Below are 128,933 nucleotides of genomic sequence, written 5' to 3' on the forward strand. Positions count from 1 at the left end.
CTCATACTGTCCCAGGTATAATAGATTTCTCCGTTTAAGGTGACTCAGGACTTCCATAGAGTTCAGTGTTTAATTCACAATGAAGTAGTCAATTTCTGTAGCTGCTCTGTGGCTTTCTGCCTCCCGAGAATTGCTCCTACAAGGAGAAGAGGTGCTGCACCTGCCCTGAGAAGTAGGCGCAAAAAGCATCTACAAAAACCCCATGCTTTTCTGAAGAGTTTAAAGTGACTGTTCATGCCAAGAGTGTCTGGCAGGACACATGTCCTGGGTTATCGATCGGAGAGCTGCAGGGAATGCTGTGCTTCGGCACCTTCGCCCTCAATCAAATATTTTCCTTATTAGAAGTGCAATCATCAGCTGTAAAGTTTGACTGGTCAATACACCTGCATTCTGGCAGGATTGGCACCTCTTAGTTTATTTTAAAACGCTTTTGTTTTGCTCTAGGGAACCTGTAAAAATACAAGGCTTTCTGAAATTGCCACTGGTTGAAGCATCATTGGCTTTACAGCTCTTGCTGAGGTCTGGCTTTGCTCTAACAAATTCTTCGCTGTGGGGCTTTGCCTGCACTGGGAATTCCCCGGTACCCAGGGGACATTCTGGGACCCAGCCAGTGACAGCTGTGTGTCTGTGTGACACAGCTCCTGGCTGCCACTGTAGGTCCCCTCTAGGTACTGGAAGGCTCGCATATTGCTGATTTACGAAAGAAAAAAAAGCAGTTATTCAAAAATATATCTTTATTTTTTTCTTAGTTTATCAGCTATTTAAATAATCCACTTAAAATATGTTTTATTGCACATTAAAGAACCTTTCTGAATTCTTGCTGTCCTATATAAAATAAGCTTATACAGAGAAAGGAGAAGAGAGACTTTCTTACATGCACACTCTCACTCACTCTTGCTCTACACAAACCCTGAGCAGCCAGCCCAGTGCAGGTGACACCATCCCCAGCACCGTATGTGTGCTCTGGGCTGCTCCAAGAGCTGGCTGTGGTGGGACTGGAGCGAGGGGGGGGCACGGGGCCAGGTCTCCCCACCGCGCTCCTGCCCGATGGGGAGCATGGGCGGCATCCGGCACAACGGCTGCCAGGAGGCCACACGCAGGGGTGGCTGTGGTGCTGAGGAACAGGGGGGTGTACATGAGGAGGACACACCAGCGGGCAGATGCACCCCCGCGGGGCTCTGGTTCCCCTGGCACTGCCAGCACCAGGACAGCAAACCAGGTGCCAGGGGAGGGCAAGTCCCTGCCCAGATCAAACAGGTAGAGAGCAGCCAGGTCCCTCTGAGGCTTCTGGGGATTCACGTGTGGCCAAGGCCACGCGCTGCTTAATGAGCTCCTCTGAGGTTCCCTTTAAAGGCCTGAGCTTGAGCAATGTAAATGGAGCGAGCTTGCAGAGTATTCAGTTCATTACTGCGATACAAATTAGACTTTGTGCCCTCTTCAGATGATTCTCCTGAGATGACTTTGTTCCTGTACTCCAGCTGTGTGCTAACTTGCTCTACAAGCACATCTGTGGCTATTCTCACTTTTCATCTCAGAATAAAGAGCTCCTCAGGCCACCTTTGGAATCAGGTCCCTAATGAAAATTCAGCTTGAGAGCTTGCCTTTGATCCATTTTGTGCTCTTCCCAGACCTTTGTCACGTCCCTTCCTACAAATGTCATGCTGCACTCCTGAAAGCCCCAGGTTTTTCCCCCAAGTCAAGCCACACTGCAAAGAGCAATTAGCACTAAGACTCAGTGTGGCATCAGTCTGCAGTGGAGCAATCCCTGCCCACGCAGTGGGGTGTGCCAGCTGGTGCCAACGTGTGACCCTGTCTGACAAGCCACCCCAGCTCAGTGCCACGTCCTGCTCCTGCCACCTCCTGCAATGCTACTTGAGAGTGGATGATGCCTGAAGTTCCCAACGTCTCTGAGCCCTTGGCTTTTGTGTCTGAGCTTTGCTCAGAAAAGCTTCGTCTGCAAGTTCAATCCCTGAATATGGGTCTGACCCACCAGCCCCTCAGTGCTCATTTGGACGTGTGCCCATCACCCTGGACACGTGGGTCCAGCACCCACCTCTTCTTTTGGCACCTGGGTGGGTGCATAAACAAGCGTCAGTGCTGCCCAACCTCCAGCGTGTCGGGCAGCTGCTCCGTGAAGGCAGTCTCTAGCCGCAAAGTGCTGTAGTTGGGGGGGGGAGTCCTGGGCAGGGGGCTGCCCTGGGGCACTGGCAGGCGCAGCGCCGTGTTGAAGGTGGGCAGGTCCTCGTCGATGCAAGCGGGGTTGTCGTGGCCCTGCCTCTCCAGATCGCTGGCCTGCGGTGGCTTCCCTGACCTGTCCCTCTTTCGGTTGTTCCACCATTTCTTTGCCTTTTGCCATTGGCGACGCATGACAATGGAAAATGAGTCGATGAAGAAGACCTCCACAATCTCGATGACGCAGACGACCGAGCAGCTCATCCAAAGGCCCAGCTGGCCTCCAAAGTTGGAAAGAAGAATGACAAGCTGGAAGAGAGGAGAGCACAAGGTTATCAGCTCCTGCAGGTGCTGGACGTGCGTCCATGGCACTGTTAGGGTGTGCAGGAAGGGTCTGTGTGAGTGCTGTCAAACACAGCCAAGCCCTCGCTTGGCTGCCCATGTTGTCCTCTCCTGCTCTGCTTCAGCGGGAGCTGCCACTGCCCATGGGCTGCCCCGCTGCAGGGTTGGGACTGGACACTTGGAAAAGTGGCTCCAGATAAAAGGCTGCAAAGGGCAGGATCGAGCACCCCAGTTTCCTGGCCCTGCCTGGATGGGACCCTCCCTGCCAAGTGAAAACTTCCAGCCTGGTTGGGAGGAGGAATCAGTTTCCCGGTGCTGAGCGGGGAGTGGCTGCGCTCGCTTACTGTGTTGGCAGGATTCTCTGAAATGAATCTCTCGTTCAGGTCTTTGTAGAACACCATGAGGTTCGCGAGGTCCGTCCTGAGAGGAGACACAGAAGGCAGGCTGAGAGCTTAGTAAAACAATAACATGAAACATACTGAAGAACTATGCAAATAACCAGTTGGACCAGTAGGGCTAGGCCGCTCCAAGGGAGCTTTCTCCCCAATTGCCATCATTAGGGCTGCTGAGATTGTATCTGAGCTTGAGGTGCAAGCTAGAAACGCATACAAGAAAACTTACTTGTTCAGCTTCTTGTTGATTTTTTGCCCTTTGTCCCAAGAGAGAACTCGAAGCATCCAGTCCTGGAAAAAAGACCAAAAATACTGCTATAGCTGTGTGCATGTGTGTGAAAATCCCCTGGGAAGGGAGCTCATGCTCCACACCTCCTTGGACCAGTTGGGGTGCCAGAACGGAATGTGTGTGATGGGCGAGCTGTCCCAGGGGCACCTCCCAGCCCACAGCTAAAGTTTAGTTTAATAGTGAACTCCTGGAGGGGAAGCCCAGACCTGGACACTACAGACTGAGCATCACTGAAGTGCTAACAAACACCCCAGGGCCCTGACTTCCCACTAAACCTCAGGGTTTATTTAATGCCTCTTTGTGCCATGACGCTGTCACCCCAGAGTGCAATGAGGAACTGACCTCTGACACGGCGGATGGCCACTGGGCGATGCTGGTGGTGAGCGCCCACTCCTTGAAGCTGGGGAGAGAGGCAGGCTGTGAGCTGTCAGTGGTGAGCGAGCTCCCCCGCACGCAGCGTTTCACCCCTGGTCGCGGGCAGGACTCACCTGCAGGCGTCTTTGCAGATCTGCTGGCAGCCCAGCTGCTCCTTCACGAACTTCTCGTGCAGTTTGTAGTAGCAGTACACTGCAAGAGAGAGCAGGAGACGTGTATGAGAAGATGGGAAGAAAAGCAAAGATCTTTTGCTACCTGTGCTAGAGTGGGGCTTCTGGGGTGTCGGTGGCCTTTGTGGACATCACCTGTGTGGTGGGGATAAAAAGATTTACCCTATAAATGTCGCAAAATACTCAGAGAAGTGTTTGTCACTTCCTATAAGCACGAACAATTGCCTCACACAGTCGAGTCCACCACTCGATACTTTTGTGGTGTGCACAAATGACAAGCAATAAGAACAAGTGTCAGAAAGGAGTCCATGTGAGCAGCAGAGGCAGCCTCGGGCTCTGCGGTGGCAGGTGGCTGTGCCGTGGGCTCTGGGTGCGGGCAGGGCTGTGCCGGCTGCGCAGGGATGCACCGACGCGGGCGATGCGGAGCTGTGGGACACTTACTCCAGTTGGGGTTCTTCTTGTAGTTGCAGTACTCTGCCCCGGCGGGCAGGGGCTGCGCGTACTGGGCGCAGCCGCACGAGTCCACCATGGCCTTCTGAAAGCAGGAGTGCAGGCAGATCTGGGGAGAGAAACCAGAGCTGCAGGCTGGGCAGCACGGGCTGCGCTCCCGCAGAGCCAAGGTCCGGGCTCGTGCGCCCCAAAAACATCCTGCTGAGGACGGTAGCAATATGAGGGGAACCCCCTTCCCGTGGGCCTTGGGCTCTGCTGGAGTGAACACAAACACAGGCAGAAAGTGCTGTGGAGGGTTTAGGCTCTGGTGAAAGAACTAAGAAGGTAATCCTCTCTGGGGGTGTCCTGTGAGTGCCCCCAGTTTCCCTACAGCCATCAACAGCTTCAGTGCTGCAGTTGCTACAGCCAAGGAGAAGGTTTTGTGTCTGCCATGGCACGTGGCTGATGAAACAACGAGGTGAGGGATGTGACTCCCTGCTGAAAATGTTCTCAGTTTCTACCACGTTTTGTTGGTGCATATTTGGAGGCCTTAATTGTGAGGATTAACAGGGCAGCAGAATCAGTGTTTTGTGCTAAGACACTTGATTGTTGGAACAAGCAGGAACTGAACCTCTCTTTTTGAAGTCCCAGCCATGAAGCCTTTTCGTCACAGCCCTTGTGAGTCCTGAGTTTTGGTGAAGTACTGTTACTAAAAACCTGAGATAATGTCTGTGTGATCCTACCTGGCAATTAATCTCAGCAGATATCAGGCATAATAACCCATAAAATAAAAATCCAGCCTAGGCACAGCCTTTGCAGTAGGCAGCAGCTAATGGAATTACAGTTCTTCAAGTGGAGGGTGCCAGAACAACCGACACTCTCCAAGAGGACCCAATTACAGAAACCATGCAAAATTAGTGGAAACTTACTCTGTAAACAAACATTCTGCTATCTGGATACTGATTAGATGGTATCTGTTATTCTTGGAGTCCTAAAGGTCACAATTTCTGGCTTCAAGGGTTACTAAGCTGCAACATTTACTTGGCCAATATTTTCCAGTCTCACATTGCTTGAAAATTGCCTAATGAGCTCATGTTCTCCCTTTATCTACCAGGGCGCCTAAGGGAACTTCAAACATCAACCACTTAGGAATAAAACTTGGATTTTTAAAAGTGCTGTGGCATTTTACATCAGTGGTTAAAAGCAGCGACTCTACAGCTGGACTGTTCACAATCTTGGATCCCACACTAGAGAATACTGTAAAGGTTTTTATGAATGTAGTTTTCAAGTGACTGATAAAACTAAATGCAACAGATTTACCTGGAGTGAGTAGCTCTTGTTATAGAGATTTTCCACTGGTATGTCCTCACCAGTCTCCGTACAGTCACTGTAGGGTTTGCTCAGCTTGCGAGACTGAGTCTGAGAACCAGAAAAGAACAAATCTTGTTTTTTGGAGTTCACAGTAAAAAAACCCAAAGGATTTAGTGGCAGTTCATGAGAATTTTGAAACGGTAAGTGATGGGGCAGGCTCCAACAGCATGTTCACCTTCCGGCATCTCAAACGATTTGTCAATCATTTGTCAGAACAAGGGGGATTTTGTTTGTAACATCCATTTCCCAAAACACTGCTCTGGCTGGGTTATCTGCTGTCTTCCTTGAACCCCTCTGCAGGAATGCAGAGATGGTATAACAGTAACAGTGAGGATTTCTGAAAGCAGATTAATTCATGTGTATGTTTTCTCTCATTGCTCAGCCCTGGAGGCTGTGCAGCGTTTATCCTGCTGTTTGTATTCGAGAGAAGGGCCATTGCTGCTGGGGTCTGGTTGGTTTTCTGTGAAGACCCAAACCCTCCTGGGCTGTTGTGCTGCTCCTGTTCTGTGGGTAAAAGAGCACTTCAGGCTCCGCTGGCACTCAACAGCACCTCTCCAGAATCACTCCAATTCAAAGGTTCACATCTCCTCCAAGACTTCTTCCAGGTACTGGTTTGACCTTTATCTCCAATAAGTACTAACACCTTTTCCTGTTCTGCAATCTGCCTGGAGAAAAGAGCTCTGAAATGCCAAGTGCGTCCCTGCAAGGTCTGAAACTGGGGCCTGGAGCCCCAGCTCCACCGGACCTGAGCAGCTCCATCCCTGCACCCCGCGGGCTGCCCAGCCTCACTCAGCCCTCAGCTCCTGTCTTTCTGCAGTAATTATCCACTTCAGAACCAAGAGAGTGGCCTGAGACTACAAGAAATTCCACCCATTTACGAATCCATTAACCTATATTTCTCTACAGAGTTTGAAATTAGGGGCTGATCCTACAAAGGATTGATTTAGGAGGAACCCGAGAAATGCCTGCTCACCCGTAAGGCACTGAGCACAGATCTGCAGCCCAAACCCTACAGCAAGCGTCACCGCTACATGGATCAGCTCTTTTAGAAAGATGCTCAAATCCCTCTTTGGAGGGAACACAGAAATATAGCATTTCGATATTAGAGATGGATTACTTACGAAAACTAAACGAAAACAGCTTTTGGCATGTTTTTAACTTCTGCAGGCAATCTAATGCCCGGACACCTGCCTCGTGCCTCATTCTGCTGCTGGATCTTCTAGCAGACGACAGATCCTTTGTAGAGATTTTTTTTTTTGTCATGGCTTTATACTACAACAAAAGCTTACATGTTCATTCAGGTGCTGAAATAATTTCCAAACTAAATATTTAACTAAAGCACTGCAACTCCTACCAAGCGATGCCTTGTTTGCATTCCAAACATATTGGAATATTTTTGGAGGCGGGGGGGCAGTCCTAGTACATGGCAGAAATACAGGAGTGGTAACCGAGACACTAACGCTTGCATTTGGAAAACAGCGGCTGCCACGCTCCAGCCTGCAGTGAGCAGAATTTGTGCAGCACGTGTTCACTGTGTCCTCCTGCATGTGTCTGGGTGCGGGTGCAAGGACCGATGGGCACATGGGTATCCTGACAACTGCACTGCCCCGGCAGGCTCCCTGCTCTCCTTCACTGGCAGAACAACAAGCGGTAGCTTTTGGGTTGAGTCCAGAAGGGGAGTCAAGCTTCCATCTCGCCTGTTAGGATGCAATCAGATTGCTTCCTCCTGCCAAATCTTTTCAACATCACCACTGAGATATGTTCCATCCTGGTTGTTGCACTAGAAGCAACAGTCCAAATCTACTGCGCCAGGTAAATATTACATTAAATACCGAGACTCTGTCTGCGGTGACTTTCTCCAGTACAGTGTGATAGTTACAAAGGAAACAGTCTTGCAAGACTTTTCATCCTTTGCACCATTCTGGTTCTCCTGCTCACTGTTTGTTTGCTAGGCAGCACTTTTCCCTACTGGTTAGACCAAGCAGTTGCTGCTGGTTTTCCAGACGGCTGGAGATAGTTAACTACCTGCACATTCTAAACCCATCAGCCCTGTTTTTAATGTCTTTTCTAATGCATGGACTATCTCGATCTGGCACACCCAGCCAGGACAGATAAGCAGGCTGGCTGATGCATCTCACCCAGCCATCGGGGGAGAAAAGGCACAACTGAACTGCTCCTTTAACAGCCCATCCAGATGAAAGGGGACAGCCCGCTGGCACCGCTCACTGCTCTACCCAGAGAAGCCCCTTGGGTCAAATGCCTTGTCTGTGCTACACTAATTGGAGAACCCTGGAGGTTCTGCCCGCCCCCCGCCCCGCCCTTGCTGACAGTAACAAGGGGCTTCACTAAGCTGGCAAAAGCACTCACAGCCCAGGCAGGTTTCTTCACAGCTGGGATGACAAGAAACTCAGCAAGAGGAGACTTACACCCAAACAAATAACAATAGTTGAGCTGCAGTCGTTCCTACAGACCTGACCCTAACGCGGGTTCCCCACAACCCGAGCTTGTTCTCTGCCACCCCTGGAACCTGCATGGGCTGCAAACTAAAGTGAAATGGGGCACTTGAGTACACATTTCTGTGGTTGGGGATTTTGCTGTGAAAACAAAACAAAAAAATCCCCTGGAAAGGCAAGGGGTTGGAGAAAAGGGAGAACAAACAAAATCCCAGCAGCTGTTTGGTTTATAAAGAGCTGATTTTCCAACAGGAAAACCTGGTTCAGAAAAGTGCTATCACAGGATTTTTCTCGGGGCACTTCAGCTGCTCAAGTGTGAGGTATTAGATGCCTTCCAGCTACTGGTTATGTTCAAACATCATATCAGCTCATATTTACACCCGTTTCAAGGAAGTGGTGCCGTGCACCTGGAACAAGGCTGCTGCCACTCACAAAGTGCATCCCTATGGAGGTGGCCGCTGCCGTCTCAATTTCTGTGCCGATGTCTTCAATGAAGGGATATTCGTTCTGGTCATGGACAATGATCTTGGCTCCCGTCGATGTCACTAGGAAGGGGTTGTAGTCTGCTTCATCTATATAGAGAACAACCTGCAATCCTGGAGGAGAGACAGGGCAGGAGCAGTTACACAGGCAGCCAGAGCCGTTTTGCTGCTCAGGGAGGGCAGCACGGTTTCCTTAACGTTACCTGGCCTAAAGTAGAACTGTAACAACCACACAAAACCTTTGCAGTGCCAGACTGAGACACTTGCAAGCAATGTCCCTCCGCAGCCCCAAGTACAGCAAACAAATAATAGAACGTGGCTGAAACTTACTTCAAAAAGTTACATAACTGGGAAGCAGTAATTTCAGATGGAAAACATTAGTGATGCAATGATATTATCTCTGTATTCTCTGGCAACAGTTTGCACTAGTTCAAACAAGCATTTCCCCAATCAGCTCACACATCTAGAGCCAACACATCAATCACTCTCCAGCAGGATCCAGTTTGCTGAGCTGCTCGTTATCTCACAGTTCCTCCGCAAACGCGGTTTCCTCACCGTACTCGCTGCCCGCAGTCGAGGTGCTCAGGACCGTCCCGCTTTCTCCGCTGTTAAAGGTGTAGCAATTGCCGTGCAGGGGGTGATGGAATCGAGTGAAGTGCCTGGAACAAATATAACACTGCTACAATGCCCTCTGCAGTTGTAACTGGCTGTGGGAGAAAATCAGCAGATTGGGGCTTTTTGTTCTGACAGAGACATAGCAGAACTGGATAGTTGCTTTTTTTTTTTTGGCAAACAGTTTATTTTGCTGGAAAGTGTGGGTCTTTTTCTTAATATTTTGAGACTACATGGAAATATAATCTGGTTTAATAGCATCAGGCAGTGAAAAGTTTAGGAGGTTTTCACGTGGGAACTGGGGCTCAGAGCATGGGGGAAGCAGATTTACAGAACAGAGGAAGGTGGCAGGGACAGCATCCTCTTCCACTGGACAGCCAAGTGTCTAAAGGAACACAAATCTTCCTTTTTCACAAAAGATATCACAGCTACTGTGGAGCAGGGGAGGCTGAGGACACACCTTTGTGATTCAAGTACATTCATGTCCTTCCTGCGAGCATCCCCTCCCAACTCAAGCAAATGTCTCGATTCCAGGAAAAGATGTTGTGCATTTGCATGATTACATGCACAAGCAAATTGCCTTCAGTCATGAGAGGTACAGTGGAGTTCACTTTGTGCATGGCTGTGGGGAAACTGCTCAGCCTGTGTACAGGTGCAATTTTATCCCCACACGGCATGGATTAACTCTGCTGCTGTCCCCAGGACGAGGGGACGGCTCCCCTGCTACCTGGACACACAGGAATTGAACTGCCACCATCATTTGATTGATCATTAGATTTGATTCTGCCAAAACCCAAGATTATATCTGAACTGTGGACAGCAGAATTAAGACAAATTAAAGAGCATAACAGAAGTTCACAAAACCACGAATGTTTGCTTTCATTTAAAAACGGAAACGATTCCTGCTGGAATTCAGCAAATACCAAATATTCAATTCCTATGTATTATGTACTTGGAAATAAGCTGTTAAGCTGGCAGGTATTTTCTGTGCACTGACCTTTTGTCACAAGATAGGCCATCAAAGAAACATGTCAGTAGAAGGTCATCAGCAGAATAACTCAATTTTTCTTTAGTCTCCAAGGGAATTTGAGCCATGATGTTCATGTAATGCAGCTTGTACCATTCTTGGATAGCATTAACACCAGAACTGAATGTATAAAGTGCACACTCACTGCTGTTGTTTGCATCGCACTGATAATTACAAAGGGGAAAAAGCATTTCAGATGAAATGAAATTATGTATTCTACAAGGTATGTGTGATACCATTTCTCTTCCACAGTAATAACCACCTAGAGGTTATAGTGGCACAAAGGGGATAAAGGAACATCAAAGACCCTTCATTCAGGGCTAAGTGATACGATCAAATGTTTGAGGCCCAGAGGAAAGGTCACAGAAGGCACTAAGTCTATTTGCACAGGCTTGAGGACAGCATTTCTCTTCCTGAGAGCTGGAGCTGGCTCTGCAGGCAGCCAGAGAGCCACGGCAGAGGAGGCAGGGGAGCGCATGGACTATTACTCACTACAAAGCCACTTAAGCGAGCAATAGAAGTGGCCGGAGGGACATCAACCCAAAACACCCCTTCGTTGCCTCACAAGGAACTTGCTGACCAAGGAGGAGCGACACTCACCAGCTGGAAGCCAATGATATCATTTGAATCCCCAGAGTTCACTATGGATGAATCCTTGTGGAAGACGCTGCCCTCTATTCTCCTCTTCTGGCCACTGTGAAGCTCAGTCGCTGTCCTAGAGAAATCCTCAAACTGCAGCAGAGGGATCTGCTTGAAGAAGTCACTTGCTGTGCTGTTCCACTCATCCACCGACCGGCGCACCTTGGACTTGCCCTCTGAAAATCCATAGAAAGTCTCCAAAGCTTTTTTTGTCTCCTTGTCCAGTTCAGATAAATAGACTTTCATGGCACTGTACCTGCATTGGAGACAACGTGACAGAAAGTGACATCCCACCCCATCTCACCTCACCACCCGGCTGCAGCATTTTGCCCCCCACACTGTTAATCCCATCGCTTAGAAAAGAATTCTGTTGGAGACTCACATCGATCCCTCACTACCACATCAGGTCACAGCGGTGTGGGCAGACACCGCTGCGCCCACGGCCAGGACTCAGAGCAAAGACCATCATAAGCAAAGCAGCCTGAACTTGCAGAGAATGCCCCTGCAAAGTCCCGAGCTCCTTGCAGGCTGTGTTAGCAGCCCAGAGAGGCAGAGCATGTGGAAATACAACTGCATTTGTGCCAGGAGGCACAGGAGAGCTGGATCGCTTGCAGGGACTGGGGTGGGTAGCCGGCAGCAGAACAGGTATCAACATAAAGTGTAATTTGGCAGGACAAAAAGTATCGTTGATTGAAAAAGTCAAAGCATCCTATAAGGAAAAAAAGAGGCAACAAAAGAGTGACAGATGTTCCTTTTCCTGGAACTTTGGTCCTGGGATAAAGGGAATTTGAAGTGAACCACAGAGCCGACCAGAGACTGTCTGGAGCAGAAAGGTAAATCAACTGAGTCTAGCTCAGCAGGCAGCAAGTGAAGGGTGCGATCGTAACCCACATGCGTCTGAAGAGCATCGGCACAGAGGTGAACACGTTACTCAAAGTGCAGTACAGGGAAACCCTAGGGGTGGGAAGGGCTCCTGGTGAGCAGTAGGGGAGGTGTGGGAAGGTTTGGTGCTGGGCTGGTGAGGGGATGACAGACTGGCCAGGAGCTGGGTACCGCCTGCCCATGTTGTCGGCTGCCCGGCACCCCGAGCCTTACTTGTAGGGGTTGATGTTGCAGATGGTGACAGCGGGGAATGGCAGCTTCTGGAACTGGACGGTGACAGAGACCGAGGCGCTGTAGTAGTTGATGAGTAGCTCCGCACACTGCCAGAGGATCAGCCCCACGGCGCTCAGCGTCAGCAGGATCCAGATGAAGCGGCGCAGGCGGCCCCGGGACACCACGATGCGGCGGCAGCCGTGGGTGTTGGTGTTCAGGCAGTACCAGCGCATCAGTTCGCTCAGCGTGGGCGCCTGCGGGCCCCGCACCGGCAGCGTCCTCTTGATCCGCGCCGTGATCTTCTTCTTTCCGGGGGCCATGGTGGCGGCTGCGGGAAGAAACGCGGGGAGAGACACGGGGAGTGAGCGCGGCCGGCGGGATGGGGACAGGGTGTGGGGACAGCGGCCGGGACAGCGGGGGCCCGCTGCCGTTTGCCATGTCACCGCCGGACGGAGCCCCGCGCTGACAGGGCCCCGCCGTCCCGCCGCCACCGACTGCGGAGCCGCCAACCGGTACCCCCGCCCCCGGCGGACGTTTCACCGTGAAACAGCGTTTCCCGAGGCAGGTCGCGCCGGCCGAGGCAGCGCACGTCCCCGGCGCCCCCGCCCGCCTCACCTCGGCCGCCCTCCGCGCCCGACGGGGCCATCCTGCGCTCCCGGCCCCGGCGCCACTGCCGATGGCTCGACGGCCGGCTGCCCCGGCACCTACCCCCCGTCGACCGCCCCGCCCGGCCCGCCCCGGCCCGCCCCGCCCCCGCCCCCGCTCCGCGGCCGCGCAGCGCCGCCCCACGGCGGCCAGCAGGGCTGGCAGGACCGGCGGGGCCGGACGGGCACACGCGGGCAGGCTCCTGCGGGCCGCGGCGAGGGCGGAGAGCCCCGGGGGTCGCCGCGGGTGGCAGGGCGCGGTGCCAGCGCCACCGCTGGTCCCCGCGGGGCCGGGGCGGGACCGGGACAGCGGCGGGGCGGGGTCCTGCCCGCCCCGCCCACCCCGTGCCCACCACGCCCCGCCCCCTGCCCACAATAAAGATGGCGGCCCTGCGGTGACGCCTGCCCGCCGCCAAGGTGGCGGCGCAGTCACGTGACGGCGCGCCCCGCTCCGCCCGCTGCATGGCGGCGCCGTGAGGCGGCGGAGCCGCGGCGGCAGCGGCCCGGCGGGCGGGATGCGGCGGCCGGCGGGCTGAGCGGCCGGGCGGGGATGCGCGCTGCGCCGCGCAGCCATGTCACGGGTGAGCGGCCCCGGGCCGGCCGGCAGCGCTAAGGAGAAGCGCTCCTTCAGCAAGCGGCTCTTCCGCGGGCGGGCGGCGGGCGGCGGCGCGGGCTCGGCCCCGGCTCCCGCCGCCGCACCGGCCCCGTCCCCATCCGGGCGGTCGCTCGGCGGGTTCATGAGCCGCGTCTTGAAGACCCTCTCCACCCTCTCGCACTACAGCAGCGAGCCCGAGCCCCGCGGCCCGCACGCCCCGCGCCTGCCCCCGCCGCAGGCGGCCGGCGGCCTGGGCAGCTGCTTCCCGCCGGGCCCGCCGCGCAGCCCCGAGCCCCCGCCGCGGCCCGCCGGCGGCCCTGAGGCCGTGCCCGGCGTGGCGGGGCTGCGCAACCACGGCAACACCTGCTTCATGAACGCCATCCTGCAGTGCCTCAGCAACACCGAGCTCTTCGCCGAGTTCCTGGCGCTGGAGCAGTTCCGCGGCGGGCCGCCCCCCGCTGCCGACGGGCCGCCGCCCGCGCCCGGCGAGGTCACGGAGCAGCTGGCGCAGCTGGTGCGGGCGCTCTGGACGCTGGAGTACACCCCGCAGCACAGCCGCGACTTCAAGGTGAGCGGGCCGGGCCGGAGGGGCGGCTGCCGCGGCTCGGGGGCGGGAGGGCCGAGTGCGAGGGAGCCGGGCCGGCCGGGCCCCGTCCCACCGCGACCGGCCCGCCGGTGCCCTCCCTTCTGTCATGGGGACGACACGGCCCTGGGAGCCCCTCGCCTGGCTGCCGGGCTTTGCGGGGCTGCGCTGGGAGAGGCCTGCGGTGGCACCGGCAAACCCGCGTCCCTCGTGTCCCACGGGTGGCACCGGCAAACCCGCGTCCCTCGTGTCGCATGAGTGACACCGGCAAACTCGTGTCCCACGGGTGCCTCATGCCACTCTGATGTCAGGCCGTGGTGGGGCCTCGTTGCTGCTACACGCTCTGGACCAGTGTGAAAAGCCCCTGGCTTGGTGGGCTGCACACCGGTGGCTCTGGAGAGCCATGCTGGCTCCCCGCTGTCCTTCAGGGGACACCGACCCTGGCTGGTGTGGGCGTCAGGCCAAGGGACAGTGTGTCGGTGCCACCAGTGCGGGCAGCTGTCCCTCCGCTCTCCGTTGTCCCTGAGGTGAGCGTGCTGCCACTGCGTCCCTTACTGATGGTGTTGGAAGCCGGCTGCCTTTTGCTGGTGAAAGTGCCCGTTTTGCTGGTTCATACCGCTGTCACGCTACCGTTAGAAAAGTTGTGAGTAACTGTTGTTGTGGCGCCAGGAGCTGCAGGCACGCCCAGAGGAGGTGACAGCTGAGAGGGGCCTCGCAGCGGCCCCGAGCGCTTGGGACTTGGGGCTGGTTTGGGGAATGAGTTGCAGGGTGGATGGCAACTAATTCATGTTAATGCCGTGGTGTTGGCCCAGCTGCAGCCCTCGCGCTGTGTTTTGGTCCGACAGTGCCGTTTCCTGCCCCGATGTGGGCTCCGTGCTGTCCCCAGGAATTGTGGTGATAGAGACCATGTTCTCCACACTTGTGGCTTAAAAACACCCCGCGGTGGTTTGGGATTAAGTGAGATACAAGTGTTTTGAGAGCGCTCCAGGCCTACCTTGCTTCTCGAAGCAGTACAGACATTGTGAAGTCTTACTGTAACAGCAACTCCCTGGCATATAAAACAGTTGGCTGTATGAGAAAATGACAGGGCGGGTGGTGGCTTCCACACCATTAACTTAAAGACCTTTGCTTTAGGGGAATTTTTTTGCAGAGTGAATTGGAGAGGGGATGCAGAGGTGCATGAAAATACAGCAAGAATGTCGTTCACACGTCCTCTGGCTCTTTGCCTTGGTTGAGATGGGGTGTGGCAGCAGGTGGAGACCGCGGGTACCGGGGTGTGCTGTCCGTGGGGTCTGTGGGTGGTGGGGTGGCCGAGAGGCTCCTCCCAACTGTCAGCTGTTTGGAGTGACACCCCAGCATCTCATCCCTTCATGTCTCCTATTCCCAGGCGGTGTCACCCCCGTCATGGCAGTGTGCTGGTGGGGTGGCAGCGCTTGCCCTCTCCGGAGGATGCCGTGGGCGCTGGCAGGGCTGTGCATGGGTCTGGCGCTCTCTGCGTTTGGTGGAGCAGTGCTGGGGGAGCTGATCTGCGAGTCTTGGCAGCAACACAGGGCACTTGCCTTTATCATAATCCTTCACCACTCTAGAGCATTCTGGCAGGAGGAGAAATTGTGGATTTCTCCTGAGTAGTAACAGGAATAAAAGCCTGTGAGACCAGAATTATCTTTTACCAGCGTAACTGATAAAATCAAAGGGGAGAACAGACCGCTTTCTAGGCCAAGAAATGCCATTTATGCAGGCCTGTGATAGAGGTGTTCAGATAAGAGTGACAGAAGGAGAAAGAGAAACAGGTCTGTGGATCCAATTAAGGCCAAGTTCCAAGTCTGTCTTTTTTTTTTTTTTTTTAGAGTGGAACTTTCTTTGCTTATTCGCAGGCGTCACTAATGGTAAGCGAATGCTTTTCTGCTCCTTGTTGATGTAGCAGGAGCCCATCGATCTTCTACCTTCCAAGTCCCCTGGAGCTTTCCAAGAAGTGTCTTTGCTGGGGGTATCTTGTCCCAGTAGGTCCTGCTCAGCACCACACAACATCAACAGCCTGTGTCTTGCTCAGAATGACTTTGTCATTATGTCAAGTACTCCTTACGGGGTCAATTACTTTTAATAGTAAATTAACGCCTCCAAAGACAGTTAAGTAGCCTGAACCTGCTATTATATTCTGTGTTCTTAATTAATTTTTTTCAGCAGCAGATTTGCACAGTTAATTTAAAGATGTAAACAACAGACTTAGATTTGAGAAAGGTGAAGATTGGTGTTTCCACTCTGCAAACTGCTGCCTCTCCCCAAAACAAGAGCAACATCCCCACCAAGCTTGTTTCAGATAGAGAGTGGAACATTTTCTATCTTCATTGCTTTATTTTTTTTTTTACGGGTGAAAGGTGTTTTCAGGACAGTCACTTTGCACTTTCACTCCAACAGTAACAGTTATTGACAGTAATATTTATTTGGTAGTCAAAAAGCTCTTTAACCAGCATGCTTAGAAATCCATGTATGTTGGGGTTTTTTTGCTTTTTTCCCATTTTGGTACCGAGTATAATTGGGGGAAGACACTTCCTGATTCCTTAACACTTTTCTGCAGGCACTGAGCGTATTTTGGGATAAAGGATAGTACTTATCCTCTTGCTCATTCTTATATCTGTAGGCTTTTCTTGGGGCAGAGGAAATTCTTTTCTAAGTGAGTGTCTCTGAGTCCTTGCAGACAGAGGCCTTTGAGGGGGCAAGTTTCTAGATGCTCTTTGCCTTTAGCTGTTTTTTCTTGGTAGTATTATCTCACCTTTTAGGTTGGTCTTCAAGAAATAACCCATCCCACAGGTTCATGAATCACATAGTGCTGCTGCTGAAAACAAGGAAAATGCCATTAAAACCAGTGGTTTTTATAAATGGTTTGTGTTGTGATTGCAGGGGCAAGGGCAGCCTGGCCAGCGCTAATGCATGGTGAGGGCAGGTGAAACACTCACCCGCCAGTAGCTGCTGCATCGCCTCTGCTCCATCTGCTTGAAACGCAGGATCTCTGCCCGTTTCTGCATTTTAAACCTGACATTTCTCTCTGCCATGAGAAATTATTTTTTATATTTTTTTCTTTCCAGTCCTTAGCACGGATCTGTGCGTGTGGAGCGTTCTCTAGGCGTTTGCAATGGCTCAGATCAGCTGTGGGCTGGCGGGTAGACGGGGCCGCCCCGGGCTGGCGGGTAGACGGGGCCGCCCCGGGCTGGCGGGTAGACGGGGCCGCCCCGGGCTGGCGGGTAGACGGGGCCGCCCCGGGCTGGCGGGTAGACGGGGCCGCCCCGGGCTGGCGGGTAGACGGGGCCGCCCCGGGCTGGCGGGTAGACGGGGCCGCCCCGGGCTGGCGGGTAGACGGGGCCGCCCCGGGCTGGCGGGTAGACGGGGCCGCCCCGGGCTGGCGGGTAGACGGGGCCGCCCCGGGCTGGCGGGTAGACGGGGCCGCCCCGGGCTGGCGGGTAGACGGGGCCGCCCCGGGCTGGCGGGTAGACGGGGCCGCCCCGGGCTGGCGGGTAGACGGGGCCGCCCCGGGCTGGCGGGTAGACGGGGCCGCCCCGGGCTGGCGGGTAGACGGGGCCGCCCCGGGCTGGCGGGTAGACGGGGCCGCCCCGGGCTGGCGGGTAGACGGGGCCGCCCCGGGCTGGCGGGTAGACGGGGCCGCCCCGGGCTGGCGGGTAGACGGGGCCGCCCCGGGCTGGCGGGTAGACGGGGCCGCCCCGGGCTGGCGGGTAGACGGGGCCGCCCCGGGCTGGCGGGTAGACGGGGCCGCCCCGGGCTGGCGGGTAGACGGGGCCGCCCCGGGCTGGCGGGTAGACGGGGCCGCCCCGGGCTGGCGGGTAGACGGGGCCGCCCCGGGCTGGCGGGTAGACGGGGCCGCCCCGGGCTGGCGGGTAGACGGGGCCGCCCCGGGCTGGCGGGTAGACGGGGCCGCCCCGGGCTGGCGGGTAGACGGGGCCGCCCCGGGCTGGCGGGTAGACGGGGCCGCCCCGGGCTGGCGGGTAGACGGGGCCGCCCCGGGCTGGCGGGTAGACAGGGCCGCCCCCGGCAGGGCCCGCCCAGTGTTGTTGCCTCCCAGTGTAGATACTGCTTTCTAGAGCCCCTAAACCCTCCTGGGCACCCTGGGGTGAGTGCTGGGCACTGACAGGGCCCTGTGTCCCACAGACAGGGTGCTGGAGCCCCGACGGCAGCCACTTGCTCTTCTCAGTGCTGGGGGAATCTGTCATCTATTCCCTGTCCTTCTTGGGGCCCCATGGTGAGTCCGTTCCCCCCACCCATTTTCTTTGCTTTTTGGTTGTGGCCCAATGGGATTTTCTCTTCTCAGCCACGTTCGCAGCAAAGAGTCTCCGTGGGGTTGGGTTTTTCCTCCTTGCGTCACTTCTTGCTCCCAGTTCTGATCCTACAGGCCCAAAAAAAAAACCCTTTAAATGCTCAGGTGGGTTTTTTTTTCCGTGGAGGCAGCTGGTGCTGCTGTTTGCAACCTCCCCATCCCATACCCAGGAGTGTTGTCCCTAAATCAGGGTTTTTCACCCCGGTGTGTGTGCAAACGAGGCCGTTTTACACACAGACGTGAAACATTGACTTTGTTAGAGTTGTACAAGTCTGGATGCCGGACGGGAGCGGGGCTGCAGGAGCTGCAGGGGCGGTGGCAGTGGGACAAGGCGGGGAAGTACAGGACTGGGACGTGGCCACGGATCGGTTTGTTTCCTCGGGGTGGGAGCAGGAGGAAACAGGACGGTGCATCCCAATCAAACAGGACAGCAGCACGGTGGCGGAGGTGATGGATGGTGGGTTTTTTCTCTGCTTTGGATGACTTTCCGGTTGGTCCAGTGCTTGTTTGCAGTTTGTTTTAACAATAATTTTCTTCCGATTGCTCAGTGGTTTTTATTTTCCTGCCCGAACAGAGCTGTTGCTTTCATAACAAGGACCAATATTGTAGCTTGTGCTTCCTCTTTCTCCTTTGTGATGGTGTGACAATGGTGACAAACATCCATTGTATGAGCAGGAGCTGTGCTTTGGGTTTGTTTTTTTCCAGGGAGCTGTCCTGCCTGCAAAGTTCCTGGGAGTGCCAGATAGTGAGGACAGAGAGGCCTTTGTGATGGGGAGTCAGTCTGCAGCGCTCGGAGTTGATGGTGGGGTCTTAGGCAAGAAGGATTTTTATTTAAACTAATTGGGTTTGAAAAACTGTACATACTTGTCCAAATCCTCAGCCTTTGCCTTCTGTGGAGTTCTGCTCTCCTGTGATGATGAGGCTGTGTTCTGTCTGAGCCTTTCTTCCTAGCTAAGCCAGCTGCACACGGAAGCATGTCAATATTTATTATAACAAGACCCTTTGTATGCCAGAACTGCGGTGATGGCTTTTTTTTTTTGTTTGTTCTACAAGATGAAGGCTGCCTTATTTTTGTGACTTGCAGTGTGTACAGCAAAATCATAACAACTTGATTGAGTTGGATTATCAGAATTAGGTCTGAACCAGGAATGAGTCCCTGTTAGCAGAGCAGGGATTATTGTTAATAGCATTGCTTCCATATTTTTTGTTTTTTTAAACCCGCATTTAGTGTAAGGTTTCATAGTAGCTGTGTGTAACTCTTACAGCTTCAAGGTGCTCATGTTTTGGAGATGCACTTGGTTTAAATACTGCTCTTGGGATGAGCAATCTCTGACTCTTCTTTACTGAACCGCTTCACGCTTGTGGCATTCCCCTGCTCCTTAACCCCACCGATTGCTCTGCTAGCATAGCAAGAAAAAAGTGTTACTGTAGAACAAAATCCCATTTCTGCTGTTAAAGATGAAGGTCAACAGCAACTCCTGTGGGGCCGCCCGGCTGTACTCCTGCGCATGGCCTGGCAGGACGTGTCTGTTCGGGAACACAGCACCCGGCAGCTCATCTGCCACCGCCGGGTCCCTTCCTGTGAGCTTCACTCTCTTCTTATGTGGTGAAGCAAAGAAGTTAATCAGGATTAACTAAGGTTTAAGCCTGGAAGGGTGAGAGTAGCTGCTGGCACAGGATGGATGTCAGGCAGGGACTAGTGATGCTTCTTGTCCAGGCTTTTTCAATGTGGTAGGGAACCTGTGCTGGCCCTGCCGTGCCGCATGCTGCCATGCTCCTCTTGGTTTGCTTTTTGAAGTGGAATAATAAGCGGCTGTGCTTGTTTCCCCCTGTGCACAGGCGGGACCTGGCTGGTGGGGACGGGAGCCTCTTCCCTGCGGGCTGCCTCTGGAGCCCAGCACCTCCTGCTGCCACCCTGCCTGCTTCAGCAGACGCGCTCTTTTCAAAACTCCCTTTCTCTGCCTTTTGGAGAGCTGTGGTAAAGCTTGGCAAGGGAGATGTCACCTGTCCCGGCTGGGCCAGCACCTCGTGCTCGGCGCTGGGTGGGATGCAGTGCTGGGGGGCACAGTGAGCCCAGGAGGACAGGGAGGAGCGCTGGTCCTGGTGGGCTCGGTGTCGGCCCCAGCCCGGGTGAGCAGGTCTGACCATGCTGTCTGCAGACGCTGCTTTCCCCAGAAAGGATCGTCTCGATGCAAAGAGGGGAAATTGCTGTTTGTGTGTGCAAAGGAGTCACTGAGCTAAATGCTCTCATGAGGTGTCTGCTGGAGAAGCTGCCCAAACACAGTACTGTGTCTGTGGGATTTATAAAAGAAAAAAAATGATCTGGTTGAGCATGACTTGATGATGTTCAATGAAAGATGAAGAATAGCCTTTCTTTCCTGCTCACGTGTGTCATTGTGTCAGGTCTCTAATGAGCTGGCCTCATCCGTTCATATACAAAAACCTTCTCACAGCTGCTTCCTACCAGAGGTGCACTGGAAGATAGCAGACTGACATTTTTCCTCTAGTTGTCTTTGTGATCTGGAACAATAACAGTAGCAAAGGAGCGGCCAGTAGTTCAGCTATGTTTGGATTTATTTATTGCATCTATTTAGAGCAGTAGATGAATGATTATTAAACTTTCAGTGGGCTGATAAAAATGATAATGTGTCTTTGCTGTAAATCTGCTTTATAGACGGGCAGGGACTTGTTTGGTTATAGGGCTCTTGCATTAGGGGCTTAGATAAGTGTATGCGATCCATCTGGAATGATGATTTTCCCCCTCTTATCTCCTCTGACAGTGCCACTTCCATGCAGGTGCAGGTGCTCCTGTGTCGGGGGGCAGGGGGAGGGAAGGTTTTGTTTCTTCTGCCGAGCTGCGCGGGGCTGAGCTGAGCAGGGCTGGCAGGACAGGGCTGACAGTCACAGGGGGTTTGGGAGGGAGCTGCAGGGTCCCTGCACGCTGCCAGTGTCTCACATCTGGAACAGCTGCACCACAGTTGTTCCTGACCCATTCTTCATACCCTCCGGTGCCAGACAGAGGCTGTTAGATGCACCACCTATACTTACAGCAGCACCAGATTAGGGGCAGAGGATTAAATGCTATGGGGGGTTGGAAAATGTGGTGGTTTTTAATGTTTTTATGTGGTTTTTAAACCAATAGCTGCTTAACTCTGTATCTGCAGCCAGTTGAAATTGCTGTTGCTTTACTGTGGTGGGTTCAGCATAAGTAGGACCAGCAAAACAAGGTGGCGTCTTCTCTTACTTAATGAGCGGAAGAGAAGAGAAAGGTTGAGGTTGTGTTGTGACTTCTACCTGTTTTTGTTTTGTGTGGAGTGATCTTTCTGCAGCCTGGGAGGCCGAGCAGGTATCTCAGGGGTGGGTGTTCCAGCTGTGGCCTCATCTGCAGCGAGGTCCCTGCTGTGTAGATTCCACCTGGATTGTGCCATTCCTGGTGGAGCAGAGCTGCCGTGGCCCTGCACTGTGGTAGGGATGGGAGAGCTCAAGGGGAATCTCGGGAAATAAATACAGAAGGGTTCAGGCTGGACAGTGCTTAGTGGTGAGATACTTGCTTGTTTTGCCCATCAGATGTTCCCAGAGCTATTCAGGAGTCACTGGTCTGGCTCATCCAGAGGCTGCAGCAGCAATGGCAGGAGCAGTTCTGGGAACACACGGCTGTTGCTGGAGTGGTTTTGTAGTGGAGCCTCTTGTGAGGGAATTGTATCTGATTTTTTTTGTAGTGCTTCCTGAATCACTTCCAACATCTTGTGATCCGTGTCCACAGGCAGCTCTTTATCCCTGGTGCACTCGGGCTGCGAGAGTGTCAAGGAAACCAGAGCAGTGATCACGGAGATGCTTCTGAGATGAGGAACGACACAGATCCAGCCAAGGCACGTGGCTGTCGTGAATCCTCAGGGTTCTCTGCGCGAGCTGCTGTGGCTCCAGCAGCTCACTGCGGGATGACACGTCACCAGGAACCTGTGTCAGTAAAAGCCAGTGAGGGTCTAGACTGGGCTGATGTACTGGTGACAAGGGACATTTGCCTGGATTCCTGAAGTCCTGACTTATGTCTGTTGCCATACAGACACCTCCCCACTCCCTTTTTTCTGGAAATACCAGATTTGCTTCCTCCCAGCAGAACTAAAGACCCTTTTATCTTCAACTTCAGTGTCTAGACTCGGACTTAGAGTGTGGTGGTAGCACCTGTTGGCCAACTTCACTCAAACAAACTATCCCAGATGAGGTAGCTGGCTCTTAGCACTGGCCTGATGATACCAAACCTTTTGATATCTCAGTGCAGAGAAGGCTGTATGCTGCTGGGGGGGTGTTTCAGCACCTCTCCTCGCCGTCTTTGATCAGCTCGGTGCTGAGGACACTGAGCTGGGTGTCACTATGCCCTGCGCTGCCCCGGTGCTCCTGCCCGGCAGTGTGGACATGTCACCGCGTGCTGCGCGGTCCGGAGGGGACGGGAGGAACAGCAGGTGTCCAAGGCAGATGTGCTGCTGGAGACATGGATGGTGGTGTTGGACCGGGATCTGCAAGGATGGGTACTGTATTTTCGTGGGTTGGTGTTAAATTTCATAAATTGATGCAGTGCTAATAATTCACTAGGCTTTCTGCTGAGAGAGGGCAAGAGGTATCAGGCTGGTACCTGAAGAGCCTTAAGATAATTTTTCGTATCATGTTTTCTCACTTTTTTGTGCCAATGGGTCTTGTTTTGCTCAACTGGAACCAGGGGGAGGCTGTTTGGTCCCCTCTGGTCCCTGCAGACACTCTGGCTGTTTCTCTGCAGTGAGTTGCCTCACAGCTTTGTTCCACGCTTATGTCTTGGGTGGGTGCTGAGCAGGGCTGTGCTGGGCTCACCGGCCTGGGAGAGGTGAACCCGCTGGGGACCGCTCGCTTGTTTAAAACTCTGTTTGTTATGTGGGAGGGTGCTGGTCCCTGTGCAGGCAAGGGCAGTAAATCTGTTGTCAGAAGGGCTTGCGCAGATGTAAGGAGGGCAGATTATTTCTGTTTTCCCTTATTTTGCTGCCTTGAGGCAGGTGGGCAGATTATAAAGGATAGAGAGTATATGTTTATCAGTCTTGTCTTTTTCATCACCCTCCCCCTTTCTGATGACCCCATTTTCTAGAGGGATAAAGCAAGCAGCCCAACCTCATTTCTCCAATCTGTTGCACGGTGATCAAAGCGATGGAGGAGCTCTGGTTCCCTGAGCCCCTCGTCCCTGCGGTTGTCCCAGGGGGGCTGGTGGTTCTGATGCTCAACTCAAGTCCCAGGTTTGCCATAACCGTTGCTGTTTAAACAATGATGCAGTTCCTCCCTAAGCCCTGCCATAACCCCTCTGCGCTGCTGGGGGAGCAGGTACCAGTTTTCCCAGTGAGGCATCATCTGCTGCTGTGACTCAGGGGTGCGGAGGGTCTCGAGGCCGATGGCCGGTCCCGGTGCGGGGCAGGACGGTGCCCAGCTGGAGCTGCCAGCAGCCCTGGCTCCGAGCATGAGGGCTCAACGATGGGAAGAGCCTGATTCTCATACTTTTGCTGCACGTTGTCTGTGTCTCTCTGCAGAACATTGTGTCCAAGAACGCGATGCAGTACCGCGGGAATGCCCAGCACGACGCGCAGGAGTTTCTGCTCTGGCTCCTCGACAGAGTCCATGAAGACCTGAACAATGTGGTGAATTACAGTGGCGTGTCTCCACTCAAGGTGAGAGGTTCTGCTGGGAGCCAGTGTGGGACAGTGGCTGCACCTTTGCATACAGCCATTGTTTTTAAACTGGATCTGTGTGTTGGTTTCTCAGCTCCGACAGTGTGTATGGAATGAAAGCTTGGGTTAAAATACTCTTTGTTCCTGGCCTTGTGACTGTAGCCAGCCGTTGCACTAACCCCTGGTACGTGCTCCGCAATACAACCTGGAGACATTGTGCTCTGGGAGAACTGGGGGGTGTCACAGGGAGGGGCTGCCAGACATGTCAGCGGGTGTCAGACCCCACCTGGCTACCTCCATTCTGCATAACCACTGCCTGAGCAGAGCACGCTTGGTATTTGAAAATCTCACTACATTTTCTGGTGGTTTTGGACAAGGAGGGCACAAGTTTCAGAGGGAGAACTGGAGCCATCCAACATGGTGCATCCCCACGCTTGGATGCACTTCTGGGGTTTATTCTTCTCTTTCAGCCACCGCTGGAGGATGACGTGCTGCTCGAGGGTCCAGCCTTTCCAATCAGTTGTACTTTTGTGCAGGAACTCTTTCAAGCACAGTACAGGTACGATATTTTGTAAATTTTTAGGCATTATTGCATGTACTGGTGACCCCAGTGTAATTCTACCCTGACACTAGCTCCCAGTACAGCTGGGACTGGTGTTATTGTGTTAACAGCTGCTTCAGAACTCCTGCTGAATGAAGTCTAAACTAAGATCTTGCTCCACAGGAGAGTTTTTCTTCTAATTCAGTATCTTCTGTGAAAATCTTCAGTGTGTACTCCCTCCTCCCGTGCCCTAACGTGTTCTGAAAGCCCATCAGAGGAACACAGACCCAGGTGCTTGGTGCCGTGAGGCTCTGCGGGTGTCTCAGGAGTCTCCAGAGCTCCTGTAACCTGGTGCTTGGGAATTCTGAGCTGAACCTTTCACTGTCCCTTCAGGGGTTTCTCATGAGTTTCCCATAATTCATGGGAAGGGAGCTTTCTCACTTCAAAACTAATACAAGAAAACAACCTAATTTCCAGTGTTTCTGGATGGCTGTATCGGTGCTGCTATAAGAATTTTAATTGCTGGGCTTTCCCCTGAGATTTGCCAAGGCTTCCTGTGCAAAGGAGAAGCCTTAAGCCTGGTGTAAACCACGAAGCCACCGTAAATTGCAGATTATTTCTGAGTGTGAGAAATGCGTTGTCTGGAGTGTTTCCCTTGTAAGAGGGATCTGTTCACCTGCTATGCTGACTGTCGCCAGCTCTTTCCTGTCACTTCACCTCTCTTCAAACAGAAAATCCTTCCAGACCTTCCATGCTGGAGCTACTGCTGGTGAATTATTAATTTTGCAGTGATGTTTATTAGAAGCTGGATTCAGTGACTGGAGTGAAGCCTTTTCCTGGCATGCCCTGTAATGAACTTTGAGGCTAATTACTTTAAAAGGAATTAGAAATCAGGAGCCCGTCATTTCCAGCAGCTGTTTGAACAGCCTCTGCAGGGCTGCTCTGTGTGGAGAAAGAAGAGTAGAAAGGGACAGCCAGGCTGACGTGCAAAGGCTTTTGTTTGTGATTTGGTGAATTATCCATTCCCGATGGAGTGGGTTTAACTCTGTCCTGTTACCTGTACTTGCACCAGGTCCTCTCTGACGTGCCCACATTGCCAGAAGCAGAGTAACACCTTCGACCCGTTCCTCTGCATCTCTCTGCCGATTCCTCTGCCTCACACGAGGTACGTGACTGTCTTGAACTAATGTTGGCTGTTTCCCATGCATGTAACGTTATTTAATTTGCTGCAGAAGGAAGAGAGATGTCAGCAAAATCTCTCTGGTAAGTCTTTAAAAAAGATAGATAGGACCATAGGGGGCTTAATTTTTTGCTTTGCAGGTAAATTGGAAAATTGAGTCTTTTACTTGTTTCAGAATGGCCCTGTGCCCCCACCCTTAACTTCCTATAGAATTAATTTTTAGGAGGAAAAAATGTCTCTGCAGGTAACTCAAATATTTTGCTTTTGACTTAATTTATAGCATTTAAAATTAGAAAGGGGAAAAGGATGGAACACTTTTTAAAATTTCCTTTAAATTTTAAAGGGGGCTTTTTTTGAGAGCCTTTGTGCTTGTGGGAACAAGTAGCTCCAGTCTGTGTTGTGAGAAAGGAGTCTTTGGAAATCAAACGTATTTGTCCAGCTGCAGCTGAGCATAACTCTGGTGTGAGTGGATCTGGGGTGCCGCGGAGGTCCCTGTGGCCTCAGGCAGCCTGGGTGCCCCCTGGCTGGGCTCACTGGGGTCCCTGTGGCTTCAGGCAGCCCGGCTGCCCCCTGGCTGGCCTGACAGGGGCTGCCCAGCCCCGAGCACTCAGCGCAGCCCCAGCAGCTCTCTGTCCTCTCCACAGGCCGCTGTACGTCACCGTGGTGTACCAGGGCAAGTGCTCGCACTGCATGCGCATTGGGGTGGCCGTGCCCATGGCTGGGACAGTGGCCAGGCTGCGGGAGGCTGTCTCCTCTGAGACCAAGATACCCACAGAGCAGGTAACAGGCCGAGCTCATCAACCTGCCCTCAGTGGGACGGAGCACAGAGGCTTTCATCCCATGTTGGGTGTGGAGGAGTTGAACAGGGGAGGTGGGTTGGGGATGGTCTGGATGGTGCTTTTCCCTGTGTGTTGGCCCTTTGCAGCGTGGCGATGGTGGGAAAGCCGTCAGTGGGGTGCAGAGCTGCCTGATCGCCCGCTGATCCATGTGTGCTGGCAGCCAGGGAGCCACTGCACACCCATGGGGAACTCCTCTTTAGGAAGAGCTTCAGGAATGCTGTCAGATCCCACCAAAACCCCTTTGCATACTGCCGTTACCCCAGCTCCTCCTTTATGCCATTACCCCAGCTCCTCTTCCTTTACCCTGACTGATGCCAGTGTGTTTTGAGGAATGTCTTCTCGTAGCAGGAAAATGGCAGTTGAGAGATGGGGCAGGTCAGCTGGAGCAGGCATGGGTGGTTTCATGGACTCTGGTTTGCTTCTGCTGACTCTAGATCGTGCTGACGGAGATGTACTATGACGGGTTTCATCGATCCTTCTGTGATACTGATGACCTGGACACCATTCATGAAAGTGACTGCATTTTTGCCTTTGAGACCCCAGAGATCTTTAGGCCCGAGGGTATCCTCAGTCAGAGAGGTACGTTGATAACTCCTCTTAATGCCCACCGCGGTTGACCAGGAGACTTGTTTTGGAAAAGGATGTACTTGAGAATAAAAGTCCCACAAGCAGTTGATGTTCTGGTGTATTGATTTCAACTCTTTGTCCAGACTCATTCCAGCAGACTTAATGGCCTTGTCAGCGGGGAGGTTCTCAAGAAGCGATTTACACTCCTCTCTGCCTCTTCCCAGGGCTGATTCTGCAGGTCAGGCTGGCTTAATGTGAAATCTGTTGTCAGGCTTAATTTAAAGATCTGCTATGGACCAGATGAAGCCATTGAAATTGTGTTATTTAAAATCAGATTGCCGGTGATGAATAAACAGTCTCAGGAATGAACAATCACTTTCAAAGCTGAAAAAGCTCTGCTTCTCTGCTTCTCCCACTTGGTGAAAGGGAATAATTGCACCCTGGGTAGATGGAGTGTAATCAAAGGCAAATTTTATTATTGGAGGTAACAAGTAGGGTTTCTGTCACTTCAGCTCTTCTTGCAGGCAGACAAAGCCATGAATACTTGTAGAAATTACTGTGAAAAATGAGTTAGGTGAGCACTTATGTGTAATTTCTTTCTGTAAAGAAATAGTCATTATGAAAAGTAATTGCTCTTTGAAGCCTTCCTACAAGTATTAAAAATGGTCTTGATTCCATACTGACCTGCTCCTCTGCAGCTGAAAGGAGGTTTCTTACAGGGGCCATCAGGGCACTAAAGGCGAATGAAATAGCAAAATGTTTCCTTTCTCCTTATTTTTCAGGAATACACGTGAACAATAACCTGAATAACTTGAAATGTGGAACTGAGCATTCCCGAACAATATCGTACTCTCAAGGAACGGTGAAGTCTGGAAAACTGGAACAGTCCTCTGCGAAACCAGCAGCGAATGACAAGATCGTCCTGCTGGTGTGTAACAGAGCGTGCACTGGACAGCAGAGCAAGAGGTGACTGGAGCTTCAGCTACTCCTGCCTGCAGCCTGGACTGGCCTGGGGTTTACTGTAGTGAAAGCACGAGGTGAAGGAGGGATAGCTTGTGTTCAGTGCTAAAGATCATGTTGATGATAAAACATTAATGAATGCAGCAAAACATTCCTAATTTGGGTGCACTTAAACCAGCATGTTGAAACAGTGTCAATGGGAAAGGGTGAGCAAAGGGTGGTCGGAAGGACGTGCCACCCCCACAGAGCTGTCTGGGGTCAGAGCAGCCAGACCCTCTGGTGGGTGGATGTTTTTAATTGGAGTGCAGATGGGGTGGGGGGAATGAGAAATGACCATGGCAACGGCATTTTTACCAACTGCAGACTGAGAACCATCTCAGCGTTTCACAAAACGCTGTCCCAGCCCAGCTGCAGAGCTCTGAGCACAGAGCAGCGCTGCAGCCCATGGAAAAAGGCCCTTTGCTTGGGCAGCTGGAGCAGTGTTTCCTCACACTTAAGCACCTCTCCTCTGGAGGCAAGGTTTTAAATGCCTTACTTCTGGGGAGTTTTATCTAAATGATGAGCTCTGCCAGTGCCCAGTGAGGACAGTGACAGTGTCAGAGTTTGGGGATCTGATTGCTGAACAGAATAATTGTTCAATTGCTCCTTCCTGTAGGTTTGGTTTGCCCTTTGTGTTGCATTTGGAAAAAACAATTGCTTGGGATATTCTGCAGAAGGAAATTCTGGAGAAGATGCAGTATTTCCTGCGGCCTGCAGCCTGCATGCAGGTGAGCCAAATGGTTCGTCTGTTTGGAGGCTTCAGCTCTGTGTAACGGGAGCCGGTTTCTCAGAATGCTAAACATCCTGCACACGCAGAACTGATGGCATCCCCATGTTTCTCTGTGCAATAATGTCAAAGTCTGGTATTCCATCTCTGTTGTGCCGTTGTGTATTTGTGAAAGGTACAGGTAAGATTAGACTGGTCAGGTGAAGAAATTGCATGCATTGCTTCCTTCCTTGCCCCTAAGAAGTATTTGAGAGATTAGTGCTGCTGTGCACACTGGAAATCCACTGATAGGTCATGTTTGCCTAAAAGAAAAGCTGAAACATTTGCTTAGTGACAGCACGTTTCTGGTGAGAACTCCCTGGGTGCAGAGGGTGGAGTGGGGTGTCCGGTCTGGGTACAAAGCCTTGGTTGCTGTCCCTCACCCCCTGTTAGCTGCTTGGCATAGGCAGATTGGAGACCTTATGCGGCTGCTTTCTCATGTACTTCATCCTAGAGTGCGTTTTCCGTGTCAGACGGTGCCAAGGGCGGGCTGCACACAAGTGAGTGGGACCAGAGCCACTGGGACAGTGTCTGCTCTCTTTGCAGGTTTGCCCGTTCAGCCTGCGAGTGGTCAGCGTTGTGGGCATCACGTACTTGCTACCTCAGGAGGAGCGACCCCTCTGCCACCCCACAGTGGAAAGGTGAGGTGGGCCTGTTCCCTGGGGCGGAGGGGGTTTTGTGGACTGGGAACGTGCAGAAAAGGACAGTCCTCATGAGCATGTGTGGAGTGGAGGAGCAGGGGAGCAGCTGAGTGTCCTCAAGAAGCTGTGTGAGGATTGCTGGGTTCTGTGTCATGCCATCTGGAGTCTGTTCTTGGAGATGGAGAACAGAATGAAAGTATTACTCCCCCCCTTTTTTTTTCTTTTTTAGTGACGGTTATTCTTTAGAAATTTTTGTAGATGCCTGTTTTCTCAATAAGTATACATTTATTTACAGAACTAAAGTACTTAGGGAGATGCAATTTGCCAGCTTTTCCATGTCCTTTGCTGTATGAATTCCTTTTCCTCCTGTGCAAACTTGTGCTGTGTGGGAGCAGAGGAAGGATGGTGGGCTAGTGGAGGGAAGTTATATGCATGTAAAAGATAATGTGGACTGCAAAAGGAAAGGTGGTGTAACTGCTGTCTGCTCCTCTCTCCAGGGCATTGAAGTCATGTGGACAGGGGGGAACTGCTCATGTGAAATTAGTGGTAGAATGGGACAAAGAAACTAAAGACTAGTAAGTATGAAGTAGAAAGCCTTAAAGCATGTTCACCTCAAGAGTGACGGGTGCAGCTTGCTTGTGTGAACTTTGCACACTTCAGCAGCTGTGAGACCCCTCAGAACCTGTTCCTGTCTGCAGGGACAGACCGGGGCTGGGTGTCCCAAACCTGCTCTGAGATGGGGCCCTTTTCTCTGTAGCTGGGTTTTGCATTATGGAGCAGTAGTCTCACCTGTGGCTCTTTCCCCACAAATCATTCATGTGAGAACTCATGGGTGGCGAGACAAACTGCAGTGGGTGCCCACGGCTGCTCTTCACCCCTGGGTTCAGTTGTGCTGCCCTGGCAGGATCTCCTGCCAGTTAGCTCTTGCTCATGTGTAATGGGGCAAATTCAGGAAAGAGCTGCTGGTTGTACCTTCAGAACAGCTCTCAGCAGTACGGGGAGCGGGTGAGCATGCTGGTAACTGTGGTGTCTCCCTGATGCAGCTTGTTTGTGAATACAGAAGAGGAGTATATTCCAGACTCTGAAAGTGTCCGCCAGCAGAGAGAGCTTCATCACCAACCTCAGACCTGCACTTTATCTCAGTGTTTCCAACTCTACACCAAAGAGGAACAGGTATGGACCATACTCAGGAGGTCTGGCTGGTCCACGAGCTGCCTGATCTCCCACCTGCAGTGGAGTAGCTGTTTGCTGCAAACATTCATCTGTTGAGACAGGAGAATAAACTGGTGACACAGCACTAGTTACCAGCCCTGCTAACAGTTTCTTTGTAGTGAGGAGGAAGTTGTTGAAGATACTGCTTTGGGGGTTTTTGCCCCCCAGATGTTGATATGAGAACTTAGTCCTCTCTTCTGCAGTTTCTTCCCTGTGAAATAGCAATGAATTTTCTGGCATGCATTGTAAGGGTTAGAGCAGCATGGCTTCTTCCTGGGAATTCACTGCTCTGTCTGGAAGCAGCTGTGAGTTTCCAAGCCTGAGCAGGGCTGGGTGGGCTCCAGGCACCCCCGTGGAGTGGGACCCCCGACCGGTGCTGAGCTCAGTTCTCCAGAAGCGTGGCCGCTCTCCTCCTCCAGCTCTGCTCATGCTGCTAAAAAGGGATGGACTGGGAGGTGGACTGCGGACCTCAGCTTTAATAATTTTGGAGCCTCTCTTGTTGCTTCTCAGAGGTGAGAGAAAAGTTGCTTGACAGATTAAAGCTCTCTGGCTTCTAAGTTTTCTGAGCTCTGGGCTGTGGAGGGGAGCACATGCCCTGTTTGTGTCTTTGAAAAGACATATTCTCCTTGGTGAACAATGCAAGTCTGCAGTTTGTAAGTCTGTGCCAGTGGGACATTGGAAGGAAGAGGGTTTCCAGAAGGCAGCAAGGTGTCAGGGATGAAATTTGAAGTACAACAGTTTTCCTTCTGTTCTGATTCTTTCTTTGCTGCTGTTTTTCTCATGATAATACTTTTACTCAGGCTGCCAAGCCTGCCTGCTTTCTGCCTTTGCTTTTTCTTCTCCCTCACTTTGTAGGGATTGGAGTTCCTAAGGTGGAAACAGTTTCTCTGCTCAGCAGCACTAGTGAATTCTGTCTTGCGTGGAAAGCGCCTCCTGCGTGAGGTGCCTCTGTCTATTTGTCACTGTTCTGAAAAGGTCATTGGGAACCCTGCATTTTCAATGAGCCTGAGAAATGCTGGAGTGGATGGGTGACTGGTCAGTGTCTGCACGGGCTGGGGCAGCAGAGGAGCAGTGAAAGCTGCCTTGGAACTTGGAAGCTAATACCCACTGCTGCCTTTTCCTTGCAGCTTGCCCCGGATGATGCGTGGCGATGCCCACACTGCAAGCAGCTGCAGCAGGGTAGCATCACACTGAGCCTCTGGACCTTACCTGATGTCCTCATCATCCATCTCAAGCGGTTCAGACAGGTAAGGATGTCTGCGGTGCTGAGGACTGCTCAGCTGGGCAGTGACCTGACTGTGCCACGTCTTCAGAAGCAACTATTCCGCCCTGCATGTTCCTCTTCAGACATGCTGGCCTTGCTGCCACTGCCGCTCACGCTCTTCTCTGTTTGTGCAGGAAGGAGACCGAAGGATGAAACTTCAGAATATGGTTAAATTCCCCCTGAGTGGTTTGGACATGACTCCTCACGTTGTGAAGCGCAGTCAGAGCAGCTGGAGTCTGCCGTCTCACTGGTCACCGTGGAGGCGACCGTATGGTCTCGGGAGGGATCCTGAGGACTACATCTACGACCTGTATGCTGTCTGCAATCATCATGGCACCATGCAAGGGGGACACTATACAGGCAAGTATCCTGCAATATTACGTAGATTAGATCCTTCCAGAAAGAAAAAGGTTATGTTTTCTGGAGGGGGAGCCTTTGTGACTTTGAGGAATGCAACAATGGTGGTCCCAAATCACCTCATGTACGTTCCTTTTTCTGCTATCTTTTTTTTCCTTCAGAGTAATAGCACCAACCTTTCATGTTTCAGAAATGCTCCTGGCCACTCAACTTAGAACTTCTGTAGGTACCAGAGGCTGTGACACACAGGAGGTGTTTACAGATTGCTGATGTGCACAGCCAGTTTATCAGCTCCTCTTGGCTTATTTCAGCAGCTCCCAGAGCACCCAGGGATAGAGTTACTTGGTGGTTCTTAGAATCTGCATGATTTCCCACAGCAGTCCAGGAGATGTGTGTGCCTGGTGTTGCCCTTGGGTGTATGTCTCTGGGCTGGGTTGTCCTGGGTGGACTCAGTCAGAAGGAGATTCAGTGGTGGAGGAGACTGCTGCAAATAACAGAACATGACGTGAAGAGAGTCACCCCAGACGGGGTTCTGTTCTGAGCCAGACAAAGGAAATCCTGAACTGGGAGCTGTTCATTGTATTCTGGTGGGCTCAGGCCCCATCTTGCCAGTCAGACTGGAAGAGGATGTGTTGCATGAGTAAATCTGTTCTTTCATTCTCCTCCAAGTCTATCACAGTGGATAAGGTCATGTTTAAGTTCTCATATGGCAAACCTGAGAGCAGTAGGAGTGAGGAAAGTCTAATAGTAACATGTTTTCTCTCAGCATATTGCAAAAACTCAGTTGACGGCCAGTGGTACTGCTTTGATGACAGTGAAGTCCAGCAACTTGCTGAAAATGAAGTCTGCAAGCAGACAGCATATATTCTTTTCTACCAGAGACGCACAGCAATCCCGTCATGGTCTGCTAACAGCTCTGTGGCAGGTAAGTCCCGCTGTCCTTGTCAAGGAGCGGTTATAGTTTCTCTCTCATGTATACTTTGGCCTTCTGAAGAATTTTCTGCCTGGCTCTGCTGAAACCCTGCTCTCTGTCCCAGAGCTCAGTGAGCGGTGTCTGCTGTGCACCAGGGCCAGGGAACCCCCGGCTCTGCCGGTCAGGCCGGTTGTGGCAAAGAGGCTGGGGATGGGTAACCCCCTCGACCCCCACGGGTGGTTCTGCTCAGAGCTGCCCTTGTCAAAACCAGGACATCAAAGTGTGAGGAGCTCATTCCGCCAGCAGTGCCGATGGTCTCAGGTGGGCAGCCAGTGGCTGAGCGTGCTGGTTGAGTCCATGGTGAGCTGGGGGCTGGCACAGGCTTGATGGCTTGGGAAAGGACAGGGCTAGCTCTGCCTTTTTGTGGCCGCTGGAGGATTGCCCTCTGCCTGCGTGCTGCTGCACCGGTTCTGTGATTCACAGCACACTAGCACAAGTGAAAATCTGCCGTTTACAGCTGTAACTATTTTATAAGAGCAAAGGCTTTTTCTCTTGGCAGTATCTGGATGCTGGGGCTGTGTGGGCCAGCTCCAGGGTCTGTCGCAGGATGGACCTTCCTCTGTGTGGGTTTCCCGTGTGCAGCTGCTGGCCTGATGCCTGTGCCTGGTTCTTGCAGGATCCACCAGCTCCTCGCTGTGCGAGCACTGGGTCAGCCGCCTGCCCGGCAGCAAGCAGCCCAGCATCGCCTCGGCAGCCTCCTCGCGGCGCACCTCTCTGGCCTCGCTCTCGGAATCCGTGGAGCTGACTGGGGAGAGGAGTGAAGATGATGGTGTGTATCAGTGCTGCAGCACATGGGGATAACTGGGCTGCTAGGCTTTCTGGTGCAAGATCCCTATTAAGATAGGGGCAAAATACGTGATGGCAAGGTGGGGACACTGGCTCTGTGTCCATAGGAGCAGATGGGTTCTGGCTCAGCTGAGCTTTTCTCTGGTGTGAAAGGATGGAGAAGAGCAGGGCAGGAACCTTAAGGAGCCTTTCAAATAAAGGAAATACTGTCAACCAAACCCCTCAGTCAAGAACTACTTGTGGTTTTTGTCAGTTTCACTGCAGCACCTTTGCAGGGAGGCTGGTGTATCTCCACAACTTAGCACAGGTGCCTATTGCTGTGGCTGACTGCTCCCAGGGAGGTGAGGAGATACACTAATTCACTTGTGTGTGCAAATAACTGTTCAGGTCCTGGCTTTGCCTGGCTCCTCCACCTAGTGCTTTATAACTTTCAAAATGTGGAGCTTCAGGCATCAGTCTGAGCATTTTGAAGCTGGTAGAGAGATGTCCCTGCAGCAGCACTGTGACCACTGTCACATCTGGCCATGGTAGTCACAGTTCTGAAATGCTTATGGTTGTACTTTGTGTTTCTAAATCCAAGTACATTGCTTTACCTAAAGAGGCAGGAATCCTACTTCGCCTTTCAGAGGATGGTATGGGAAAATAATCTTTGATACAGAACAGTGTGTTTCTGGGAGCACAATCATAGCTGGTGAACTCATTGCTAGTTTCAAGGGTTTCCAGGGTGCAAAACCTGTGTTTGATCTCCTGCTGCTCAGGGATGAGAGGAAAATCTGGATTTTCAGTTAAAAGTTTCAGAGTGTTATTTCTGGGTGGCCACTAGCAAATAACAGTTGTTGAATTCCTTATTCAGCCTTTAAGCAAGAAGCTGTGCCTGTAGCAGGCACGAGGAGAGGGACCAGGTGGTGTAGCTGGGTAGTCTGACTCTCTTGGAGAAATAGCATCTGTGGATGGGTGGGATAAACCAACTGCAGGCTTGGCTTTTATGCCGATGATGTCCTTTTCTTCTCTGCAGGAGGATTTTCAACTCGTCCATTTGTAAGAAGTGTCCAGCGTCAGAGCTTGTCGTCTAGATCTTCTGTCACCAGCCCGCTGGCAGTGAGTGAAAATGGGGTCAGGCCCTCCTGGTCGCTCTCTGCAAAACTGCAGTTGCGTTCCAATTCTCCATCCCGCTTCTCTGGAGATTCCCCTGTACATACTTCTGCTTCCACCCTGGAGAAGATCGGGGAGGCTGCTGATGATAAAGTCTCCACCTCTTGCTTCGGCAGCCTGAGGAACCTCTCGAGCAGCTACTTGGAGCCCTGTGATGGCAGTCGGCGAGAGCACAAGGCGGCTCGCAGGGCTCCCTTGGCTGTCATGGAAGGGGCATTCAGGGAGGAGTCTGTTGTAAGGACATCTAGCTCAGACCTTTCAGACGGGTACGGTAAAAGCTCTGTGCAGCCAGACAGGAACCACCCTGCTTTGGACCCTTTTGATAACAACAATCAAATCGCCTTTGTTGATCAGAGCGATTCTGTGGATAGCTCTCCAGTCAAGGAGGTGGCAGCCCCCAGCGGGCCAGGGCTGGCTGCAGAGAAGGCAGAGGGCACCCCTAAAAAGGCTCACGGCTCCAAGGGAGTTTCTGAGCCAGACAGAAGTTTGAGGAAGGGAAGGACAGTCTCATCTACCCGAGAGACCAAAGGCTCTCACTCTTCTCCTCCTCCGCTAAGGAGTTCCCAGAAAGTTTCCCGATCTAGAAGTAAGACGGACTCCTCCAGGGCCAGCGGGCGACACGGGTCTCCTGCTCCTGCTCAGTCTAGGAAGGACCATGGCACGAAGCCCCTCGAGGCGCCTGTCCCATCGGCTCAACAGAAGCAAAAGTCTGGTTCTCCATCCTGCACAGCTGCCAAGAAGACCCCATCAGGCTCATTGACTAAGGGCTCTTCTGCTGGGAAGAGCCGGACTTCAGACCGAAGCCTCAGCAGGGAGGGCTCTAAGATAAGTCTGGGGTCGGATAAAGCGAGCGTTACCAGCAGCTCAAGAACAAGCTCCCCGCGGATAAGCCACTCCCGGAGTGACAGCAGGGCAGTCGACAGCAAGCACGTGCGGAGCTCCTCCATGGCCAACCTGCGGTCTCCAAACACTGGTGTGCGTTCTGGTCTGAAGAGGGACAGCAAGTCGGAGGAGAAAGGATTGTCTTTCTTTAAATCAGCCTTAAGGCAGAAGGAGACCCGGAGGTCAGCAGACCTGGGGAAGACGACGATGCTCACAAAAAAGGCAGGGGGTGGCAGTTCCAAGTCAGGCAGCAAAAATGTGCTGGAAGACAAATCGGAGAGAGGTGTAGTCGCACCAGCCTCTCAAACCAATGCCAACATTATTGCAAAAGAAAAACTTGTCCCAAAAGATGCCACACCCAACAAACATTCTCTGCTATCCAGCCGCAAGTCCAAGTCTTCCCAGCTAGATCCCGGAGTCCAGTCTCCTCCTTCCAGTGGCAAGCAGTCCACTGACAAACCGCTGAAAAAATTACCTTCCAGCATGCAGGTGTCTGTACGGCCTTCTCTGGAACCTCAATGAAATGCTGCAATCCAGGTGTCTTTTCTTCTGCTGAGAAGCTAATTTATTCTGAGCTCTTGTTTTTTTTTTGTTAATGTGCCTAATGTATGTTTTGAGGAGAAGTTAACTGCAAGTTGTTAAAGCGCCTTTTGATTCTGCCGTCAAACCAAATAGCCACAGGCAGCCAGCACTGATGCAGGTGGTGGAACTGGAGTTGTTGAACATGAATGCAGCTGTCCCATAGCACTTGTACAGGAGTCTCTTTATAGAAAATGCAACAACTTTCTGCAGAGTCAAGGTTTGAAATCTGAAACCCGGTTGTACTGACACTAGTGTGCTTTGTAGAGCTGTGAACTGATGTTCCTTTGGTCTTGTTCTGACCAGGCTGTGTCTGTGCTGGTGTACGGCCTTGTTCTGAGCTGTGGAGGAGGCAATGGAAACTGGAAAGGAGAGACTGCCACTTCTTTGTGCTCTCTCAACCCCCTCTCCCTGCTCCCCTCCATTTTTCAGGCTTTCTAAAGGGCAATATTTCAACACTAATGTTGTTTCTCAGGTATATACTCAGCCAGTATAGGAGGGACTAGCATTAGTGGATGGACAGAGAGGTACCTGTGTGTCCATGCGTACATGTGTCTGTCACAGATTTCATTTTTGCATTCCAACAGCAGAAAGTGGTGGGGTTTCTTATGAAATGTAAGATGATTTTTTTGCTGCTGTGTCTCTGAAGAGTTTTACTTTGCCCACACCTAAGGCAACCCCCGCCCTGTCCTCTTTACTCACTGTCTCTGCTGAAGCACTACCCCGAGCACCAGGAGAAGTCACTGAGCAGCAGCTGTTGCCAGGTGTGCCTGTGCTGTGCAGGGCAGGGGGTGGTGGCGGTGCCATGGGAGAGCTGTCCTCGTGCACCCCAGTGGGGTGACGCTGGTAGGACCCTGCTCAAACTCTGAAGCCAGCAGCATTTCCTAATATCCTCAGATGCTTCATCGTAGTGATGTGAATATAGCATCCGTTATTTATAGGAGTAACTTTGCGATAAGCCAAGTGTCACCGTCTCCTCTCTGCCTTCTCTGAGCATGCTTTGAACAAGCCCCTTCCTGCGGGTCGGGGGCTGCACCAAGATACCGGAGCAGTTTGTTGCTTTCTCCAGAGCCTGCTGCGTCCCTCCCTGCGGTGCGCTGCTCCCCTTCCCCGCGCCTTTCAGCAAAGCCGTCCCCTGTGTGTGCGGTGAGTGTCTGCCGGGGTTCAAACACTACATTGAGGGATGTCTGTTTACATGCCCTTCTCACGGGGGAGATTCCTCATGTTCTTTAAGATTCCTCTTCAAAGGTGGATTCCTTAAGTCTTTTTATATACATGCAGTGAATTATTTTCTTTTTTAATTTCATGAGTTTTTATTAATGTGCTGCTTATCCTTTCTGTACATCAGCAATGTGCTGTGCAGGTCCCGGTGTGCAGCTGCTGTGCAGTGCTGGGCACACTTGTCTCCTGAATCAGGTCCCTGCCTGTCCCCACTCCTATGTGGCAAAGCTGCTCCAGGCTCAGCTTGTGGACAGACCTGTTTGTATGTTTTTTCTGTCACTGTAACAAAGTGGCCTCAAACATGTAGTCACTCAGAGCTGGTCCGCTCCACCTCCTCTTGGGCTGGTGTCCCTGCAGCAAGTCTTGTCCTCAGGTCTGCTGGGCACGCTGCTGTTCCATGGTCACTTTTTGTCCTGGGACATCTGCAGCAAGCTCTGCAGAGCAGTGTTTTGCGGGGAGCAGAGAGCTCAGGGAAAGGCAGCGGGTGTGTGGAGCGAAGTGAGGGTGCCGCAGAGCCCAGGGGTACATCAGGCGGCAGTGAAGATTGCATTACTTGCTTCTTAAACGTATGACTTGGATTATTCTTGGATTATTTTCTGTTCTATCCAGCAGAGCAGATGAGACTTACTGCACAATGTAGTACTTAAATTACTCCCTGAAATGTGGATGTTGAAGTATTTGTTTAAGGTTTTATCTGTATTAAGGTCTTGTGCCGTGTTGGCTCTTCTGTAGTAACAAGAATGTAATTCCAGTGACTGGTGCTGACTTGGCTTGGCATCCTTTAAATAGCCAGAACTTATTTTTCTGTGTGTTTTACCATGGGACATTTAGGAAAGGTTCTTTTTACGAAATGAAGCTTTCTTTTCATGCTGTTGTTCCCTGAGGAAGTTCAAACTGGAAGCTAGTGTGTGACTTTGAGGTGTGTTCTCCTGTATTGCATGCCTGGACTGAAGGAAATATGAAGCCATGTCCACGTTGGTGTTGTAGCTGGATACTGGTTCCATATGTTTGTACCTGGGGCGTGAGAATGGTAACTGCACAAAATGGGAACAGGAGGTCCCAGTGCCCAGTGTGCCTGTAGCTGACATGAAATGCAGTCGAACCTCTGCAATCCCATGATGTGCAACCTCGCTCTTTTTCTGTCTGTTCCCCAGAATTGCTGATGGCGGTTGCTGCTGGTTCCAGCACCCTGCTCTGCACGTGCTGCCCGCCTGGCTGTCGTGCCCGTCCCTCTGCACCCGCAGCTCTGGCGCAGGCTGTGCGGGCAGTGCCCTGTCTGGGAGCGGAGGAGATGCTGCCAGCCCGGCGTGTTCTCTGGCTTAGGGGGCCTGACGCAAGGTGTCCACAAGGAAAGGTTCTGACTGACGGGTGTGTTGCAGTTCTTGCTGAGTGCAAGGCACACAGCAGGCAGCGTGCCCAGCCGGCCTGTGCAGCACCTGCAACCACGGTCCCTGCTCTGTGGCTGTGTTCGTTCTGTAACAACGCAGCTGTTTGCTGCCATGCTGCGTCTCTGCCTTTTGTGTCACCGATTTCCAGTGGTCTTTGAGCTTCCCTGTGCAGGAGGGGGCTGAAGGGAGCAAGGAACACGGGTGTTCGTTGTGAGCATGAAGCCAAGCCTGGTCGCTCTTAAAGTCATGGCTCCATCAGTGATGTAGAGTAAATCTTTCTAAAACTGAACGTAGGTTATTGCAGGCCCTACTTAAAGTGATTTGGGGAAAAGCAGCATCAGTCTTCCCTCCTTGCTTTAAATCAGGCTTATTTCTTAGCTCTTCCCTGTATGGGAATTCCTGTCCATGTGTGCAGCGCTGTCCAGACGTAGGGATGTGGGATGGCACTGGGGAGTGCTCCAGAGAGGAATCTGCCAAGTCCTGGATGCCAACCCCGCCTTGGCTCTGTGCTCAGCCTTGCAGCAGGGAAGGCCGAGGCTGCTCCGAGGCAGCTGTTCAAACGCTGTCACCTCTTACAATTGGGGTTTGGCTTCAGGGGCACTTGTGCCTGTGAGGAGGTGGGTTCTGCCACCCCCGAGGTCACTGCAGGCCAGGGGTCTCCACCTGCTCCTGGGTGGTGGCACGTGGGGCCTGGAGGTCCCGTGGCTGTTTGTTCAAGGTGCACAGAAATGGCTGCTATCGGGTCTGCTGCGCCGGTCACACCACACGTGGGGCCAGTCCGTGGGGTGGCTGGGGGGCTGTGCCGGTCACACCACATGTGGGGCCAGTCCGTGGGGTGGCTGGGGGGCTGTGCTGGTCACACCACATGTGGGGCCAGCCCGTGGGGTGGCTGGGGGGCTGTGCCGGTCGCACCACGCACAGGGACGGCCCATGGGGTGGCTGGGGAGCTGTGCCGGCTGCAGCAGCCTTGGGACCCCCAACTCCAGGAGAGCAGGAGCCGCATCCTCTGAGGGCTGTGCCGTGTGTTTCCCATCAGCTTTGGGCCGGACTCGCCGTGTGACGCTCCCAGGTCACTCACGCCATCTGACACTTGCTCCCATCCTCGGCATCAGCCCTCTGGGTGCGGACAGCAGCGCCCTCATTCCAGTGCTAGATTCCTGCTGGAGTCACCTGAATAAATGGTTTTTACCCTTTTTGAGCTACGTCTTTTGGATAGTGTTTAGTAGTATACAAATTATAAGCACATTTTCAATGACGTGTATTAAAGAGGCACCTTTTATTTGTATTTATCACATTTGATAGACAACTTGGTGCCTGCAGTTCTCTGTAACTTGTGTCTCACTTTGGGTGTATAAATTGTTAACCCTTTCAAACTTACCAAATATGGCTAAATAAAAAAAGTTATGCTTAGGATAGAAAATTAGCAGCTTAATTACAGTACACTTACTCCACTGCAAGTGCCCTCATCTGTCCTAGCTGCAGGGTTGTTTGCTTTCCAAAGCTGAGACTCGAGCATGACCCCGTTTTTCTCAGTGCCGCGGCAGTTTTGCATGGCAGCACCAGACCCACGCATGCACTGACCGACTATGCAAGCGCCTGCTCGGGACCAGCGCCGTGTGTCCGGCTGCGGCCGTGGGTCCGACCCCTGCTCACCGCAGCCGCGTGTCAGCGCAGGGGAGCACGTCCCGGGTTCCTGCTTTGTTTGCACATCTTTGATTCTTTCCTTTGCAGAATTCTGCATTACTGACAAGGCTGGAGTGTAGCATAACGTCAAAGGGATCTGAAATGTTGAAATGAGAACAAACTGGATTTCTGTATTGTATTGTTTTTTCTTTTTTTTTTTTTTCTTTTACCAGGGAAAACCTGATCAGTGTTCTGTGTGTAGCCTGCTGTTTTCCATGTATAAAGGCGTGTTCCACATTGTAAGAAGAGGCAGTCACCTGTAACCGTACGAGCACTCAGAGCGAGGGGTTTTGTTGAATTTCCATGCTGAGGAAGCAGTTCCCAGTGGTTGGTGTGTTGCCTGTACTGGTGGTGATGGGGCTTCTGCTGTCTTGCCGGGCAGAGCTGTGCTGGCTGCCACAGTGACCGCGTGTCCCCTTCCCCTCCAAACCGCGGTGACGCTGTGTGCTGGTGGGTGCCGTGGGGTAGGCGGCTGCCTTGGCGACAAGGGGAGGTGTCCCCAGAGGCACATTTGGGTGGCACGAAGTGCGGATCCCAGGTTCCTCCTGGTGTCCCCACCAGGTGCCGGCACTGAGAGCCTTTGGAAACAACATTCCACGTAATTTTACTGTTCTCTTTTTTTTGTGTCTTTGTCATTTGCCTACTAATCCAAAATAATTTGGCAGTATCTGATGTTATCTGTGGAGGGAACTGAAATTTAGTTTTAATCTGTGGTGAGATCAAAGTACTACATGGTTTTCTTGATAAAAGCACCATAAAGCATTTACTATTAGGAACATTTTGTAAAATGAAAGTACCTGAAGACTTGTAGAATATCTCTATGAGGTCTAAAGGTTTAGGGACTCTGCTATTTTTTTTTAAAGGCGATAACACTCAATGTATCTGCAACTAGTGTTTTTTTAAAAGACACAGATTAAAACTAAGTGTAAACACCGATTCTGTTTCACTCTAGGCCCTGCCGCACAAACGCGTTGCAAGAACGTCAGCGCTGGGTTCCTAAGGCATTTGTGCAGCGCAATAAGAAACCTTTCTGAGGTGCTACATTGCCCTGGGTAGGGTGACACAAGGGAATACAGGCTACAAGCACCCAGATTATTTTCTTGTGGCCTTCCAAATACCAATTTGTACAGATTTGCTCACCAACTGTGCCTCACCATTGATTAAAATTGAATTTTAAGTCCTGTTGCAAATGCAGTTTCTCTTCTGGACACAATGTCAGATTTTACACTGGAATATCTACGGTTCTAAAAACTGCATGTCACATCACTGTACACTGGTACTGGGCCGTGGGCTTGACCACACCTTTGATATTCTCTTCTGTATTTTAATGTTTTTGAACTGTACAGTAATTTGGAAAGCAGGCTGTCTTTACTTGGGATTGAGCATTGTACCATAAATTTTAAATTATTTGAGGACAAGTGCATGAGACTGTGTCAATGCCTTTTATTATTTATTTGTATGTTTTATTATTCAAGGTGTATGCACTTTTAATATGCAGAATTTATATTTTTATGTTAAAAATCATTTTCTTTCAGAAAGAAGAGTTTGAATATGAGGAATTGGAATTAAGTGCAAAAAGGGGAATATGTAATAAAATACAATAAATTTATTACTAGGCATCCTGCCTGAGTGAGCGTTTTTCCAGGTGTGCATGGCTTCGTGCCCCACTCTGGCTCTTGGGATGGGCCGGGCGCCCCGCAGGGACCCTGCTCCTTGTTCTGGGGTTTGTATCGGCCACGGCCACCCCGGTGCCTCTGTTGTGGGTCTCTGACTGTGGTGTCCCAGCTGTGTCCCATGTCCCCAGGCTGTGGCAACAGTGTCCCTGTGTCCCCTCTGGCAGGCAGTGCCGGTGCTGCCCATGCTGCAGCGGCTCTGTGTCCCCAGCTGCTGTCGCCATGCAGCACGTGGCTCCGCTCCTCAAGCTTTGGTTCAGTTATCAGCCTTTTTTAATGGTTCTTCATCAAACTGAGCTTTAAACTGCACAAGGCTGGTAGTAACTGAGTGTTTGTGTGCTGCTCCAGCTCTGCATCGTAATTAAATGCTGTTTTTCATTTAGCAGGGTGTGCAGTGGTAGAGTACAGATGGGCAGCTCCCGCCTCTGCGCCTTGGCTGGGCGAGGAGGATGAGGAGGATGGAGCGAGGTGGGAGGAGGAAGGTCCATGCTCCCAGCTGCTGGAGGGGGCTTCTCTGTCCCTGTCCCCGCCGGTGGCTGCGCGGTCTGCAGGTGACACCCAGGTTGGCCGAGCTGCTGCAGGCAGGGCTGGGAAACCTTCCCTGGGCTGCGGCTCCGCCCTGGAGGGCGAATGGGCTGCGAGATGCTTCAGCGATCCTGCGTGTCACCTCGGCTGAAGAACAGGAGGGAGGAATGGAAGTCGTCATGGTTGGATCTGCCCAGGAGCGTTTCCACTGCGTACTCGGATCTTCCCGCTTGACTGAGCCATCAGGTTGGTGTGGTAGGGGCTGGTGCTCATGCTTCAAAAACTTGCCGTTAAACAGAGTTTTTTATTCTTAAGGTTTCTTTCCCCTCTCTTCTCTCCTCCCTGCTCCTGTGTGCGTTTTTGTCTTCCCACTCTGAGATGCAGCAGCATGTACCTGCCCAGGCACACAAAAGCATTTCTCCAGCTGGAGGAGAGGGCTGGGGGGTTTGTGCTGCTGCCAGGGCTGCTCAGGTCTGGCCGGGCAGGGCTGTGCCCGCTGGGCTGTGGGGCTCTTGCTAGAGGCAGCAGAGGGTGGCAGAGGTGTGACTCGTGTTGTGGACTCTTGCCATGGCATTGGGCTGGCTGCTGCTGTTGGGTTCTCGCCTCTGCTGTGCCCAGCCTCCTTATGCTTGCAATAGCTTCTTCTCTATAAACCTGATAACTCACCCCTGAGACAGGAAGGTAATTGTCACCTCTCCAGCCCTGGGGACAGCAGTGAGCTACACTGAGCTGCACAGCGTGCTGTGATTTCCAGCTCCAGATGGAGTGGGGCAAGGGCAGCTTTGCTGCAGGATGCTGGTGGAGGGAGCGGAGCCAGAGCCAGCAGCATCGGCCACAGGCTCGTCCATGTGCCGCTGGGCTGGTGGGAGCCTGACCGGGACCCAAGCACCTCCCTGCTGTCTGAGCTCCGGGTCAGGAGAATATGCAGAGAAGAGACTGTTCTGCCTTTTTCCTGATTGTGCTGAGCTTTCTGACATTACAGCGATGGTGCCTGTGATGCCCAGGGTCACCCAGCAGCCAGTACTAAAACCTCGGCCCAGCACTGGGAGCTGCACAGCCCGGCCCAGGGGGTCCCCGACCGCACCCCTGGGGCGTCGGGCACCACTGACCCCTCCAGAGCAGGTGCGGGGGTCACTGCATCTGCCCCTGGGGCAGCCATTGCACCTCATGTGCAGCTCTTGTCCACATTTTCATACACCCCACTGGGAGTCAGGAGCTGGAGCTGGCCCTCCTGGGGCTGCCCACAGCGCTGGGTGATGGAGCTGGTGACGGTTCCCCTCCTTTTATTGCATACCAGAGAGAGTAATTACTTCACGTCTTGTATGGAAATGGGGATGACAGATGTCATATTAAATCATAGGGTCATCACTTATTTATAGGTGATTACATTAAAGAGATATTAATATAGCCAAAGGCTTCGCAGAATTAGAGTTAATGTATTTTTGTTTATTATATTTGCCAATATTTCTCCAATCCAGCCAGGTTTTTATGGCCACTTATTAAATAGACAGCCCGCTGCAGTTCCCTTAACCTCGCTGGAAGGGTGGTGAGAGGACAATTGGAAAACACTTGAGAACTTTGATCTCGGAGTGATTAAATTTTATTGCCTCCTTGTTTATGAGGGTGCGCTGGCAGGTGCTTCGTGTGTGGGGAAATGAAGCGAGGGCAGGTTGGGACTCCAGCGGTGATTAAATCTGGGTTAGCGCGGGGCTGGGTCTTGCAGATGTTGGTCCTCAGCTGGGATTAGCACCAAGCTAAGCCAGGATTAGTTTATTGCAAAACAAGGTGCAGATTTCTGACACCCCAGGAGCAGGAGTGTCCCTGTCCCTGTGTGCCTGGTCCCGCAGGGCTGTGGCTGGCCCACTGCTGGCTTGGGGGGGCACCAGCGGAGCCCCCAGCCCGTGAGCAGCCGGAGGAGCCACAACAGCCCTGGGACCTGGCCCTTTGGTGGCTCCATCCTGTAGGGGCGGCTGCTGATTGTGCCACTCACGAGGATCGATGTGCGAGGAGCTGCCCGCTCTGCCCGCAGGCAGCTGCTCTCTGCTGGGATATTTATTCACACCCAGGTGCCTTCCAGAGCCAGAACAAAACCTAATCTTTGGAGGCCGTCAATAAATTATAACATATTAGGCACTGTCATCCATACCCCTGGACTCTTAAATTTTGTTCTAATTAGAGTATCGCTTTTCCTTTCTCAGCAGTTTTTCCCCTCTGCTGAGTATTGATCCTTTCTCTGTGGAGATCTGACCAACTGTTGACAATTTATGGTAACATAAAACTAGTACCTCTTATAGCAAAAACCCCGCTTTTAATAAAAGCCGCTGACACCAGCCTCTTGCTGGCAGCCTAACCTGATTACCAAATGGATTTAGCAGTTAAGACCGTGCTGATGCCCCGGTTCTTTTGCACGTAGGGACTTTCACTGTAACACTTAATGGGCTTTCAATTGTCATAATATTTCATAAATACATACGTACATAATTGAAAGCTTTGAGGCTGATAGGAAGTCCTGGGAGCGCTCCTGAGCTCCCCCCCGGCTGGTGAACACTTTATGTGCTGGTTACCGGGGCAGCCGAGGGTGCGCGTTGGGTCACTGAGGAAATCGCTCTCTCCATCTGCTGGGGGAAACTTACGGTCAGGTTTTTATTAGGTGCGAAGAGCCTGCTGATACCGGAGGTACCTGATGGCATTTCCCATTAACCCCTGAGCATGGTGTTATGCAGATGCGATGTGTCCCTTGCCCTGCTGGTCCCCAGATCTTGCTGTGCCTTGGTGGCTGCGGCGGCTCCGTTTCTGCACCTACAAGCCCCCCTGGTCGGTTTGCAAAGGCTGCAGCCTGTGGTGTGAGCCCCTTCCCCACACGGTCTGGTGGGCAGCCCTGAGCTGGAACAGCTCCAGGACCCGCGGGGCTCGTCCCCCCCGTGCCACCCGTGTGGCCACCCTGCGCTCAGCTGCTGCGGAGTGATTGACACAGACTTGGGGACAGTCCCCGGCCGCCCCCACAAAGCCAATGATTTTGCAGCCGCTGGGGTTTGCTTGCGCATTGAGGCTGCCCCGAGACTCCAGCCTCACTGGGGGGGCCGGTCCTGCCCCCTCTTTGCTGGAGACCGTTACATTGGGGAAAAACCAGCACATCTGCTGCTGGAGCAATTTATCAAGGTGCCACATGGCTCTTTTCATGGCTCTTTTTCCACAGTAGTTTCATCCAGCGAAAAAAACCTGCACGTCTAACATAATGACCCGAATTTCTTAATAAACAAATGCAGTGTGGATGGCTGTATGTTTCCACTCAGTCTGAGCCAAACTGTGATAAATTGATCCTTCCTGAAGGTATTGAATATTTCTCAAACTATTCATCAGCCCTACGACAAATTCCTCTGTCCGCCACAGCTGACATCCGATTTTAAACGCTTCTTCAGGCCCGGCACAGAGCGGCTGCCTGGGAAGCAGGGACCTTATCATTTTTTAATGCACTGCAGTTCTGGGCTGATGCAATATTTATTACAAAGCTGTTATTTACCAAACAAGCTGGAGCGTTTGCAGGAACCCCTGGTGGGGGGATAACTCGGGTGGCTTCTGTGCCTTGGTGGCTGAGGGTCTGGCTGGGGTGTCCCAGCCCCAAAGGCCACGGAACCCGGGTCTCCAAAGCACCTCAGGCTGTGTGCCCCTGCCTGGGGCTTGATGTTGTTGCTGGGGGTGACAAGGATGGAGAGGGCATGGGACGGGGCTGTGAGCCCCCCAGCCCTTTCCCTGGTTCTTGCTCAGCCCCTCCGGCCCCTTTGCCGCTCCCTGCTGCTGATCTGTGCTGGTGGCTTTGCAGGTGGAGACTGGTTGTGGATCCCCAGAGCTGTGGGTTGCTGTTCCACCGCTGTGTCCCCACGGGGGTGTGGGGTCCCTTGGTGGCGCGGTGGCTCCCTGTATCCCGTCAGCGCCAGCCCTGCCGCGTGTCCCCAACACAGCGCTGTCACTGTTGACTCGTTCTGCGGGGTCTCACCAGCCCTGGAACATCTGCTCTTCCTGCCGTTCGCTTCCGTCTCATTCTTTTTTTATTGAAATGAGTTTAAATTGTCTGAGAATATATTAGATTACTCTTTCCCTGCGGTTAGCACACTTGTATAGATGTGAATAAACTGCACAGCAGCGTGCACACATGCTCTCGCTCCCTTTTTTAATCTGAAAGAAGCTGGCTCCCCGGAGAACTGGCGTGTTTCCTAACGACTTTAATGAGTTTCCATAGCTGGGGTCAGATCATCTAGAAAGGCGGTAATGACGGGGCCGGGAGGTGGTTCTCCCCCCACCGCTGCGCCGCTCCGATAGCTTTGTACTCCAGCCCGTAAATAAAGCGGAGTTTGATAGCTCTGCCTGGCTCTGCGATAAATACATTTTCTCCTTTAATAGGCAGGAGTGTGTGTGTTGCAAAGCAATTCATGAAGCCCATATGACAGTCTTTAAGCATTTTAATATTTTGCAAATGATTTATCACTGGTAACAAGCAGATGATATACTCCACTTCAAGGGTATGGATTATCTATTAAAGGCCACGCGTAAAAGGCATCTGCGAATGACAAACGGCTGCAGAGAACGGAAAGTACAACTTGTCTTTTGTTTTACAGGAAGGGTCAACAGCTTCTGCCGCAGCTCGGGAGGTGACCGGCCGCCCCAGGGGAGAACGTGGAACCGGCCCTGGCAGGTCCGGCCCGTGGAACGGGTGTGCGGGCCGGGCGGAGGTGACGCTGTCCCCCCGCGGGTGGCTCGTGGGACGCTGTCCCCCCGCGGGTGGCTCGCGGGTCCTCTCCCGGGCTCTGAGCTCCCAGTTCGCGGGCCGGCCGAGGGGCACTGCGCTGCGTGTGTCCGTGTGCGCACACGCGGGTTTCGTTGCCACTGGGCGGTGCCCGTGGGTCGCGCTGCCCGCAGCTCCGGGCCCCGTCGCTTGGGGAGCAGCGCGCCCGGGGTCCGGCACCCTCGGCGGGGCTGGTGCCAACTTGGGGATGTGCTGGTACCAGCCTGGGGATGTACCGGTGCCAGGCTGTGGACACGGCCAGCAGATCGGCTGCTGGAAAAGGCCTCATGCCTGGGTGGCCTGAACAGTCTGGGGGTGTCACCAGTGTGACATGTGCAGGGATGGAGAGCTGCCATCCCCCAGCTTGGAAAGGAGCAGCCTGGGGCTTTGGGTCTTGAGGCTCAGGCTGGGTACCCCTTGAACCTGAGAGCAGAGCTGTGAGCGTGCGGTGTGACACTGTGGTGGTGTGACACTGCTATGGTGTGACACACGGTGTGACGTGTGTGTGATGCTGCGTCCTGCTCCAACCCCAGCCGCTCACTTCTGCAGAGGACCTGTGGCATGGGGCATCCCCACAGTCACACGGGGTGTCCCCACTCCCCTGTAGAGCCAGAGCAGCCACAGGAGCTGCCTGGTTTGGCCAGGACCTGCTGCACCCGCTGCCCTCACAGCCTGGGGGCTCAGCGGTGCCGAGGTGCCAGCTGCGGGACACAGGGCTCTTTACTCAGTGCTGACTTTGCTCCCCGCTCCTGTGTTTTGCAGCTGCTGCTGACACGGCCTCGTGGTGACAGTGGTGATGGGACATGTCCCCTGGGCTCTGGGCACCTCCCAGTGTGGCTCTTGCTTTGCCACATGGGCAGCTGTGGCACGGGGTGGTGGCAGGAGGTGGCAGGACCCGCAGGGACCGGGGCTTCCCTGGCACGAGGAGGGCACTGTGCTGCCCCATTGCCACGCTGGTCTCGTTACCATAAGATTAATGCTGGTTGTTGGGTTGGGAGTTTTATTACCTGAATGTTTCCTCTTAGCTCCTAAAACTGACTTCATCCCAGATTTATTACCCAGCAAATAAACAAAAGTGCAGGTTTATTTTACCTCCTTGTTCATCAGAAGGGAATGAAAATTTAAGCAAAATATTAAAAATAAAATAGACTCAGTTTTACTTTAATTGATCTTTGATTTTTAACTTAATACCTTCCCCATGTTGCTGCTTCAACCTTTAATTTCTCTTGGTGAAGTGGCTGTGTTCAATGATTCATTCTGTCCCGAGGCAAAGCATACACTGTAATTGGTTTTTAACTTCCTGGAATGTCAAAGCCGGGATTGAAATTTTACGTATCACACTGCCAATTCAATACTGGCTTTAATAATAATGTTGCAGAAAGGAAGGCAGATTTACAGCTGTAGAAAAATGTAATCAAATTTTGAGGCAGAATGCAATAAGTCCAAATGCTAGTTTTCATTTGGAAGCTTGTTAGATAAATGTGGTATCACCTGAGCAGCTCCCCGATCGTTTCTGCTCTCCCTGCCACACTGGGCATTGCCAGCGGACGCGGGGGAATGGCAGGAGCAGGACGAGCATGGGGCGTGTGGGGTGGATGTGGGGTGGATGTGGGGTGACCCCGCCACCCTCGTCCTGCGGCCCAGGACCAGCTGATGGGATCGTGTGGACAGGAGCCACTCGTGGTGGGATCTGCCCTGAGTGTCCACCCTGTGATGAGCTGCGTGGCAGCCGGGACCGCGATGCCGTGGTGCCCAGCGCAGAGCTGCTGCACCCTCTGCTCTGCAGGCCAGGAGCTTCTGGGGGGGCACCCCAGTACCCTGCAAATGCCAAACAAGTAATCAATTTGGGCCAATTAATGTCTGATAAAAACTAATAACCCTTCTCTCCTTTTCTTATTACTGAATGACCTCCAGCAATCCATTAGTTTAACAAATGATATGCGAGTGTTCAGCATGGCTAATGACTCTGGATTAGACCCGGTGACACCTAATCCATCAGCACGCTGCTCCCCACAGTGCCCACTCTGCTCAGTCACCGCTCGGCAGCGCCTGCAGCCCTGCCCCGAGCTGGGTGCTGTGTCCCCTCATCCCCTGCTTGCTCTGTCCACCCCATGCTGCCTTCGGGGGGCTGGGACTTCAGGAAAAGCCTCTTGGGGTTCAGGGACCAGCAGCCCCGCAGTACCCAGAGCCCGGTGCTGGTGCCCATCAGCCATGGGGTGCGTGCAGCTCCCAGTGCTGCTGCTTGCGGCTCCGCTGTCCCTGCTCTCTACTTAGGCTGTCCTAAAAAGCTAACTAAGCTGAAATTATTTTCTTTCCTTAGAAGAGCCTTTAAATAATGTATTGCCCTCACTTGCTATTGCTGAATGTTTTAAAAATCCAAGGGACTACTCCTTCTGGCTCGTGTATCTGCATCTGTTTGTTGTGGGCCATGAATTACCCTTGGCAGGGGTCATTACAAATTCCCTTTGGAGCTGTTGCCCTGGCAGCCTCACAGCAGCTGCCGTGCCGGGATGTGGGCGCTGCCTGTGCCACGGTGGGAGGGGGTGTGGGGAGAAGCAGCACCCGCTGCCCGGGGGAGTAACAGCACCGAGCCTGCAGCCCAGGGCACTTGCGCCAGGTGCCCCTATCCCTGGCACATCCAGCTCTGGGGTCACCATGGAGCAGCAGCGGCTCCAGGGCAGCACATGCTGCCAGTTCACATGTGGCCGTGCCCGGGGCATCTTGCTGTGGTGCTGCTGGGGTCTGCTTGGTGGGTTTGTAACCCCTGACCAGCCACGCTGGACCTGCAGGAGCTCAAATCCAGCCCTGGCCGCTCCGGACGAGCCATTTCCCACCCATCCAGGTGCCCATGGTCCTGGCTGGCCATGCAGCTCCCTGTCCCGCATTCACATGGCAGCAAATTGCAATTAAATTCCAACCGCTGAAAACAGAGCCCCTAAAAACATCCTCCAAAAAACTGTACCTCCTGGAAAATTATGATAAGAGGTTGCTGGAGGAAGGTTAATTACATTAGGGGAGCTGTCAACAAAGCAAAGACATCCTGTCCGGAGCAGTGAGGGAAATGTTTTCCATTCTGTGCTGGTGTCCCACAGATTGTCATGTACTCTGCAAGGTTTCAAATATTACAATAAAAATCAATGCAAGTGTTCACTAGGCCAGCAGTGCCCCAGTGCTCATGTCCTGGGCTGGTGCTCTCGGGCAGCTGGAGGGACATCCCGTCCCTGAGCCGCGCTCCTGCCTGAGCAGCCCAACTCACACCTGAATGTCACAGCAAACTGAGCTCTCCCAGAAGGGCTGAAGAAAACGAGAAACTAGGTAAGTGTTAAAACTGTTAGAAATCTGTTCCACAAAGTTCCTTCCAGTTATACTCCACTTTTCCCTGAAGTGACAGTGGTTTTGAATCACGTTTCCATGGAGCACGGGGGCTCCGTGCAGGCAGCCCCGCAGTGGGGTCGTCCAAGTCCTGCATTTCAGCAAAGCTCTTTCCTGCAAGAGTTTGCGAAAGAGGCCCCAGCATAAATGGTGCTACTGCCGGCGCTGCAGCTAATTCTGGTGTTTTACAGCACCGGGGCTGTGTTTCCTATTGATTTCGTAGGCTGCTAATGGTCTTTTTCATACAATAAGAGGCTTTTGTGGGAAGAACTTAATCCAGTGCTATCGCTGGGTGAAATTGCACAGCTCACTGCTTAGATTGCCAGGACACGATCTGCTTTAATAGTAGAAGAAGTTTTATCTGATACATTTAATGCTCCAATATTTTTATGGCACGACAGGTCCTAATTGAGCTGCGTTTCTGCCCCAGGCGTGCGGGAGGCTGGGGCTCTGCCAGGGAGGGGTGCAAGCTGCCGTGGCGCATGGTGGCTCATGGGGACCTTTGCGGTGTGACTGTCACCTTCACCGGCCGCTGTCCCCAGCCTTGTTGCTGCCACAAATGCACGTTAAGGTGATTCTCATGGTGATGGTGAGGCCGGTGCTGAAGATGACAAAGCTCTGCAGGGATGTGGATCTTTGTTTTCTCCAGGGTGTATTTTTCTTCCTGATGGCCATGCCGGGTGGGCTGGTGGCAGCTGGGCTGTCAGTGCCCAACTACGAACACAGGGTGACAGGCAGGTCCTGGGTGCCATGAGTAGTCAGGGCAGGCAGGACAGGCAGGACATACGGACATTGCCGTGCAGAGGGGCTCACTGGCCGCAGGACATGCTCGTGCTCCCTTGTGCCCAGGACACGCTGTCCCCAGCGCCCGGCTGAGCAGAGCTCCATGTGCTGCTGCCTTGGAGTCTGGCGTACAGGACATGTCTAAATGGATCATGACGGTCAGGATTAAAGGTTAGGAAATTTCTCTGTGTATCTTATGTAAATGAGGACTAATGAGGTTTTCATTATTACCTTTAATTGTCTTTTCCACAAGTGGTGGTGATTTATGTGGTGTGAACCTAGATGGGTGACACACACAGATCCACACGCAGTGGAGAACCTTCATTAAAACTGTGTTTAAAAATGAATCTGCAATATGCAAATTGCCTATTAAATGCTCAGAAAACAGATTTTAAAGGCAAAAAATGGCACAAGCAAAGCACCAGCTCCTCGGGACCTCTGGGGATGGATGAGCAGCAGTGGTGGGTGCTGGGTGTGCAGCCAGTGTGCCATGCCGTGCCGCGCTGTGCCGTGATGTGCTATGCAATGCTGTGCATGCCGTGCTGTGCCATGCATTGCCCTGCTGCACCGTGCGGTGCTGGAGCCGGGTGCTACCGTGAGGTCCTGTGGCAGCCTGGCCCCAGACCTGCACAAAGAATTTTTGGGGAGAAATGGACTTAAACTTGCAACTTCCCTGTTGATCCTGAAGAGCTGGATAGTGGTGTTGGGTGGGAGGAGAAAGTGCTGTACCAAGAAGCAGCGGAGTGAGGGAGTGAGTGAGATGGCTTGGACAACTATGTCCAATTAGCCTGACGTTAATCCTGGGCAAATGGGTGGAAAAACTAATGCAAGTTTCAATTAATGGGAGAATCAGTGCCCGAGAATATAAATTCATGCCAGTCAACATGGCTGAAAAGAAGTAGGTCCTGTCCAACCAAACTATTTTCATCCCGTGATGAGATTACTTGTTTGGGTGATGGAGGTGATGGCACAGAAATAACAGGCTCCAGACAGCATTTCACTGGTGCCATGATGCACTGGTTAAAAACCTGGTGGAAAATTTTCCTGATTGGAAAATGAGGCTGAAGAAGCAGAAGGGGATGTTGCTGCTGGCGCTGTTGTGCAGCTGGGCGGTGGTGGTGGCAGTGGCCACCGGTGCTGGCCAGGGCCGGCGTGCGGTGCCACGGTACCGGGGCAACAGCGCTGGGTGCTGCAGCACATGAATGGGAGAGACATGAGAAATGCTGGCGCTGCTCCAGGTGGGGAATCGCCCGGCACCCAGGGGAGCTGCACATCCACGCTCTGGGGAAAACACGGGGCTGCAGAAAACCTCAGCCTTGCTTTATTTTCCCAAACCGCTATGCGAGGATGATTCTGCATGTAGCAAAAGCCGTGGAAACTATGCCTAAAGTAAGACTCAAATCCATCTGATTATGAATGGATTTAATTAACCATAGCTGTAGCCATGCTGTGCCGGGGCTGCAGCTGTGGCTGTGTGGCAGCTGTGCCACGGGGAGGCTGTGGCTGTGCCATGGCGGGGCTGTGCCATGGCGGGGCTGTGGCTGTGCCATGGCTGGGGCTGTGCCGTGGCGGGGCTGTGGCTGTGCCATGGCGGGACTGTGGCTGTGCCGTGGCGGGACTGTGGCTGTGCCATGGCCGGGGTTGTGCCATGGCGGGGCTGTGCCATGGCAGGGCTGTGGCTGTGCCATGGCCGGGGCTGTGCCGTGGCGGGGCTGTGGCTGTGCCATGGCGGGGCTGTGGCTGTGCCATGGCCGGGGCTGTGCCGTGGCGGGGCTGTGGCTGTGCCATGGCGGGGCTGTGGCTGTGCCATGGCCGGGGCTGTGCCGTGGCGGGGCTGTGGCTGTGCCATGGCCGGGGCTGTGCCGTGGCGGGGCTGTGGCTGTGCCATGGCGGGGCTGTGCCATGGCAGGGCTGTGGCTGTGCCATGGCCGGGGCTGTGCCGTGGCGGGGCTGTGGCTGTGCCATGGCGGGACTGTGGCTGTGCCGTGGCGGGACTGTGGCTGTACTGTGCATGCTCTGCTGAGGCTGCTCAGCCCCCGGTAAACATTTCAGACCCCACGTGTCTTTCACGCCAGAGAACCCCATTAGGGTGCATTAGTAAGCCATGACTGATTGCCTTTCTTCTCTAAAATAGTACAACAGCTTTTCAAACATACCAGTAATGAAAATTTTATTGCAGCCGGCTGGATCTCCTGCAGGTCTGTTGTTCCGATCAGCGCTGGCAGGTCGGAGCCCACCCGGGCCCACAGGAGCTGGCACACAACACGGCGGCCGCGGGAGCAGCTGGCCGGGCGGCGGGGACCTTGCGGAGTGCTGGCGGGTGCACTCCAGCAGCTCCTGTCCCAGCGGCATTGCTGGCAGAATGCGGTGGGCACCACACTGCCATGGGCACCGCACTGCTGCTGGGGCTGTGCTGCTGGCCGGAGGGAGGGCTGCACTCAAGGCACTGCATTTGGGGTGCTCTCTGTGACCCCCCGGCTCCAGCAGCATGGCTGATAGGGCTGACCCTCGCTGTCTTGTAGCCAGTGGGTGGTTGGGCCGGTGGTGCTGGGGTCCTAGCACTGGTGCGGGACGGCACAGGGAGCTGGAGCGGTGCTCGGGTGTGCGGTGAGCGATGGCCTGACTCCTGCTTCCCTGGGCTGACTCAAATAAAGTGCAACCAAGCAGCACCAAGTGCCTTTTACAGACTCCATGCAGGCAGGATTAAGATGTGAAGATAAAGAACGTGTAATTCACTTTATCCATGTTATTTATTTAGAAGATGGTGAGGAAATGAGGAGTGAAATATCCCCATCTCAGCCCAGAGCCAAACAGGGGCTGCTCAGCCCTGTCTGTCCCTGGGGCTGTTCCTGGGGCAGGGCAGTGTGCCGTGGGGCAGGGCAGAGTGATGTGGGGCAGGGCAGAGTGATGTGTGCCATGGGGCAGAGCCCTGTGCCGTGGGGCAGGGCTGTGTGGGGCTCCACACTCCCCCAGCTCCATTCCAGAGCCCACCAGGCTGGGTCCTGGCTCTACAAGAGAAATGAGGTCTTAACCAGGTGGCAGGGCTAATAAATAGCTCAAGAAAGGCAAGCTAGTACATGCAGCCCGCATCTCCTCTGCCTATCTATTGCAAGTGCCAAAAGAAATCTGTCTCAGGAATTATTTCAGAGAGGGTAATTTCTGTTCCCCAGTTGCTGTCATACATTAGAAATAGCTGAAATGCCTCCAGTTGGCTACCAGCGGCGAGGAGCAGCCAGGGGCTGCCATGGATGAGAAGCACTAAAAGAAAATAAATTAGCCTCTTGCACTCAGCCCTTCCCTCAGCTGCTGAACCACAAGTGACGAGCGGCTGTTGCTTAAGTAACAACCAGAATAATGAGGAGAACAGGATTCGCAGGGGAATATTAACTCGGAGAAACAGCATTTTCTCCCCCTTTTGAAGTCTGTCCCCAGCAGCCCCTGTCCTGGTGTGGAGGTGAGCCACAACCTGCAGGTGCCGGTGGGTGCAGGTGATGGGCACCAGCTGCTCTCTGTGCCCATGAGCAGTGTCCCAGTGGGACCTGCTGCCAGGTGGGCCTGGGCTCATTCTGTGGAGCCCTAATGTGGGTCTGCTCCACGGCTGGGAAACGCCAGCCCAGATTTCCCATCACTGCTGCAGCTCGTTGCTTTACAGCCTTGGGCCGTGTCTGCTCTGGTGCAGTCTGGTGACCTGGGACAGCAGGGATGCTTCTGGCTGTGCCAGCACGCCGTCATTTGGTGGCATGAAATGCCTTAATCACAGGCTCGGTAACGCACGCCCCGAGCATTGGTGATCTGTCCCCTCTGATTTCTCCGCTTGTAGCTCATGTTGCTCCGACTGCTGGTGTCACTGATTCCAGTGATTAAGCTGCTGCTCAGTGGCTGGCAGAGCTGGTGACCCCGTGGAAGTGTTGGACCAGTTCTCAAGAGGAACGACCCTGTTTGGAGCCCCGCTGTGTTGTAACCAGCAGTTTAAGGAAGTTCATCCCTCTGACGATGCAAACCAGGAACACTCATGGATTTAACTTGCTTCATATCCTCTCTAGTTCCTTTATCTCTTCTGGCTGAGTCTTCTGGGGAACATTACCCTGACTTAGTGCTCCCTGTTTGTATCCACTAACAATTATATGGGGGTGCAATTCTGAGAACCACCTCATCCCATGCTGTGTGATTAATGATGGAAATCTTCCTTCCCATTTTGCAGTTTGTGAGATACCTGTTGCAGCTGAAGCTGTCCCCAGGAGGATGCCTGCTCACTTAATGTGTCATTGCAGGGAAAACAAGGCACTTTGCTCCTAAAAGAGGGCAACGAAACAAACCTAAATGAGGCTGTTTTCTTTGTGCTCTTTCTCTCCATCACCCTTTTCTATCCATCCTACATCTGTGAGCAGTGGGGAAGAAGTCATTGCACTGTGTGCCGTCCCCAAGGGAAATACCCGGTTGTCGTCACCTTGAACTTCCCTGTTGGTGGTTAATCCACAGAGCGTTGGGGTGCTGGGGTTGTGCTGCCATCCTGCCCCGGGTGGTGCCGATCACTGCAGGGGTCTCTGGGGACAGGTGTCGTGGTGCTCTGCTGGTCGCAGGGACGTCACCGCCCTGCAGCCGAGCGGTTGTGCCTCTGTCTGCACCCACAGCCGAGCTGCAGCGAGCAGCGGGGTGGCTGTGGCGTTAATAATGCAGACGTGTGCTTCTGCCAGGCTTTCCCCACCACTGCCTTGGATTCGCTTCAAGATCAGATTTTCTTGCTCCCAATCCCCCAGGGTCAGTGCAGCGCAGAGGAATCTGCTCAGCTGGTCACAGGATGGGTGCCTGCGGGGTACAGGGGTCGGGCCCGCTCCCCAGGGCTCGGCACCGGCCTTGCTGGGAGCTGGAGCAGGTCCCAGCTCTTGCCATCGCCGAGAGGCTGCGGTGCCGCCGCCTCTGCCGGGACCCCCGCAGCTCTGCCGGCTCCCCCACCAGCTCTTGGAAGTGACAGCATTAAAATGCTTGTGTTGATCTGGCAGAGGCAGCTCTGGGACATCATCAGGCAATATTTTGCTGCAGAAAAAGAAAATGACAATACTCTCCATCAAGATTATTATAGCGCTGTCCCTTAGAGTCACCAGCCTGAGCTGGGGGGAGGTTTGTCTCATTTGCTATTTTTTTCCGTGCCAAAGAGAGTTTTAATGGCATTTAGTATAGCTCTGGCCACGAGGCACCTCGGCACCGAGCACCCAGTGTGCCAGTGCTAATTCCTGCTAATTGCACCAAAGCACGTGGCGCTGCTGAAATGATGCTCCCAGCCGGGGCCGGGGCCAGCGTCAGCACGAGGAGCCCTCTCTGCTCCGCTCGGTTCTGCAGAGACGCACATCTGAACGAGCCTGTCAAGAGAAATTTTCTGTCTGATTAGAAATGGATTTTCGAGCTCCTCGCTCACATGTAAACATTTTTAGTGGTCCCCAGCCAAAGCAGGAACAGCGCAATCAAACATCAGCCTGAGCAAACTGGGTCCCTGCAGGGAAATCACCAGCCACAGAAGGAAACAAAACACATGATGGCTTCAAAAGACATCCATTAAATGTGTGCTGAAGTGATTCATGGTGCTGGTAGTTAGACTTTAATTAGATCTTAATCACGTAATTTTATCTTTGTTTTAGAAATTAGGGCTTAATGACTGTATTGCTCTCATAACAGCACCGTGACTAAATACAGTAATATCACGTAGCAGCCCTGCAGTGGGCAGAGATGGGACAGAGATTATCTGCTGGTCTTGGGCTGTTGTTTCTTAAGTAAAGAAATGTATTTAAAATACGCAAATCCAGGAGGATGTGCCGCTGCTCAGGGAAGGTGGAGAGGGCAGGAGCTGTGAAGAGGAGGGGTATGGGCTGCAGGCTCCGGCTGCCCAGACCAGTGGTGCCCTTTCCCTTGGGGATGGGCAGCTCTGCCCTCTCTCCTGGGGACCCCCAGTCCCCCGGGGCTGCTCTGCAGAGCCAGGGTCGCCCCGCACGGGACAGGAGATTTGTCCTGCAGCAGCCCCTGGCCAGGGAGTTGCCATGTCCCGCAGCTCTGGGGTTCTTTTGGCCTGTCCGAGCAGGCTGAGCTGTGCCCAGACCCACTCCCTGGGGAGGTGAAGCAGCAGGTCCATGTCCCAGGGCATGATGTCACTGTGGCAGGTCCCTGCAGCCCAGTGACACCGATGTCCTTGAGCCTGGCCCTGCCCTCGCTGCGATGGCAGCGGGTCCTGTCCCACCCTCCCCTCCTGCTTGTTATGCCACAGGAGCCACTTGAACTCATTACTGTGGCAGATTATACGTCCCCAGGTAATAACGCATATGCAGATAATTACTAACATATCCTCTAATAGGAAAGAACTCAGCTGAATCCACTCAGTCCCTGGGTAAATATTTATACCTAAGCCATCCTTATCACCAGTCACCGGTGTGTGCAGGAGCCAGGGCTGCTGTCCTGCTGTCCCCAGGCTGTGCTGGCTGCAGTAGCAGGGACCTGTTGACCCTGCAGGTGCTGGTGTGGACTTGCCTCCCCCTGGCAGGACTGGCAGGTTGGTGCCACATGGCACAAGCCCAGCGCAGCTGCCCTGGACCTCCTGGGAGCTGGAGGCTGTGCCAGCCCAGCAGCAGTGATGCCGTGGTCAGCCGGCCCGCTGCTGCCCACTGCTGCCTGCCCTGCCCGCTGCTGCCAGCCCACACCAGGTGAGTTGGGGACTGACCCTGCAGGGCTCTGTGTTGGCAGCACCACTGCTGTGTGCCCTGGTGAGATGTCCCTTCCCTGGGCTGCTGACACTGTACCTGTTTCTGGCCATGCTCACCCCATCCTGTGCTGCCAGGGCCCTTGGGGCTGCTGCAGGACCTGTGTTGCTGCAGGGCTGTGGGGATGGTCACTCCTCGTCTTGTGCCAAAGTGCCTTTGACAGGCGCTGGCGCAGCCCTCGCTGTGTGCGGGACCCACCACTGTCTGTGGCAGCAGTTTCTCCTGGCAGCTGATGTCCCCACAGGCCCTGCGAGCCACCGACACAGCCAACTGTGTGCCAGCAAGTGTCACCCCACGTGTGTCCAGAGCCCTGGCTGCAGAGGAGTCACCCTAATTGGACCAACTGGCTAATTAGCTGTCAGGTAATGAATTATTCAGTGATGCCTGGACTTCAGTGCAGTATTGATACCATCAGTTCCTCTCACTGCTACGTACTCCTGGCTGCTGGAGCACTGAGCAGAGCTTGTAGAGGAACTTGGAAGACTTTCAAAGCGAATGAAAGGTGTTAATCAGTTGTGTGCTGTGGCACGTCACTGGCGGAGCAGCGGGCAGGCTGCACCCACAGCAGCCTTGGGGACAGCGGCAGCTCCTCCTCTGCACAGCTTGTCCCCCTCGTGCTGCGGGCAGGGGCGGCTGTGGGGACATGCTGCCCAGGGTTTGTGCCATATCACCAGTGACAGCGCAGCTGTACCCATCCTGGGAGCGGTGGCAGAGCCTGGGGGTTCAGCCAACAGCATGTTTCTCTCCCTTGCTGCAGCCTGATAAAATAATAGAAGGAAACTTGACCTACTTGAATGTATCAGCATTCCAGCTCTTCCTGAGCATTAATCATTTCCAGGGGGTTAGAGGTTTCTGTTAAGGATCATATTTATTTGCTGCCCAGCTCTGTGTTGGCTGGTGGGATGGGGTGTGTAGCTCACTGCAGAGACAGGGCCATGGGGGGATCCTAAAAGTCACCCCCAGCCCAGGGTCCTGCTCCTGAGTGTCACAGCATGGGGACAGCGCTGGGGTCCCCCAGCGCTCCCAGCCCTGCACTTACATTCCGCAGCTCCGCTGCTGCCAACAAACAGGGAGCCAGCAGTGAAACTGAATCAAATTAATTAATAAGAAGTTAATCAAATTTTCTCCTTGCTCAGGGCACTGTGATCCCACCTTGCTCTGAGAGATGAACGACACTCTTTGTGCAACTGGCAGTACTTGACTGACCGTGCAGGTCCAGCGCCGCAGCTTGTGCTCCTGCAGGAGCGCAGCACTGAGCCCGCCGGGCACCGGCTGCCACAGAGAACACCTGCGGTGCTGCTCCCACCTGGGGCCGGGCCCCTCATCACGGACGGGGAAGGCAGGTAATTCACAGCGATTCAGGTAATTCACAGTCAAGGGTAATGTCTCTGAGCGGGGGTCCTGGGATGGTCCCACTGTGGTGGGGTCATTTGGGGCTGTTTTGGGGAGAAACAGGTGCTGCTGGACATCGGCACTGGGTGATGTGCCAGCGGCTCCGCGGGGCAGCGGACGGCACTTGCCAGGGATGTAGATGGGCCCTGGGAAGGCTTCCCTTGACCCAGGTGTCTCAAGAGCTCTTCAGCCTGAACAGGATCAGGGACCACTTAAGTCACATTCATTATGTTTAAGTATTTATGAGCTGATAAATATTAAACAGCTGCTCTCTGGGATTCAGGCCTGAGTGAACTGATCAAAACACGGTGCACGCAATGACTGTGGCTGTGATGCCAAGGCACAGGACATGCTGCACCAGGATGAGCTGCACTGGGATGAGCTGCACCGGGATGTGCTGCATCAGGACATGCTGCACCGGGACATGCTGTGCCAGGCGGCTCCGCATGTGCCTGCAGCCCCCTGCCCATCACAGTGGGTGTCTTGGCTCCTCCTGGCACAGCCAGCACCCTGCACCCGGGCTATGGGCTGCACTGGTTGGACGTGAGTCCCCTGGGTCAGCCCAGCAGCCCCGCGGGTGCCCAGTCCCGGGCAGGTCCAGCTGCATGCATGGCAGCACCAGGTCCCTGTGCTCCCAGCTCCATTGTGCATCCCATCACCACTGCCCAGCCCTCCTCTGCCAGCAGGTAGGTCAGCACATTGCACCTGGCATGCACGTTAATCACGTCACCAAAAGGTCCCCATTTTGCTCCATCTTTGGACATGCTTGTCAAGGCTTTGCAGTAAACTCTAGCAAGGCTCTCTGTCATCTTGTGCAAAGAAACAGTTGCTTCAAGTCACATACCTTCTGGCCCAGTAAAAATTATACAGCGGTCATTAAAATTTATATGCTGGCTTATAAAGTTTGCACTTCAAGCAAGCATTTTCCTCCTGAGTGTCAGAGTCAGCTAATGGCGCAGGAGCCGCTCAGGGCAGCAGCTGATACCACAAGACACGCTCTTCACAATGCTGGGGGCTGGGGCTGTGACAGTGTGTGGCTTGTGGAGCTGGCAAGAGGCACTTTGTGTGTCCTGGTCCTGCTGACCAGCGCGGTGGCTCTGACTCCGGTGTCCCCAGCCTGGGGACAGGCTGGAGGGGGTCCCTGTGGCAGTTCCTCTGCTTGGCATCACCAAACCAGCGCTGCTCCACATGCCCACCAAACCACTGCGCGCCTCTTCCCAATGCAGATTGCCTCCTCTCAGGCTTTGTAAGCTGCATTTTAAGAGCTCCTAATGTGATAAGCATTTTTAGTACAGCCCTTCCAGAGCCCTCATTTGCTTACCCTTTGGAAATCTAATACTTGATTTAAGTACATTTCTGCTCCCTCCATTTGTAAGGACAAATGTAAAGTAATTGTTTGATATTGCAGCAGTTTCCTCAGGCTCCAGCTCTAATTTCCCACTAATACGGTATTGTCAGGGGGATCAATCTAACCCGGCACCTTCTGCCTCCTTAGAGTGGATTGGAAATGGCTTTTCCACTGTGAGGCTGGGATTTGCGAGTCTCACTGTGAATGTTTTTCTCCTTTAAAAGAAAAATCATACACGAAAAGATCCCATCTTCCTGCAGACGGCTGTTAATCCCCGACTCTCCCTCCGCCTGCCCCAGCTGGCACTGGGTCCCCCCGCAGCTTCTGTGCCTGCTGCTGGATGATAGTGGAAGAGATGCAGATATAGCTGTATTAGATGTCCATTAATTACTTCCAATTTTTTCCTATTAGGGCTCGCTGTACGGTAATCACTTCCAGTAAGGCTTCTCAAACTGGTCCGTGGTTGTGTCACGCCAGGGAGAGCCTGGCTGCAGAATGACACCGACACCAGTTCGTGTAGACACGGGGCAGAGGCTGAAGGCTCAGGCTAAGATTTAGATGCTTGTGGTAAATTGCAACCTTTGACAGAAATGCCTGAGATTTACTACGAAAATCAATAGACGACTCAAACAGTCCAGCACTGGGAAAGGAAAAAACAGCACTCCAACAAGCTGTTATTGATATTCATGAACAGTGGTGCTCATCACAGGGCCTGCTAACGGGCTGGTAAGGTGGATTGCTCCAGGTGGGATGGGGCTACATGTGTGCAGAGCAGGCTTAGTGCTGAGCTGGGATCACAGAGATCCTGAGCTGGGATCAGTGATGCTGAGCTGGGATCACAGTGCCCATCTCCGAGCACCTGAGGATGCAGCCCATTGATCTTGGCTCCAGGCAGGATGCGGATCTGGGAGAATTCCCTGTGTCCAAAGAGGGGACAGCTGTCCCGGCCAGGTCAGCCAGATGTGGGGTCAGAGCAGGGCTGGCAGGAGGTGCGGGGGGCTCAGCTCCAGCCCTGCTTGGGGACGGTGCAGCAGCTCCTGGCTCCCAGCCAGCATGGACAGGCTGTGGCTCAGTGACACCAGGTAGGATCTGCCCATGGAGCTGTGTCCCCAGTGCCTGGCTGCAGGTGCTGTGGGTGCTGCTCTGCTTGGTGCAGCTGCAGCAGGGTGGAGGAGCAGGCAGCTGCCTGTCCCTGCCCGCACAGCCTGCCCGCGGTGCAGCACCTTGCCAGGGTCGGCTGCAGCTGCCAGGCAAGCAAAGCAAAGGACAACTGTGACTAATGCACCAGGAGGTGTGCGCAGGCGGGGGGCAGCTAGCAAAGCATGCAGCACTTGACATTTCAGTGTAATTATGGGCTCCTATAGAACAGCCCATTAAGTTCAGCCATAAATTACTGCTGCTTGTGTCTGATGCAGCATTTGCCCCCGCGGCTGGCAGGAGGTGGCGTTAACCCCAGGTCCTCAGGCACACCAGGCAGTGCCACCACCGCTGTGATGGGCTGTGCCACAGGTCCACTCCTGGCCGTGCTGGGCTGCACCGCTGTCCTGCTGCAGCCCTGCTGCAGCCTACCCCTGCGGCTCTGCCAGACCCGGCAGCTGCAGCCCAGCCCTGCCCTAAGAAAAGCCCATGCGTACGGACCAGTGGTAGCCACTTTTATTTACACAAAGGGATCACATGCTGGACAAGGACACTAGTGCCACTAAAGTACCCGTAACAGCAGGATTCTGTGCTTTATTCACAGGACAAAGTATTGGTACAACATTTTTCATAGACTTCTTTTTCAAGCAGATACATCTCACTGTCCTCATGGTTACACACTGCGCTTAAGTGACAAAAGGCAAAGTGGAGCAGCTGGAGCTCTGCTCGCCCCAGCACCGTGGTGGAATGTGGCCCCATGGGGACAACCCATGGGGACAGCCCCACAGCTGATGCTCGCATTTGGGGTGTATCTGGGGGTGTCGGTTTGCTTGGGGACACAGAGGAGGAACGTGTCTTGGAGCAGCCTGTGCATGGGCTGCACAACAGGGCCATCACTGTGGCCGTGGGGACCATGTGCGGTAACAGCAAACAGGACCCCAGGGAGCAAGTCACGGCCTCGGTGACCTGCGGGATGGGCAGCACCTGCCTGGCACTCACCCGCTGTGGCTGTGGCAGGACTCCGTGTCCTCCTGTCTCAGCTCACGCTGGAGCCTCCTGAGGGCCGGGGATGCCCCTTGCCCACCTCTGCTCGCGGTTCCGGGCAGGACGGGCTGGCCGGGGGGTCCTGGCTCCAGCCCCCCGGGCCCCTCATGGAAGACTGCAGCCTCACATCACCATGGCTCTGCTCCCGGACACTCATTCCCATCTGAAGTCTTGCCCAACTGTTTCATAGAATTTGATATTATAAGGTCTATAAAAGTCCCGAAGCTGCTCAATGACCTCCGGGTCTATCTGCACGTGAGTCCTGCCTTTGGACTTGCCCAGGCAGCGAGGCAAGCTGCTGCTCTCTGACTTCTTCAGGCAAGGAAAGCCTTTTGTCTTGTTGAAGTAGAAGTGCTTGTCCGTAATAACCCGCTTGATGCCCAGGAAGTCCTGGACTTTGCCCATCTCCCCAGCTGGGTCCGTGATCAGCTTCTCCCCGCTGACAAAGTGGATCTGGGAGAGGGGGAAGTACTGGAGCCAGGTCTCCAGGTGCACGGCGTACATCCCAATGCGAATGGCATTCCAGGACGTGTCCACCAGCCCCAGGCTGCGGTTGCGGAAGGACAGCCCCTCGAAGGTGGGGATGTCCGGCTTCTTGGAGAGCGTCTGCGTGTAGTCCGAGATGGCGCGGGTGACCGGGTTCCTCACCACCACAATCAGCTTCGTGTCCCGGGACATGTTGAAGATCCGCCGTGGTGCCTCCTTGGTGACGAAGTAGCTGGGGGTCTTCTCCACCGTGATCTGGCTGTCAAGCGTTCGTGGCATCAGGCTCCTGCAAATGAAGCGGAAGGTGATGGTGAGGAAGAGCTGGGCCAGGCACAGCACTGGGAGGTGGTGTCCACAGCGTGGGGCTGGTGGGTGTCCCCTCCGGGCAGGAGGAGGCAGGAAGGGGCAGGCACAGCTCCTGCAGCGCTGCAGAGGGTCTCTGGCCATGGGTGTCGCCTGCATCCAGCCCCTGGGGAGCACCAGACTGGGGGAAATCGTAGCATCCCTGCAGCACAGCTTAGCACTAATTAAATCATTTGCTTTGACATGTGAACATCCAAATCAAATAAAAACTAATGGGATGGAAAAATGTATAAATTGGTCTTGTACTTCTGTGTTATTAAATCCATCACAGCTAGATTCTTCATGGTGCCGTGGCTTTGGCTGGGACGGGGTGGCAGCACCAGGCTGGCTCTGCCTCAGCCTGGCTGGGGGGACATTCTTCCCAGCCACAGCCTTCTTGTGAACTTGCACAGGATGGGCAAGGGTGGTGGGTCCCCTGTGAAGGTGACAGGGGGACAAGAAGGCACCTTGGTCTAGCGGGGGAGAGGAGCAGCTGGATGAGATCTGTGGAGAGATCCTGAAGAGATGCACCCAGAGGTGTGTGCCAGGCTGCTGAGAGCTGTTGGGGATGATGGCTGAGGCCACCCCCAGTGCTAGCACAGGGCCACTGTCCCCACATCCCAAGTGGCCCCAGAGCTGCCGCCCCATCGGTGAGGGGCCAGGGTGGTGCCAGGGGCTGCACAAGGGGACAGGGGCTGCCCATCCCCAGGCAGCACAGCCCCACACACCGGCACACACTCCCACCAATTTTCCTCATTTGAAAGAGAACAAACTAATTAGTTAGCGTAAATCAAGAGGGCTGTTTAACAGAGATACCTGGGCACAGACGCGGTGTAATTGCCCTTTCCCACTGCTCCGCTCCCAACCCCACAAATCCCGATGCTGATTCCGTTGTTTAAAGACGTCAGTAAATGCTAATGCAGCAGCAGGCACTGCGGCTGTATTGCTGTATCACAAACAGGTTCCATCACAAATCAGCACGGGACGGCTTTATAAGTGATTCACTATTACAATATATTGGTGGAAAATCATAAAACTGCTGTTTCATTAATGGTTCATCTTCAGGCTTGTTAGACTTTCATTACTTGAGCTATTAGGTCCATGTATTCAAGAAATGAAATTACAGGTTCTAATCCATTATGAAAAACACAAAATCTCTGCATAGTAAATTAGTGAAATGAGACAAGAGTTGTTGTTTTTTAAATGGACTCCCAGTGTTTGCTGCTCCTGAACAACAGAGACTGCTGAGACAACAAAACACAACCCGAATAGATAAATAAATCACCAGTGAAGCCATGCAAGGGGGAGAAATGTCACCCAGGCATTCATCTTTACGTTAACTGCGGGATCCCCAGAGCTGCAAGAGCTGGGAAATGCATTGCAAACTTAATTACAGCTGACTTTAAATGATATTTTTGGACTTCTGCTTTCACAGAGTTATTTGCATACAAATAGCATGTCACACAGTTTTAAGGCGCAGGCTCACGTTCAGGTGTGACGGCTCTTGGTAGTGGCTTGTGGCACCTGCAGCTCGGGCAGGAGCCGTTCCTGCCGCTCTGGGGACTGCCCTGGCTCCCGTGACTTTGCTAAGGGTCCCCAGTGGCCGTGGCACCGGCACACGCCAGGCCTTTCAGGGGACAGCTGCTGCATGCCCAGGGCTGGTCAGCGGTCACCTCTGCCAGCACCGGGGTGCTGCTGGGAGGTGACAGTGAAGCTGCCATCATGACCCCACTAGATAACAGGTCCCCCATGATGGTGGAGCTAGGGAGTCACCTCTGCTGCAGGAGGGTCCATCCAGTCACTGTCAGGGCCGCAGGAGAGCCGCTGTCCCCTGGTGTGGCTGAGCCGGTGTCACTGTGGTGTCAGCCATGGGGCAGCAGCAGCACTGCAGACCCAGCCCCGGCCGTGCCGGTGCGAAGGCAGCACCTCACCCTGAAGGAGTTAACTTTTCACCAGCACCTTTCCTAGACCTGAATTATTAATTTTCTTATAATCTGCCTTTGGGCACCCCACGGCCCATACAACGCTCCCACATTAAAGAAACATGCGCTCCCTCGCTGCCTGCACTGCTTTGATGTTGAACATGCGTGAAACACTCTCCCAGGGAGAAATTTGTACAGAAATTCATCAGATGATTGAGATATTGCAGATAAGCGTGCATGGGGTGGCTGCCCATTCGATAATCCCGTTAGAGCCCAGCCCCTCCATCCAGCCTGCGCATCTCCCAGGTCAGCTCGTGGTGTGCAAGAATGTGGCAGCACGTCCCAGGCTCTCCTCAGAGGCTCAGCCTGACATGTGCGTAATCCTGGACTCCATCCACTCATCGGCATAAAAACAAACTGTTTGATTTGGCAAAAAGTCCCCAGTGCTGGCCCCTGTGCGGAGGGCTCTGAGCTGTCGCACTCCCAGCTGATGTTGCTGCTCAGCAGCTGCACCCAGGGCTGCTGCCTGCACAGGCAGGGAGAGGAGCCACCAGGCTGAGAGCCAACGGCCACCAGCTGTGCCGCACTGTGCCATGCTGTGCCATGCTGCACCGTGTGCCACGCCACGGTGCACACAGCCGACAGCCAGCACCGGCTCTCCCCGGCAGCCCAGTGCTGCTGGGCTCAGCAGAACTGCGGGTGGCATCCGCAGATGAAAGCCCAAGCAAAGCTACTTGGAGGTTTAACAAAACTGGGTCAAGCACAGGAGAAACCGAGGTGTGAGGAAGATAAAAATCTCTCCCTAGCTGGGTGACATTGCAGCGGATGCCTGAGACATAGAGACACTCTGGCCGGGAGCTGCACAGCTGGTGCATCGCAGTGCAAGACCCCACAGGGTACATGGGAATCCCCAGCCCTGGGTCCCCCTAGCACAGCTTCCATGTCCCCCCCATCCCACAGCGATAGCGGGTGGGAGAGGCTGGCCCAGGAGCAGGGCTCCTGCGATGCTGCAAGGGGGACTCACCATGTCCCCCCAGCCCACACGGTTCGAGGGAGCTGTACCGTGTCCACCCTGGGAAATGCCACCCCAGGGACTGCAGCTCCGGCAGCAGCTGCCCGGTCCCAGTCCCCTCTGCCACCGCTGCCACTGCCCCGTGCTGAGCCAGCCTTGGACTTAATGATGGATCGGCTGCCTTTAATAAATGTTTATGTTCAAAGAATTTACACCAGTGCTCACAGACAGCTAATGAGGGACATTTCAATGCATAAAGGCAGTGTGAACATAGTAATTAACTTTGCTGCTGATTCATTTTTAATCATTTAAAAGCTCTAGAGATTTGCAGTGTCCTTTAAGTCAACAAAATCTTTTCCAAAGGGCACGCTCACACGCACAAGCTGACGTGTAATTCCCACCTTCCTAAAGGACCATCCTGCATCACCTGAGGGTCTGACAGAGCCCAAGGCCAGCGCTGTATGGAGCGTGGCTGGGGTGAGGGCTGCCCGGGACGGTGCTGCCCTGCTCACCGGCCCGTGGGTCACAGAGAACGGCTGGGCTCTGCCTGCCTCCCTTTTCCAAGGCAACTCCTTCCATAGGTAAAACTTCAAAAATTAATATTCATTTAAAAAAATCACCTAATATGCCCCAGCTGCTGCAGAGATTCCTTAACTAAAAGCTGTCAGAGGTATGACCCACTTGGTGACTGTCAGCGCTCAGGAGTGCAAAGGGATGGCACAACTTGCCTGCACCGTGAACAAACCACCCTGACCCCACAGCGGGTCCCACAGACCCTGTGTCACACACCAGCGCTGACAAAGAGCGACTCCAGCCATGTCTAAGGCACCTGCTGCCAGGGACACACCTGTGACACAGACATGGTGCTGAGGACCCAGGGCTGCAGACACCCACCTCCTGCTGTCCCTGCTGCCAGCCCGACGCAGCAGGTACCGCATACACCGCACCCCCGGGCTCACACCGTGGGGCAGATCCACAGACAGCCCTGGGTGGACACCCGGCTCACCAGGGACTGGTGTTCTCTGCTTGTCAGCATCATGAAGCAGCCATGCCCACAGCCACGCCAGGGTAATGAGCTGGATTTTCTGACACGGAAGCAAAGGTTAAAACAAACTGCAGCATTTACAAACAAGGTCACGGCAGACAGAGCAGGAACAAGCATCATTAATATTGAAGGCTTGACGCCCTGCGTGGAATCACCTCCCTGCATTTCTCCCAGCACTCAGCAGGGGAACCCTCCCGGGGCCGGAGCGAGGGTCTCTGGGGCAGCCGGGACCCTCAGGGCGGGCAGGGCTGCTGCCCACAGCAGACGCAGGCAGGACGGTGACCAGGGAACACGCTGCCTGCGGGCAGCTCCTCACGCTGAAGTCTCTGCTGAGGGTTTTGTACCTGTTCCTCAGAGCCAGGGCACTCTCTGAAGTCAAGGAAATTTCAAAGCATCCTTGAAGCTTGCTGCCTTCCTCTCTTCTTACTAATTAACTTCAGCAAAATGCACTGTCAGTCAAGCCCACAAAACAGCCCGAGTCGCTGGGCAAAGCCTAATGGGCTCCAATTTGTGTGTGCGCCAACCTGGCCATTAGCAAGGAGCAATTAGCAAGGCGAAATGCGGGAGCTGGGTGTGCGCGCTCCTTCCTCTCCCTCCCGCAGACATGGGGGATGAAGCTTGCTGGCTGGGGTCTGCTCCCCGGGACAGCCGCAGTGCCCCCACGCAGCAGCACCACAGCCCTGGGAGCACCCAAACCGCAGGCGGGGGGGCAGGCGGCAGAGGTGCCAGTGTAGGGTCCCCCAGTTGCACCGGCACACAGGGGAGCCCTGGGACAGTAGGGCAGGTGGGTCTGCACGGGAGCTGCCAGGCTCTGCCCCGCGTCAGCCCTGCCACAGCACAACCCGTGGGGCAGAGCGTGCTCAGGACACAGCCAGAGCTGCCAGGAAAAGCCCCTCTCTGAGAAAATAATACTTGAACATCTGGCAGGGCTACTCAGGAATCCCAGGGAGAAAAACTGCACCCTGAGATGCTGTAATTAGAGTTATCACTCAAAGTTAACTGCAAATCAAACAACACTGTCTTCCCTGTGTTCTGGAAAATATTGAAGGTTATTGGCACACGCCACCTGCAGCAGGAAAAAGCTCTATATCGAACATTTAGTCCAGGATTGGTAATGAATCGATATTCCCCAGTAGCTGGCTGTTTGGTTTCAGTTGTCTTAAAACAGATCTTGCTAAAAATACCTTTCCTGTAGTGTTTCTCTAGCTAATGAGGTGGATTAGAGAGGCTGATGGGAACTGGAAATGGAGTGGTGTTTTGGCCTGAGCAGGCAGGTCCCAGGCGGTGGTCTGGGGGCAAGGGAGGGATCTGGCTCTGCCCAGCGTGCCCATCCCCAGTCCAGGCTTCCCGGGGCGCTGGCAGCAGCTCAGGCAGGAGGCACCATGAACACAGCATCTGGCAGCAAGCACGACGTCTGGAGCAGGCAAGGACAGGCGGATCAGGAGATGTCCCCTCCTGCTGGCTCTGCCACCTCCGCGTCAGAACAACTCCAGGGCAGGGGAAAACGTGGAAAAACAGGAACTGGTGTGTTCAAAGCAGAGGGGCTCAGCTCCCACGCTGCTCTCAACTGCATGAATAACTACTTGGTCCCACCACTGAGTCCCCACTGGGGCACAGAATGGGAAGGACGGAGCCAGAACAGGCACTCGGCTGTTCCAGTAGCAAGCGGCTCCCACAGGCAAAGTCTCTGCTCACAACAGGAGAAACCTTTGCCTTCCAGGGGTCTGTGTTCTGGGTGACCTGTAGAGACCCCACGGCACCACCACGCTCCCCAAGCCCCCTCACCAGCAGCTGCCATCCCTGGCACACACCACGGGCACAACCCACGCTCCTGCACCTCAGGCTCTTGGCAGAGCGGCAGGAGCTCATCACACTGTGGGTTAGACCTACTCCACATTTAATTGCTCCACTTGCAAGGAGGAAAATCAATTCCACGTTTTATACATTAGCAGCCTCTGCTCTTAAGTTCTGGCACATTTGCGAGGTTAAAAAAAAAAAGTAATAAAACCAGGGAAGTGTCATTTAATTGTTTTAGCTGAACTAATTTGGAGGCTCCACTGCTCTGGCACGATCTCTCCATTGATCTAGAGGCGAAGCCAGGACCCGGGCAGCAGGTTGCTCACCTAGCTGGGCTTCCATCACTGCCCCTGCCTCGCTCAGCAGCTGCTGGTCACCACTGCCACTCGGTGTCACAGGCTGCAGCCCTCCAGGTCACACATGGGTGCCTTCACATGGAGGATCTCAGGGTGAACCATGGCTCAGAGCGGGAGGTCGGATGCTCCGTACTCACTGCCACAGCCCCTCGGTGCCCAAGTGTGAGTGGGAAGGGGACCCTGCTCCTGCCTCCACGACCAGCACCACACTGGGTCCCTGTGGGTGCCCTTACATGCCCCAGGTGGGCTCTGTCTGGGGCGCAGCCCTTTCCTCTCATTCAGACAGGTGCTGGCAAGCGCTGCCCTGGCTGGGCTCTGCAGCCCTGTGCCTCCTGCAAGGAGAAACAAGCACGTCTGCAGGAGCAGCACCGCGAGGTCGGTCCTGCGCTGCCTGCGAGGCTCCCAGCACCCATGGCACACGGGAAGCATAAGAACTATTAGGTGATGCAGGATGGGTGACAGTGTCTGATGTTCACGGGGCGGGAAGATGACATGGACCTGCTGAGGGGTGAGAGCAGGCAAAAGACACTGCTGCAGCTGCTCTCCAAAGGAGGGAGGAACTGGGAATGCTGTAGGACAGCCTTAAGAGAGGGAAATGGCTTCAGCAACCTCCACCCAAGACTGTCCTGGCTCTCCTGTCACCTCCCACGGGTACCACTGCAAAAGGAGCTGAACATTCTTGGTTGCAGGGTCTGCTGTGACCCAAGCACAAGGTAGAGCAGCAGACCTGCCTGCATCTGCAGACAGCCCTCCCCGGGCAGTGCCCAAGCTGCCTCCCCAGGCTACAAGGGCTGGAGCAGCAGCCCAGTGCTCAGCAGGCAGGAACCGCACTGAGCTCACAGCCAGTAATCGGCATCCTCACACCACAGGTACGACACAGCCCTGCCCAGCCGGGAGACAAACCAGGACCCCAGCAGAGCTGGGAGCATCATGTCACGGTGCATTCTGCCCTGCTCAGCAGCTGATGAGTGCCATCCTTCACCGGAATAGGGGATATCTGTGTTGGGAAACCACTGTGAGACAGCAGAGCAAGCAAGCTCAGTGGTGGCCCCATGGGCTGTTCCCCCCACCCACCATGATGCTCCCTGGCTCTGACCATGCCAGGCAGCCTTTCCCCTGCTGTGAGCTCAAAAGAGCTCGGGGTCAGACCAAGCCCTGCTCTGCCTTGCAAGGCTGATGCCCAGCACAAGCACTGCAGCCCTGCCTGAGAGCAGCACAGAGCTCCACAACAGCACAGCAAACAACCAGCAGTACACTGGGTCATGCACGGCGGGGAGCAGGGGGCAAGCTGCCCACCGCACCAAGTGCAGGGCCATGGGCAGGGGGTGAGCCCACGGGTGATGTGACCTGCTCACAGGCGGTACTTGCTGCCTCTCTGTGAGCGCCGCTGAGTTCCTCAAAAAGCCTTTACTGAAATTAAAATCCCACCACCTCCTGCTGGAGATGCACCCACTGTTCCCTGCACATTATTAGAGATCTCAGATAGACCTGCTCTTATCTGAGTTCAGACAGACAAGACAGCGCAGGACAGGGACCGCTCCTCTCACAGAGCCAGAGATAAAATCTGCTGGTGGAGGATGCTGAGGCACGCTGAGCAGGTCTGCAGGGAGGGCAGCCATCCCGTCCCGTGGGTTAGTCAGTCGTGTTTTGGAGACCCCTTCACGGGGGCAAGTTTTTCCTCAGGCAGGACAGGAAACCTGTTACCGTCCCGGCGCCGGTTCCTTCAGGGCTGGGGCGGCCACAGCAGCCATGTTCCCACGGCCGGGGGAAGGGGTTGCGCAGGGCTGGGGCACGGAGGTGCTCCCGGAGCCAGCGCGGCCCCGTTCGGCACTGCGGGAGGAGGAAGAGGAAAAACTCCCCGAGCGCGGCCGGGCGACAGACTCCACCGGCAGCACAAGCTCGCCCGTGCGGACCGGACCGGTCGCTCCCGCCGAGGATCGCGGCAGCGGGCGAGGACGCGAGACCTGAGTCCAGCACCGAGAGCACCGGCAGAGGAGAGAGCAGGGGGAACCGAGCGGGGCCGCGCTGGGGGTGACCGCGGTCCTGCCGGCCGGGCGGGGCAGGGGGTGCCCAGGGTTGCAGGGACCGGTCCCGCAGCGCCGGTCTCACCTGTACCACTCCAGACCGCGGTCGTAGTTCCTGTCGAAGAAGTGGGGCTCGGTGCCCAGGGCGCGCACGTCGGGGTGCACCCGGATGAACTCTAGCACGGCGCGGGTTCCGCCCTTCTTGACGCCCACCACGATGGCCTGCGGCAGGCGCTTGGTGCCCGGGCGGGCTGGCCCCGGGGCGCTGCCGGCCGGCGGGACGGGGGGCTCCCGCGGGCGGCGGGCGGGCGCGGCGCTGCCCGGGGGCTCGGCGGGGGGCGGCCGCCCACAGGGCCGCGACTTCTGCAGAAGTTTCTTGGCGGCGGCGCTGCGGGCGGGCGCGCAGCGGGCGCGGGGCGCGGCGGGGCCGCCGCAGCAGCAGAGGAGGCTGTAGCAGAGGTATGAGCAGGAGAGCGACAGCGTGAAGAGGACCAGGACCCTCCGCGCCAGCCGCCGGGACGGAGCCGGAGCCGCAGCCGGGGCCCGCCCGCTCGGCGCCCTATGCGCCATGGCTCCATGGGGCCGCGCCGCCGGGCATGGCGCGGCCCGGCCCGGCGCGCCGCTGCCCCCGGGGCCCCGCGGCGGCGGCGCCCCGCACCCTGCGCGGCCGCTCCCTCATGTCCCGGGGCTACGCGGCAGAACGGCCGGGCCGCGCCGGGGGACTGCGCCCGCCGCCGCGGCCCCTGCGCGCCCGCGGCCCCGCCGCCGCGGCTCCCATCCCCGGCGGGCGCGGCGCTCGGACGACAGCAGCACTGGCTCTCGCCTCCGCGGGAAGTACCGGGGCAGCGGCGGCTGCGCTGCTATTTAAGGGGCCGCCTGACGTCAGCTCCTCCCGGAGCCCCCGCGATCGCTCGGCGGTCGCAGCCTCCGCCGGACCGGGCCGCCGGCGTTCTCCGCGCAGAACCCTCCCGCCCGGGACGGGGCTGCCCTGGGGCTAGGGCTGGGATCTGACCGGCCTCGCTCCCCTGCCGGCTCTGCCCAGCCCTGCCCAGGCGCGGCTCTGGTCCCGGTGCGAGCATCCCGCCCAGCCCCGCCCCGGCCGGTCCCTCGGGCTTCGTCGTGCCGTTGGGACTGGAGGGCAGGGACTGCGGCGCCCGCTGTCCTGCCCGGCCCTGCAGCGAGTCCTCAACTGCCCAGAGCAGCGTGTCGAGCCCGGGGGCACCTGCTTGTCCCCCCGCAGCCCCCGGCCGGGAGCGGGAACCGACACCTGGGCGGGTGTGAGCAGCCACAGATCCCGGCCCGGGCATCCGGAGCTGGGCACGGGCACAGCTGGCAGCAGGCTGGGTACCTGCCGGCCCCCGAGGCGACGCGCCCAGCCCGGCCCCAGGGATGCTCCTTCCCGGGCCGGGGCCGCTCTGCCCTGCAGCCGCGTCCTCCTTGGGGAGCACGGAGGGGCCACCCTGCACGGCAGCAGCGGTTCCTGTCCCCAGCATGGGCAGGAAGAGCAGCCATCGGCTGCCGCGGTGGTGCCGCCGGTGAGTAAGAAGGGAAGGCTTGAAGAGGATGCAAGAATTAAATTTCTCTGCCGGGCTGGGGGTGCCCAGCCTCACCTGTGTGGTTTGTGATGTCCTACAAGCAGCCTGACCCAGGAAAACCGCAGGGATACAGCAGGGTATAGGTGCAGGTTATTGCTCTATCTCCACCCCTCTTCTTGTCACGTCTTCCTTCCCTCTTGCACCCCGACATCTTGGGCTTCTGCTCAGCTGGTCATGCTAAAGCCAAAGGGCTGCATGCAGCACCGCTGAAACATTAACAGTTGTCCTGCTTTCTCAGCACAGAAAGCTCATTCAGCTGCAGAAAACTACTTGTCTTTTTACTTGGGAAGAAAGATGATAATAGAGAGAGACAGGAAAAAAGTGCCAGCCCAACACAAACAAGGATCCTGCAAGTTCCCTGGCAGCCAGTCCAGGGTGAGGATGAGATTTCTCTTGTGGAACACCCAGAAACTTAGCGCAGATATAAAGACAGAAAGGACAGCTGAAAAGCACTGCTCTCTGCACCCTCTCTTGCCCGTGCTGGTGCAGGAGTAGTGGGATTGGACCTCCCTGGGAGCTTAAAAATAGTTTCTCAAGGAAGAAGGAGTCTGCTGGCTCAGGAGAGCTCTGGAACTGGAGGATGGGCTGAGTCTTTGTGGGGCCAACCTCAACATCCTGATAAACTGAGTGACCCACAGAGGTTTTGCGCTTTGGACATTTGGTGCCATATGTGCTGCTCTGTGCGACAGCAGGTTGTGCTTGGGCAGGCTGGGCACCAGCACCTCATGTGGGTCAAGGTGGGGAGACAGACCTGTGTACTAGTGTCAGCCTGGAGCAGCCAGCCAGGACCGTGCTGTTCCTGGCTCATGTAACTCATCCTGGGCTGGTACTTCCACCGGTGCAACTCCGAGCAGGGAGGTGGCAGTGACAGAGCCCACAGGCTTCAGCCCCTCAGGTGGGGATGCTGCTCTGCCTGGGCAACCGATGGCAGGAGCAGGGGTGCAGGGGTACCCAGCATCGCTGCGCTCCCCCACCAGCAGCAGGAGGTGTCTGTCATTCAGTTCCGCTTCATGACAAACTGCCAAAGTAGATCTGTGAAAAAGTTGCTTTTTCCATTTTTAGCCGTTTTATTGCCTCCATGTGGTGATCCAGTCTCGGCAGCAAACACATTGCTTAAGCATGAACATTAGAGGCGTCTGGATAAATAAAGCTGGTGTGGATGCCCAGACACCTCCAGGTTTCTCTGCTTGCAAGGAAAGAATGTTTTGTAAAGCTGACAATTTTGCTTTTAGTCTTTGCATCTTTGCAGGGCATGTCTTTTCCATGACACGTTTGCTGTTTACACCCGACTCCACATAAACAACAGCTTTCTGGTGCGTTCAGCACGCTGCCGGCCCTGCCGCCTGTGAACAGGAGCCCCGTGGGGGGACCAGGCCCCGTGCCACTGCGGAGCTGCCCCAGCATTGTGGGGGAAGGAGCCTTCAGAACCACAGCAGAAGAGTCCCCTCTCAGCCAGCACCTCCCAGCAGTGGGGCTGGAGGAATGACTGGGAGCACTGGAGAAGGTTCTGCCTCCCCTCCTGCGCCCATTACCCATCCCTGGGCTGAGCTGGCATTGCATGTTGCTGCCAGCCTTACACCTGCCTTCTCTTCCTCTTCTCTTCCTCTTCTCTTCCTCTTCTCTTCCTCTTCTCTTCCTCTTCTCTTCCTCTTCTCTTCCTCTTCTCTTCCTCTTCAGGGTCCCACCAGTGCCCTGCTCCTCCTCACCTCTCCTGGGTTCCTGGCTCTCTTCCCAACTGGTGTTCCCAACTCTCTTCCCTCTCCCAGGCTCTCTCATCTTCCTGCTTGGGTGGGATTTACCGAAGCATCTCCAGCCCCCACTGCCTTTCCTGGCATTAGCCCCAAAGGCCCTTCAGAGTCCTGTCCCACCCTGGCCAGCCACAGCTCACCCCTCGGTTCTGGGCGCTGGTTTGCCCCAGGACAGTTTCTCCCAACGCCCCCAGGGAGCCTCTTGTGCTCCCCCTGCCCAAGGCAGCACTCAAAACATGCACACACCGTGGAAGGATTTGGAGCTTGTCCTCTTCCCTCAGCCCCCTCTTGCTTCCCCCGAGGCACTGGTCACCCCAGGCCAGGAACTGACAAAAAGAGCTGCTCCTCCCTGGGAAACCCCCCAGCCAGGAGCCCCCAGGGCCAAGGGCTCATCACAAGCACAAGCGGCTGATGGACAGGCAAGAAGAGAAAGGCAGCAGAAATGTAGGATCAGAAGATTATTACAGAAACACACAAAGAAAGTCTGTGCCAGGAACTCATGAAACCTGTAGGAAAAAAAAAAAAAAGAAGAACAGCAATAAAATGCATACTAGAAATAGCAAATAAGATTAAAGGTGATATTCTACTCTTGATGTGTTCAGGTTGTAGGCAGAAGAGATCAACGGTAGAATTTGTTTCCAGAGCCAAAAAAAGCCCTCAGGGCCAACGTGTCATTGTTAATCCAGTTTTCTGTGTCTAATATGTATGTCATTAACAACCTTTTGATTGTGGGCTGATAAACTGCCACCTTTCTTTGTGCTGGGAATTGATGGCTGAGCAGTACCTGTACCTGGATGGGGGATCTCCAGAGCTCTGGGGCAGCTGCTGGGGCTGCATCGTCCCGCTCCAGCCAATGCCAAAGGCTCTGGCATCATCACTGCAGCCATCTGCACTCAGTGGTTCCTCCTCCCTCCCCTTCCTTCAGTGCAGCCCTCGCACCACCCCTGCCCCAATGAGAGCTGCAGGCTTGTGCTGCAGACATGGAGATGATGTTCAGTCCCAGTCTGGGCTCAGGGCTGATGCCAAAGGCTGATCCCAGCTCCTGCAGCTCCCTCAGCTCATCACCAAACTCAGTGCTGACTGGCAGGTCTCCCAGCTCTGCAATTTGGGGTCTCCCAAGGGCAGTGGAGTCCAAAGGTGCCTGTCAGACAGGAGGGTGGAAGCAGAGACTTTCTGAGCTGCCTTGAATTGAGTCTGAAACTCCTGTAAGCTCCATTAATCAGTTGTAAATGCACTGTATTCTGAGTAAGGACAGAAACAATAAATTTAATTTTGACTCTGACTCAAGCTACTTTGGTCCTAATTCTGAGCCTCTCGCCCAGCCAGAGCAGCCAGCCCTGGCCATGCTGCACAAACTCATTTGATTCTGAAATGCATTTTTAAGCAGGATGGAGCAGTGCTTAAAAGCTAAATGGCTTCCCCCCGCTGTAATCACTGCTAGCGAGTCCTGGAATGAAAAGGATAAAGTCTGGGGGCGGGGGGAGGTTTTAATCTCGCTGAGTAGATTACAGAGATTACTGCAATTTAATCCTTACGTATCTGTCACTGACGCTGCAAAGACCATAACTGGGGGTGGGCAGGGGTGCGCTGGCATCCTGCGGGTTCCTGCCCCTTGTAGCGGTGGCCGCGCCACAGCCCTGTCCCCCACCACACTGGGAGGACAGCTGCTCCACCGGGACGTGATCCAGCACTGCTGGGTCGAGCTGACCCCTGTCCCCAGCCATGACCGTGGGCTGAATCCTGCCCATGAAGCTGGGGATGCACCAAGGACCAGCTCGTGCCAAGAGGGGAGACGGGGAAGGGTCCTAGAGCAGGAAGGGTGAGGGTGAGCCATAGGCTCCCCATGTCCTGGCCCCGACAGCAGCTGGATCCTTGTTTCTCCCCCCTCAGCTCCCTTTCCAGCCCTGAGGTAGCCAGAGGCACCTCCCCGGTGCCGGTGGCTCTGGGCGGCAGTGCCTGTCAGTGTCTCGTGCTGTGGAGCCGCTGTATGAAGAGCTGTGCAGAAAATTATTCCATTGGCGGAGTTCATCTGCACGCTGCAGCAGACAAGGACCCTGTAACCAGCCTGTGCTCCTCATCATCACTCCAGCACGCATGGCGCTCTCCCAGGCTCTCCGCAGTGGCTGCTTAGGTTAAATCTCATTATCATTCCTTGGGGATCACAGGGGCAGGAGTTTGTTCTCCAATAACTAGAAATATCTCTTTGGCTCACAGACCTTCACAATTATATTTAACTGCAAATGAGGAATCTGTACTCAAACACAAGCTGGCAAATTTTTTTTTAAAGCTTGTTTTCAGTGTTGCCTCATGTTCAGCCAAGCTCTTCTATAGCTTTATAACCCCATCCTCACTTCATATAAACTTCAAGGCAGAAAATATGCAGCAAGCTGCCTGATTTGCAGCACTCACTCCCAGCACTGTTGTGTCCCCTGGTGGTGTCACTGGCTGGAGGAAGGCCTGCCCTCTTCTTTCTCCCTGCACTGGGGAGACCCACTGCAGGTGCCGGGAGGCATCACTCCCACACTGGCAGCCCTGGGCAGGCTGAAAAGCCGCACAGAACCGGGCGAGCTGGCCCCGTGCTGCAGAAAAGCCATCGCTCGGGGAGCAGCCCCTAGCCCGGGATGGGTCCCTGCAGCCACCCAACATCAGCACCAACCCACCTGCACACACTCCTGGGCACCCCTGGGGTTCCCTCCTCTATGACCCCTCTGGGTGAGCAGCCCCAGGGCTCTGGTGCTGGGGGCACAGGGGACACCCCCGAGCCAAGCCTCACCTGAGCTCCATGCACACAGGGCTAGCCCAGGAGGGTCAGGCAGCAGCAACCCCACCCTGCTGGAAGCTTTTAAAGCCTCGCCAACTGCCAGTTTAACAGTCCTGACTAATCACATCCAGCTCTACATCTGGGGCTGGGGGCCCAGAGGACACGTGCAGCTCCAGGGTCCCTCTGTGGGGATTCATCCCCAGCTCCCCTCACCCCACATTGTCCTGCAGCTCTGCTGGGCAGGGCCAGAGATTGAGAGCTCCCTGGGCCAGCCCTCCCCTGCCCAGGTGCTGGCCCATGCTGCTGCCACCGTTGGGAGGGACGGGTGTTGCTGCCAGAGCCCGCCATGGCACGGCATGGCATAGTATGGCGTGGCATAGGATGGCACAGCATGGCATGGCATCACACGGCACAGCAGCGCTGCACATGTGGGCGCGGGAGCAGCTGCGTGGCTGTGGGGCTGTGGCTCTACCTGCCGGTGCAGCTGCTGGCTGCAGGAGCCGCGTTTCCTGGTGAGCACCCATCCTCCAGATGAGAAACGCTCTCCAGCAGGAGCACTTTGAAACACCCTGCCTTCTATTTTTAATGGGATTGAAAAGAGAACAAAACCATTTAAGAACTTGAGGAATCAAAGCAAGTGTCCCCACGTCACACCCAGCGCTCGCAGCTATATCCTGATTAATGACAAGAAAGAGAGGGGAAACAATATTTAATCACACCCTGTTTATACTGGAGCCAAAAATCAAAGCACTGTATTCCTCTTTCATGAGAAAAACGAGGTGGGCATTTCCCCTCTGGTGATTAAGTTTCCCACTACGAGCACATCAATTCCTGTGATTTGGCACGGGGTCCTCTATCACACCGCAAACGAGGGCTTCCTCAGCGACAAAATATTACAGACACCAAGCCAGATCCATACTCAAGACGCCGATGTGCATCTATCATTGTGTCTGGATTATCTCAATATGCTTCTCCTTGGGGAGCTGGAGATCGAGCAGTTGCAGCCAAACCACCGTTAACGATTGGCACGGCTGCAGCAGCTTGGCCAAGGACAACACGGTGCTCCAGCCACTGTCCCCGCGGCCCCTCCTGGCACTGCTGCCTGTGTGTGTGTGCACGGCTGCACATGCGTGTGCATGGCTGGCGTGTGCCATGGCCTGGGTTCTGCAGGGTACAACGGCCTCAGGGGGCTGCACCCTGCGGGCTGGACACAGGACACGTGGTGCTGAACTCACAGCATCACTGCAGCAGGAGCTGGGATGGTGCCAAGGAGGGCAGATCGGGGTCCCAGCCATGGCAGGGGTGAGAGGGGTGACACAGCCCCAGGGGACCCCAGCTCTGCTCCCAGCCCAGACAAGTGGGTCAGGCAGCACGTGGTCACCGTGACACCCGCTTACTCCCTCCTCTGCTTCCCGCCTGCCCGCATTGATTTGCTCTGGATTCCTTGATTAATCTATCTCAGAGAAATGCGATGTCTGTTAATTACCCCTGATTAATTAGGGTGAACTTTTAATTGTATCCCTAAGCTGAGATGTGCCATTCAATAGGCTTCGTAATCAGTGACCCAGCAATCTCTTTTAAACCAATTAGCCCAGTGTAACAAGTGAAAGGAGCCGGGAGCTGCCCAGCGGGTAGGGGTGTCCCTGCGGCACAGCTGAGCTGGCTGTGCCATGGGGACAGCAGAGCAGGCAGCAGTGGCCGTGCCACGGGGACGGCAGAACTGCTGCTGTGGCACGGGTGAGGCACTGTGGGGTGCCTCAATGGTGGCCGGAGTGTGGGGACACAGTATCTGGCAGGGGACAGCACATGTGGTCAGCCCACTGCCCTGCTCACCCTTTCCCACAGTGTCATTCTGTCTTTCCGTCTGTCTGTCCCTCTGTCTGGCACTTGCACACTGGAGCAAAAGGCTCTGGCAGGCAGAAGAAAACTTTCTTCCCAGTGACATATTTTCATCATCTGCTGCAATTTAATATCCAGGTCAGGAAGCAGATGGAAACCAGCCCAGTTGTCCTGGCTAATGGGAACAGGAAGGGTTGTTGATGAGCGCTTGTTTACCAAGGCAATTAACTGCCAGCAAACCCAGCCGCTCGCCCCTGCCTGCTCGCGCTCCTGGCTCCGGCGCAGCCCCGTGGGTCAGGGCCATGGGGACCTGGGCACGCACTGCCCTGATGAAACCCTGCAGGAAAACCAGGGCAGCACGGGCACATCCCAGGGCCAGAGGAGGGTCTGGCCACGGTGAGCCCCTGATGCAGCCTCTCTCCGGGCTGGGCACCACATCTCAGATAAGCTCATGGAAACGCTCCAGGTCGTGCTAAGCTGGAGCCTGTGGTGGGGGCTCCGCTTTCCCCCCCCAGTTCTCGCTGTCAGTGTGGCTGCTGTCAGCTGTGGGGCTCAGCCTCAGCTGCACCAGGGTGGCACAGACCCCACGTCCCATCTCCTGGCTCTGCACACTCATCCTGCCACCTGCTGATGACTGTCCTTCCCCGCCATGGGCACTGCCTCTGCCTGCCCTGCCTGCTGCTGCCTGCTCAGTGCCACGGGCACTGCTGCTGCCTGCCCTGCCTGCCCTGCCTGCCACTGCCTGCCACTGCCTGCGAGACTCATGTCAGAACCACTCAGGGCCCAGGGAAGTCATTAGTAATTAATTTGGTTTCTAATCCTCTAATCCAGCTGCTCCTTGATTTGATAAGCAAAAAATCTGCTCTGGCCACATGGCCCTTGTTCCATCCTCTATGTCCCCTCGGAGGCACTGGCAAGGACAACACCACCCCTGCTCATTCCATTGCGGCCCCAGCCCAAGGGCCAAACCCCACAGGGCTCTTCCCCAGGACAGCGCACTCTGGATCTTGGCCAGCCAAGCTGCGATGTGCCATGCTGTGCTGTGCTGTGCCGTGCCGTGCCATGCCGTGCTGTGCCGTGCCATGCCGTGCTGTGCCATGCCACAGTCTGGTCCTGCCGGTCCTGTTGGCACCATGGACACAGGGCCACGTGCCAGCCGTGGGGACACAGGCCATAAGCCAAGCGATGGAGCAGTCAGCAGTGGGGCTGCAGCACACGACAGGATGAGGGAACATCACAGATGAGAGGCCAAATCCTTCATTAAATCCCACATTAATCTCTAAGAACAGCGATGTCAAAAATCTTAGCAGCAAAATTAAATTTTGCAGCTATATTTCAGCTGCACAAAATCAATATTAATTACAGTGAGAGAGACATTGCTGCAAGAGGGCCTGACCCAGTATTTATCCGCTGCAGTAAAACTCCAGCTTGGTGACTTGTTTATATAAAATAACTGCACATGTTTTTGTGGCAAACAGCTGGTGTCGGGGCAGCAGAGGCACCGGGAGGCGGCGGTGGCTCTGGGGGCTGCGGGGGGCTCTGCTGCAGCAGCACCGCGTCCCACCAGCATCGCCCCCCCCGGGCCGTGCGCCCTCTGCGCCGGGCTCTGCTCTGCGGGGATTTGCTGTAACCCAGAATAAAGCTCATGTCAGAGGGTTAAATCCTGTGTTTAAACATATCTTCCTTTCAGTTACATTAAAAATGAGTCCAAGAAAACCTGAGTGGGACCTTTTGTGCTGTTCAGCCCCCTGGGCAGGCTATTGCCTCTCTTCAGAAGTCCCATTTTACTTGTCCCACTTCAGTCACCTACAAGCAGAGATCAGCTGGAGCCTGGGGAGCGCAGCTGGCGGAACACCCTGGACACCCTCCCCGGGGTCAGCACAGCCCTGCCCGCAGGGACACGCAGTCTCCTCTCCCGTGCACAGGCGCTTTTGTCAGAAGTGGCATTTTGATTGATGCCGTGTGACACACGGAGAATTCCCCACAGCGAGCAGTCACTCACCCGGCTGATTATGGGCTCTGACTTCTTTCTCTAATTAAAACTCCCCCTCCCATTTTAATTCTTTTGCCCCTGAACTCCCTGTTCTGGATCATCTCCTGATGTGACACTGAGTGCCTGTGACAGGCAGCGAGGGACACCCGTGCCCAACCGGGCCGTGGTGCTGGCAAGCGCAGCTGTGCAGCAGCCAGACCCAGCACTGCGGGGTCGGGGCGTGCAGGGACACTGCTGGGTCCCCAGCCTGGCCAGGTGTGTGCCAGCCATGGCCAGATGTGCCCTTGCCCACCCAGAGATGCCCCTGCCCCAGCAAAATGCACGTCCCGCTCAGCCCCTGCCCGCTTCCCAGCGGTGTCTGTGGGGACAGATACACCGCAGCCTTGTCCTTGCCAGTCTGGTGTCTGGGTTTCCAGTGGGTGTCCCTTTGCAGTGACCTGCCTGGGGACACCCTCACCTGTGCGGCAGGGCTCTGCTTTTCCCATACGAGAAAGTCAGGTTTTCCTGACGAAGTTGCAACAACTTCCCTCCCTTCCCGAAGCCCACACCATAGAGGAACCATTCAAACCAAACCCATTTCCTGAATGGCGGTGCACCCAGAGTTCTCCCAGGGTCCCCTCCACGCTGTCCCAAGGACTTGGTGACAAGTTCTCCATGAAGAGCTGCGCTGCCTAGGGTTCCCTGCCTGTGTCCCCACACACAGGGTGTTCTCACTGCACCAGCAGCTGAGCTAAACACTTCTGACTCTATTTATTACTAAAAAATTATGCAACTGGGTCGTGTTCTTGCTATTTTTTATGCATGAGCCAAGCAGCAAATTCCATTATTTAAAAAAAACTGGTTTAGCTAGTGATGCACTAGACCACGCAAGTAAATGCCCAAAATAATTCCAGCTGACACCTTTATGAAGGCAGAGTGAAGTGTAAAGTCTACACAAGCCTGTCGTTTGCAACCTCCCACCCTTGGGCCGGCTGGCAGCGCCGCTGCCAGGGCCGGGGCTGCAGCCCCCACCGCGGCACAGAGCCGGGCAAGGGGCTGGGGGCACCCGGGGCAGGCTCCAGCCTCGGCAAACAGCTGCACACAGCACACAGAGCAGAGGCACAAACCAGGAGGATCTTTAAGGGTAAAAATCATGTAAAGCAATTGGGAGAGGCTGAGCTCCCGGAGGGTCCCTGCAGCCCCCCGGGTGACCTGTCACCCTCCGGAGCACACAGTGGAGCCCTGGGGACCCTCCCCAGGCAGGGATGGGGCCTCCCAGCCTCTGCAGGGTCACAGCGCTGCTGACCCAGCAGCCAGTGAGGGACAGGGGGGAGACACGGGCACTTGGTCCCCTCCTGCCCATTGCCGTCTCTGTCCATTCACGAGTGGTTTTTAAGGACACGTCTGCCACAGCTGGTGCCGATGCTGTGTCTCTCCGAAGGCTGGCTTTGCTGGTGTCTGGCTCTGAGAGGCAGCGAGGCCATAGTTAATCACACCAACTTGATTATTTCCAGCTGAATTCCACCTTTCAGTCTGACCTTCCTCTTTTAATGAACAGGACACTGAGATTTTTTCTTATCATAAAAAATTTTGGTTGACCCCAAAAGTAAAAGATGACAAACAAACTATGATATGAATAACCTGGCCTCTGGAAAAAAAAGCATTAAGGGTAACTTATCAATTAGCCCTTTTCTCACCAATAAATCACTGTACTGTGGCATCTGACCCTGGCTAGGCTGACATTTCTATAACCCATTTGCCACTGTTCATGTATTAAATGGCTTCCAGTCACCCTAAGTTTGGAGATTTTAATCTCCTATATTAAGTCAGTGGTTCTTAGTAATTCAGTGAATTTATTTTTATTGGCTTTGTAAATCAGAGTTATCCATGTCAGTGACCGTGGTCAGGGAGAGAAGCGTTTGTCTGTGAAATTGGGTTGACACAGACCATTGACTGCAATGATAACAGGTGATTTGCAGGGCTGGCTGGACAAGCCATTTACACCCAGCAGATTATAATATAACAATAAAAAAGTTTCATTACTGAGAAAACAGCAGAAGCTATGGCACACCTGGAGGGGTGGGCAGAGTGGAATGGGTGCCCTCACTCCACCCGCTGGTGCGGAGCCTCTGGGAGGGGAACAGGACCCCCAGGGACACAGCCCAGCCACAGGATGGGCTCAGTGAGGAATAACACCCAGAGGATCAGTCTGCTGGGATGCCAGCCTGGGACTGCTGCCCCTGTCCCAAGGACAGGGCGGTCACAGGACATGGCTGTCCTGGGGACACGGCTGCCTTGGGGACACGGCTGTCCTGGGGACATGGCTGTCTGGGGGACACCGCTGTCCTGGGAGACACGGCTGTCCCTGGGGACACTGCTGTTCCTGGGGACACGGCTGTTCCTGGGGACATGGCTGCCCCAGGGACACGGCTGTCCTGGCGAACATGGCTCCAGGGCTGCCCTTTGCCCCACAGGCTGCAGCGTCCCCACCACGGGGAAGGTCACCTGCAGCAGGGGATGACACAGATGTGACCTCCTGGACATTTACTGGCCTTGTATAATGCATATAATGTATGTAATGTACCGCACCTCTGCCGTGAGAAGAAGCAAAGCCAGTTTATCTAATGGCCCTTCCCGAGCAGAGGAATGAGGACAGTGAAGGTGGCAGTGGCACTTTGCTCTGCAGATCCAGGCACAGGATCTGTTATCCCCGTGGAGAGCTGGGGATGTCCCGGTGCAGCCAGAGTGGTGCCATCGGCTCTCGCTGTGCAGAACCCTGGCAGCTGCCGGGAAGCGCATCCGCGGCTGTTCAGGAGCAGCAATTCCCTGGCAGCGCTGAGTAATGTCGTTCGCTGTTGAACACGCGTCAGATGACCTTTCCCTGGGCTCTCCAAGAAATCCCATTAATCAGAAGAGCAGAGCAGAGCTAAGAACTCTTTAACAAAATTATTGTAATCTCTGGGTTTCTCATTCATCACACAGCAGCTCAGCAGCCTCTGTACTCGCCGTGGGTGTCAGAGGATCCCCCAGTCTTTGCTGTGAAACACCCTTACCCTTTTTCTGTCCTTCAGCTCCACAGGCTTGGGCGTCCTTCGCTGATTAGAGCTTTGCAAATTCCCACTCACTAGCCTTGCAGGTTTGCTCACTCTGATTGGGCACCTTGTGGCACCTTCCCAGACCACTGGTAGAGCAACAAGAGCCATGGGGGGCTGCAAGCTGGTGGGGGGTGACACTGCTGTCTGTCACCACAGCCAAGGAGCCAGGAAGGCAGTGGGGACACCGCAGTGACCGCATCTGGATGAAGGGCGGCGATGAATGGCGGCGAACGCCTCCCTGTAGCGACTTGTGGCGAGGCGTGCTGAGCTCCTTGGGTGTGCGTGATTCGAGCTGACTTGGGTCTGTGATCCAGAAACACCTCTGAAAATTCTCATTTAATCAGGCTGTCCTCTGGGGAAGGGGCTTGTCAAAGTTGGTATTTTTGCTGCAAGATGAAAGGAAAGATATGTAAATGAGAGGCAGAGAGAGAGAGATGGAGTAGGTTTACAGATGTGATCAGGTGCCTGGCATGGAAATTCCCAGGAAGGCTTTTGCTGGGAGCTCGCTCAGCCCAGTGGCTGTTAACCCCGGGGTCTGTGGGACCCGTGAGCACCTGCGCACCTCACAGAGGGAGAGGCTGAGTCCCTTTTCCCGGGACAACATGGGCACTGCTGGATGCTGCTGGCACTGGATGTCTGGGGAACACTGACACATGAGCTGTTCATGGCACACAGGCACGTTGCTCCCCAAGGACCTGGGAACACGGCTCCACAGTGGCTTCGTGCTGCCGGTGGCCCCGGTCGCGTGCCGAGCCGTCCCTGCAAGGCCGGGCTGGGACCACATCCCTCACCAGCAGGTGCGTGAGCATCCTCAGCGCAGCTCCTGCCCGCGCGTTTAGCATGCAGGAACCTGTGACAGCGCTGAATCCCTCAGATGTGCCGCACTGATCTGGCGCCTTTGATTTGGGGAGCTGGTGTCTCTAATGAGGGAGTGCTGCACAGCAGCAAGAGCCGGGCTGCTGGCTGATCCCATGCTTCCAAACTAACAAGAAAAGGAGATCAGTCGAGGTAACTATTTGCCTTTTCAAAGCTTTGCAAGCAACCAAACACAGGTTAAATGTGGAGAGGAGTAATTCCGGCCAGAGCTTGCCTATTGCTCCTGTGGGAAGCATGGAGCTGCTCAGCCCAGGGCTGCACCAGCGCCTGGCGTGGTGATGGGTAATGGGTGACAGGTGGCGGGTGATGGGTGACAGGTGATGTGTGACGGGTGATGGGTGATGGGCAGGGCGGAAGCTCCACCACCATGGCAGCTCCCATCCCACCTCCACTGCCATCCCAGCCCTGCCTCGTGTCCCCTCTTCTTCCATGGCTGGGGATGGCTCCAGCCCCATGGTGGCTCCACCGAGAACCCCCAGCACAGCTCCTTCCTGTGTAGAAATCTTCCTTGGTTGTTGGTAATCATAAGTCAGGACAAAGTCAAATTTTCAGATACCTGGTGGACAGGACAGTTGGAGAGACAGTGAGTTCAGAGGATGCAGAAGGATCCATTGGAACATTTCAGCAGGATAATGTGCACGTGATGGTGCCTCATAGTGGAGAAAATACTTCAGGAAAGCTGGAACAGAAGAACGAGGGAGCACTGTGATGAAAGGTGGCATTTATTCTTCATCTCCAGCTCTTCCACTGGGAGTTTCATCAGGGCTGACACTTTCCTTCAGAACACCTCAGGATCAGCGGGCCGGGCCTGGCAGGGTGTCCCAGCCAGCTCTGGTGACAATGCTGGCTGGCACTGCCTGTGTGCTCTGTCCCCAAGAGAAGGACATCTCCCACTGCTCCTGCCGCCCTCCCGGCAGCTTCTGCCATCAGTGCCAGCAGGTCTGGGCCGTGGGGCAGGGGACGGGGCTGTGCTGCCTGCGTGCCCAGTGCTGGCCTCGTGCCTTTGTCACCATGGGCACCACAGCCCCCGGGGACACCATCTCCGGCAGCCCCGGTGCCCCTCCTGCCATGCTGGCCAGCAGAGCCCCTTCCCAGGAGTAGCTGCTACTTTGGCTGCGACCGCAGCTTCCCAGAGCTGCTAATTACCCGCTCCAGCCTGGCTCTGCCTTTTAATCCGTGCAACATCTCAAAGAATTAATTTTCCGCTGTAGAGCAGCATTCAGAAACATCCCCCTGGCATCTCCCTTTTCAGTAAGTCCCAGCTTGCAAGGTCTGTTCTTAATTAGTGAATTAAATACTCCAGAGTTCAGACTGGCTTGTTGTAACTCAAGTCCTCTAATGCTGCAGCGTCCCTGCAGAGCCCCCTGCACCGAGCATGGCACTTGGTTGTGAGGGGGAGCTGAGAGCCAGGAGGTGACAGCAGGACAGACACCCCTTGCCCAGGATGGCAAAGTTCTTGCTCCCGCCACCGGCTCTGCCAGCACAGGGGGGCCTCCCACACACTGAATTTTGGACACAGGGTCAGGAGCTCAGACAAGCCTGTCCAGGGAGGGTTCTCTCCTGCCTCAGAGAGTGTCACAGGTGGAGCGAGTGGTGTCACATCCCGGTTCCCAACCCACCGCAGAGACGGGCAGGGCGAGCAGCCCCTGGCCCCGCTGGCACCAGAGCGTTGGTATTTGCAGGGCTCCGAGCCAGAAGGCAGCTGCACTCGCAGGGGATCACTTCAGCACCAACCAAGTCCCCTGAGGTGCCACTGTCCCCGTGGCAGGCTGCAGCCAGGGCCAGGCTCCACAGCTGTGCCCACCCGCCCCGGGAGATCCACGGCCCCGCGGGGAGGAGCAGGTGACCGAGGGACACGGGGACTTTCCGGGAGCCCCCGCTCTGGGGGAGGGGGCCGGTGCTGAGCGCAGCAGCACCGTGGCTCTTTGCGTTGTCTGTGTCAAGCAGCAGGACAGAGAGCTCCCACACATCTATCACAGCAGAGCAGCCTGAACTCTGGCCCCAGCAACGGCCACTTCTTCACCAGTAATCACTGGCTATAAGTACAGCACATTAATAATGCACATATTGATCGGCTCCAGTGCTGGGCCACATACCTGCTCAGATCAATGATCCTGCTGAGTACACACACCACAAAACTTTCAAGAAATACCACCCCTACACTTTAGCACAACCCTGGGCTGTCACCTCCTAAATTTATTAGCTGACAACACTCCCATTGCACCCGCCTCTGCCCCAGCCCTTCCCGCACCGGCAGCAACCCCCCCTCTGCCCCACTGCCAGCACCAGTGCCGGCACCAGCCCCTGTGCCAGCGCGATGCTGCCTTGAGCCTGGCTGGTCCCCTGCTCAGGGGACAGGAGCCCATCGGTCATAGACACGAGGGCTGGGGACGTGGGGATGCAGGAAGGGACACGGGGATGTGTCTGCAGGTGCAAAGCGTGTGACACAGGGATGCAAAGTGTGTCCCACCGGGATGCACAAAGACGCACTGTCACGAGCAGTGGGTGAGATCAGCTCCATGGACCACGTAGTTCAACAGTTTATTTCAGGGCTGCTAAACGCTGGTTTACATATTTATTAAATTGAAGGCAGTTTCTTCCTACAGCAGCGCATCAGCGATTGCTCTGCCTGACAAGCAGCCACCATCAGCTGGATGCAGCATCTGACTCGCAGCACTTGCGCTTTCTGTATCACCCTGCGATGATGCTGCTCGAGCAGCCAGGAGTGCTCGAAAGCAATGGCTGAAGGGAAGATTTAGGGGAAAAACCATCATGATGATCCCTGCACTGGGGTGCTGTATTCTGCACGCCCGACATGGCACCTCTGATTGATGAGTCCTGCACTTCACTCCAATCTGTTCAGAGTTAGGCAATGGCAATCATTTTTTTTGAGCCTTGTCATATATAAAAGCAATTGAGTCAGCAGACACCAGTTGTCTGGCACAGGAAGAGATTATATTTTTACAAGGTTTTGCAGAAGGTCCATAAAAATTTGTTCTTTCTTTAAAAAAATTCAGATATATGTCAATGCCTCTCTGGGGGAAAAAAAAAAAAAAATGGAAAAGGAAAAATTAAACTTGCAAATTGAAACATTATGTCTGCAAAAGATGAGTTAAAGAGCCTTTTTATCACCCGTGTTAAATGACAAGGATTTTGTGCATAAACTGTGTTTCAGGCCAATGCCTCTAGAAAAGGAGAAATTTCCCTGATAGTTTTGGTCCCATATTGTGGCAGCGGTACTGCTGCTGTGCGCAGGAGAGCAGAGGGGTCTGGGTGCCCCAGAGCTAGTGCAGGGGCTCCCCCAGCTGCCCCGGGCAGCAGGACCAGTGATGCTTGCTCTGGCATGGCTGGGAGCTGCACAGCTCCCTGCAGCACCAGCAGCACCGGCAGCACCAGCAGCACCGGCTGCACCGGCAGCACCATCAGTACCAGCAGCACCATCAGTACCAGCAGCACCATCAGTACCAGCAGCACCATCAGTACCAGCAGCACCGGCAGCACCATCAGTACCAGCAGCACCATCAGTACCAGCAGCTCCCAACACCTGCCCCAGGTGTCCCAGGGGGGCTCTGCTGGTCCCGCCGGGGCTGCAGCTGCCGGCGCCGGTTCATCACCGCTGGTCGCTGTGCGGTTGCTGGAGCTGTAAGAAACACCGACATGAATCTGCAGCTATGGATTTTTTTTTGACAGCAGCTGACCCCTCGGGACTGCTCTTCATTACGTGTTCCAGAAGCAGCTACTGTCGTTCTAGCAAATCTTGTTATAATGATCTTTCACTGTAGTCACTGTAGATGTAGAGTATTAATTATCAGAGGGTATTAAAAAAAGCATTAGCCCCCTGACCCCAGGAGGCACACGGGCTTTCCCAGTGTCTCCCGCAGTTCTGTGGGGCCACAGACTGTTCCTTGGGCAGGGCTGGGACACAGGCGATGGGCACAGGCACTACTGGTGTGCGGAGCTGAGCCGGCAGCCGCGCACGCCTCCCACCCGGACACGCTCATTCTGTGCTTTAAATGCATGTTAAAATTTTGTCTTCTCCTTCATTAATGCCAGAATTTATTGCAGAAGAGAGAATTTCTTTATTTTAAAAAACCTATAGGTGGAACATAAGCAAATTGCTGGCTTTTACTAGCATATAAACTGGGAAAAACCTTTGAGATACATCTACATTACACTAAACTGCATCCATAATTCATACCTAAAGGAGAAATTTTTAGCTCCCTCGGAGGTCTGCTGGTATCTATTATTGATGGGACCGTGTTAGGCAACAATAGGCTCCCTCGTATTCACACGCCATTTACTGTTTGAGTCAGGCTGCAGCACCTCTGCTCAGCAGCGTGAGCTCTCAATTAGATCGTTGCAAGGATTTGGAAGGGATTTAGTTAAGAAGCTGGAGTGATGTGGACTGAGTGAGCTGGGAGAGTATTTCTAGAGGGATTCCCACTCCCCGTGGTTAATCAATAGATCAGGAACGTGAAAGACACTCGGAACAATTAGTTTCTATTCAGATCTCCGAGAGCAGCATTTGCTCAGCAAGACTCTGGGGACACAAGCGTCTTCGGAACTGGGAATGTCATAATCCGTTCCTGGCAGTGACCAAAGGGGTGGTGGCTGGCAGTGGGCCGGGGCTCAGGGCGGAATCACCAGGCGTTCAACTGTGTGCGATGCAGTGGGCACAGCTCCCGCTGCAGGGATCGCCATGGGATCGCAGGATTTGGGCTGCAGGGATCAGAACCAGGGCTGCAGGGATCACTGCAGAGATCACTGCCGGGACCGCAGGGATCGCCGCTGGGACTGCGGCACTGGCAGAGCTCTGGGAGCAGCTGGGGGAAGCAAGTGCTGCAGGGAGCCAGTGTCCCCCGTGTCCCCACCTGCTGTGTTCCCATGGTGGCTGGATCTGGCGTCTCCAGCCCCCGCTGCATGGCACAGGCCCACGGCACAAGGATGTGCTGTTGGTTTGGCCCCATGGCACGAGGATGAGCCGTTGGTTTGCAGAACCCATCAGCCCTGGAAGATAATTGAAAGAGCCATTTAGCACCTACAATGCAAGAAGCATTGCTCGAGCAGAATGCGAACACAATCCCACTTAGAGATGAAGGCAAGTACCCACAAACCAAACAGACCAAAAACATTCATGGCACACTGTCCCTTGATTAAGGTCTCCTCTTGTTTTTCTATCCTAGCCAGGGCAGTAATAACTATAAATAACTACAATGTGTTGCTTCCATCGAAAAATATATGAAATCTCAACAAAAAAAAAAACAAAAAAACAAGAAAACCAAACCCCCTATTTAAGCCAAGCTTCAAACAAACCAACAGAATTTTAGAGCTGAACGGCAAACTCCTTAAATGCCTCAGGTTTATTTGATGTTCCCACAGAAAGTAACTACTTTCTTATTCAACTTAGCGGAAATTTTGTTAAAACCTATTAGTTTAATTCCTGTTTGTTATTGGGGTTGGCTCTTAAGAGTATATCACCAGACTAAATGTGCCCGTTGCCACTAGCAATCACAAAGTTAAAGATGGAAATATTATATAGACTTAGGACTGGGTCTTCAGACAAGTTAGTTATTCTATTTATTTATACAACCTAGTCTGTATTTGATCATCTGGATGCACCAGCCCTGCACCCCTGGGCTGGTCCGAAAGGCTGGGGGATCAACGGACTCCAAGGCGGGAGCATCAGCACCACCAACCCCAACCCCTCCCCCTCCTTTCCCAAATGCGAAGTTGAGCCAAAAGGTTCCTAAAGCAGCTGAAAGAGCCAGAGAGATTTTGTGAAAACGCCTGCAAAATTTGCTGTTCCTTCAAACATTTTTGAGTTGTTTTATTTTTTTTTTTTTAAATCAGTTAAAAAGAAAAACCAAACAATACTGAAACGTGCCCCAAGTGTTACAGGGCACCGCATCTGCACCGATAGAAATGGGGCAGCTCAGGTCCCTAAGAGCCAGGGCAGGGACAGGGGGTGGGACAGAGCCCAGGGCTGCATGGGGCGCAGGGACGAACCCCCACCCCAGAGCCTGCCTGGAAGGGGCTGTCTGGACAGACAAAGAGGAACCAACATTCTCATCATGATTAAATGAAGGAAACGTGTCTCGCACATGCCCCTATTTACAAAGCACATAGCAGATAGTTTCAATCTAAGATAAAGGCTGCTGTTAACATAAAAATCCCAATCCTTCCCACCTATCAATGCTGAACTGAACTGGATCCAGGAACCACAATGCAAATCTTAGGGCTACAAATCTCACTGACAATATGTTTTGTTCCACAAACAGATGCAAAGCCAAGTATAAAACCACACACCGATCCTTATCTGACAGATTTCCCTTTGATTAGCTCTTAGTTGCTCATTAAGATTTGGGTGGTTTATGTCTTTTCTGCCTGCAGGGCCATGGTGACATCCAGCCAGCAGACCCTGGAGAGCAGCGCCCTGGAGAGCTCTGCCCGCTCAGCCTACCTGGTGCTGCCTCCGGTTTGGGTGCTGCCCCCAGTTCAGGTGCTGCTCCCAGTTCAGATGCTGCCCCCCAGTTTGGGTGCTGCCCCCCAGTTCAGGTGCTGCCCTCCGTTTGGATGCTGCCCCCAGTTCAGGTGATGCTCCCAGTTCAGGTGTTGCCCTCTGGTTTGGGTGCTGCCCACCGGTTCAGGTGCTGCTCCCAGTTCAGGTGCTGCCCCCTGGTTTGGGTGCTGCCCGCTGGTTCAGGTGCTGTTCTCCGTATCTCCCCCTCCTCGTTTTATTTCAATGTTGGTTAAGGATAGTCAGCAAGGATGGAAACAAATGACTGCTGAAGGAGCTGCAAAACAAAATCTTTTGGAACAAAACACATCGATCGTGGCCCAGAGCCAAGGCAGTTATTGCAGAATTTCCCCAGCATTGCCACGATCTGAGCAATCACCATTTGGCTCCATTTGCTGGCTGTGCTGGTGTAGGGCAGAGCTGGCACCATCCCTGCACAGCCCTGATGAGCCAGTCCCTCGGGTGCTGCGCCGGGTGGGGGTGCAGACACCGGCTGCTGGTGCCAGGGGTGCCACAGCAGAGCCCTCGGCGCAGTGCCGGTGGCAGCGCCCACCCTCGCAAGGTGCAGGGAGGTGGATGCTCTTTCCTCACTCCTGCAGTGAGCACCAGGATTAGTGGCACTGAGCATGTCAGGGGTCTCGTGTTATTGTTTGTGAGAAGTTTGCGCAAAATTTAAGGATTTACAAAGTAGTCATATCATTTAATCCTCTTTAATGAGGTTTGGGGATTTATGGGCAAGACATACTCATTTGCAGCTTAGACAATTAACCTTGGTTAACCTATAAAGAAAACTTCAGAGTAAGTTTGACTTGTTCAGTTATTAAAGCCGGGGGCTGGAGGAGCAGCAGGCAGCCTGCGGCACCTGGCCCGGTCATGCTATGGAGCATCATGTACAGAGGAGACGGCAGCATCCCAGGCGCTAGGGCTGTCCTGCCCCAGCCACACATGTGCCTGTGCACACTCCTGCCGAGGTTTATCCAGGGATGGTGCATGCACGCCGAACTGTGCTGAGCGCAGCAGCACTGCAGCCTCACTGGGTGTCCCCGATGGGGCTCTGCGGGAGCTGCTCCACTCCCCACAAAGAGCCCCCAGACTGCTGCCTGGCCCCTGGCTGCTCCCCCTGCCTGCACCCCTCCTGTGCCGCAGGCTGCTCCCTGCACTGGGGCTGCGATCCCTTCATCGGGGCTGTGCTCAGCCAGAAGCTGCAGCCAGGACAGCCGTGCTGCTGGAAAGGAGCCAACTGGGAGTGAATCCCACCTGGGAATCTCAGCGGACGTCACTGCTGTGGCTGGAAACCCTTCAAGGAGATGGCAGCGATGGTGCAGGGCGCTCGGCTGCCAGAGGCGTGGGAAGGCAGTGAGTGTCTCCTGGAGAACACCAGCAACACAGGGCATGGATGCCGAGGAACACCAAGCACATAGGGCAGAGGCCACTTGGCCTTGCTCCTGAGGACATGGTGTCCCCGTGCCCCGGCCATGGCGTCCCCTCCTTCCCCAGCCCCAGCAGTGCCTGTGCTGTCGGCAGCGGTTCAGGTGGCACAGTCAGTGCCCAACGCATTTGGAGGACAAAGCAAACCTGCAGCCCAGCACGGGACAGCACAGCACGCAGCACCTGGAACAGGAGAGTCCTTAGCACCAGAGGGGACACCTGGGCAGCATCCCCAGCCGGTGGTGACATCTGGGCAGTGCGGCCAGCCTTTTAAAGTTCTCACAATTCCACAATAAATCAGCATGGTAATTTCTCTCTGCAATAAAGCTCCTATTCCTGTTGCAAGCTCTCATAACCGGCACCTCGATCTTTCTGTGCTCTTTGCTCTTTATTACCTTTCAATGACTTAAGCCCCTGAACTGAATAACTTTATCAAGGTGTCAACCTAAACAGATTTTTCCCTATAATGGCCCAACTCTCACAGGTTCTTAATGAAAAATATTGATTCCGAAGGATTAGTTGCAGATTTATGTGGTGGATGCTGATCCCTCTGTCACCTGATACCTTATCAGTGGATGAAGGAGCTGATCCTCCCCGCACGGTTTTAAAAAAGCAATCACAGACTGTGTCAAGCAGGAGCTTATTCCCAGAGAAATGCATATGAAGCTGTGTCTGGATCAGATAGGATGCTGAACAGACAGCTAATAGCAGGGGCTGGGGCACGGCCAGCGTGGCATGGCCAGTTTGCACCTTGGTGCCTGCTGGGGCCGGGCAGAGCCGGTGTTGCCGGTGACTGGTGCTGGTCCCGCTCTAGATGGGCCCGGCCTGGCCCCGGGTGCAGGACGGATCGACAGCACCCGCTGGGTCCTGCCCACTCCCTCGAGGTTCCCAATGCCACGGAGCACCAACCGGAGCATCCCCCGCTGCAGGAGCCTCCCCTGCCCCGGCTGGCAGGGACCCCGGCACCGCGGGGACAGGCTGCACTGCCTGGCAGTGGGTCCCAGGCAGGGACCCCCCCGTCCGTCCCCTGTCTGCGGGGCTCTGGGGTGTGTGCCGTGGAGGAGACGCTGCCAGCAACCGTGTTTAGTGGCAGCCACACATCTGATTATTCATCTTCTTTTTCCCTCCCTTCAGAAACTTGCAGCTGAAATTAATACATAAATTACAGCCTGGAGTGAGGCGTTACAAATAATAGCAGAAGGGCTTTGATTATTTACATTTTTATGGAATGTGAACAGATCAAATACATAGAAGTCACGAGGCACATGGAAGAATTATGTCGTGCTCAGACATGATTTAAAGGCCATGTAAGAGGGATCCCTCCCGAGAAGCGATGAGGCAGGGCTGGTCACTCTGGACCAGATGAGCGATGTACAAACATCACAAAATAAACCTCAGCCCTTCAAAACTTCCGAAAAAGAAGAGAAAGCCGTGACTGCCCCTGGCACCAGCCCCTCAAACACCCCTTTGTCTCCCTGCCACTTGCTGGGTGCGGTAATGAATGTTTTGGCAACAGCCTTGCTCAGAATCTAATAAAATTATTCAGGATTCTGTGAGGAGCCTTGGAAATAGAGGCTGTCCTACAGCAGCTGTGTGCAACTACGGCAGCAGAGCTCTACGTTTTGGGTTGATTTAAAACCTCATTCGTTTTTCATTAGCTCAGAATTGCTGCAGACGAAGGTTCATTTTTACTACGTGCGTGGAACGCGAACGAAAATCGGGATTTTGTTTCTTCCATTTACCTAGTGTATGAAGTCACCCGATTTAAGAACGAAAGCAGTTATTTACTTCCAATTACCTAAACGTGACTGAGAGGAGGTACATCCTCACTGTGGAATGACTCCGTCCAGCTCACCCTGACAGGCTCCCCTGCTCGCATGGTGCAGCGGTGGGAAGGATGGGATCCAGGGGGATGTGATCTGCCTTACGTGGAGGGCACCCCAAAAAGGGCTGTGCAGAACCCATGCCCCTGTCACCCCGCCCACAGCCTGCACCCCTGCACCGTCCCTGCCACCCCGTCCCCGTGTGTCACCCCCAGCCGCTCCCCGCACTGGTGCAGCCGCAGCTCCAGACCTGCGGGGGGGCTGTTTCGCACTGGGTGGCTCTTCCTTCTGATTTTGTAATTTACGCGATGATCACACTCCATTCACATTCCCAATTACTTTACCATTCAGGGTGGAAAAAACTATTCCACTGATTAAACCGCAATAATTAAAATTGAGGCTTTGTGCTGCTTCTGCCTTTTAAACATTTTACAAACTCTCCCCAAATTCCTGATTTCACAGCTCCCGCCAGGGTCCCAATTTCACGGCTAATTTGTCGAGCCGTTGCCCATGGCAGGGCCGGGCAGGCAGCCCCGGCAGCCGGGACGTTCCCACGGCTCATCTGCCAATATATATTTATTTATTCACTTCTGCATAACTATTCAGCAAGCATCGGGTGTCTGTCAGTGTGCGGGCAGGAGGGGGCTGGAGGGGCCGTTCCCCCCGTTTCACCTGCTCTCAGGTGGCATCTGACGGGTGCCCCTTTCAGCCCCCAGCAGCCACCCCCCAGCCCGTCCCTGCCCGCCAGGCACATGGAGCCTTGGCTTGTGCCCAAACCGGTGGGAATCAGCTGAGCTGTAACCACAGAAAGCCCTTTTCCAGGCACCCACCTAAGCAGTGGGAACATAATGCAGTTTTATTCTGACTTTTCCTCCCAGTCTGGGTTTGCCCACCAATTTCTTCCCCAAAAGTGGGCTGCACCCTTGGCCCAGACATGCCCTTTGTTCCTAATTGAAAGAGAGGAGTGGAAAGGCAGCACATATTTTTTGTATGCAAGAATAAATGAGAATAGACTGTAATTACTTCTAATTGAGCCTTCAGAATTCAGACAACTTTCAAATTAACATCAATTAACATAGTATACTTGATATCCCATAACATTTAATTAAGCCTCTTAAAATAAGATCTGTAAAGTGCCCCTCCAAGCTGCACAGGCATGATCCCATCGGATGCTGCACCTTGCAGGTATTTAAATAAAACCCTTGCACAAGCAGCAGTTTGGAGCCTGCACGGCAGAGGGAACGGTCAGGGGATGCTGCGGGGTGAGGAGCTCCAGGGACAGTGAATGCACCTGTGTCCCCTGGGGCTCGGCCACCGAGCAGGGTTCTGAGGGAGCCCTCACCACTGCCTGGAGACCACCTCGGGGCTGGGAAGTGGTGGATGGGCCTGGTGTAGCTTCAGCCTGGTTTAGCTTGAGTCCGGTTTATGTCGAGCCCAGGATGCCCACACACGGGTCTGCCAACCCCCTGCACGCATTCCCTCTCCTTCCTTGTGGCACAAGTCAGTTACACAAGACCAAAAAACAAGACGTGGCTCTGGAAGCAAACATCTGGTTGGGAGCTAGCTGAATAACTGCTAAAAATTGGTATTTTTCTGCTTGTTGCCAACATGGATCACAGTCCTTATAATTTGCTACCTCCAGCTCTCTGCTGGATGCACATTTCTTGTCCCTAACCTGCATCTGAGACAGAATCCAGCTGTGCAAAATCATATTTCACTTTATTTAGTGTCATGGAAACCTTTACCTAGACAACAGAGGCACAATGCCAGCCCGGTGCAAGGACTGAGTCAGGGGAGAGTGCGGTGAGTCACTGTGGCGCCCTGCAGCCCCTTGGCACCTGGCTCAGCCCCCGGCCATGGGCATCTGTCCCTTGGAAACTGAGTTGTCGCCTGGGGACACTGTGGTGTTTGACCAGCTCCTGAGCTTCCCCCAGTTCTCCTCCTGGCCAGGAGGTTTGTGGGGTCCCAGCCCCTAAGGCAGGTTCTACCAGTGAGGCTCCCAGAGCCCAGGGTGCGAGGGGAGGAAGAGCAGCCTGTAAATCACAGGTGAGCGAGGCAGCTGGGGGTTCTGGGCAAGGCCTGGTGTGGCACCCATCCCAAATAAATTATAAAAACCTGATGAACTAATCCACAGCCTCCCCTCCCCTCTGCCAGGCTGCTGACCTCCAGCTCTCAACCGCGGCGAAGTGCCAGGAGACAAAAATAGCAACAAAACACCAATTAAATATTAAAACTCACAAATGTAATACAGAGCAGGAGAGGGAAGGGGGCACGTGTCAGCTCCAAAGGCAGGGCTGAGCGCTCGACCCAGCGTGAATGGGTTTTCACCATCTGCAAGTAATAAGGACAATTTGTATTGGACATTAAAGAAGAACTTCCCCGCTCATTTATAATGAAACATTTCATGCTAATGACAGTGTTGAGGGTGCGACGGAAATCCACCTACCATGCTTACTCCCACTCGATATTGAAATGAGGAGAAGAGACTGGGCAGGACTGGGAATGCCGTGGGCCCCGCGAGGTGCTCACCGCGTGTACCGTGCAGACCAGGCGCTGACACTCCATCGATCCAGGGCACGTGCTGCTCTGTCTGCAGCACACAGCCCTGCTCCCCAAAGCTGCTGCTTGACCAGACTTCACCAGATGCTGTTCAGAGTGATTTAAAAGGTGATTTTTAAACACCGCATGGCAACAAAGGAAGTGCTTCTGAACAAATGTCGTTGTAGGTGATGACAGAGTGCAATGGGAGAGCCGCTTCCGCCCCATCCCCGCTCACTGAGGGAGCCTGCAGGGACACGTACACACTGCCCTGTTGATAATCCGGAGTGAGGGATGACCGGAGCTGTGCAGAGCTGCCGTCACACCGGGGCTGGGGCTGCCGTGTCCCCTGTGCCCCGCAGAGCCAAAGCCACCAGGAGGGACAGACTGGCCAAGGGGGATTCCCCCTGCTCAAAGGTGAGGAAGCACAATGCAAACAACAGACAGATCATTGTTGTGCAGCCTTTAAAGCGTTATCACACCTCAGGAATAAGTATAAAGGTCAAAATCATTAGTTTTTGAGTTCTGAATTAAATCCATTGCAATTAGCCCTGAGAAGATAACTGGAGATGCTGTTGAGATAACAGAGCAGGTATCTCCTGTAATTGATAATTACTAGGTGTACAGACATGTACACTTGCTTTGAAAAGCATAATTGTTTCTCATCTGAAGAGATCGCTTTATTTTAATGGTCTGCAATTATTTTTATTTTAGACAGGCTGGTGGCAACATCTGTAGCCTCAAACCAGCTCATTTCTAGAGGAAATCGCTGCAATTTGCTGCTTCCTCCCCTTACCTACTAGAGGATTTGTTTGTTGTTGGAAGGGACAGAACTAGAGCTCTTTTCTAAACCTTACAAGAAAATCACACACCAAAAGCACAGTTATGGGCATTTTTATCTTGATCCAGTTCTGCATAAGCTCCGGATATACCCAGGGTATTTGTAAACGAGGCTGTTTGCTGCTCCCCTCACTTGCTGAGCCAGGAGCATGAGGGCACGGGAGGAGGAGGAGGAGGAAGCAGACGCATGCTGGAGCCCAGTGCTGCTGGTGCAGGGGGGCGGGGGCTCAGCTGTCCCCTCCAGCCCCTGGAGATGCTGCAAATGCATCCCTGAGCTCTGCCTTAAAACCTCACCCACCTGGTACCACCAGAGCTAAGTGCTGGCGAGTCCTTCCCGGTACAAGGAGACCGCAGAGCGTCCTGTGTCCAGGCGGGGAACCCCTATGTTCTCCGAGGCAGAAACATTTCCTTGCAGCGACCTCTGGAATGCCTCCTGCTCCTGCTGCACACCAGCAGCCTGCCCTGGGACACCAGCAGAGCAGAACCTGCTTCTGTCCCTTGGCTTTCCCGGGACCCTGGGCCAGGAAGGAGCACATTATGGCTCTCCCAGCTGGCCAGGATCTGCAGCGGCATGTTCACCGGCGCGGCACAGACCAAACAATTATTTAATCAGTGCTGAACGGGACTTGTGTTATCTCAGATTTGCACTGGGGCTGCCAGGGACACCAGGTCCCTGTGCAATTGCCACTTCGGCTGACAGCATCCCGATATTATGGCCTCGGACAGTCGATGAGCATCGATTGTGTCATTAGTGCACAGCCTGATCAGAAAGCAGGCAGGGCCTGCCAAGGCTGCATTTCCTACAGCAGAGAGTTTATCTCCTCCGTGAGGACAGCTCGCAGGCGGTCGCACTGGGGGAAGAACCGTTGTCCTTGCTGCCGGGTCTGCAGAGCTGCACTGTGAGCAGCCAGAGCAGCAGCAGGAGCAGCAGCAGGAGCAGGGAGGTTTCAGATCAATCTCTGGCTGTTGTTCCCCACACTCTGCCCCACATCCCGACTTCACTGGCTTGTACCCTTTGCTGCCAGGAGCTCCAGCATCAGCAGGAGTGGGACAGCCCCGCACCAGCCCTCAAGGAGCAGCTGAAACACCATTAACCGAGAAAACAGCAATTTGCCTAAAGTGGACACGCTTCATCAATGCTAAGAGGAACCGGTTATAATTTCACAACCTTTAGTGGCATCTGATGACAGCAAATATATCTTTGTTCATTACTGCGGATACATCAGCCATCACGTGCCCAGCATGTTGCCCTCAGAGAGGGGCTGGGAACAGGGCAAAGGGGCTGAGACTCTGTGCCGTTTACTGCTCAGCCTCCCAGGAGCTGCGGGATGGCACTGCAGGCACAATGCTGTGTGCCAGGCGCCCCTGTGCTGTGGGGCTGGGACCAGGGGGCCGGGGCTGCCTTGTCCCCCAGCCCAGGATGAGGCCAGGCAGAGGTGCTGCCTCCACCCAGGAGCTGCCTGCGTGGCCAAAACAATGGTCCTGAGAGCCGGGGAGAGGTGAGGAGAGCACCCGTGGGTGCAGCCCACCTGCTGCAGCAACCTGTGGGGCTCCCCGCAGTGCCAGTGCACAGCTGGGCTTTGCCAGAGGTGTCAGCACGTGCAGAACTGCCCATCTGTTTGCAATGCACAGCAGTCAGGTTGGATTTAAATCTTTGCTCTGCTTATGCCAAATAGTTGTTCAAAACCTTTGGGGACATTAATATTTATGCATGAGTTTTTGAATAAATCTGTTATGATCGAAAGGTCTCGCATAATTGTGGTTCATTGCTGCTGTCCAGGACCCTTCAGAGCCCACACAAAGCAGCGGCATGGAGCGGTGCCACAGCGAGCCTGAGTGCTGACCTTTGCAAGAACATGTGCAGGGCTGTCCTGCTGTCCTTCTGTCCAGCTGTCCTCTCACATGCAAAAGCAGCCAGCTGCTGTGTCACTGCACCAGAGCCCTGGGGTCCCCACACCAGCACCCTGCCCTCAGCGCTGCTGCTCTGTCCTGTCCCTTTCCCTGGCTCTGCCAGCACCTAGTGCCAGGTGCTGATAGAGCCAGTCCCTGCACCCACCCCTGCACCACACTGTCCCACTGTCCCCTCCTCAATGCAGGGACTTGGGCTGCAGCCCCCCGGCCAGGGTGATGCTCGGGGGCTGCTGGGGCCAGATGCGGGGAGATGCAGGAGGATGTAGGGAGATGCCAGGGATCTCCACCCTATCACTGCTCCCCCCAAACCACCCAGGCTGGGCTGGACCCTCCTCTCCCTGCCAGTACCTTGGAGATGTGCTCTTCAGCCCAGGGTAGGCTGGGATTAAAGAATGATTCATGTTTCACTCAGAGGGTCCTTCAGCCATCCGTCTCCTGAATGAGTTTCTCCCACGCAGAGGTGAGTAAATCAGGGAGCTGGCAGCGGGCCCGGCCGGACAGTGTCACCCAGGGCGTCCCCGCGGGTGATGGAGCCTGTAATCACCGTGGCGGGGGCTGCCTGTGCCTGGCAGGGATTTATCACCGCCCTGCTGCTGACACAAACACAGTTCGGGGGAGCAATGGCACTGTAATTATTCTGCAAATATAATTAGGTACAGATGTAGTGAATAAGTAATACTAAAATATATTTATTTCCCACTATTCTCCTGACTCCTGCAGCCCATTAAAATGCATTATTATGATAATTTGTCAGGAAAACGACAACATTTATTAATGCATTAAAGTTAATTCCTAGTAAATTAGTAATTGGCTAAACAATGCCACTCAGATTACTGCACCGGGGCTTTTAGCAAAAGAGAGAAATGCAAGAGGAAAACAATTTGTTTTCTGTGGTTTCTCCCCCTCATGCCAGGGCCACCTGGATGCCGCGGGGACCTGAGCTGCCGCTGCTGCTGCATGCCAGGGGCTTGGGGACAGCCCTGCCAGGAGCCACCACTGGAGAGCAATGAGGTGGCAGCAAAGATGGGGCAGGGGAGGGCAGAAGTGCCACCTGTTGGGTCCGTCCTGGCGAAGGAGAGGAGGGGCTGGTGACAGCCTGGCGGTGCTCCCAAGGGACGGCAGGACCCAGGGCTGGAGCAGGGGGTGACACCTGTCACCCAGCACCTCCCATCCGGGCCAGAGATCGGGCACAGCCGGGATCCCGCCAGCACAGCTGCGGCTGCAAAGCGCCTCCTGATCCCCGAGTCCGTGATGGAAAGGCCCAAACCCAGCAGGCTGCTGATGTATGCGCTGAATGACCCAGAATGTTGAAACCCAGAAAATTATGTAATTTTTCATATATTTCCATATATTTCATATATGGAAATATTTATTGGAAAAGATAAATGCAAACATGCATTTGCACTGTTGCTCCCAGCTGTCTGGGCCCTTTACACTGACTGCAAATGTAATCTTAGCAGGGTTGTTTGGGATTTAAATGTTGATGTCATTTCTGTTTGAATGCAAAGAGCTTCAGCTATTTGTTAAGTCCAGCTCCTCCAACCCCGGCTTTCCATCTTGTTTATTATACAGAAAATAACAGAGTGATTTATGAGTCACCTTTCCAGCACTGGGAAGGGAATTTCAATTACACTCTTTCCTAAAACATTCACACCAAGTAAGCTCACATTCTTAGAAACATCTGTGAAATGCAGCCAGGAGAAGACGCAGCAAGAGAGGAGATTGCTGAGGATTCCTCTCAGCGGCATCTTGCAGCTGCAGTTAATGAGGCTTTGAAAACAAAACGATTTGCCTACATTTTGCTTTTCACACAGCTGAAACAGTTGTTTGCACCACCAAAGCAATGTTAAAGCCTCAAGTTAAGCAGAGTCATCACAGCCATCCACAGCGGTTCTGGAGAGAGACACCCCTGTGAACGCTGCTGAGCTTTGCAGCGCCATGCACACAGACGCACCTCCCTCCTCACCCCCAAGTCACCCGCACCCCTCTGGGTCCCGCCGGGGCACGCTGGCACCTCATCCCCATCCCACTTCATGTGGGACTGAGATTTCAGCCACTTCACATTGTCCAGAAATAATAGAAAATATAATACAAAATAACACCCTCCAAACACTGTGCTGCGCCTGGCAGCCCCTCTCCTTGCCAGCGGGGAGGACGCGGCGCAGGCAGGCGAGCACCGCAGGCCCAGGTGTCTGCTAACTGATTAGGAATGACATTTGACTTTACCACATAATAAAAGTTTCCACTTTTGACCTTTTCTACATTTATTCCGCGCGCTCCAAGATTTCATTCAGAAAGGTCATCAACAATCTTTTATCCCCAGCAGCGGCATGCAGATGCTATATTTATCATACAGAACTGGCACTCCGGGTTCAGCCAGTGCCAAACTTCAGAAACATGGAACAACTAAACCGGCTGTGAAGGCAAGAGCCCTCTCCTCACAAATGGCTTTTTTTGGCTGCTAATGCCACCCGCTCGCTGACAAACCCTTGTGCCACCAGAGCGCGGTGGGGATGTGGCAGTGGTGGATGGTGCAGCAGAGCATCCCCATGCACCACAGCCCCAGCAGCATCTGGGAATAGCAACAAGCAGTCAGCACCAGTTAATCGATGTCCCTTAATGAAAGTGCCAGTCACAGCCTCAGATTTGGGCTGAATAATGATTTCCTCGCTCTCTTCCTTTCATACAAGGGGGCCCATTAATCCTCCCAACCCAAGCCAGGGTGGGAGGGGAGAGACAGGTATGAAAGGGGTTTTTCACATCTGATGTGCAAAAAAGTTAGTGAAAAATCAGAGGTGACAGGGGACCGGACTGGACACCTGAAATTACACAAGCTTTTAATTTGGTTAAAGCCAGACCGTGTCTGTGCAGTTACACCCTCGTTATCCAGCATCTGTATTACTGAACACTCAGCCAGGTGAACTTAGAAAGCTCATTTCTCAGTCATTGACTTATCTAGGGAAACAAACATACAGCCTTTGGGTAAGTGTTGGAAGTGCCACTCAGTGTGAAAGCATCTCCCTCGCGTACAGAAGCCATGGCTTGGGACCAGCGAGCGGCACGCTTGGCCACCCCGTGCGGGCAGCGGGCAGGCTGGTGCCGCTCCAGGGAATGACATTAAGCCAGCGAGAAGCCTGGGTGGTTTGTTAGGCACCGATGGCTTTGGAAGTAACAGGGAAGAATAAAGGGGATTGACTGATGGATACAGAATCAATAGCCCTGAAATATTTCATCAAAAGCCTCCTCCAGGTGACTGCAGAAAATGTTACATCTAAATCAGGTTTCCAGATGGCCCAGGAACCAATATAAGTTGTGTTGTTTGCTAGTCCCTCATGCTTTCAGGCGAGGTGTGATTTAAAGGGTTGATGCTGAGAAGGAAGGTGCCGGAGGTGTGAGCCTGCGGGCGGGCAGGGGGCAGGCAGAGCTGCAGGTATTTATAGGGTGGGAAAGCGCTGCAGGAAGGATGAGAAGGGAAAAGCCAAACTTCCTCCCCTTAGTTCTGGCACAGAGGGGAATGCCAAGATCTTTACACCAAAAGGTGCGAGGTACCGCAGGGTGACGCAGGGCAGCGTGCAGGAGCAGGGGAGCAGCACGTGGCACGAGCATCCCACACCCACCAATGTGCAGCACGAGCATGGCTGTATTGACCTCGTGTTTCTGTCTGTGCAGGACACGGTCCTGACAGCCTGAGCCCTGACCAGGACATGTCCTGCTGGGACAGCATGGAGGGGAGACAAGCTGAAAAACATCGCAGGCTCTCTCAGTAACCCCAAGAGCCCAGCAAGAGCCCAGCTGTGGGAACACAGGCCTGATGCCCCTGTCCGGCTTTGTGACTATGAAACATTGCATGGAAATGGCGTTTCATGGAAAATGCAAAGCCCTCACCATGCACACCCGGACACACTGCAGCAGAGAGCAGCCAAAGGCACCGTGAGCCGGGGGCTGCAGCAGCGTGTGAATCCACACCCGCAGCAAGACAGGAGCCGAGCTGCTGCGGCACAGCCCTCCTGCTCTGTCCATAGGTAATATTTTAGCAGTTTGATCAACAAACGTTGTAACCCGGTGACTGATGGACCAAGTGTTTTAGCATGAATTATAGGCCTAACATGATGCTAACAGTTATCGATTATAAAATAACTCTTTGTCACTGAGGCCTTCGGAAATCTTTGAGAGAAGAATGAAAGCTATTTTTTAAATATTAAGTGATCAATATATTGACTAAGTGACAAGGGGTAACTTTTGGCCTGGCCACAGGGCAGAGCCGTTCCGGGGTGCGGGCAGCGGGAGTCACCCTGAAAACACAGGTGAGCAGAGGCAGCTCCTGGCCCCCGCGCTGGGCACGGGGCTGGGCACGGGCTCTGCCGCGGCACCGCGGCGCTCTGCCAGCTTGGCCAGGCTTCAGCACATCCCGGCACAGCTTCTTCCCCCCGTGAAACGAGAAACAGAGGGACACAATCGCACAACTACACCCTGTCCAGCTGAGCAACACCACCGCATTAACACAGTTACTGACAGACTGATGTTAAAAGAGAGAACTGCAAATGCAGCGGTGTATTTTTATTACCATTCAAGCAAGATTGATTTTCAAACGGGTTTTGCATAGGACAAGTAATAATACTGCATAAAACTTGAATACCTGGAGGTTTCAATTTCCTTATCTGGAGAAAATTACCCTAAGTTCCTTGTGTGTGTACCCAACCCCGCAGCAGCGGATCTGGCTTCCAGAGCCCCTCAGACCCCCGAGGTGACCGGGACCGGCAGGAGCCCCTCGGGCCGCCCCGGTCCCACCGCAGCCGCGCTCTGCAGTCCGCGCAACCTCCATCCCGGCTCTGCGGGACGACGGCGACCCCTGGTGGCCGCGAAGCGTACGGCGGGCTTGGACCGGGGACGGGACCGGGGACCCGGCGGGCGCGGCGGTGCCCGTGGCACCAACCTGTGCTGGGGACCCCCGATCCCACAGCCCCAGTCCCAGCCGAGCGTGCCCCCGGGCCGGGCGGGCAGCCGCCCCCGCCCACAGCCATCCCGGCACAGCGCCATGGGAGCCCCCGACCTCTCCCACGGCCCCTGGCTCCCCCCGAGCGGGGCAGAGCTGACGGGGCCCCGCAGAGCACCCGCGCTCCCCGCCCCGGTGCCCTCGCTGCCGGCGGACAGGCGGCCCCTCCGGGAGGTCCCCGCCGGCCAGGCGGCTCGGCCCGCTGCGGCACGGGGCCGGAGCAGCCTCCGCCTGCCCGCGGCTCCGGGAGCCCCAGCGCCAGGGCGGCACACACCGCCCCGCCCGCTCCCCGGGGCAGGTCGTCTCTCCGCTCCTGCCCTGCGGAGGAAGGGGGGAACATGGGGAAGGGCCCACCCTACAGCACCTGCCCTCGCTTCTGCTGCGCGGCCAGAGCCCCCGGGACTCCCCGGACCCCGTCTGCAGGGCGGGTTTGGGCACTGCGCCGCCGGAGCCCCGGCCAGACCCGATCCCAGCCAGACCCGACCCCCGCCAGCCCGCTGCGGTGCCGCGGCGGCTCGGCAGAGTGTGCTCTCTGCTCGCACAACGCTGCCTGCACCGGCAGGAGCTGTCCTGCTGCAGGCCCGGAGCTGCCGTGGAGCGGAAAAGTCTGCATGTTCCTTTTCCTGCAATAGTTTTAATTGAAGCCCCGCTGATCTGGAGAAAGCCTGGCTAAAAGAAGACAGAGCCCCTCTCTCCCCCTCACCAACGTTCTCCATCACGGCAGCAGTCTGCAGTCCAGCTCTCCAGCAGCCTCCTGCCTGGCTCTACATGGAGCCCACCTGGGAATCCTTGGGCACTGTGGAGCCAGCAACTGGCTTCACTGCTCAGCAGAGCCTCCCTCCCAGCAGCACTGAGCACCTGTGCTCATCCACCCCCCAGAGAGCCTTTGAAAAGGCTTTAAAGCAGCAAAAACCTTTCTTCACTTTCTGCAGTAATGAGTGAAGCGAGATTAGGCTGGGCTTCAGCTGCACTGCCATCCGTGCAGGCTGGAGATGTCTACAGGGAAAAGGAAAATAAATACAGTAGTAAAATGCCTTCTGTTAACCCTGGGACAGTGACGAGTTGTGCTGAAGTGGCAAGATCACCCATTCTGCTACTTTTCAGAAAACTGGTGGCTGTTTTGAAGTTGGCATGCTCCTGTGGCTGGAAAAGGCCAGGGCAGTCAGGGTGTGGGTTACCCAGCCCGCAGGCTGGGAACAGCTGGGGCAGAGTGCGAACAAGCACTGATGGTGCTGGACGGTGCTGCCCGGGGCCACAGCTGCCGCACAGAGCAGGGGCCACCCTCGCCCTGCCCGCTTCAGCTCGCACTGCAAACCTCTGTGCCACCCTGGGCTCTAGAGAGGCCCAGGCGCCCAGGGAGGTGCTGCCCTCAGCGTGGCTGCGTACCCACCGGTCCTGTACCACCCCTGTGCCGGGACACCCAACAGGCTCGGGCTGGAGGCTGGGTGGGCTGGAGGAGTCCGATTCAGCCACAGCAGCAGCACTGCCTGTCCCCAGTGCCCAGGAGCTCCGGCCCCGAGGAAAGCAGCGTGCTGCACGGGCCTCAGTGAGCAGAAGCCCCTTGGCACACTTGCCAGGCTGGAGCTGCGGCCGTTCCCTTGCGGGCTGCGTGCTGCTGCTGTGATGGAACTGGTGCAGTCACAGTGCCTGTCATGCTGCCCAGGTATATGGGTGCAATATACTCCTGTGGAGCAAAGCTCAGTAGCAACATCTCCTTTTATCTCCTCTGCCTGAAGGAACAGAAAGAAAACCAACTTTCTGTTCTGAGTTATTTAATTTTGTGCAGCACTTTACTGCCATGGTGAAGATGCTGTAAAGACCCTGGGGAGGGATGGAGGCTCTCAAAGCCCAGGAGCAAGGGAGCTCCCTCGCCCGGTGCAGGGCAGTGGTGACAACAAGCAGAGGCCGCTGTCCTCTCTGGAGCTGCTGTCCCCCCTGGAGCTGCAGGCACCAGCCACCCCAGCCCAGCGCAGTCTCCAGTCCCTATTGCTGCTGTCCCTGAGCAGCAGGAGCACTGCAGTGGATCTGCTGGCTCAGGAAAGGCTTTGACTTGAGCATGGACAGCAGCTTCGTGGCTCCCCAAGAGCCCGGCTGCCTCCCAGGCTGGCTGTGCTTTGTGCCATGAGGGCTGCAGGAGCCTCCTGCCCCTTTGGTGATCAGGATGGGGAAACAAAGGCTGGTCCTTGGCCAGGGGCAGCTCCACCTCTCCTGGATGCTGTGGCTGGCTCTCGGGGAGCTCCTGCCTTTGTTTAAGCTTAGGCACTTGCCTGCTTTCCTGTTTGATTCCTGATCAGCAGGCAACAACACGCCTGCTGTGATAGTTCAAGTTGTGTTTGTTTCTGCCTTTCTTCCAGCTGAGAAATTCACTCTGTGAACTTTTCATCCTCTTCTCCTGGGGCAGGAGAGGCCACGGCTGGCGACGTGGGTGGTGGTGAGCGGGTGTTTGCTGCCTGCTCATAAAGAGGCTTTCCCAGCTGAATTAACTCGAGAGACATGGAGGCAGCCGGCGTCCTTGTCACTCACAGTAATTTCAGATTTCAGAGCAGTGATTTTGGGGATCCTCTCTACTCCTCAGGGTGCTGATGGTTCTGTTTTGTCCAGGTGGCTGGAGAAGGTGAAGGAGAGAGGAGAGTGGGTGCTGTGGGGCTTCCTTGACAGGTCTGAGTGGTGCTGAGCCCATGGGAACTGGGCCGGGTGTGCTGTCCCCGAGAGCCACATCCCGGCAGAGCCACATTCCAGCACAGCCAGGGCTGTGTGGCTCTCGGTGCGGCAGGGAGCAGGCTGGAGCCCTGGCATTCACGTCCCCTCCTTGCTAATAGATGGGACTCGGGGAAGCACAGCACCTGCACCTGCCCTTTCATTACACTTTGTTAAGCACCCTGTAACTATGACCGATGGCACTTCCCCGGGCGGCTGCTGCTGTGTGTGTTTCAGTCGTATTTTTGCTGTGCTGGCAGCACAGAGCCGAGCAAAAGAATAGCATAGCTGTGTAGAGACATTTGCTGAGGCTCCTGAAGTGATGCTGTGGGAACTGCAGCAAGGAAAGCAACAGCTTTGTAGGGAAATCCGGAGGCGGGGAAAACGGCTGCTGACAAACCATTGTGGCATGGCTTATCGAGTGCCTAATGAAGGCTGGCACCGTACTCGGGCACCGTGCCCTGCTGATGTGCTCCTGCTGCTCCATGTCCTGCCTGGAAGGAGAGCTCCTGGCCTGTCCCATTCCTACACCAGTCAACAGGTGCTGATGCTCGAGGTGACCTGGCCCCTCCATGCACACATCATTCCTCCCATAACAGCCAAGGCCATGCCTTGCTGCAGGCCATGCTGTGAATCCGGCTGCTCGTGCCACAGTGCATCCATCCTGTCCCCTGCCTGGGGGGCAAGGACCTTGGAAATGTGCCCGTCCACCCCTGAAGAGCCAGAGCCTGTCCCAGTGCCACCAGCGTGGCACAGAGGGAAGCTGCTGAAATGGCACTGGATCCTGTGGGCTGCACTTGGCTGGTTAAACACGCTGAGTGTGGGTGACACTACCAGTGACACAGGATTAAATGGGGGCTGTATGTCTGATGTCCCATGGACAGTCACTCAATGGACACACTGGAAAGGATGTTCTGCCCTGATTAAGTGTCTCAGGGACTTTTCTGTCTCAGAGTGAAGACAGACAGTCAAGCACCTGGTAACTCTTTGCCTGCCAAGACTTGTGGTACAAGAGGAAACAGATGGTGCTTTGCATTCACACAAGATGAGAGCAGAGAAGTCTCTTCTGGCACTTAAAGTGTGAGCTAGGCGAGGAGCAGAATTTTGTACCTTCAGATAAAATCTTCCTCCAAATATGCTCATGTTCTGGCAATAAATTTTTAAAAATCAAATCTTGGCTGTCCTTATTGGTGTATCAGCCTTTGCCATTGCGGAACTGAGCTGCAACCAGCAGGAAAGAGCAGTCGGCACCTCGGGGCAGTTAACACTTTGCAGCCCCCTCTGAGCACCCCGTGGTCTTCCGGAGGGCATCCCAACCCTGTGGAGCTCCCAGACCCGGCAGCAGGGTGACCCGGAGCCGGCAGATCCTCACCAAGCCATTCTCTGCCCTCGGCAGGGGCCGTGTGAGGATGCCCCAAAATCGGTTTTCCAGCAGCACCAGGTATGGAGGTCACTGGTGCTGGTGCAGCTGTGGCTGTACGGGGCTCTGTGGCTTCTGCAATGCCAAAGGAAGCTTTGGAGCACATTCCTGGTTTATTTGCTCAGCAGCAACCTGCAGTCCTAAGCATGAGATCATGAACCCGTGAGAATCGTCAAGTCCTCTCTTTGCAATAAATCAGCATCTCATTGCACTTGTAACGTATCTTATCAGCTTAATACAATCCTTATCCAAAAAGCACTAATCCAATTCCTCTAGAGAGATGCGTCTGATTAGATTAATTAATCTGTTTGCACTGGAGATTTTTCTAACACTTGAACTTCTTCGGGGCAAACTCCTCTCTGAGCCCCGAGCTGTTCTGTCTGAGTGGGGGAAGGGAGGGGAGAAGGGCAAAGGCATCGCAGGGGGGACACGGCAGTTGCAGGGATTTGGACGGGGGGAGATGCCCAGGAGCCCCCAGAGGGTGCAGAGCCCATGTAGACACCGTGCTCTGGCACAGGGCAGGACATGGGATGATGCTGTGACAGGTGGGTCTCAGGGATGGGGACACACTGCTGAACACCATTCCCAGGGCTGTTCCCACTCTTTGGCAAGGACTAAAAAATATCATTAATGTTTGTGTTCAGATATGCTCTCCCTGTCCCTTCTCACACACAGCAAAAGAGGTGATTTAAAATTTATCAGCAAGTGTCAAGATAACCTACGCAATTCAGAATCAAAGTGCAAAGACCAGCGTGAAATGACAGCTGCAGCATCCATGGAGTCACATGTTTTATCCCACTAAGTACATGAAAATTGCAATGTGCTTTTCTGCTATTCAGGCTGAAGGGCTCCTTTAACACAGACCATCTCCCGTTATCAAAGTGAATGATTTCTTTCATTATTCCTGGTTATGAAGCCTATTTTCATGTTATTTGTCATTTGTGAAGCAATTTGGTTTAAAGATGGCTTGAAGCTTTTGTACTGAGCAATCAGGGAGAAAGTAGGGAAGGAATAACTAAGGGGAAGATTGGGATTCCTCATCCACTCTTGCATAACAAAAGCAGAGGCCGCCCGGTGCAGGGTGAGGATCGGTCCCTGTCACAGGCACTGGGATGATGGGAGCGCCCCGGGGCTCAGATGGTTTCCAGGCCATTGGCTGTGCAGGATGGGGCTTGGCTCTGCGCTCCCAGCTTCCCGAGAATTAACAGCACCTCTGGGACACGTGGGGAATTTAAGTGACTTTGGAGCCAGTCACTTTCTGCAACTCACAAATTTGGACTTAAGAGCCAATCAATTGTGCAGCTGTTTTCGCACCACCCAAAATGGAGTATAGATCTGCTGGAGGAATTTTAGAGGGAGGTTTTATCCCCCTATCTGCAGCTGGGCTGCTATTCCTCATGCTGAAAAGCCAGCTGTAAGAACGTCCTGAAACCAAATCCTGCGCTGCTGCAGGGCTGATATATCGCTCACCAAGGAGCAATACTGTGGCACAGCCAGGAGGGAAACAAGGGGCAGAATCAATTCTCCAGCAAGTGGTGTTTGATTTTCTCATAAACCCCTAATATTCCATGTTTAAAAACGTAGCTGCTCAGCCTTGAAATGAAAAGCTGTGGCATTAAAATGCCACGGAGGGCAGCTGCAGCCAGCGCCAGTCCATTGCATCCCAGGAACAGGCCCATTGCCCTCCTGTGCTGCTGCCCGTCCCCATCCCCGCAGGTCCATGTCCCCAGTGCTCCACAGCTGGGCAGGGCTCACTGTCCCTGTGCTGCACCGTGAGACAGAGCTGTGCCCATGCCACACGTCCCTGCACAGCTGTGAATGCTCAGGGACACCTCAGCTCTTGCCTGGTCACTGTGCATGGCCAAGGGCACACTGGTGTCCTGCCTGACCACAGGGACAATGGGGTATCCTGATGGGCATGGCACCCAGCAGGGCAGGGGGAGTAAGGACCGCACGCAGCGGGGGCTGAGCGGCCTTTTGGGGGTGCCAGAGCCATCCCCAGCATCAGGGCTTGTCCTGCGGCTACAGGAGATGCTGCTCACCCCAGGAGCTGTGGGCACTTTGCACTCCAGACAAGCTGCTCTGAGCACAGAGGTAAGATCCTGTCACTGCCAGGATATTTTTACCGGCTGCTCACAGAGAAGTGGCATTGCAAGTCTGAAATAGCTGCTGGTGTAACAGCGAATCCAGGGACTGTGCCTGCAGAGGCCCTTCCCGACGGAAATGGATGCCATCTGCTCTGGCACCGAGCGCATCTCACAAGGGGTTCAGTCCAGTTTCAGGGATTTTATTCTCTATGTACCCTGTATTTTAGGAGTGAAGTGAGACAGGGTGACATGACTAGGGGTTTATGACACACACAGCAAACCCTGTCTCCTGAGTGGTCTCCAGGCTCCGGCAGCGCAGTCAGTGCAGGCATTGCATGCAGTGCAGGCAGCGCAGGCAGTGTGGGGCTGAGCCCGGCCTCCCCAAAACCAGCCACAGACAGGACGGGCAGGGTCTGTTCTGAGACAAAGGTCCACGGTGAAGCTCGCAGGAGTTGGCTGGTTTTGGGGGTTCCCACTGCAGGATCAGCTGTTGCCGCGACATTCATGTGACAGTGATGGCCGGCATCGGCGGGGACAGGTCGCGTTGGCCGCTGATGCCGGGCTGGCAATGGCCTCACAGCTTCTCCTGCAAGACATACACGTGTATTGAATCTGTTCAAAATCGTATCCTTATAATTACAACAGTCTGGAGACAAAAAGAAAGCCACTTCTGCGACTGAAAATTAAAGATACTGCTTCCTGATCATTGTAAAATTGACTTCTAAAATAAGATACTTAATTAAATGTATTCATTCTTCTGACACTGCTCAAAAGAGTTAAGTCCAGAAATGATGCAGAGATACTGTGGGATAATGTATTCATGTGGATGGTTATCTTCCTCATAAAGGCATTATGAAAGTACCAAAAGTAATTGCATTATATTTATGTCAATTCTCTTATTTAACTTGGCTGCAAATGAAGTATTCTGTATTGAACTGCAACCCATTTTAATTTACAAAATGAGCTCTGCTTTGCTCTGTAGTATTGCAACTAATAAAAAATGACTCAAAGGAGCAGAGCTTTTCCATATGAATGCTCGTATAGACCCTGCACAGGCAGACTCGACGGATGGAGCTGCAGCTGGACACGGAGCCCAGCACAGGGCCTGGCGGCCAAGGGACGGTCCCACGGCATGGGGGTGGCAGAACCACTTTGCTCGGATGGGCCCTGTGCCCTGTGGCCAGCACAGATGCTCTCCCGCTGGCTCAGCCCCGTGGGCCTTGGTTTGCATCTCAGGTGCATTCGGGAGGAGTGGGGCCGTCCCACGCTGCCCGTGGCGTGACAATGACACCTCAGCCACGGCAGAGCTGCCACAGCAGCAGGACGTGCCCTTGGCCACAGGCAGGGAGGTGGCAGCACCCTCCCGTCCCTGTGTCAGGGCTGTGCACTAATCCAGCCTGATGTTTCTGCAAGCAGAGGCATTCCTGAGTCTGCTCAAACATGGTAATTTATTATTATTTATTTACAAGCAACAGAATGTCTTCTGACCTTTCAGTCCCGTTGGGGCAGCTACAGAGCCGTGGCTCTAATAGTGCCTTGCACATCCAAGGAATGCCCAAAGTGCTGCTGTCCTGGGCTGAATCCCAACGCGAGGGGCTGGCGTGCGGCGGGAGGGGAGGCTGCTCTGGCTCCAGCCGGGAGCAGCACTCGGAGCTTTCTGCCTCCTCCTGCCCTCAGGCCCTGCTCCGGGGATGCTCTGCCTGCTCCCTGTGCTGGGGCTGGGCTGGGAGCTGCCATGGCGTGCGGTGGGGGACAGGCTCCCTGCTCTTTCAAATTTGTCAGAAAAGGTTTTGCGTCTGTAATCCCAGCAATTGCAGAACACCCTCCAAGCCCCTGGGAGTGCTGGGTGAGCAGTGCCGGGTGTGCCTCCTAAACCCTACACAATCCCAGGACAAGTGCTTGCCACACACACACCTGCACACATCTGCATGCTACTCGGCCCTGCACACACCTACATGCACCCACACACCCGCACACACCCACACACACCCACACACCCAGACACCCACGCACACCCTTGCACACCCCAGCCCCACGTGCCCCCAGCTCGGCTGCCTGGCCAAGGTGCTGTGGCCCCAGCCGGCTCTGTGTCTCCCTCTCCCACCCTCCGTTGCGGATGCAGGAGCTCGGGTGCTTATTAAGCACATCTGAAGGCCACCACTCACAGGCAGATGCAGAGATACAGAGATTTTCATTGCCCGTGACAATATTAATGTTGCATGATTTACAATCTCCTGCGCGCCTGTTCTTCTGGCAGCAAAGCATCTGCTTCAGGCCCATTTGGGTGGTTTAGATCTGTCCTTGAGGATGTAATAGAGTTATTGAGAGGGCACAAACATTGATTGATTTGTATTGACTTGCTTGGCAGACAGCCTTGCATGGTTGTATGGGAGGGAAGGCTGGGGACAGGGGACAGGGACCTGGCGGGTGGTCACCGTGCACCCCGCAGCCGGCCTGGCTGTCCCTGGAAATGCCACTGCAATGTGCTGAGCCACATCCCTGCCAGCAGCGTTTGGTTCCCGGCTCCACGCAGCAGCAGAGAGGGGCCTGGTGCTGCCCCCGGGATGCCCTGAAGGTGACAAATCCTGTCTGTGCTATTCCCAGTGCAAAGCACCCAGGGAGGGGCTCTGGAAAGGACACGTTGGTATGTGCATGTTTAACCCTCATAGAAAGGACAGGCAATTCCTGCTTCCCTTGGCCAGCTCCAGTTTGATGTCCTCTGGTTTTGTGCTGCTCCAGCGCATGTGCTCTGGAGACACTCAGATGAATAGAGATGAGCAGAGGAAAGAGATGTCCATAAAAATTCACCCTGTTCAATAAGCTGAAGCAGAAAGACACTGAAATCCATAATCCTGCAAAGCCACCTCTATTTTAAAGCTTGCAGTGTTTTCAGGCAGCCAGAGCCCGCTGGATCCAGGAAAGCTGCTGGGAAGTAAGGGTGATGGTTTGCAAGATGGAAAATTCACACAGATCCACCCAGCTGGGAGGCACCAGGTGGCAGAGACAGCTCCGGCCTGCCCTCCTCTGTTACATAAACTGCTCCCTGATCTCAGGGATGTTTGAGCCGAAGTTGCTGCCACCCGGACAGCTCGTCCTCCCGGCGTCCCTCCAGGGAATGCCACAGTGGATCCATCCCCATCCCGGCACGCTCCCCAGCTATGGCCATTACGGAGACACTGCTGGGGTGTGGGCTGGAAGGGGCAGCGCTGGAGGAGAGGGAAGCTATGAACACATTTTCTGCCAGCACGACTGAGTGTCTAATGCCCTGCACAGCCCTGTCCCGCCGCACCCTCACAACCAGCCCACGTGAAGCTGCAGCTGCTGCCAAGTCACTGGGGCCATGTGATGGGGACCGCAGGGTGGGAGCTGGAGGAGCAGCCAGCTCAACCACAGCAGGAGCAGACAGCAGGACAGACAGCGGGACAGACAGCAGTTCAAATGCCTCCTCTCTTGGTGTCCACGGGTACAGGGTGCGGGTACAGGCTGGATCCCAGCAGACACAGTTCTGCTCCAGCCAGAAGCTGTGGGAGTGGGCTCGAGGGATCCTGCCCGGTGGCTCTGCCTGCCCAGGGCCCCATCAGCTGCAGTTCTGCCTCGTCCTGGCTGCAGCGCGAGGGAACGGGGGCACTGCCAGCAACTGAGACCCCCGAGCATGGTGGGACCCCCCGGGCCGGCAGGACCCCCCGGGCTGGCAGGTTGCTCCCCCTGCACTGCTGGCACTTGGGGCACGTGCTGCAGCAGCACCCGCCAAGCAGCACCCTGAGACGTAATTGAATTCACACTCTCGGATTTCACTCGTTATCCTGTCAAGATTTTGGCATTTCAAATGATTCACAATTGCTTCAATTATAGGAATTGGGGTGTTTAGACAATTCTACCCCCCTTGCCTTCCCTCCTTCCTGGCATTCCAGGCTGTCGGTGTGGAACCCATCCCCGCTCCAGCCGCGGTGGCAGGAGGGTCCCTGGGGGGCTCAGCTCTCCCGGCTGCTCCCTGGACACCGTGCAGCCCCTCGTGGGGTCACTTTGGGTGCAGTGAAGGGTGCAGGGGCCCAGCCCTGTGCACTGCATCTTCCCTCCTGACACAGGTAACATTGACTTAAGGCAGCATCTGTCCTGGAAGTGTCCTGCAGCCTCGCAGAGAAATTAATAGCTCCGTTTCCTACTTCTGTGACGCAGAATTGTAATTCTTCCCGGCGCTGTAAAGAGCTGCGCACGGCGGTGCAGGGCGGGAAGAAGAGGAGCAAGCTCTGCAAAGGGACATCGAGACCTGACCTCAGGAAAACATTTGTTCATCACAGTGGGACTGGCTGGAATACAGAGCAGCTGTCTGAAGGCAGGGGACAGGCAGGAGGTGACACTGGGGGACAGTCCTGCGTGGTGCCGGCAGCGGGGGGGCAGCACCAGGGTGCTGGGAGGGACGGAGGTGTCACCGTACCCATCTCACAGCCTTGAGGAGTTCGCCCCATTCCCCTCAGCCACCACAGCCCCCCCAGACCCCTAGCGCCAGGGCCTCCTCCCGCTCCCTCTGTGCTCCATGGTTATTTTACCCAAATCACCCGGTCGATGCCTGATCGATTTATAAGTACCTTGGACCAACTCTGGAGCCTTTAAATAAAGAAAAAAAAATTAAAGTGGTTACAGCACTTACTGCTTCTTTGGGACGAGAGATATTTTCATGCAATTCCTTGAGAAAAGCTGAAACATTTAATGGATGAACATCCCAGCTCAGGGCCTGCTCGCTCCCACCAGCTCTGAGCGGACTGTAAGTATGAACTCTGAGGGCAGTTTTAGTGTCAACGCAATTTGTTTTGTTTTGTTCCTTATTTCCATGTTGCCCCTCCCTTTTTGTGCTTCCAAAATATAAAATAGCATTGCAACGCTTAAGCTGTACTCTGAAAGTCATTAGTCAAAGGCATGTAAAATATGTATTTGTAACAGAAACACAAAATTCATCATCTTGCACACATTAAATATTTCATATTCGGAATTTCATGACAAAGCGCATGTCAAGACATATTATGTAAAATGGACAAGTTAAATCCAATTGGCTTCGAGTTAACATCAGTATTAGAAAGTTAACTTCAACATTTCCTAGCTTTTTGAAATTTCCAATCCATAACTTCACTGTTGAGGTGAGGTTGAAGAGATTGCTTTTGATACCTGGGGTCCTCGTGCTTCACACAGGCTTTTTACTATATTTCCTAAACCGTGGGGTACCTCCAGGCCTGGTGCGCCCAAGCAGCTGTTTAACGGCACTCCCAAGTATCGCCGTGGAACGTGTTCACCAGATACCCACTGAAGTTTGCTGCAGTTTCAAAAACCCCAAGCCCTTTATAGGATACACAAACCAATCATAGAATCACAGAATCATTTTGGTTGGGAGAGACCCTTAAGATCATCAAGTCCAACCATAACCTAAATCTGGCACTAACCCATGTCCCTTCTTAGAGGACCCTCATCTCTGCATCAGTTCAACTCCTCCAGGGATGGTGACTCCATCACTGCCCTGGGCAGCCTGTTCCAATGCCCAACAGCCCTTTCCAGGGGCTCAGGCTCCATCACGTCTCCCATGGTTGTTTCCACCCTGTTCTGTGCAGGTGGGTGCCCCAGGGGGGGCAGCAGAGCAGGTCGGCGCAGCACATCCTGCTTTGCCAGGGAAAAACAGCATTTCAGAAGCCTTGTTCTCCAGCCACAAAGGAAAGCCTTCACCTGGAGAATATTAGCTCAGACCCCCTGATGGAAGTGTGGTTGTTGAAATCCATCTCAGCTCTAACAGAAGAGGAAGGAACTCTTCTGCCATTCATCTCTGGTGTTTATATAACTAACCACAGCGCTCAGGCGCACCCTGAGCACTGATCTCAAGCAAATACTATTCAAGACTAGAGATTAAATTGGTACTTTAGAAAACATTGTTGCTGTTTCTCTTATTATATTTCAGAGGGACAGAGGCAGAGCAGCTTTTCCAGAGCTGGCTGTGCAATGGGTGTACCCAGAGCCGCGTGTCCTGCACCCAGACCGGGCTGCACCACATTCCCCCCGCTCTGCAGGTCACCCCCAGCCTGCAGAGTCACCCCCACTCTGCTGGATGGTCCTTGCTGAGCCTGGGACAGGCTCCAAGCGAGGCTTCTCCTGATGGGAAGTTTTGGTCCTGCTGCTGATTTTGGAGGAGAGGTAGGGATGGGGCATGGACTGGCAAGGCTTCAGTGTGGAGGATCTCCAGCTCATGATGGAAAAGGGGATTCTGGAAGAAACTTCTGAAGTACAGTTTGCCCCAGAACTCCAAGCTGCTGGCAGATGGGGACTGGGAAAGGCAGGTGCTCCTGCTGATGTCCAGGGTTTGCATGTTGGCCTGAGCAGTCTCCAGATAACCCTGTGCAGATGCACTTCAGGAAGCCAGCGTGGCTCACTGAGGGCACTGGCAGCTGCGGTGCTGGCAGTGGGGCAGGGCTGGGTCGCCACACATTGTCCTACACGGCCCCATTGCTGTCCCCACCACGCATTGTCCCTGCAGAGCCCCATTGCTGTCCCCACTGTGCGTTGTCCCTGCAGAGCCCCATTGCTGTCCCCACCACGCATTGTCCCTGCAGAGCCCCATTGCTGTCCCCACTGTGCGTTGTCCCTGCACGGCCCCAGAGCTGTTGCCGCCGTGAGCCCAGGGGCTGCGCTGACACCAGCCCACCCCCTCCACACACCCTCTCAAAGCAACGGGGCAGCATAGCAGCTTATATTAATTAGGCCCTAAATTGTACCACAGCACAGACAGGAGTGCAGTTTGTTTGTTTTTAAACAGGGCACATGTCACAGTAAATGCCAGCAGTCCCAGTGCTTGGAATAATAAATGTGCAAATAGCAATTAACAGTTGCGTCTTCTGCTTACATGCAAAGGACATAATTAGCTAGTTCCATCTGTTAATTATACCTGCCGTGGTTCAGATATTCATATCACAGTCAGAACTGGAGGAGGAAGGTGAGCTTGTGCAAGCAAAACTCTTGTCATCCAAACATGAGACCCAGCAAGACTCTGTCTCCTCTCTCAGCTGCTGCTCCAAGGCACCAGGTGCTCGCAGGGTGCAGCAGCCCCCCCTCCCCGCTGCACCAGCCCCTCGCAGCCCCCAACCGGCCCCTGAGCACCCACCCCTGTCCCCAGCACCCACGCCTGTCCCCTGACCAGCCCTGCAGCGCCTGGTCCCGCAGGCCTGCTCGCCCTCCCCCCGTCCTGCTGCTGTCCCTTTTGCTCACCCTTCACAAACACTTTTGCAAACACATTCACTCTCCTGCCTGACAACAGCCCCACGAAAGCCCCGACACAGGGCAGCATGTCGTGTGGGAGCCACGAGCAGCTGCTTCGGCATTAAGAGGCAACTCCAAACCGAAGTGCGGAGGGTGAGGACTGAGTCCCGGCTGCCAGACACGTTCCCATGTGCTAATTTCAAACAGACTTTCAGGATGTGCTCTCGTGGATCCGAGCAAGCAACAGAATCTTAACTATCAGAGCTCCTCACTGGCTGATAAAATATGGATAAAGGAGCCATCACTTCAGAACAGCAGGAAGAGAAATAATTGCCAAGGTTGGCTCTCATTTGAATATTGTTTAAAACCCTCGTAGCATGGAGATGGCTGTTGCAGTTTCATTCTGCTTGTGTGAATAAATTTGCTAGACAAGATTTCTACTTGGCACAGCCAGAGCAGAGGTAACAAGGGGTGCCTGCTAATTGCCCCATCAGACCCAAGCGATTCTCCTGCTCCAGGAGGGTCCCCCAGCCCCGGTGCAGGGACCCAGGGGTGGCGGTGCTGCTGCGGTGCAGCCTCCTGGGAGCAGCAGCAGCACCGAATAGTGCAGGCATGAAGGAATGAGCCACGGAGAGAGGAGCTGTGTCTCGGCTGCATTTCGTTTGGTTTTAAACGGCATTTTTTTTTCACACGAGCTGGTGTAGAGGCTGACAAGGACGGCAAAGTGACACTGACTAATTGAATTCTGAACTAGCAGGAGCAATGCAAATATCTGACAAATTGATTTAATTGAATTCACGTACAATAAAGCTGAGATCTAAAAGGTCAGCTAGAAAATGGAAAGGGTCCCTGGAGTGCTAACAGGAGGAAGCTGACTTTAATACACATTCATCACATTTTATCATCTAATTAGTTCACACAATGCCAGACCGATAGACAGAGGCCTAAACAAAAGTATCGATTGATTATTAGCCACATATCTATCATATTGCCTGCAGCCGGCTGTCAGAGCAAGCTGGCAACTCCTGTCCAGTGTATCAGCAGAGGGGGGGGCATTTGATAAATAGTTTTTCTATAGCAGATTTTAGACTCTGGAAAGTGTTTTACACAGACACTGAATGATAAAGATCCTTGCAAAAGCTCCCTAGCAAAACCACGATCAAAACCCAGCCAGTCTTGCCCGCATCGAGAATATTTATGAAGTGGGGGGCAGACAGCTCTGCCCTGTGCTGAGCACAGCCCTGGGCATCGCTGGGCACCCGGGACCGGGGGCTGCCGGGCAGGGGTCCTGCTGCCCCCCGCCTACAGTGGCTCTGCTGAGCCTCAACCAGGAGCTTTCCCTTCCTGACGCCTCTCAAGTGAGATGATTTTAAGCAGGCAGCAGAAACCTTCTGAATCCACCGCACGTCCTGCATGTTGCAGCACGCGGAGCTCACACGGGGGCTCCTGCCCCTGCACGGGACGTGCCAGCCAGGGCTGGCAGCACCCACCCTGCCCTGGGGATTTACCCCAAATTGCACAGCTCCCCTGATCAGCCCACGGCGCGGGGTCTCTCAGGTCCTGGTGCCCTCCAATTCCCGACCGTGCCAATAAACTTCTGAGCACCCCGAGCTCCTCACACAGGTTGGCTGAGAGCAAGAGTTTCACCTTTCTGGGCTGGGAGCCTCTATCAGGAGCCCCACAGAGGGAAGGTCTGGGGCCAGCTTGCTGTCCCAGGCGCTGTGAGGCTGAGCCCCCTTCGCCGCAGCTGTGCCCATGGCACCGAGCCTGCTCTGCTCCCCAGCCCAGCCAGCTCGTCAGCCGTGCTCCTCGGGGGGGCTCAGCGGGTATTTACTATTGATTTGTAAGACAGCAAGTTTTATGAACTGTAATTTCATTAAAGCTCCCCAAGGCCCAGCTGCAGGGTGCAGGCAGCCGGATCGATCCCCAGCAGCCGGACAGGCAGCAGCACCCGCAGCCACCAGCCTGCCCGTCACCTGCCGAGGGGACAGTAATTAACGATGCCTGGCTCTGTGCAGCTTTGCTCCATTCACCACGTTGTAGTTGCACTGGATTCAGCCCAGAGCAGGCACCACCGAAGGGATCTCCTTCCGAGGGGAGCACGGCAAAAACAACGTGCTGAGCACCAGCACACCAACCACTTAACCGAGTGCCGGAAAGTTACGCACTGGTCTTCTGTCACACATCTATATCTGCATTTATTTGCATTATTTTTGTCAGAACATATGGGATGGGACCTTGCTAAAGCAACTTGTTTTTCCTTTTCCTCAGGCTTTATTCATTTGTATTCCGGATTATCTAATCATTCAGGCTTTAAATATCTAGAGTTAGAAAACAGAGATTTGACTGCAGCCTGATTCAGAAGAATTAGCTTTCGCTAAGACTGACATGTTCAACAGCTGCCAAAATAACATCAGCCTTAAAAAGAATATGTCTTCACTTTTTTATTGTTAAAAAGTGAGCAGAGTTAATAACTGGAATGGAAGCATTTAATTGGTGCACAGAGTGTACTGAGTCTATTTGTTAATTAGATTGCAAATCAGGCCTTGGAAGCAATGCAGTTCTCAGCCTAAATATTCAGCTGGAGCTGAGGCACCGGTCAGATACCTGTGGGGAGCCTGAGCCAGACCCGGCACCCCCAGCACCCCAGACCAGTGTAACACAGGGAAATCTCCCTGCAGAGACCCCCTCTGCCTCCTCAAGCTCCCCAGCAATGTGGGGCTGGGCAGGGACCACACTGCAAAGGCTCCAGCCCTGTGCAGCTCTCCCGTCCCCCCGCATACCCCCCTGGCCCAGCAGCTGCGGGCAGGAACTCCCCTTTTCTTGCACCACACTTGGCGAACAAGCCCTGGCCTGTCAGCCCTGCCGTGCTCGAGGCAGCAGCACGCACCAGCTTCACCTCCACCGGCTCCTCTCCATCACCTGCAGGTACTTTCCATGAGAGCAGAAGGGAAGGTCCCAGACACGCAGATTCGTGCAGGGCTGGATCCCCAGCCTGGCTTGACTCGGTTCAGTCTCTGACCCAGAGGAGGCTTCTTACACCCTGGTGCTCAGACTGACTCTAATTCCCTCTCTGAACAGACTACCACAACTAATTTATTTAGAACAAAACTAGAAATAAAAGGATAATCAGGTTATCCCAAATGACAACTGCAACATCTGTATTTTCTGGTACACTGGGCACATTTGATGTACAGAATATTTTAATGAGGCTGAAAAACTTGTCAATGATATTTCTTTTGTCCCCTTCTCAAAGGAGCAATGGTTAGCTCTCCAAAAGAATATTAATTGGTGCACAATGTGGGCAACAGCATTTTTCTGCAATGGTATTTGGTTTTTTTCTCCCGACTTTCTGCAGAGAAGCCTTTCCCTGCAGCAGCCCCAGCCCCAGCAGAGCTGCCTGGCTCCACTCAGTGCTGCCTCCCTTGGTGCCTCCCCCTCTTCCCAGTATCCCTGCGGGGCTCCCCAGCTGCCAGCATTCTGCAGGTGGGTTACATGCTACTCACTACCAAGCTATTGCTTCAGTATTTTAATTTCTTTTTTAGCTATAAACCCATTTTCCACTCTTTTTCAAGGAAAGCAGCAGCCATCATAGGTTGCTGGTGGCAGGTTTGGTGGCAGGCAGGGCAGCTTTGTCCCCAGGGCCAGAGGAGAAGGTGCCAGGTGTCCCTGGCTTTGCTGATGGTGGACATAGAGACTCTTCCTTAAGCCCCGATAAACTCAAGGCAACGCTCCCTGTGAAGGGCTCCCATTAACATCTTTTCTCTTTCCCAAATTTGTTGCTGCTCATGTCAAAAATTTTAGTGCAGGCTTGACTAAGCCTAGTGTTAAGACTGAAACTATTGCAAGAGCAAATCTATACCTGGAGTTAGGACCACAAAAAGCAGAAGCTGTTGTCTTAATAGACCCCCAGATGTGCAGCAAAATCACTAATTCAAATACCACAAGGTGTTCCAAGGAAAATCTTGGTGTAGTGAGACCAATCTCCCATCCCAAACACAAGAACAAGCAGCCACTGCAGCTTTTTCTTTTATCCTAATTAACTGTTATTGCTTTCACCTGCATGCCCAGCTGCTGCTCATTGCCCTTGGTCCAGGTGAAATGCAGCTGGGGAGCAAGGTCTCCATCCTGGGACAGCATGGCCTGACCTGGGGTAGCCCTTCTCCTGGTAGGGAAGGCTGCCTCATGCTTTTAAAATTTTATAGGTATTAAATATACTTTGTGTGTTCCTTGGCCTTCTGCAGAGCAGCCAGCCAGCCAGCACTTAAGCAGGAGCACAGGTAGGTTCTTGTTCTTCTTATCTTCATCTGACTCCATGTGCCCCCCTTCCCACCCACCCTAAGCCCCCATGGCCTGCACAGCCCCAACTGTCCCCTTCTGGTGTGGGGGCTCTTGTGTCTGGGCTGGCATGGGGGGACAGGGTCACCCTCCTGAGCAGAGGCACAGAGCTGCGGGTGGGGTCCCCCTGCACAGAAGGGCTGGAGTGGGGGGCCCCGGGCTTGTGGAGACATGCCGCAGGTCATGGCTGGCCGTTCTCTGTCCCCAGCGGGACCCTGCTTGGCTGCGGGGTGACAGCTCCCACTGGGGGCATGGCCAGTTCAGCGGGGCTGAGCAGGGTGCTGACTTGGGTAACTCTCCCTAATTCACTAGTTTTCATTTAAAATGAGCCCTGTGGTGCTATTTTTTTTTGATGAGGGGATGTATTAAAGTCAGCGTGGCTGACGTTTTTTAAATAAATTCCAAGATGAATTCCACACATATCCTGTGTTAATGTGGAAGGTGGAGATAGAGGCTGGGGTGAGCTGAAGCAGAAAGTATACTGTAAATTGAAGCCTGGTGTTGAATATAAATGGCAAAGGTTGCTGACTGCCAAACCCAGTAAATGGGGTTCAAGCAGCGTGTGGCGATAAGGCTGTGAGATGGATTGATTGCCTTTCGGCCAGAGCTCCCCTGGCCGGGAGGACGGCTCGGGGCCTGCCGGGCCAAGGGGACGGTCACACGCCCCGGCCACTGGCACCGGTGGGTGAGGAGCCCATCACTGTGACACAGCCAGTGTGCGGTCACTGCTGTCCCCAGGTAGGGGACATGGGGGTGCTGGGCTGCAGCTGCTGCCTGCGGGGCTCTGCGGGGGAGCAGGACCCGGACCGGTGCCTGCCCACGGTTTCTGAGGTTTTGGTCTCCCGGACAGCCCCTGCAGGGAAGGGTGATTTGTATTGGCAGCATGAGGGGAGAGAAGGAAGATGACCACAGAGAGACAGTTTGAGAAATGAAAAGACAGACCAGAATGTTTTTATAATGAAGAAGGAACCTGCGCAAAATTGTTTTCGATTAATCTGCAGCTAGCCGAGCTCATTAAATTGAAATTATTTCATACAGGCCCACGAGAGAGCACCTGCGGAAATCTCTGTTAGAGAACAGGGAGGGATCAAACCCTCATTGCTGGCAAAGTGTGGCCTCGTGCACCTGAGCGGGTACGCAGTGGTAGGGCAGCTGCCCAGCGCCCTGTCCTGAGCCGGGGATGGGGATTTCGGCAGCGCTGTCCCGGGACAGCCTCAGGATAACTGATCGGGGGGTTACACCCCCAGCCCGGGTGCTGCGTGTGACCCTCAGTGCAGCACCTGCTCCTCAAAGTCAAAGCGGCTTCACGGTTCCGCACGCAGAAATCTGTGCGGTTTAGCGTCAGCGTTAATCTGACGTTTGCTGCTCAGGAACAAGTCCTGGTTTTGTCAGTCTCCCCCAGATCATCACTGCTTGCACTCTCTTTCCAGACCAGGTTTTGCCTTGACAGCAGCCTGATTCCTCTGACCTGGAGGATTATTCCAGATTTATGCCGGGATGTGAGAAAAAAAACAGGACTGATCAGGCCTGGTGGGAACAACAGAAGGCAAATCCCAGCTGTCTTCCTAACGTGTCCCTAATAATTAAAACCTTTTAACATGATAATTTTGCAAACGGATTTATCTCAAATGGGTCTGACAACCAGTCTGCTCATGGAAATTAATCCTGCCAGCCCCAGCCTGAAGGAGCCACAGTCCAGGGGATGGGGTTGGTGCCCCTCCAGGGAAGCTGCACAGACAAATGGTCTCAGTGTTTGGATCGGGGGCAGGAACAGGCCTGGCCTCTCCCGGTTTTGGGTGGGCAGCTCTCAGCCCACAGAAGGTGTTTTTCTCCTCCAGGAAACTATGAGCATTCATTGAAACTCTGTGGAAGTGCCATTGCTTCTGCTCCTTGAGGATCAATTTCCACTGTTATCACCACCGTAATGCTCTCTGCGAGGCAATATGATTTTCTTCTATGTAAACAGCAATAACTTCAGAATTACTCAGGAAAGACAGAGACCTCAAGAGATGTTTAAATTACTGGCTATCTCATTAATCAAACACAAATGCAAGACTAGCAAAGACTCTAGTTGCTGAGCTGGAAAATGCTTAAATTCATTTATTGAGACAGCAGGGAAAAGCGGATCTCTGCCAAGGACTGGGAGGGCCGAGAGCTGGGGGTGACTGTGCTGCTGTGCAGCTTTAGCTGCAGTTCTCTGGAGCCTCAGCTGGCCCAGGCACCGGATTTCTGTGTTGGGGTCTGTCCTGCCTTGCCCTGAGCTGAGCTCAGCCCCTCGACCGGTCAAACCAATGTGGGTGCCCAGCCTGGCCCTCCACTCTGTTTGGGATTTCTGCGCCATCTGCCCGCGCCAGCGGGAGCACCGGCAGGAAGGAGCCGGGATGCGTCTCCAGCCGAGAGCTGTAGCAAGGCTGTGCCATCCATCCTCCCGGGTTGCCATGCCAACGCAGAGCAGACAAGAACCAATTTAATTTGCGGAATCACCCTCTTGACACAAAATCCAAGCGGCTTGTGAGGAGTGGGGTGAGAGGTGTCAAGGGAGCAGGGAGCTACTCTCTGTGCCTCTGCATCCCACGTGTGGCTGTTTTGTTTCCCAGAAAGGTCTCTGACCCCTCTGCTGCAGAGCTGGAAACACCAGACCCAGGCACCAGCCCATGGGAAGCTCACCTGGTCACCTTTGGGAAGCAGCTGGGAATCCCCTGGGTATCTCAGCACAAAACTCATCAGTGTGCTGCTTTGATACGGGAAGCCCTGTCCTGAGACATGGAAATGCCTTTGCTTCAGATGCTCCCTCTCCATTGTAATGAGAAGGGGGAAATTGCAAAGCCATTTCTGCTCTTCACACTCTTGTTTTCATGCTTGAAGCCAGCTGGGACTGTGAATGATGAAGACTCAGTGTTGTTCCTCTCTGATCAGCTCTTGTCTGGACTTGCAGCCCAAGGAGGCTCTTTCCCTGAGGAGACATCAGGAGATACGGTACAGCCAGGACTGCCTCTGCTGGGATCGCTCAGGGGCTGGCAGTGTGCCTGTAGCACAATATGTCCTGTCTGTCCACCCCCGGAGACCTCCAGGTCTGCCTTTCTGATTGCTTATCGCATTTGTGTCACATAAACTGACCCCGGAGGCACCACAAGCTCCGTGCCGTGCTGCTGGGAGCAGGGCATGCCCCAGTGTCCTTCCATGGTCAGAACGGCTTGTGTAGTGCGGAGTGGGGCATGGGGTGTCCCATGCAAAATCTCCTTGTGGCCAGCTGTGAGTGGAGTGTCCACACACAGAGAGGTCAGAGATGTAAAAAAGAAAATGTATTTCCTAAAGTATCCCGGGGTGATGCTCCATCTTCCTCTGCAGCAGCCTCTGCTCCACCCTTCCTCTCCATCTCTGTTTGTGCATTTGCCATCCTGTGCACCCTGTTCTAATGCAGGTTAAAAACGCATTAGAGACCCTGCCACCAGATGTGTTTTCAGTGTGCCTGGCAAGGGCACACACCTGATGATGGATGAGATAAATGAGTAATGGTGGACACAGTGTCCCTAACAACAGCACAACATTTAATTCTGTGTTCCTGCTTCAGGCTCTGGTGTGAAATCTGAAGAAATACAGATAACTCCAAAAGCCCTTCCAGGAGCATTCACAGCAGTCTGGAGCACCCAAGATCATGGGATCTGGCTGGATGATCTCAGCACTGGGCTGCCATCATTGCTGATCGATATCCCAAATTACCTCTTCATGCTGAAGGTGTTTGCTAATTCTCATGGATCCCTGTGTTTCATGCCCTCTGTGTCCTGTCATGCACTGGTGGTTTTAGTCCACAAGCTAGAGTGCAATATGCTTATGAGTAATAGCATCTTATTGGAGTGTAAAGATCTTCCTATTTCACTGATTTATCCTGCACTTAAACTAATTCAAAATTCACTTACTTCAAAAGTACTGGAAGCAAAATGCTCTCTGTAAATAGCCTGGCTTTTTCTAAACTGATATCGCTGAAAGGGAAGATGGAATAACTTGCACTATCTATTTTCTCTTGGAGGTGGCATCACTGTATTATTTTGACTGTTTTCCATAACGAGGGCCATAGTTGATTCTTCTCTGTAAAAGAGGCTCCTGGGCTGGCAAGGACTATTTGACCTTTATATCACAGTCTTTAGATACTCTGCTCAGATGAATCTGGAGTTTGTTTAAGCAGCCAGTTAGGCAGCCTTGTTTTCAGTTCACTGCACAGTGGATTTCTGAATCACAAAATGCCAGATATCCAGAACCAGTCCCTTCGCTTTGGTATTGTGGAGTCTTTTTGCTTTTCCTTTCTTCAAGCATTTCAGATACTCTTTCAAGTTTATGAGCTGTCACATCATGGAAGAAAAACTGAACCTGGCCAGGCCTTGCTGTGTTGCTTGGTTGTCACAGAATGCTGCACGGCTGGGAGAGGGGAGATGGGGAGCGAGGGGGACACAGGGGTGAGTGCTGGGCACCAGCACAGCTTCTGCCCTCTGCAGGACAGGGGAGTGGGGTGGGAAATCCCAGTAGCGAAAGCATCTGATGGTCCCTGCGTAGGCATTTCCAGCTCTGTTCTCCAGCCTTTCCCCACGCAGTGCAGCAGCCAGCGCAGTGAGCGCAGCCCCTGTGCCCCTGCCTGCCCGGGGAGGCCACGGGGAGCACAGGCTGCGTGCTGAGCGCTGTGTGTGCCCTGTCCTGGCACACAGGGACACGATCACCACAGTCAGTCACTTAGCACACTGCAGGGG

General features: G+C 54.3%; 3 protein-coding genes and 1 long non-coding RNA gene across 9 annotated transcripts; 2 read left to right on the forward strand and 2 right to left on the reverse strand.

The window, feature by feature from the left end:
• Positions 1–759: 759 nt before the first annotated feature.
• On the reverse strand, positions 760–14,268 carry SCNN1G (sodium channel epithelial 1 subunit gamma). 2 transcript variants are annotated; one of them, XM_082064807.1, is made up of 13 exons: positions 14,226–14,268; positions 11,849–12,176; positions 10,715–11,009; positions 10,085–10,278; positions 9,031–9,134; positions 8,426–8,589; positions 5,490–5,588; positions 4,182–4,299; positions 3,684–3,762; positions 3,538–3,595; positions 3,136–3,197; positions 2,859–2,934; positions 760–2,481 (listed from the first exon to the last, which is right to left on the reverse strand). In XM_082064807.1, exons 2-13 carry the CDS (start codon positions 12,166–12,168, stop codon positions 2,092–2,094), a joined length of 1,959 nt encoding a protein of 652 aa, XP_081920933.1. In that variant the 5' UTR covers positions 12,169–12,176; positions 14,226–14,268; the 3' UTR covers positions 760–2,091. The 2 variants fall into 2 exon arrangements, with proteins under 2 accessions (XP_081920933.1, XP_081920932.1); XM_082064806.1 differs by lacking the exon at positions 14,226–14,268 and adding an exon at positions 12,464–12,587.
• USP31 (ubiquitin specific peptidase 31) lies at positions 12,910–42,329 on the forward strand. 5 transcript variants are annotated; one of them, XM_082064803.1, is made up of 17 exons: positions 12,910–13,655; positions 23,538–23,675; positions 24,146–24,234; positions 25,289–25,381; positions 26,041–26,176; positions 26,670–26,814; positions 27,585–27,768; positions 28,418–28,529; positions 29,114–29,208; positions 29,706–29,783; positions 30,252–30,381; positions 31,548–31,667; positions 31,819–32,044; positions 32,808–32,966; positions 33,631–33,783; positions 34,816–36,371; positions 40,879–42,329. In XM_082064803.1, exons 1-16 carry the CDS (start codon positions 13,065–13,067, stop codon positions 36,354–36,356), a joined length of 3,990 nt encoding a protein of 1,329 aa, XP_081920929.1. In that variant the 5' UTR covers positions 12,910–13,064; the 3' UTR covers positions 36,357–36,371; positions 40,879–42,329. The 5 variants fall into 5 exon arrangements, 4 of the variants coding, with proteins under 4 accessions (XP_081920929.1, XP_081920928.1, XP_081920930.1 ...); XR_014185329.1 differs by having other exon boundaries at positions 12,911–13,655; positions 34,816–36,633; XM_082064805.1 differs by having other exon boundaries at positions 12,912–13,073; positions 13,476–13,655; positions 34,816–42,329.
• Positions 42,330–47,301: 4,972 nt separating this feature from the next.
• On the forward strand, positions 47,302–48,837 carry LOC309445627. The gene is made up of 3 exons (XR_014185316.1): positions 47,302–47,420; positions 47,517–47,593; positions 48,446–48,837. It is a non-coding gene; the product is annotated as an uncharacterized lncRNA (long non-coding RNA).
• A 14,123-nt stretch (positions 48,838–62,960) lies between these two features.
• Positions 62,961–73,056, reverse strand: HS3ST2 (heparan sulfate-glucosamine 3-sulfotransferase 2; the record flags this gene model as incomplete). The annotated part of the gene is made up of 2 exons (XM_082064121.1): positions 62,961–64,274; positions 72,572–73,056. The coding sequence occupies 2 exons, from the start codon at positions 73,054–73,056 to the stop codon at positions 63,656–63,658; spliced, it is 1,104 nt and encodes a 367-aa protein (XP_081920247.1). The 3' UTR covers positions 62,961–63,655.
• Positions 73,057–128,933: the final 55,877 nt, after the last annotated feature.

The sequence above is a fragment of the Streptopelia decaocto genome (genome assembly GCF_964273445.1).
Source record: "Streptopelia decaocto genome assembly, chromosome: 13".
Classification (NCBI taxonomy): domain Eukaryota; kingdom Metazoa; phylum Chordata; class Aves; order Columbiformes; family Columbidae; genus Streptopelia; species Streptopelia decaocto.

Bases quoted from the DNA above. Each gene is read 5' to 3' on its own strand.
- SCNN1G (XM_082064806.1), bottom strand. From the start codon at position 12,494: ATGGCCCCGTCGGGCGCGGAGGGCGGCCGAG. The intron at 12,177-12,463 runs GTGAGGCGGGCG...TTCTTCCCGCAG, and splicing joins GGGCGCGGAGGGCGGCCGAG to CCGCCACCATGGCCCCCGGA. The intron at 5,589-8,425 runs GTGAGTGGCAGC...TCTGGTTCTCAG, and splicing joins CCTCCATAGGGATGCACTTT to ACTCAGTCTCGCAAGCTGAG.
- USP31 (XM_082064803.1), top strand. From the start codon at position 13,065: ATGTCACGGGTGAGCGGCCCCGGGCCGGCCGGCAGCGCTAAGGAGAAG. The intron at 23,676-24,145 runs GTGAGAGGTTCT...CTTCTCTTTCAG, and splicing joins GTGGCGTGTCTCCACTCAAG to CCACCGCTGGAGGATGACGT. The intron at 27,769-28,417 runs GTGACTGGAGCT...TCCTTCCTGTAG, and splicing joins ACTGGACAGCAGAGCAAGAG to GTTTGGTTTGCCCTTTGTGT.